Below are 144179 nucleotides of genomic sequence, written 5' to 3'. Positions count from 1 at the left end.
AAAGGGAAAATGCTTACAGTTTGCTGCTCCTGAAAGAGGGACAGTGACGGTGCACTGCTCATGCGCGTGCTTGTGCGCTGGCTCAGGGTCGGGTCGATCCGACGGAGCTGTGTGTAGGAGATAGACGGAGTGATCACAGCATCGAGAACCGCCTCCCGACCGTGCTCCTTCGGCCCCATGCCCACCACCACCCTTTCGTCCAGATCCGCCGCAATGGGGTCAGGTGTGTCAGGATGTAACGCCAGATACCCTTCGGAGTAGGCCTTCTTCCTCCCCGCGGTCTTCTTGCCGTAGTACTTGGGCTCGCCAGGCTTGGGGTCCTTCCGCGTATGGGCGATCTCCCACGCCTGCATGTGTGAGAGCGGCCGCTTCAGTTTCTCCTCCTGCACCACCAAACAGAGGTTAGTCATACATAAGAAAGTGATGGTAAATACAAGAAGAAGAATGTTTAATGGGGTTAGCTAGTCATACATTAACTGCCTTGTGGAGATAGTGGTTTCGGTTTCCCTGAGCATGTACTCCCTCCTTCCCTCGGTTAGCCTTGTTTTTGACTCTCATAGCCGCCCAGGCTCCAGCCTCATCACACCAAAGATCCACCAATGCCGCCCAGGACTCGTCTTTTCCATAACACCAATTTGGACACACCTACATAATAAAAGCATAATGGCATGTCAACACGAAACGGTGAAATGTACCACAAGGTAATGAAAGCATAATGAAAGCATAATGAAAAATCTTTTATACTTACCGCCAAGAACTCGTCCCTCTCCAAGGTAATGCCCATCCTCCGCGCTTCTTCCTTGGTCATCTTCACACCAAGATAGTCGTGGTAGTATGTCGAGATGGCCACATAGCGCACCTCGTACTGCATCTGGCGGGCCTTCTTCTTGCATTGGCGTAGCACGATCTGGTCCGCTCTGCCCCTGTGCTCCGGGAGAACTCGATAGAATTTCTACAATCATGCACGAAACAAGAATGGAAGAAGCCATGAGTTAAATCATTTATGAAACTAGAATGGACTTGTGCTTCTGAAGAGAACTCACCCAGAAAGTGGTGATCACGGCCTTGGCATGGGTCCCATGCTCCGCGTGGAGGGCCGCTTCCCAGTGCTCCCAGCTCGTGGCCAAGACCCGATGGTCCGGGTGCCTGACTGGATCCGGACAGTACAACCCCGGCCAGTGTAACTTCAGCAGGACGGTGATGAGGCCGTTGGGAATACGGACCCCTTTAGAATATATCCATTTGCTGCAAAAGAATGAACTATTAGCATGTGACAAGCAAAATAAATAACAACCGGAATGAGCATGTGACAAGCAAAATAATGAAATTATTATAAAGTGGCACTTACTCTTTCCCCGTGGGCTCAATGAGCCACTTCTGCTCCTCAGTAGCAGGAACCTGCTTTGGTAGCTTTGCGTTACCACGCAGCCACCCCTTGTTGTCAACCCCCTCCCCGCCAGCACCATCATCCCCGCCACCACCCTCCTCCTCGCCTGCCTTCCCCTCCCCAACCTCCTCCTCATCCTCCTCCTCCTCGTCCTCCTCCTCCACCTCCTCGTCCTCCTCCTCCACCTCCTCCTCGGCCCCATCCCGAACCTCCTCCTCCTCGCCTGCCTCGTCCTCCTCCTCCTCCTCCTCACTAGAGGAGGGTACCTCACTAGAGGAGGGTACCTCACTAGAGGATGGCCTCGAAGACAACACCCCTAAGTCGGTGAGGGTGCGCTCTTTCTAGCCGCGACCCCCTGTAGTGGCTCTCCCCCCACCTCGCCCTCTAGGGGCTCTCCCCCCGCCCCCTCCTCCTCTAGGGGCACCTCTCCCTCGACCTCCCTGTGAGGAGTCATCGTCAAGTAGCCGGGGGGGGGGGGGAGGATTACGTGCTCGACCACTCCGACTAGGCAGGCCAACGACCTTGCGTAGGAAACCCACGCCGTCGGCCTTCCCCTTGCCCATGTTCCACGAACCTGCATTGAAAAGAGAATAAGCAATTAGTAAATTAATGAAATGAAGGAAAAGGCATGAAAATAAACACATTAATAAAAAGGCATAAAAGGCATATTCCTAAACTATAGAAAAAAGACTTGACACGTACATCTGCTGGAAACCATATGAATCATCACTGTTGTAACCTCTTTCTCGGTCCGTGTCATCATCACTATCAATCATATCATCTTCGTTGTCTGACGGAGGTGGAGGCTCTTCCTCGTCGTCAGCGTCTAAGTTTAACTTTTCTAGCATAAGTATGTCATTTTCATTGACAATGGTCTCACCATCATTCCGTGCTTCGTCATCGTTTGGATCCACATCATCATCACCCAATGGTCTAGCGTCATCGTTTCTAACCACATCATCATCATCAGGTTGCTCTTAATAGAACACTCCCTCGTATGTCATGGGGTTAATGTTGTAGTAATCGTCTTCATTCGGGTTCGGTAGCTTACCATGTGGCGACACCTTGAACACAACTTCCCAACCCTTTAGGTACTCTTTCTGGCATGCGTAAGGCAGATAATATACTTGTGTAGCTTGGGTAGCCGCAATGAAGAGATCGGCTCCGGCATAGACGGTTGATGGTTTAACTTCGACCAAACCAATGGAAGGCGTATGTTTTACCCCCTCCCGCGGATCGAACCATCGACATTTGAACACAGGCAGACTTAGGGTCTTGCGCCCCTGGTGGAATTTAATCTCGTATATATTTTGTACCCTTCCGTAGTAGTCTACTGAATTTTGACTGGGGGTGTACACTCCGGTATTTATAGTTTTGGGATCAGGCCGGCTATTCTGGTGATCCTCTGTATGGAAGCGATACCCATTCACATCATACTTTTTACATGTCATGACGGCAGGGTCAAAACCCATGGAAACCCATCTCAATTCATCATCCATAGATATGTTCGGATCTTTTCCCTACAAGTATAATTGAAATTGTTGCGTGCATTAGTTAACTAATAAATCTTGAACTAGGTATTTAATAGGGGAGTGTGGAAAATTACTTTCTCCATGAACCAAGCAACAAAATTTTTACGTCCAGGGTTTCCATGACGGAGAAGAGTAAGTGCCTCCGCCTCAGTAGGAGGATTCATTCCCGTCCATTCCTCTTGAACGAAATCACTAAAAAAAAGAAAACTGGTGTTAAACCGGGACTAAGTGAACATAAAACATGATGATGTGGAAGACATAAAGGAATGGTGTAGTGGTATTACCTCATCCACACTTCCTCAACTTCCCTGATGTTGTGCAAGATATAGAACATGAGGTCCTCCCACTCTTGTCGTGGCATGTTATAAGGTTTCGAGGCCCCAGCCCTCCCACCTTGCGCGTTGAATTGATAGAGCTTGGGTTGATAATTCGGCTCTTCTATATTGTATCGAGGCACCTTGTTATGCAGATGGGGAACGTGGTCTGGATAGTATGATGTCCTGAGGTCTGACACCTCCTCTAGGATAACTGCCTCAGCTATGGAAGCTTCAATCTTAGCTTTGTTTCCACATTTCTGTCAGAGATGCTTGTTCTGTCTCTCAGGGCCGTACTGCCAGCGATTCTGCACAGGCCCCCCCAACAATACCTCGTTCGCGAGGTGCAGAATGAGATGTGTCATCGGTGTAAAGAAGCCTGGCGGAAAGATCTTCTCTAGCTTGACTATCAACTCCGGTGCCTTCTTATGCAATTTTTTAATCACGTCTTTACTTACTTCTTTGCACAGAGCGTGTGGAAGAAATGGCTTAGCTCGGCAAGCACTCGCCAGACATGCTCGGGGACATAGCCTCGAACCATCACCGGCATTATCCGCTCAATCCATACATGGTAGTCATGACTCTTCAGGCCGGTCACTTTGCCCGTTGAAAGATTGACTCCCTTACTTATATTCGATGCATAACCATCGGTGAACTTCAAAATGTGTTTCAGCCAGATAAGTACTTCCTTTTTTTTGGCGGTTTAAGGAAAAAGTCAGCATCTGCCTTGAACCAGTTTTTTCGACCGCCTGTGGGAGGCTTCATGTTCAGACGTGGTCTATCACAAATTCTCTGTTGATCGGCTCTAGCTTTAACATTATCCTTCGTCTTATCAGGAATATTGAGGATCGTGTGGAAAAGGGACTCTGCCACATTCTTTTCGGTGTGCATCACATCGATATTGTAAGGAAGTTTGAGGTCCTTGAAATAGGGAAGTTGTGAGAAGGGGGTAATGTGAGTCCAGTTGTGCGTCTCACCATATCCCTCGAAGCCTTTGGCTTTGGCTTTGCCTTTGCCTTTGACTTTAGGCTGGAGAGCTTTTAGCTGAGCAAGAACATCTGCCCCCGAAAATGTTGGAATCTCGGTTACTTCATGAACAACCCGGCCTTTCGTGAAGTTCTTCTTGTCTTCCCTGTCTGGATGGTCTGGAGGGAGGAACTGTCGATGCAGGTCAAAGGCTATATACTTGCCACCCTTACTCAGCCAAATCATTCGCAGAGCCTGCATGCACACTGGGCATGGCATCTTCCCACTTGTACACCATCCGCAGAATAGAGCATAGCCGGGAAAGTCATGCATGCAATAGTGCAACCAAACTTTCATCAAGAAATTTCTCTGCAGATCCCGGTCGTATGTCAATGTCGGAAAGTACCAAGAATGGTGCAAAGCATCCACTAGCGGCTGCATAAACACACCCAATTGCTTCCCCGGATAATCAGGCCCCGGAATGATGAGCGACAAGAACATGGTCTTGCGTTGCATTAGGGCACCGAGAGGAAGATTGAGCGGAATTACAAACACGGGCCAGCAGCTGTATGGATTGGACGACATACCATATGGATTCAACCCATCACCTGATATGGCTATTCTGACATTCCCAGCCTCGGCTGCTTCCTCGGGGTATTCTTCATCGAACGACTTCCATGCTTCCCCTTCCGATGGATGTACTATTTTTTTGGATTGTACCTTATACGTTCCTTGTGCCACTTCATCATTTTGGCAGACTCCTTCGTGATGAAAAGGCGCTGCAATCTTTTTATAAAATCAAGATACCGAAGAACCTTAACGGGGATGGTTAGCTGCTTTTTCTCACCATCCTCACCGACCACCTCAATGTACCGAGACGAACCGCATTGCCTACAGTACTTGTCATCCGCATACTCGTGCCTAAACAAAAGGCAATTCTTCGGGCAAACATCTATTTTCTCATAATCCATAGAGAGTGCCTTCATGATTTTCTTTGTATCGTACATGCTTTTCGGCAGTTCATGACCCTCAGGGAGGCTGTTAGCCCATACTCCCAAGAATGCTTCGAAGCATTTCTGGCTACAGCCGTACTCAGCCTTGACTGCAATCAGTTGCGAGATGGCATCCAGCTGAGATATTTTCGCCCCCGCATAAAGAGGTTTCTTCGACGAGGCCAAGACCTCCAAGAAGGCCTTTGCGGTTGCCTCCGGCTCCTCCGGTTCATTCTCTGAAGGTGTCGCATTTCCCGTTTCTGCAACAATGACATCACCTAGCATGTCCCTGACCCCGTCATCCTCATATCCATCGATGCGTTGTCGCATCACCTCCTCTCTACCACGGTCCTGCTCGGCTATGTTTATCGGCGGCATGTCAAAGTTTGGCATATATCCGTGCGTGCGAAGGTGCTCACTCATGTCCGTTTGATTTCTACGGTGACGTCTGGCACATCTCGCACAGGGGCATGGTGGGATAATTCTCATTGGACGACGGAATATCTCCTTCAAATAGACATCGGTTTTCGCGATCCACTCTGATGTTACTCGATTCCGACGGATAAAACCACTGTACATCCACTGATTATCTGCCATCCTCTGCTTTTTTGCAAGCCACACAACATAATTAAGGATTCATTTAAATTAATCACATCAAATTTTCAGTTTCTACCGCGTTTAATCCACCTACATCTCTAATAGGTAAAGATGGGTCCTAATCCCACCCGAGGATGTGTAGATTGAGTACGTTCTCCATTCTACCCCGTTCCGAGACAAAATTTCGGCAGCACCTCCCCGCTATTCTCCAGATACACGTCTCGGCAAATAGCCGAGAGAATGTGCTCCGGAGAACAATGGGGAGGCGCCGCCGAAATCCTGTCTCGGAACGGGGTAGAACATGGAGAACATACCCAATCTACACATCCTCGGGCTGTCCGTGGAAAATGCTGGACAATCCGAAAGAGCTGCGGTGATAAATATGCAATTGAATGCATATTTATCGATGCAACCCTTTCAGACGGGAGACGCCTAAGTTACGCCACTTGACTTGAGAATGAAATCTAGTGACATGAAAACATGGAGGAGATGGACTTGTAGCTCACCCTCGGCTGTAGGGGAAGGAGTCGAACAACAGAGGGATGCTCACAGACCAACGCGTCGAACGACGGTCACTTTGGTGAAATGCAACACCACAAAGCCTGCAAATTCCACCGAAAGAACAACTTAGTCAAAAAAATCATTATGAACAATTTTGTCTTCAGTTATTTTATCAACATCATTATGTGTATCAACATGACCTAACATTAAATTTATGACAAACAAAGTTTCTAAAAAAAATCACCGACATTCCATCCATCCACCATCTATGATTCTAACAACATCCATGCATCCATCTAACAAAAATTAATCCATAGATCCATCCACCTAAAAACACTAGCAAGAAAAAGAAAAAAACATACAGAAAAAATATATTTATCTATCTATCTATCCATCCATTCATCTATTTATCTAACTGTCTAACTATCTATCTATTTATCTAACTACAAACACAATAGCAAAAAAACAGCAGTGAAACGAGGGGGGAGCGGCAGGTTGGCGGGGGAGCTCACCGAGGGGGGCAGTACGGGAATGGCGAGGGGGTACGAGTCGGGGCAGGGGACGGCGGCCGGAGTAGCACCACACGATGGCCGCCGGAGGGGGTGCGGGTCGGGGCAGGGGGCGTGGCGGCGGGTGGAGGGGGCAACCAGGGCGATGGGTGGAGGGGGGCTTGGATAGAGGGGGCCGGACGGCGGCAGCGATGGAGGGCGGCGGCGGGTGGAGGGGGCGGACGGGGCGACTGGTAGAGGGGGCAGACGGGGCGGCGGGTGGAGGGGGCGGACGGGGCGACGGGCGGACGGGGCGCGGGTGGAGGGGGCGGGCGGACGGGGCGTGGGTGGAGGGGGCGGGCGGACGGGGAGGCGGGCGGCGGGGACTAGAACGAGGGTGCGGCGGCGCGGCCGGTCAGGATCCGGTGGCGGCGGCGGTGTGGGTGGGGGTCTGGGTCGGGCGGCGGCGCGGCGTGGTTCGGAGTAGGAGGAGGAGTGGCGAAGGGGCAGTTGAACGAGTGGCCACGGCGAGGCCCGAGTGGATAAGGGTGCATCTATGCCGACGGCCATGCCGTCGGCATAGGCATGGTCCCCACCTGGCAGCGAGAGGGCCGTCGAGTGGATAAGGGCGGCTCTATGCCGACGGCCAGGCCGTCGGCATAGATAGTAGGCCTATGCCGACGGCAAGGCCGTAGGCATAGATGGCAACTGCTTTTTTTTTAAAAAAAAAAGTCCCACCTCGCCGAGGGAAAAGCAATTTGACCTGTTTAAATAGTTCACTAATCCATACATTATAAGCTCCGGAATTCATTAGACTTATATGAAGAAAATTGACAATTGCTGTGAACTTTTCAGTGCTCGGGCACCGGGCGTGCCCGGGCAGCCGGCCCGGTGCCCGAGCACTAAAAGGTTCACAGCAATTGTACATTTTCAATGATGAATACCGGAGTTTTTAATCAATTCAATTATTACATTTTTAGATTCTTAGTTTACCGTCTGTATGGGACCCGGTACCCGGCACCTGGAGGGGGGGAAACGGACGGGTCGGGTCTACACGGAGGGGATCTTGCCGTGGGTCTGGCCCGGATGTTGCTCCAAAGTGTTCCTATGGGCTGACCTACCACAACCGGGTGGATAGGTCCACTGCTCAAAGCCCGTCCGTGCAAAGTCAAAGGGCTAGATCCCGTGGTCAAACGCTACAGGGTTAGGCGGGACGGGGGCCCTGGGGGGTAGCAATGCCACCCGAGCGTCGCACCGGGCCCCCATAAATGCGGGGTGGTGTGGTGGCATGTCCCAAGAGGCGGCACGCGTCTCCGGGGTGTGCCCCCCTCACGGACGGCGCCGCCGCCGGCACCTGGAGGGGGGAAACGGGCGCGTCGGGTCTACACGGAGGGGATCTTGCCGTGGGTCTGGCCCGGATGTTGCTCCAAAGTGTTCCTATGGACTGACCTAACACAACCGGGTGGATAGGTCCACTGCTCAAAGCCCGTCCATGCAAAGTCAAAGGGCTAGATCCCGTGGTCAAACGCTACAGGGTTAGGCGGGACGGGGGCCCGGGGGGGGGGGGTAGCAATGCCACCCGAGCGTCGCACCGGGCCCTCATACATGCGGGGTGGTGTGGTGGCATGTCCCAAGAGGCGGCACGCGTCTCCGGGGTGTGCCCCCCCTCACGGACGGCGCCGCCGCCGGCACCTGGAGGGGGGAAACGGGCGCGTCGGGTCTACACGGAGGGGATCTTGCCGTGGGTCTGGCCCGGATGTTGCTCCAAAGTGTTCCTATGGACTGACCTAACACAACCGGGTGGATAGGTCCACTGCTCAAAGCCCGTCCGTGCAAAGTCAAAGGGCTAGATCCCGTGGTCAAACGCTACAGGGTTAGGCGGGACGGGGGCCCGGGGGGTAGCAATGCCACCCGAGCGTCGCACCGGGCCCTCATACATGCGGGGTGGTGTGGTGGCATGTCCCAAGAGGCGGCACGCGTCTCCGGGGTGTGCCCCCCCCTCACGGACGGCGCCGCCGCCGGCACCTGGAGGGGGAAACGGGCGCGTTGGGTTTACACGGAGGGGATCTTGCCGTGGGTCTGGCCCGGATGTTGCTCCAAAGTGTTCCTATGGACTGACCTAACACAACCGGGTGGATAGGTCCACTGCTCAAAGCCCGTCCGTGCAAAGTCAAAGGGCTAGATCCTGTGGTCAAACGCTACAGGGTTAGGCGGGACGGGGGCCCGGGGGGGTAGCAATGCCACCCGAGCGTCGCACCGGGCCCTCATACATGCGGGGTGGTGTGGTGGCATGTCCCAAGAGGCGGCACGCGTCTCTGGGGTGTGCCCCCCCTCACGAACGGCGATGACACATTAGTAGACGTTCTGCGGTAACGATGCGGCGTGAATATTATTAAATACTCGGAGCGCGATAAAATCATGAGTTTTTTACACGACGCGGGCACATGTGCTGTAGGACTGATGGTAATTTTTCATAATTGTTCGTGATGGAGTAGTATCTGAACAATTCCCTCTATGCGGATTGCTCTTCGCGTGTCTACGACTGTGGCCGGCGGCCTTCGGGGGCTAGCATGCCGCCAAATCTTGCGTAGGCGGCCTCTCACAAGTCTGAAAGTGTTGTGGCGGGTGCAAACGCCTGGCACGCGTCTCCGGGGTGTGCCCCCCCCTCACGGACGGCGGCGCCGCCGGCACCTGGAGGGGGGAAACGAACGCGTCGGGTCTACACGGAGGGGATCTTGCTGTGGGTCTGGCCCGGATGTTGCTCCTAAGTGTTCCTATGGGCTTACCTAACACAACCGGGTGGATAGGTCCACTGCTCAAAGCCTGTCCGTGCAAAGTCAAAGGGCTAGATCCCGTGGTCAAATGCTACAGGGTTAGGCGGGACGGGGGCCCCTGGGGGGTAGCAATGCCACCCGAGCGTCGCACCGGGCCCTCATACATGCGGGGTGCTGTGGTGGCATGTCCCAAGAGGCGGCACACGTCTCCGGGGTGTGCCCCCCTCACGGACGGCGACGCCGCCGGCACTTGGAGGGGGGAAACGGGCGCGTCGGGTCTACACGGAGGGGATCTTGCCGTGGGTCTGGCCCGGATGTTGCTCCAAAGTGTTCCTATGGACTGACCTAACACAACCGGGTGGATAGGTCCACTGCTCAAAGCCCGTCCGTGCAAAGTCAAAGGGCTAGATCCCGTGGTCAAACGCTACAGGGTTAGGCGGGACGGGGGCCCTGGGGGTAGCAATGCCACCCTAGCGTCGCACCGGGCCCTCATACATGCGGGGTGGTGTGGTGGCATGTCCGAAGAGGCGGCACGCGTCTCCGGGGTGTGCCCCCATCCAAGTGACGGCGGCACTGCCTTGCGTGCTGGGGGGCACACCGCGGAGCCCCAAGACGGGCGTCTACGCATGCCTGAACACTTTCACATATGCATCGGGACCCGTGCGATGTTTCGGTGACATAGCTACACCCCGAATGCCCCCACCAATTAGAATTCCCTCCGTGTCAACCGTTTCCCCCTCCGTGACACGGCGATAGCGCCTTCGTAACGGGGGGCAATCGATATACAATCAGGGTATGTTTTTTAGATAAGGCATAATTATCTTATGCAAAAACAAAAACTAAAATAAAGTAAAAATGAGAAAATAAAGTAAAAATAAAAAAATAGTATGCCGACGGCGAGGCCGTCGGCATACCTGTGCACACACGGAGGTGCAGTCCCACGGATCGATGACGTGGCATGGCGCACGGATCGATGACGTGGCAGAGGGGCCTATGCCGACGGCTATACCGTAGGCATATATTTGCCATAGGTAGTATAAAGGGAAATTTAAAATAAAACTAAAAAAATGTATGCCGTCGGCATATCTATGCACACACGGAGGTGCAGTCCCACGGATCGATGACGTGGCATAGCACACGGATCGATGACGTGGCAGAGGGATATGGGCCACGTAGGGCTGGCACGGGTATGCCGACGGCCGCCGTTACCACCCGTCGGCGTAGGCTCAACGTCGTCAAACGGTCAGCGCTGACGGCAAGGGCTATGCCGACGGCCGCTCCTATGCCGACGGGCCCCGTAGGCGTACCTCGAGCGGTCCCAACGGCCTCGTATATGCCGACGGCGTCGGCATATATGTATTTATGCCGACGGCTTTTCTACGCCTACGGCCTACCCTTGGCCGTCGGCATAGCGGCATTTATGCCGACGGGTGCCGTCGGCATAGATTTGGCCGTCGGCAAACGAAGTTTTTCTGGTAGTGAGTGCGTGGTAGCCAGCCAAGATGATCATACTATGTGTTGGGGGTCATTGGCTAGAAAAGAATCTGTTTGTTGATTAGACTATTCCATCAGCTGGTTAATTGCACCCATGCATCCTTAGTTTAGTCCTGGCAAGGAAACTGCTTCGTCAGCTGCTACAGCTATGATTAGACCTCCAATCCTCCATCATAACTGTATGTGTACGCAGTGCAATAATAGTTCTCTTCATCGTCTCAGGTTAGTCGGGAAAGATAAGGACTAGTTCAAGCTGCTCAAATGGGTTTATATTAGATGAAGCATGTATGGGTACTTGTGATGGGTAGTAGCAACTATTAGTAGTGTCACTAGTAGAAAAAACGGTCCATTAGCCCCGGTTCCAGAGGCCCTTTAGCCCCAGTTTTGGAACCGTGCCTAAAGGGTCGGGACTAAAGCCCAAAACTTTTAGTCCCGATTCGCTTACGAACCGGGACAGAAGGGGCTCCACGTGGCCGCTGCGGGGCGCCCAAGCAGGAGGACCTTTAGTCTCGGTTGGTAACACCAAACGGGATCAAAAGGCATCCACGCGTCAGCAGCTGGCAGAAGCTGGGGTTTTTGTTTTTTTAGGGGTAGGGGTTTTGGAGGGTTAATTTAGGGGTTTCATATTGTGTTATGTAGCTAATAGAGAGAAGTGACCTCTCTTATCTCCGTGCTTGGTCGATGCTAGCTACTATACGTATAGAGAGAACTCGACACACTAGCTAGTAAGCAAATGAAGGAACCATTAATTACACAAGATCGTCATGAACATATACAGAGAGGAGTGACCTCTCTTTCTTCGAGAGATTGGTCGAACAACAAGTTTTCGTATATCTATCCGACGCTACTACCTACATATATACAATATAAGATCTCTTACAATCCCTAACATCTCGTACAGTTTGCGTCATCAGCTGCTACAGTTATGATTAGACCTGCAATCCTCCATCATAACTGTAGGCAATGCAATAATAGTTCTCTTCATCGTCTCAGGTTAGTCGTGAAAGATAAGGACTAGTTCAAACTGCTCAAATGGGTTTATATTAGAGGAAGCATGTAGGGGTACTTGTGATGGTTGTACTGTGGATTTAATACTCCTCTAATGGGCAGTCGGCACTTGGCACAAGGTGGCTCTCACAAGTGGGAGGCAGGAGAAAGAGAGAGCGCGAAGCTACTACTCCTAGATAGTGGGCAGGCGCGCTCATGGTCCTTTTTCCACGAATATTTGGAGGGAAAGGGTGAACAGTGGCGGCGACGGCGACGGGATAGGGTACACGCGCCCCAAATGGCTCCTCCGACGCCTCGCCGTCGCCCGTCGCTGCTCGGCAGTCCGCGGTGGCGACGACGTACGCGCGCAAGAGAGAGACGAGGTCGTTGCACGCGACGTGCGGCGCGGAAAGGCGACCGTCCATGTGTGACCGGGCGTCAACGAGATGGGCGCTTCCCTCCTTTCTTCCTTTCTTTCTTTGTTTCTTTCTTTCTTTTCTCCGAGTCGAGTGACACGAGGATATATTTCGTGCCTCCGATGGGGAGTAGGGCCTGGAGGAAATAGAGTCAAAAGCGAGGGAGAAAACGAGAGGGGAGGAGAGGCTAATGGGAGGAGCTCGTGCGAAATGCCATTTGCTCGAGAGAAGGTCAGAAGTCAACAACACACGAGGGAACACGAGCGCCCATCTCCCAATCCTCTCATTTTCCTGCTACAATATCATCGTGGAAAAGCAAAACGAAGCACCAGAGATCGGAGGTTGATCATATCGCGCTCACTGTTCCGAGCGATAACTCGAGGCGGCGCGCACGGGCATGCATTATCGGATGAACTGCTCCACGCAACGCTGGCCGACCGGTGAGGCTCCGGCAAGGCAGGTTCAGATGATCACGCTCTTCAGGGTCGACGAGCTTTTTTAAACGGTGCCCGGCCGGTCACATGTGATGGATGTAACGGATGTTGTTGCTAGTTTTGGATCGCATATGTGCGGCATGCATGATTGCCCTAAAATATTTGCAGGATGGCGCTAAGCGCTGGCAATGGCATGGGCTGGGGAATCGCTGCAGCCTTTCTGTCTCAACGGAAAGTGTACCTGTACTTTTTTTTTATATTCTTCTTTTCCTTCCTTCCTTACAAAAGGGAAGTTATCTTCTGAGTTCTCACTGACTAATTGGGCGTTCTTTTAGGAGAAATTGGGCGTGGTTTGCTTAGCTCTAAACCGCTGCTGGCGCCCACGCGCGACGCCAAGCGGACCGGCCCAGCAACCTGCAGAAAAAACAGACGTGAAGAAAAAATGTCCAGCTTTTTTTTGAGACATTAAAAAAAATTAACAATTCAAACTCAGGTCCGACAACTTAAGACTTGACCCAACAACCAATGGACAAAGAATACTTTGATTCTTATAATCCGAAAACAGTTCTATTTAACAATTGTTTTAGTAAAAAACATTGACGTATATTCTGTACATATAAATCATATGAAATAATAAAAAACGTGAAACCGGGAAAAATCATACACTTGCTATAAAAAAGGTTTGCCTGTATGACAAAATAGTTCAAAATTTTGAAAAAGGTCATGAAATTCGAAAAAAACTTAAAAGGTCCCCAAATTCTGGAAAAGTTTCATGAATTTGAAAAAAAGTGCATCGATTTTGTAGAAAAAATCACAATTTCGAAAAAAGTTCATCGAATTTAGTAAAAGTTCAACGAATTTGAAAAAATGTTCATCAACTTGAAAAAAAGTCCATCAATTTTCAAAAAGAATTCGTCGACATGAAAAAAAGTTACCGATTTGGAAAAAGTTCATCGATTCTCGAAAAAAGTTCATCAACTTAGAAAAAAATTCATCGGATTTGGAAAAAAAAGTTCATCAAACTTTTTATAAAAAATTCATAAATCGACAAAAAGTCCATCTGATTTTGGAAAAAATGTTCCCCGATTTGGAAAACGGTTCATGAATTTGGAATAAGTTCAACGTTCTCTAAGAAAAAAAGGGTCGTCGATTCTTTAAAAAAACATGAATTATAAGGGCACAAAAATCTGTCACGAGCTAGAGAAAAAATAGAAGAAGCGAAAGAAATACATAGTAGCAAGTGATTCGTAGTCCAACTGGTTGTTCGTTGCTAACTCGACCGACAGGTACCCAGTTCGAATCCCCGCAAGCACACCTTTTTTTCTCGCTCGCTTAAGATTGAGTTGGAAAAAAAAATAAAGACGGGCCGGCCCAGCACCGCGCGGGGGTGTGCGCCCCTTTGTGAGAATTGGAGAAAGGGGCGCTGTTTAGGGTTTGCCGTCTGCTTAGCTCTTTTTTTAGACAATCACACGAAGCTTTATTCAAGTTGTCATAATGTTTACAGGGACAAAACCAAAATCATCGGGGTGCCCTAACCAAACAGGGCGGCCCACCCCTAAATTCAGACCTCGCTTCGCTAGATTGTGAGCCTCGAAATTCGAGCTCCTGAACTCATGGACGATATTACATGAACTAAAAGAACCACTATGCTCTATGATTTCTTGTAGGATAGCTCCATAGATAGCCATATTCCGCTGCTTGATGTCGTCCACAACCACCTTGCAGTCGGAGGCCACTTGAATTCTTTGCAGGTTTAGATTGTCGGCGAGGGCTGGCGCCTCCCGAAGTGCCAGTGCTTCCATGGATGGAGGATCATTGACCCATCTGATCACCATTGACGAGGCTCCCTGAAAAATGCCTTCGTGGTCACGACATATGGCAGCAACCGCCCCACGACCACGGTTCTTGGCCACCGATGCATCAACATTGATCTTGAAAGTCGTCTTAGGTGGCTGCAACCAGTGTGTTGGGCGCACAGCTGGTCCCCTTCTTGTATTCTCCTCGGGCTTACAGACGACCTCCAAGTCCGCTATATATGAGTGTATGAACATGTTGGTTGACGCCGGGCTTTGGAAAATATCTTCATAGATGGCCTTTCTCCTTGATCTCCACACTGCCCAGAGTTTTACCACCAAGAGGACAAACTCTTTCGGGGATAGATCATCATATAGCTCGAACAACCAGTTCTTGACGTTTTTATTTTGGTTCAAATTCATCTTCCACCAAGCTTTCGTCTGCTAATGCCCATATGCAGCGAGACATCGTACAATCTAGAACGGCATGCCTCCAGGAATCCACCCTCCCACAAAGCAAACACGACGGTGAGATTGCCATGTTCCGGTGGTGCAGCAGCTCCGCCGTCGGGATCGATGCTTGTGCCAAACGCCATGCAAATAGCTTGAGCTTCGACGGAACCTTCATATGCCACAGATATGTCCATGCATTGCTAATCGCATTCAAGTCCGATGCTCCCGCATTCTCATCTATCCCGTTCTCTCTATGCTCCTTGGTGTTCAAGATCATTCAGTAAGCTGATTTGACTGAAAACTTCCCGGTCCTCTCGATGCTCCATGCCCAAAAATCATCCACGTTCCGGGTGCACAATGGAATAGATAGGATGGCATTTGCATCAAATGGTAAAAAGACCGAATGGATGAGGTCCTCCCTCCATGACGCCGTGGTGGCGTCGATCACCTCGGAGACCAGCCTCGGTGGGTTTTCAACAAGTGCAGTGATCGGGCACATAGGACCAACCCTCGGGATCCAATTGTTCTCCCACATATCCGTTGTGTGACCATTCCCAATTCTTCGAATAATGCCTTGTTTGAGGATGTCTACGCCGTCTAATATTGCTCGCCAAATCTGGGAAGGTTGGTTACCAAGTACAGCTTCTAAAACTGGTCGGTCTGGGTAGTAAGCTGCCTTCAAAATTCTTGCACTGAGGGAGTTGGGGTTGTCTAGTAGTCTCCATGTTTGCCTTGCTAGAAGTGCAAGATTGAAAATTTCTATATCTCTAAAGCCCAATCCACCAAGATGTTTTGGTTTTGTTATCACATCCCATGATACCCAGCACGATTTCCTCTTTCCTTGCTTACTCCCCCACCAAAACTGCCTTATGATAGAAGTAACATTCTCACACAATCCTCTTGGTAATCTGAAGCATGCCATGAAGTAAACTGGGATTGCTTAGCTCTTCTGGCTGGCTATTATTTACCCCAATTGGGTCGTATGCTTGGACCGTGTCCTGCGTCTTGGGCTCTGAATCGTATAGGCTCCAAAGTACGGCCTTTTGTTGCGACCCATAGGGAATAAGCCTATCGAGTATGACCATTTGAGTCCAGCACCAGCATGAATCACATTCCCCTCAACAAAAAACAAAAACAACATGAATAACATACAACAAGCTTTAATCAGTCGCCGGGTTAAACCCTCCTGCGATTTCACAGATTGATTGACTATACATGCACCGAGCTTGGTAGCCGTAGAATCCATCGTGTGTTAATCTACTAGGCGAGAGACAAAAGCACAAACCAGGGAAAGCCGGATCAGGTGGTAATTCATAAAATGGAGCACATGACAACGGTATTGATAGGTCACAATCAGATTACATCGATAGATTTATTTAAACCACTAAACAACTAACCTAGCATATACTACCTTAACTACCCAAACTTCTTATATTTAGGAATGGAGATAGTATGTTTTAGTATTTTGGACCACATAAAGAAAGATAGTCAATAATTCAAGACAAAAGTTCTTGCATGTTAACCCGCAAACACAATGATATTTTGGAATAGAGGGAGTATAATCTATAAACACTACACCATTGTCATAAAGCCTGCAATTCCAAATATTAATCTTCAGGTTTGTTGTATGCATATTAATAGGTTCTAGAAATTAACAGGGCAGGAAACCATGTAATGGAACTTCCCTGTGTTATATATCAATCGGGGATGAGACGAATCCCAAATTTGATCCGCCACGACCGCGATAACTGGCTCATATGTTTCTTTGCCTAATCAGAGCAAGAGAGAGAAACAAAGAAGGAATTGCATGATTCGATTTGCTCCTAGCCAAAAAGTTTGTGCAACTGATAGTGGCAAATGCTCTGAACTAACATAAACATGAAGAAGATATGGTACAACTACATGTTTACAATTAATTACCACAGAACCTTTCACTGAATGTGGTCTTTATCTTAAGGCGTGCAATAAAAATAACTATGCATACAACACATATACACAAAAGGAAAATCAATTATAAGAAAATTGTTAAAGCATGAGGGTAAATCCAGAATAAGAAGTGTCATGTAAAATATAATTTCCTCTGCATAAAACTTGCCAATTGGCTATATCTTACATATATTGTAAACAGAGTATGTACCAAACAGATCTAAATTCACCCCACTCAAAATAGTACGCCATTTCTTAGGAGACAACCTGTAATTCATCCAAGCCTATTGATAAAAACAGAATTGGAGATGACATAGTAGAAAGAGTTGTTGGGGAACGTAGTAATTTCAAAATTTTCCTACGCACACACAGGATCATGGTGATGCATAGCAACGAGAGGGGAGAGTGTTGTCTACGTACCCTCGTGGACCGAAAGCGGAAGCGTTATATCAACGCGGTTGATGTAGTCGTACGTCTTCACGATCCGACCGATCCAAGTACCGAAAGCACGACACCTCCGAGTTCTGCACACGTTCGGCTCGGTGACGTCCTCGCCTTCTCGATCCAGCAAGAGGGGCGAAGTAGTAGATGAGTTCCGACAACACGACGGCGTGGTGACAGTGTTGGTGAAGAACAATCTTCGCAGGGCTTCGCCTAAGCACTACGAAAACTATGACGGAGGATAAACTAGAGGAGACGGGGTTGCCGGCACACGGCTTGGTGTTTCTTGATGTCTCTTGGGTGCTAGCCCTACCCCTCTATTTATACGTTGAGCCTTGGGGTCAAAACTTGGAGTAAAAGCCTCCACAAAGTCGGTTTCACCCGAAAGGCAAGAGTCCTTCTCGGACTCCAGGGCCAGACGCCAGGGACCCTGGCGTCTGGCCCCTGGACTCCGCAAAACTTCGTTTTGCGCTTTCCAAAACCCTCGTGGGCTTTCCCCTTTAGTCGAGATAAAGTGTTCTCGTGCCCAAACATTTCGGGAAACATCCGGAACCCCTTCCGATGGATTCCGGAACCCTTCCGGAGATCAAACACTACTATCCACATATCAATCTTTACTTCCGGACCATTCCGGAGTTCCTCGTCATATCCGTGATCTCATCCGAAACTCCGAAGAACATTCGGTCACAAACATACATAACTCATAGTACTATATCGTCAACGAACGTTAAGCGTGCGGACCCTACGGGTTCGAGAACTATGTAGACATGACCGAGACGCCTCTTTGGTCAATAACCAATAGCGGAACCTGGATGCCCATATTGGCTCCTACATATTCTACGAAGATCTTTATCGGTCAGACCGCATAACAACATACGTTGTTCCCTTTGTCATCTCGATCGTCGGTATCTTAATACCTAGTTCAATCTCGTTACCGGCAAGTCTCTTTACTCATTCTGTAATACATCATCCCGCAACTAACTCATTAGTTGCAATGCTTGCAAGGCTTATAGTGATGTGCATTACCGAGTGGGCCCAGAGATACCTCTCCGACAATCGGAGTGACAAATCCTAATCTCGAAATACGCCAACCCAACAAGTACCTTTGGAGACACCTGTAGAGCACCTTTATAATCACCCAATTCCGTTGTGACGTTTGGTAGCACACAAAGTGTTCCTCCGGTAAACGGGAGTTGCATAATCTCATAGTCATAGGAACATGTATAAGTCATGAAGAAAGCAATAGCAGAATACTAAACGTGTTGGAAATATGCCCTAGAGGCAATAATAAATGGTTATTATTATATTTCTTTGTTCATGATAATTGTCTATTGTTCATGCTATAATTGTGTTATCCGGAAATTGTAATACATGTGTGAATACATAGACCACAACGTGTCCCTAGTAAGCCTCTAGTTGACTAGCTCGTTGATCAACAGATAGTCATGGTTTCCTGACTATGGACATTGGATGTCATTGATAACGGGATCACATCATTAGGAGAATGATGTGATGGACAAGACCCAATCCTAAGCATAGCTCAAAGATCGTGTAGTTCGTTTGCTAGAGCTTTTCCAATGTCAAGTATCTTTTCCATAGACCATGAGATCGTGCAACTCCCGATATCCGTAGGAGTGCTTTGGGTGTGCCAAATGTCACAACGTAACTGGGTGACTATAAAGGTACACTACGGGTATCTCTGCAAGTGTCTGTTGGGTTGGCACGGATCGAGACTGGGATTTGTCACTCCGTATGACGGAGAGGTATCTCTGGGCCCACTCGGTAATGCATCATCATAATGATCTCAATGTGACTAAGGAGTTAGCCACGGGATCATGCATTACGGTACGAGTAAAGAGACTTGCCGGTAACGAGATTGAACAAGGTATTGGGATACCGACGATCGAATCTCGGGCAAGTAACATACTGATTGACAAAGGGAATTGTATACGGGATTGATTGAATCCTCGACATCGTGGTTCATCCGATGAGATCATCGTGGAACATGTGGGAGCCAACATGGGTATCCAGATCCCGCTGTTCGTTATTGACCGGAGAGGCGTCTCGGTCATGTCTGCATGTCTCCCGAACCCGTAGGGTCTACACACTTAAGGTTCGGTGACGCTAGGGTTATAGAGATATTAGTATGCGGAAACCCGAAATTTGTTCGGAGTCTCGGATGAGATCCCGGACGTCATGAGGAGTTCCGGAATGGTCAGGAGGTGAAGAATTATATATAGGAAGTCCAGTTTCGGCCACCGGGAAAGTTTCGGGGGTTATCGGTATTGTACCGGGACCATCGGAAGGGTCCCGGGGGTCCACCGGGTGGGACCACCTGTCCCGGAGGGCCCCATGGGCTGAAGTGGGAAGGGAACCAGCCCTTAGTGGGCTGGGGCGCCCCCCCTTGGTCCTCCTCCTGCGCCTAGGGTTGGAAACCCTAGGGGTGGGGGGCGCCCCACTTGGCTTGGGGGGGAAGCCACCCCCCTTCCCCCTTGGCCGCCGCCCCCCCATGTAGATGGGTTCCAGGGCCGGCGCCCCCCCTCCAGGGGGCCTATAAATAGTGGGGGGGGAGGGAGGGCAGCAGCACCACAGCCCCTGGCGCCTCCCTCTCCCCCTGCAACACCTCTCCCTCTCGCAGAAGCTTGGCGAAGCCCTGCCGAGATCCCGCTACTTCCACCACCACGCCGTCGTGCTGCTGGATCTCCATCAACCTCTCCTTCCCCCTTGCTGGATCAAGAAGGAGGAGACGTCGCTGCTCCGTACGTGTGTTGAACGCGGAGGTGCCGTCCGTTCGGCACTCGGTCATCGGTGATTTGGATCACGGCGAGTACGACTCCATCAACCCCGTTCATTGGAACGCTTCCGCCCGCGATCTACAAGGGTATGTAGATGCACTCCTTTCCCCTCGTTGCTAGTATACTCCATAGATGGATCTTGGTGATGTGTAGGAAATTTTAAAATTCTGCTACGATCCCCAACAGTGGCATCATGAGCCAGGCCTATGTGTAGTTACTATGCACGAGTAGAACACAAAGCAGTTGTGGGCGTAGATGTTGCCAATTCTTCTTGCCGCTACTAGTCTTATCTTGTTTTGGTGGTATTGTGGGATGAAGCGGCCCGGACCGACCTTACACGTACGCTTACGTGAGACAGGTTCCACCGACTGACATGCACTAGTTGCATAAGGTGGCTAGCGGGTGTCTGTCTCTCCCACTTTAGTCGGAACGGATTCGATGAAAAGGGTCCTTATGAAGGGTAAATAGAAATTGGCATATCACGTTGTGGTTTTACGTAGGTAAGAAACGTTCTTGCTAGAAACCTATACAAGCCACGTAAAAACTTGCAACAACAATTAGAGGACGTCTAACTTGTTTTTGCAGCATGTGATATATGTGATGTGATATGGCCAGAAGATGTGATGAATGATATATGTGATGTATGAGATTGATCATATTCTTGTAATAGGAATCACGACTTGCATGTCGATGAGTATGACAACCGGCAGGAGCCATAGGAGTTGTCTTTATTTTTTGTATGACCTGCGTGTCATTGAATAACGCCATGTAAATTACTTTACTTTATTGCTAAACGCGTTAGCCATAGAAGTAGAAGTAATCGTTGGCGTGACAACTTCATGAAGACACAATGATGGAGATCATGATGATGGAGATCATGGTGTCATGCCGGTGACGAAGATGATCATGGTGCCCCGAAGATGGAGATCAAAGGAGCAAAATGATATTGGCCATATCATGTCACTATTTGATTGCATGTGATGTTTATCATGTTTTGCATCTTATTTGCTTAGAACGACGGTAGTAAGTAAGATGATCCCTTATAATAATTTCAAGAAAGTGTTCCCCCTAACTGTGCACCGTTGCGAAGGTTCGTTGTTTCGAAGCACCACGTGATGATCGGTTGTGATAGATTCTAACGTTCGCATACAACGGGTGTTGACGAGCCTAGCATGTACAGACATGGCCTCGGAACACACGCAATACATTTAGGTTGACTTGACGAGCCTAGCATGTACAGACATGGCCTCGGAACACGGAGGACCGAAAGGTCGAGCATGAGTCGTATAGAAGATACGATCAACATGGAGATGTTCACCGATCTTGACTAGTCCGTCTCACGTGATGATCGGACACGGCCTAGTTAACTCGGATCATGTTTCACTTAGATGACTAGAGGGATGTCTATCTGAGTGGGAGTTCATTGAGTAATTTGATTAGATGAACTTAATTATCATGAACTTAGTCTAAAATCTTTACAATATGTCTTGTAGATCAAATGGCCCACGTTGTCCTCAACTTCAACGCATTCCTAGAGAAAACCAAGCTGAAAGATGATGGCAGTAACTATACGGACTAGGTCTGGAACCTGAGGATCATCCTCATAGCTGCCAAGAAAGATTATGTCCTAGAAGCACCGCTAGGTGAAGCACCAATCCCAGAGAACCAAGACGTTATGAACGGTTGGCAATCACGTGCTGATGATTACTCCCTCGTTCAGTGCGGCATGCTTTACAGCTTAGAACCGGGTCTCCAAAAGCGTTTTGAGAAACATGGAGCATATGAGATGTTCGAAGAGCTGAAAATGGTTTTCCAAGCTCATGCCCGGGTCGAGAGATATGAAGTCTCCGACAAGTTCTTCAGCTGTAAAATGGAGGAAAATAGTTCTGTTAGTGAGCACATACTCAGAATGTCTGGGTTACACAACCGCTTGTCTCAGCTGGGAGTTAATCTCCCGGATGACGCGGTCATTGACAGAATCCTTCAGTCGCTTCCACCAAGCTACAAGAGCTTTGTGATGAACTTCAATATGCAGGAGATGGAAAAGACCATTCCTGAGGTATATTCAATGCTGAAATCAGCGGATGTGGAGATCAAAAAGGAACATCAAGTGTTGATGGTGAATAAAACCACTAAGTTCAAGAAAGGCAAGGGTAAGAAGAACTTCAAGAAGGACGGCAAGGGAGTTGCCGCGTCCGGTAAGCCAGTTACTGGGAAGAAGTCAAGGAATGGACCCAAGCCTGAGACTGAGTGCTTTTATTGCAAGGGAAGTGGTCACTGGAAGCGGAACTGCCCCAAATACTTAGCGAACAAGAAGGCCGGCAACACCAAAGGTATATGTGATATACATGTAATTGATGTGTACCTTACCAGTACTCGTAGTAGCTCCTGGGTATTTGATACCGGTGCGGTTGCTCATATTTGTAACTCAAAATAGGAACTGCGGAATAAGCGGAGACTGGCGAAGGACGAGGTGAAGATGCGCGTCGGGAATGGTTCCAAGGTCGATGTGATCGTCGTCGGCACGCTGCCTCTACATTTACCTACGGGATTAGTTTTAAACCTCAATAATTGTTATTTAGTGCCAGCTTTGAGCATGAACATTGTATCAGGATCTCGTTTAATTCGAGATGGCTACTCATTTAAATCCGAGAATAATGGTTGTTCTATTTATATGAGAGATATGTTTTATGGTCATGCCCCGCTGGTCAATGGTTTATTCTTGATGAATCTCGAACGTGATGTTACACATATTCATAGTGTGAATACCAAAAGATGTAAAGTTGATAACGATAGTCCCACATACTTGTGGCACTGCCGCCTTGGTCACATTGGTGTCAAGCGCATGAAAAAGCTCCATGCAGACGGACTTTTGGAGTCTCTTGATTACGAATCATTTGACACGTGCGAACCATGCCTCATGGGTAAGATGACCAAGACTCCGTTCTCCGGAACAATGGAGCGAGCAACCAACTTATTGGAAATCATACATACCGATGTGTGCGGTCCAATGAGTGTTGAGGCTCGCGGAGGATATCGTTATGTTCTCACTCTCACTGATGACTTAAGTAGATATGGGTATGTCTACCTAATGAAACATAAGTCTGAAACCTTTGAAAAGTTCAAGGAATTTCAGAGTGAGGTTGAGAATCAACGTGACAGGAAAATCAAGTTCTTACGATCAGATCGTGGTGGAGAATATTTAAGTCACGAATTTGGTACGCACTTAAGGAAATGTGGAATCGTTTCACAACTCACGCCGCCTGGAACACCTCAGCGAAACAGTGTGTCCGAACGTCGTAATCGCACTCTATTGGATATGGTGCGATCTATGATGTCTCTTACCGATCTACCGCTCTCATTTTGGGGCTATGCTTTAGAGACTGCCGCATTCACTTTAAATAGGGCTCCGTCGAAATCCGTTGAGACGACACCGTATGAATTATGGTTTGGGAAGAAACCTAAGCTGTCGTTTCTAAAAGTTTGGGGATGCGATGCTTATGTCAAGAAACTTCAACCTGAAAAGCTCGAACCCAAGTCGGAAAAATGCGTCTTCATAGGATACCCTAAGGAAACCATTGGGTATACCTTCTACCTCAGATCCGAAGGCAAGATCTTTGTTGCCAAGAATGGGTCCTTTCCGGAGAAAGAGTTTCTCTCGAAAGAATTAAGTGGGAGGAAAGTGGAACTTGATGAGGTGATAGTCACCCCTTCCGAACCGGAGAGTAGCGCAGCGCGGGAAGATGTTCCTGTGGTGCCTACACCGACTGGGGAGGAAGTTAATGATGATGATCATGAAGCTACGGATCAAGTTACTACTGAACTTCGTAGGTCCACAAGGACACGTTCCGCACCAGTGTGGTACGGCAACCCTGTCCTGGAAATCATGTTGTTAGACAACGGTGAACCTTCGAACTATGAAGAAGCGATGGCGGGCCCGGATTCCGACAAATGGCTAGAAGCCATGAAATCCGAGATAGGATCCATGTATGAAAACGAAGTATGGACTTTGACTGACTTGCCCGATGATCGGCGAGCCATAGAAAATAAATGGATCTTTAAGAAGAAGACAGACGCGGATGGTAATGTGACCATCTATAAGGCTCGACTTGTCGCTAAGGGTTATCAACAAGTTCAAGGGGTTGACTACGATGAGACTTTCTCACCCATAGCGAAGCTGAAGTCCGTCCGAATCATGTTAGCAATTGCCGCATACTATGATTATGAGATATGGCAGATGGACGTCAAAACGGCATTCCTTAATGGCTTCCTTAAGGAAGAATTGTATATGATGCAGCCACAAGGTTTTGTCGATCCTAAGAATGCTAACAAAGTATGCAAGCTCCAGTGCTCAATCTATGGGCTGGTGCAAGCATCTCGGAGTTGGAACATTCGCTTTGTTGAGATGATCAAAGCGTTTGGATTTACACAGACTTATGGAGAAGCCTGTGTTTACAAGAAAGTGAGTGGGAGCTCTGTAGCATTTCTCTTATTATATGTGGATGACATACTATTGATGGGAAATGATATAGAATTCTTGGAAAGTATAAAGGCCTATTTGAATAAGTGTTTTTCAATGAAGGACCTTGGAGAAGCTGCTTATATATTAGGCCTCAAGATCTATAGAGATAGATCAAGACGCCTCATTGGTCTTTCACAGAGTACGTACCTTGACAAGATATTGAAGAAGTTCAATATGGATCAGTCCAAGAAGGGGTTCTTGCCTGTATTGCAAGGTGTGCAATTCAGCACGGCTCAATGCCCGACCACGGCGGAAGATAGAGAAAAGATTAGTGTCATCCCCTATGCCTCGGCCATAGGGTCTATTATGCATGCCATGCTGTGTACCAGACCTGATGTTAACCTTGCCGTAAGTTTGGTAGGAAGGTACCAAAGTAATCCCGGCATGGAACACTGGACAACGGTCAAGAATATCCTGAAGTACCTGAAGAGGACTAAGGATATGTTTCTCGTTTATGGAGGTGACGAAGAGCTCGTCGTAAAGGGTTACGTCGACGCTAGCTTCGACACAGATCTGGATGACTCGAAGTCACAAACCGTATACGTGTATATTTTGAATGGAGGAGCAGTAAGCTGGTGCAGTTGCAAGCAAAGCGTCGTGGCGGGATCTACATGTGAAGCGGAGTACATGGCAGCCTCAGAGGCAGCGCAAGAAGCAATCTGGATGAAGGAGTTCATTACCGACCTAGGGGTGATTACCAATGCGTCGGGCCCGATGACTCTCTTCTGTGACAACACTGGAGCTATTGCCCTTGCCAAGGAGCCCAGGTTTCACAGGAAGACCAGGCATATCAAGCGTCGCTTCAACTCCATTCGTGAAAGTGTTCAGAATGGAGACATAGATATTTGTAAAGTACATACGGACCTGAATGTAGCAGATCCGTTGACTAAACCTCTCCCTAGAGCAAAACATGATCAACACTAGGACGCTATGGGTGTTCGATTCATCACAATGTAACTAGATTATTGACTCTAGTGCAAGTGGGAGACTGTTGGAAATATGCCCTAGAGGCAATAATAAATGGTTATTATTATATTTCTTTGTTCATGATAATTGTCTATTGTTCATGCTATAATTGTGTTATCCGGAAATCGTAATACATGTGTGAATACATAGACCACAACGTGTCCCTAGTAAGCCTCTAGTTGACTAGCTCGTTGATCAACAGATAGTCATGGTTTCCTGACTATGGACATTGGATGTCATTGATAACGGGATCACATCATTAGGAGAATGATGTGATGGACAAGACCCAATCCTAAGCATAGCTCAAAGATCGTGTAGTTCGTTTGCTAGAGCTTTTCCAATGTCAAGTATCTTTTCCATAGACCATGAGATCGTGCAACTCCCGGATACCATAGGAGTGCTTTGGGTGTGCCAAACGTCACAACGTAACTGGGTGACTATAAAGGTACACTACGGGTATCTCTGAAAGTGTCTGTTGGGTTGGCACGGATCGAGACTAGGATTTGTCACTCCGTATGACGGAGAGGTATCTCTGGGCCTACTCGGTAATGCATCATCATAATGAGCTCAATGTGACTAAGGAGTTAGCCACGGGATCATGCATTATGGTACGAGTAAAGAGACTTGCCGGTAACGAGATTGAACAAGGTATTGGGATACCGACGATCGAATCTCGGGCAAGTAACATACCGATTGACAAAGGGAATTGTATACGGGATTGATTGAATCCTCGACATCGTGGTTCATCCGATGAGATCATCGTGGAACATGTGGGAGCCAACATGGGTATCCAGATCCCGCTGTTGGTTATTGACCGGAGAGGCGTCTCGGTCATGTCTGCATGTCTCCCGAACCCGTAGGGTCTACACACTTAAGGTTCGGTGACGCTAGGGTTATAGAGATATTAGTATGCGGAAACCCGAAACTTGTTCGGAGTCCCGGATGAGATCCCGGGCGTCACGAGGAGTTCCAGAATGGTCCGGAGGTGAAGAATTATATATAGGAAGTCCAGTTTCGGCCACCGGAAAAGTTTCGGGGGTTATCGGTATTGTACCGGGACCATCGGAAGGGTCCCGGGGGTCCACCGGGTGGGACCACCTGTCCCGGAGGGCCCCATGGGCTGAAGTGGGAAGGGAACCAGCCCTTAGTGGGCTGGGGCGCCCCCCTTGGGCCTCCCCCTGCGCCTAGGGTTGGAAACCCTAGGGGTGGGGGGCGCCCCACTTGGCTGGGGGGGGGGGGGAAGCCACCCCCCTTCCCCCTTGGCCGCCGCCCCCCCATGTAGATGGGTTCCAGGGCCGGCGCCCCCCCCCCCTCCAGGGGGCCTATAAATAGTGGGGGGGGGGGGGAGGGAGGGCAGCAGCACCACAGCCCCTGGCGCCTCCCTCTCCCCCTGCAACACCTCTCCCTCTCGCAGAAGCTTGGCGAAGCCCTGCCGAGATCCCGCTACTTCCACCACCACGCCGTCGTGCTGCTGGATCTCCATCAATCTCTCCTTCCCCCTTGCTGGATCAAGAAGGAGGAGACGTCGCTGCTCCGTACGTGTGTTGAACGCGGAGGTGCCGTCCGTTCGGCACTCGGTCATCGGTGATTTGGATCACGGCGAGTACGACTCCATCAACCCCGTTCATTGGAACGCTTCCGCTCGCGATCTACAAGGGTATGTAGATGCACTCCTTTCCCCTCGTTGCTAGTATACTTCATAGATGGATCTTGGTGATGCGTAGGAAATTTTAAAATTCTGCTACGATCCCCAACAAAACGATCGTGTGCTAAGCTAACGGAATGGGTCAAGTCAATCACATCATTCTCCTAATGATGTGATCCCGTTAATCAAATGACAACTCATGTCAATGGCTAGGAAACATAACCATCTTTGATCAACGAGCTAGTCAAGTAGAGGCATACTAGTGACACTTTGTTTGTCTACATATTCACACAAGTATTATGTTTCCGGTTAATACAATTCTAGTATGAATAATAAACATTTATCATGATATAAGGAAATAAATAATAACTTTATTATTGCCTCTAGGGCATGCATATTTCCTTCAAGAGTTGCATAGCAAAAACTGATGAAATGTTAGGATATGGATGAAATCAGAAACTGTCACACAACTATGGCAAAGCAGAGCCAGAGAGCACCGGGGAGAACAAATGAAAACTGCAAGGACATTGAGACCGAAAATATACAGACACTAATGCAGGGAGAGACATATATCACCTTGAGTAGCTCATCTACATACAACAAATATGAAGTGTGATTCAAGGAGTAAACTCACACAAGTACTGCAATTTCAAGACGCATATATCTCCCTAAAAAGGGGGACACGCAAAGCAAACCGAGAATCAAGCCATACCTATCATGCGGAGCTGTTTAATTAATGGTTGTAGATAGTAAGTGAAAGGCCAAAACAGGGCTGTAGGGACCAACATCACCTTTGCTGCTTCCCTCATTTTAATATTTGAATAGAACAATATAAGTAAACATCACTTTTAAGAGATTCGGCATCAGACGAAGGGGCAAGTGATGCACCAACACCATATAACCGTCTGCAGGGTTTCGAGGAACTCATCTTCGCGGCCAGCCTTGAGATCTTGTAAATAGCAGGGGATTGTTAGAAAGCAGGCCTTCAAAGGATAAAACAAATCATAGAATGAATTGGTCAAGCAAGATCGTGCCGAGACTCTTATGTAGAATTTTGCTAAATATTCATGAACTGTAAGAACAAAACTGAGGAAAGCAGATAAACAAAAGACCATTTAACAAATGATTAGGATCGTCAGGAAAAAATAAAGTTTGCAGAGTAGTGAAGGTTTATAAGAAGAGTTAATTCTGGCACGTCGTGCCAAACAAATGAGGTAGCAGGAACATACCATTAAGAGGTGGTTTTTTTTGACAATAACCATTAAGAGGTGTTTGTTTCGCAAAGAAATCACCGTTACATGTTTACGGGAGTAAAGTGCATTGTATTTAAAAATTCATGAATTTAAAAAACGTTGGCACAAATTTAATAAATGTTCATGAATTTTTAAAAATGTTAGCCATTTTAAAAATATTTATAAATTTACAAAATTTAATGAATTCAAATGTTCATGGTTTCAAAAGGTGTTCATGAATATGGAGAAAATCTACAAGGCTTTAAAAAAATGTTCAAATTTGGAAAAAAAATGTTGGTTGTGAATATTTTTCCTAAAGTCGTGAAAGTATATGTATGCTCGTGTACATTTTTCCATATCCGCGAACGACACGAACATTTTTTAAAATTCATGAACAATTTTTTCATATCTGCGAACATTGTTTTTAAATTGGTGAAAGGACATGAATGTTCACGAACATTTTTTCGATATTCGCGAACGATGCGAACATTTTTTCATATCCGCAAACTTTTTTTTAAGTCGTGATACAACATAAATGTTCGCGAACATTTTTTCCATATTGGCGAATGACGCTAACATTTTTTTAATGTCATGTACATTTTTTCATATTAACGAATATTTTGTTAAAGTCATGAAAGTATATGAATGTTCGAACATTTTTTCCATATTCACAACTATGTGAACATTTTTTTAAAGTTGTGAACATTTCCCCCCATATTCATGAACTATTTTTTTAAGTCATGAAAGTATATGAATGTTTGAGAACATTTCTCCATACTCAGCAATGACGCAAACATTATTTTAAAGTTGTGAATTTTTCCATATTTGTGAACATTTTTTTAAAAATTCATGAAAGTATATGAATGTTTGCGAACAATGCGAACATTTTTTCCATATTCATGAACATTTTTTAAAGTTGTGAAAGTATATGAGTGTCCGCGAACGTTTTTTCCATAGTCGCGGAGGACGCAAACATTTTTTTCCATATTCACGAACGACGCGAACATATTTTTAAAGTTCATGAATTTGAATTTATTTGCGTATTTTCATCACTGGCAGTTAACTTGCGGACCCTAGGTCTGACGTGTCACAGGTCAACGGCGCCAGCTAGCCGGTTACGCGTGGTCGGACATATTTTGGACATGAATGACACACTTACTACACTTCAAGGATCTGTATGCCGATTTTCATAGTTTGAGAATCTACATGACACCCTTGAAATAGTTCAGGGACCTGCAATGCACTTCACTTTGTTTATGGTGTAAACCCAAAACATTACGCGTGTTTGGTATGTGTAGGCCGTAATGGGCTGCCTCCGTAAACGATTGCACGCCAGCTCTCGATCGATACCACCCACACACCCTCGTAAACAGTTACATTACCGCACACAGCTCGTCTTCCCACGATCCCCTACTCCTCGAGCAGTGCCGCCACCACCCCAACCCCCTTCGAGTTCGGCGTCGCCGCCTCCCCGAGCCTCTTCGAGCCCCCTCCCCCGCTTTCTTGGGAAACATAGCAGAAAACAAAAAAATCGCGCCTACGCACACCCGAGAACAATATGAAGATCCATAACGGGTTGTGATCACGATCGCTACCGTCACCGAGATGCAGCACAAGAAGAACGTGCTGGTGTAGATCATACTTGAAATCCCTCGAACCGTCGATGAACGATCTCGCGAACCGCCCACGAATAGTCCCTCAAACCGAAGACCGGAAGCACGACCCCTCTACTTGGTTGCAAGCATGCAACCTTCACGATTCGGCAGCGCTTCACCATCTAGAGTTAATCGTCGCCAGAGAATTAGACGAAGGAGATTAGAACCATACTAGACTTCTAATTATGAGGATTAGAGAAACTAGATACAACTCTAATTAGTCAACTAGGACTAGCAAGAACTAGAATTAGAAGAACTAGAGGTGGCTCCCAAACTTGTGTGTCCAGAGGGTGGAAATCTTCTAGTATATATATAGGTTGGAGGAGGGAGAGGAGGGGTGCCACAAGGGAGGGAAAGCCCCTCCACCTTGGCCAACCAAGAGGGGGGGGGGGGGGAATGCCCCTCCCACTACTAGGGAAAAGCTTACTAGTAGCGTTGGTTTATGGGCTGGCAGTAGCACGGGTGCCAGCGCCAGCGCTACTACTACGACGCTACAACTAATGTTTAGCAGTAGCGTGGGTTGAACACGTGCTACTACTATCCTACATAGCAGTAGCGCATGTCCAACCAGCGCTACTGCTATACCTACCTAGCAGTAGCGTCTGTTGAACCAGCGCTACTGCTAAAGTTTTGCATATTGGCGTTGTATTTATACAGGTTTTATACACTAGTCTCATCATATGATTTTATGATCATGATGAGTTGTTATACCAGTGGGTGAAAGAGACGTGGATTAGATTCAAGTGGAGCCAACATGGTGCAGATCCAAAGTACAGTACTCTGGATCTGCACCATGTTGGCTCCACTTGAATCTAATCCACGTTTATTTCACCCACTGATATAATAACGCATCATGCTCATAATGATATAACAACTACGCATCATCATCATCATAATAACTCATCATCGTTATCATAATAACAAGTCATACTCATCATCATCATAGTCATCTAACAACTTCTACTCGTTACCATAGTCATAACCAACCCTAGTTAATTGTTCTTAGCACATGATCATGAGCATTAGCTAGGACCTGCTACACTCTGTAAGGTAAAATAGCATAAAACAACATAGCCCCTGACTCTCCATTATGGAGAATGCAGATTATCCTATCTCCAATTCGCAGGCTTCGCACCATGTTGCCTCCAAGTAGCTCTCTGCGATTATTCATAACTTTTTTCCATCCTTTGATTGTGAGGTCTTCACCTCTATTAGAAACCGTGTATGCACAACGAAGAACCGTAGGCAGACTTGGCCGTAAGGTCATAATATCAATGTCACCTTTCGTATGCATTAGATGAGGCACACAATCCTTCGGGATATTCTGTTGAAGAGCATAATAATTGTTGGAAATATGCCCTAGAGGCAATAATAAAATGGTTATTATTATATTTCCTTGTTCATGATAATTGTATATTGTTCATGCTATAATTGTGTTATCCGGAAATCGTAATACATGTGTGAATACATAGACCACAACATGTCCCTACTGAGCCTCTAGTTGACTAGCTCGTTGATCAATAGATGGTCACGGTTTCCTGACCATGGACATTGGATGTCATTGATAACGGGATCACATCATTAGGAGAATGATGTGATGGACAAGACCCAATCCTAAGCATAGCACAAGATCGTGTAGTTCGGCTGCTAAAGCTTTTCTAATGTCAAGTATCATTTCCTTAGACCATGAGATTGTGCAACTCCCGGACACTGTAGGAATGCTTTGGGTGTGCCAAACGTCACAACGTAAATGGGTGGCTATAAAGGTGCACTACGGGTATCTCCGAAAGTGTCTGTTGGGTTGGCACGAATCGAGACTGGGATTTGTCACTCCGTATGAGGGAAAGGTATATCTGGGCCCACTCGGTAATGCATCATCATAATGAGCTCAATGTGTCTAAGCAGTTAGTCACGGGATCATGCATTATGGAACGAGTAAAGTGACTTGCCGGTAACGAGATTGAACGAGGTATTGGGATACCGACGATCGAATCTCAGGCAAGTAATGTACCGATTGACAAAGGGAATTGTATACGGGATTGATTGAATCCTCGACATTGTGGTTCATCCGATGAGATCATCGTGGAACATGTGGGAGCCAACATGGGTATCCAGATCCCGCTGTTGGTTATTGGCCGGAGAGATGTCTCGGTCACGTCTGCATGATTCCCGAACCCGTAGGGTCTACACACTTAAGGTTCGATGACGCTAGGGTTATAGGGAAAGTTTGTACGTGGTTACTGAATGTTCTTCGGAGTCCCGGATGAGATCCCGGACGTCACGAGGAGTTCCGGAATGGTCCGAAGATAAAGATTTATATATGGGAAGTCCTTATTCGGTCGCCAGAAGTGTTCGGGGGTTTATCGGTATTGTACCGGGGCCACCGAAAGGGTTCCGGGGGTCCACCTGCCCCGAAGGGCCCTATGGGCTGAATATGGAGGGGAACCAACCCCTAGGTGGGCTGTGCGCCAAACCCCCCTAGGGCCCATGCGCCTAGGGTTTGGGGGAAACCCTGAAGGGGGCGCCCCCTTGGCTTGGGGGGTAAGCCTCCCCCCTTGTCCGCCGCCCCCTCCCCTCTAGATCCATCTGGAGGGGGCCAGCCCCCCTCTCCCTTGCCCCTATAAATAGAGGGGAGGTTGGAGGGCAGCCGCACCACATCCAAGGCGCATCCCTCCCCCTCTCCACTCCTCCTGCTCCCGCGGCGCTTGGCGAAGCCCTGCCAGAGTACCACGCTGCTCCAACACCACCACGCCGTCGTGCTACTGCTGGAGTTGTCTTCCCCAACCTCTCCCTCTCTCCTTGCTGGATCAAGGCATGGGAAACGTCACCGGGCTGCACGTGTGTTGAACGCGGAGGCGCCGTTGTTCGGCGCTAAGATCGGAATCAACCGCGATCTGAATCGCTACGAGTACGACTCCTTCATCCGCGTTATTGTAACGCTTCCGCATCGCGATCTTCAAGGGTATAAAGATGCACTCTCCTCTCTCTCGTTGCTAGTCTCTCCATAGATTGATCTTGGTGATGCGTAGAAATTGTTTTAGTTTCTGCAACGATCCCCAACAGTGGCATCATGAGCTAGGTCTATGCGTAGTTTCTATGCACGAGTAGAACACAAGTTGTTGTGGGCGTCGATTTTGTCAATTTACTTGCCGTTACTAGTCTTATCTTGATTCGGCGGCATCGTTGGATGAAGCGGCCCGGACCGACCTTACACGTACGCTTACGTGAGACAGGTTCCACCGACTGACGTGCACTAGTTGAATAAGGTGGCTAGCGGGTGTCTGTCTCTCCCACTTTAGTCGGATCGGATTCGATGAAAAGGGTCCTTATGAAGGGTAAATAGAAATTGGCATATCACGTTGTGGTTTTTGCATAGGTAAGAAATGTTCTTGCTAGAAACCTATAGCGGCCACGTAAAACCATGCAATAACAATTAGAGGACGTCTAACTTGTTTTTGCAGGGTATGCTATGTGATGTGATATGGCCAAAAGAATGTGATGAATGATATATGTGATGTATGAGATTGATCATGTTCTTGTAATTGGAATCACGACTTGCATGTCGATGAGTATGACAACCGGCAGGAGCCATTGGAGTTGTCTTAATTTATTTATGACTTGCGTGTCAATGAAAACGCCATGTAATTACTTTACTTTATTGCTAACCGTTAGCCATAGTAGTAGAAGTAATAGTTGGCGAGACAACTTCATGAAGACACGATGATGGAGATCATGATGATGGAAATCATGGTGTCATGTCGGTGACGATGATGATCATGGCGCCCCGAAGATGGTGATCAAAAGGAGCAAAATGATATTGGCCATATCATGTCACTATTTGATTGCATGTGATGTTTATCATGTCTTACATCTTATTTGCTTAGAACGACGGTAGCTTAAATAAGATGATCTCTCACTAAAATTTCAAGAATTGTGTTCCCCCTAACTGTGCACCGTTGCTAAAGTCCGTTGTTCCGAAGCACCACGTGATGATCGGGTGTGATAGGTTCTAACGTTCGCATACAACGGGTGTAAGCCAGATTTACACACGCAATACACTTAGGATGACTTGACGAGCCTAGCATGTACAGACATGGCCTCGGAACACGGAAGACCGAAAGGTCGAACATGAGTCATATAGAAGATACAATCAGCATGAAGATGTTCACCGATCATGACTAGTCCGTCTCACGTGATGATCGGACACGGCCTAATTGACTCGGATCATGTATCACTTAGATGACTAGAGGGATGTCTATCTGAGTGGGAGTTCATTAAATAATTTGATTAGATGAATTTAATTATCATCAACATAGTCTAAAAACTTTGCAATATGTCTTGTAGATCAAATGGCCCATGCTAATGTTGCCCTCAACTTCAACGCGTTCCTAGAGAAAACCAAGCTGAAAGACGATGGTAGCAACTACACGGACTGGGTCCGTAACCTGAGGATTATCCTCATAGCTGCCAAGAATGCATATGTCCTTGAAGCACCGCTAGGTGACGCACCTGTTTTCCCAGCAACTCAAGACGGTATGAACGCCTGGCAGTCGCGTAGTGATGATTACTCCCTGGTTCAGTGCGGCATGCTTTATAGCTTAGAACCGGGGCTCCAAAAGCATTTTGAGCAACATGGAGCATATGAGATGTTCCAAGAGCTGAAATGGTTTTCCAAGCTCATGCCCGAGTCGAGAGATATGAAGTCTCTGACAAGTTCTATAGTTATAAGATGGAGGAGAATAGTTCTGTCAGCGAGCACATACTCAAAATGTCTAGGTTGCACAACCGTTTGTCTCAGCTGGGAGTCAATCTCCCGGATGACGCGGTCGTTGACAGAATCCTTCAGTCGCTTCCACCTAGCTACAAGAGCTTTGTGATGAACTTCAATATGCAGGGGATGGAAAAGACCATTCCTGAGGTATATTCAATACTGAAATCAGCGGAGGTGGAGATCAAAAAGGAACATCAAGTATTGATGGTGAATAAAACCACGAAGTTCAAGAAAGGCAAGGGTAAAAAGAACTTCAAGAAGGACGGCAAGGGAGTTGTCGCGCCCGGTAAGCAAGCTGCCAGGAAGAAGCCAAAGAATGGACCCAAGCCTGAGACTGAGTGCTTTTATTGCAAGGGAAACGGTCACTGGAAGCGGAACTGCCCCAAGTACTTAGCGGATAAGAAGGCCGGCAATACCAAAGGTATATGTGATATACATGTTATTGCTATGTACCTAACCAGCGCTCGTAGTAGCTCCTGGGTATTTGATACCGGTGCGGTTGCTCATATTTGTAACTCAAAACAGGAGCTGCGGAATAAGCGGAGACTGGCGAAGGACGAGGTGACGATGCGCGTCGGGAATGGTTCCAAGGTCGATGTGATCACCGTCGGCACGCTACCTCTACATTTACCTACGGGATTAGTTTTAAACCTCAATAATTGTTATTTAGTGTCAGCTTTGAGCATGAACATTGTATCTGGATCTCGTTTAATGCGAGATGGCTACTCATTTAAATCTGAGAATAATGGTTGTTCTATTTATATGAGAGATATGTTTTATGGTCATGCCCCGCTGGTCAATGGTTTATTCTTATTTAATCTCGAACGTGATGGTACACATATTCATAGTGTGAATGCCAAAAGATGTAAGGTTGATAATGATAGTCCCACATACTTGTGGCACTGCCGCCTTGGTCACATTGTTGTCAAACGCATGAAGAAACTCCATGCAGATGGACTTTTGGAGTCTCTTGACTATGAATCATTTGACACGTGCGAACCATGCCTCATGGGCAAAATGACCAAGACTCCGTTCTCCGGAACGATGGAGTGAGCAATCAACTTATTGGAAATCATACATACTGATGTGTGCGGTCCAATGAGTGTTGAGGCTCGCGGTGGTTATCGTTATGTTCTCACCCTCACTGATGACTTAAGTAGATATGGGTATGTCTACTTAATGAAGCACAAGTCTGAGACCTTTGAAAAGTTCAAGGAAAATAAAGTTCTTACGATCAAATCGCGGGGGAGAATATTTGAGTCATGAATTTGGCACGCACTTAAGGAAATGTGGAATTGTTTCACAACTCACGCCGCCTGGAACACCTCAGCGTAAAGGTGTGTCCGAACGTCGTAATCGCACTCTATTGGATATGGTGCGATCTATGATGTCTCTTACCGACGTACCGCTATCATTTTGGGGTTATGCTTTAGAGACTGCCGCATTCACTTTAAATAGGGCTCCGTCGAAATCCGTTGAGACGACACCGTATGAATTATGGTTTGGGAAGAAACCTAAGCTGTTGTTTCTGAAAGTTTGGGGATGCGATGCTTATGTCAAGAAACATCAAACTGAAAAGCTCGAACCCAAATCGGAAAAATGCGTCTTCATAGGATACCCTAAGGAAACTATTGGGTATACCTTGTACCTCATATCCAAAGGCAAGATCTTTGTTGCCAAGAATGGATACTTTCTAGAGAAAGAGTTTCTCTGGAAAGAAGTAAGTGGGAGGAAAGAGGAACTTGATGAAGTACTGCCTCTTGAAACGGAAAGTAGCGCAGCTCAAGAAAATGTTTCTATGGTGCCTGCACCGACTAGAGAGGAAGTTAATGATGATGATCAAGGAACTTCGGATCAAGTTACTACTGAACTTCGTAGGTCCACAAGGACACGTTTCGCACCAGAGTGGTATGGCAACCCAGTCCTGGAAATCATGTTGTTAGAAAATGGTGAACCTTCGAACTATGAAGAAGCGATGGCGGGCCCGGATTCTGAAAAATGGCTTGAAGCCATGAAATCTGAGATAGGATCCATGTATTAAAACGAAGTATGGACTTTGACTGACTTGCCCGATGATCGGCGAGCCATAGAAAATAAATAGATCTTTAAGAAGAAGACAGACGCGGATGGTAATGTGACCATCTATAAGGCTCGGCTTGTCGCTAAGGGTTATCGACAAGTTCAAGGGGTTGACCACGATGAGACTTTCTCACCCGTAGCGAAGCTGAAGTCCGTCCGAATCATGTTATCAATTGCCACATTCTATGACTAGGAGATATGGCAAATGGACGTCAAAACGCATTCCTTAATGGTTTCCTTAAGGAAGAATTGTATATTATGCAGCCAGAAGGTTTTGTCGATCCTAAGAATGCTGACAAGGTATGCAAGCTCCAACGCTCAATCTATGGGCTGGTGCAAGCATCTCGGAGTTGGAACATTCGCTTTGATGAGATGATCAAAGCGTTTGGGTTTACGCAGACTTATGGAGAAGCCTGTGTTTACAAGAAAGTGAGTGGGAGCTCTGTAGCATTTCTCATATTATATGTGGATGACATACTATTGATGGGAAATGATATAGAATTATTGGAAAGCCTAAAGGCCTACTTGAATAAGTGTTTTTCAATGAAGGACCTTGGAGAAGCTGCTTACATATTAGGCATTAAGATCAATAGAGATAGATCGAGACGCCTCATTGGTCTTTCACAAAGCACATACCTTGACAAGATATTGAAGAAGTTCAATATGGATCAGTCCAAGATGGGGTTCTTGCCTGTGTTGCAAGGTGTGAGATTGAGCACGGCTCAATGCCCGACCACGGCAGAAGATAGAGAAAGATGAGTGTCATCCCCTATGCCTCGGCCATAGGGTCTATTATGTATGCCATGCTGTGCACCAGACCTGATGTAAACCTTGCCGTAAGTTTGGTAGGAAGGTACGAAAGTAATCCCGGCATGGAACACTGGACATCGGTCAAGAATATCCTGAAGTACCTGAAAAGGACTAAGGATATGTTTCTCGTTTATGGAGGTGACGAAGAGCTCGTCGTAAAGGGTTACGTCGATGCTAGCTTCGACACAGATCTGGATGACTCCAAGTCACAAACCGGATACGTGTATATTTTGAATGGTGGGGCAGTCAGCTGGTGCAGTTGCAAGCAAAGCGTCGTGGCGGGATCTACATGTGAAGCGGAGTACATGGCAGCCTCGGAGGCAGCACATGAAGCAATCTGGATGAAGGAGTTCATTACCGACCTAGGAGTTATTCCCAATGCGTCAGGTCCGATGACTCTCTTCTGTGACAACACTGGAGCTATTGCACTTGCCAAGGAGCCCAGGTTTCACAAGAAGACCAGGCATATCAAGCGTCGCTTCAACTCCATTCGTGAAAATGTTCAAGATGGGGACATAGATATTTGTAAAGTACATACGAACCTGAATGTCGCAGATCCGTTGACTAAACCTCTTCCACGAGCAAAACATGATCAACACCAGAACTCTATGGGTGTTCGATTCATCACAATGTAACTAGATTATTGACTCTAGTGCAAGTGGGAGACTGTTGGAAATATGCCCTAGAGGAAATAATAAAATGGTTATTATTATATTTCCTTGTTCATGATAATTGTCTATTGTTCATGCTATAATTGTGTTATCCGGAAATCGTAATACATGTGTGAATACATAGACCACAACATGTCCCTAGTGAGCCTCTAGTTGACTAGCTTGTTGATCAATAGATGGTCACGGTTTCCTGACCATGGACATTGGATGTCATTGATAACGGGATCACATCATTAGGAGAATGATGTGATGGACAAGACCCAATCCTAAGCATAGCACAAGATCGTGTAGTTCGTCTGCTAAAGCATTTATAATGTCAACTATCATCTCCTTAGACCATGAGATTGTGCAACTCCCGGACACTGTAGGAATGCTTTGGGTGTGCCAAACGTCACAACGTAACTGGGTGGCTATAAAGGTGCACTACGGGTATCTCCGAAAGTGTCTGTTGGGTTGGCACGAATCGAGACTGGGATTTGTCACTCCGTATGAGGGAAAGGTATATCTGGGCCCACTCGGTAATGCATCATCATAATGAGCTCAATGTGTCTATGCAGTTAGTCACGGGATCATGCATTACGGAACGAGTAAAGTGACTTGCCGGTAACGAGATTGAAAGAGGTATTGGGATACCGACGATCGAATCTCAGGCAAGTAACGTACCGATTGACAAAGGGAATTGTATACGGGATTGATTGAATCCTCGACATTGTGGTTCATCTGATGAGATCATCATGGAACATGTGGGAGCCAACATGGGTATCCAGATCCCGCTGTTGGTTATTGGCCGGAGAGATGTCTCCGTCATGTCTGCATGATTCCCGAACCCGTAGGGTCTACACACTTAAGGTTCGATGACGCTAGGGTTATAGTGAAAGTTTGTACGTGGTTACTGAATGTTGTTCGGAGTCCCGGATGAGATCCTGGACGTCACGAGGAGTTCCGGAATGGTCCGTACATAAAGATTTATATATGGGAAGTCCTTATTCGGTCGTCGGAAGTGTTAGGGGTTTATCGGTATTGTACCGGGGCCACCGAAAGGGTTCCGGGGGTCCACCGGGAGGGTCCACCTGCCCCGGAGGGCCCTATGGGCTGAATATGGAGGGGAACCGGCCCCTAGGTGGGCTGGGCGCCAATCCCCCCCTAGGGCCATGCGCCTAGGGTTTGGGGGAAACCCTGAAGGGGGCGCCCCCTTGGCTTGGGGGGCAAGCCTCCCCCCTTGGCTGCCGCCCCCTCCCCTCTAGATCTATCTGGAGGGGGCCGCCCCCCTCTCCCGTGCCCCTATAAATAGAGGGGAGGTGGGAGGGCAGCCGCACCACATCCAAGGCGCAGCCCTCCCCCTCTCCAACACCTCCTCCTCCTCCCGCGGCGCTTGGCGAAGCCTTGCCGGAGTACCACGCTGCTCCAACACCACCACGCGGTCGTGTTGCTGCTGGAGTTGTCTTCTCCAACTTCTCCCTCTCTCCTTGCTGGATCAAGACGTGGCAAACGTCACCGGGCTGCACATGTGTTGAACGCGGAGGCGCCATTGTTCGGCGCTAAGATCGGAATCAACCGCGATCTGAATAGCTATGAGTACGACTCCTTCATCCGCGTTCTTGTAACGCTTCCCGAGGGAGTCCTGGATTAGGGGGTCCTCAGACGGCCGAACTGTTGGACTATGAAGATACGAGATTGAAGACTTCGTCCTATGTCCGGATGGGACTCTCCTTGGCGTGGAAGGCAAGCTTGGCAATACGGTTATGTAGATCTCCTCCCTTGTAACCGACTCTTTGTAACCCTAGCCCCCTCCGGTGTCTATATAAACCGGAGGGTTTAGTCCGTAGGACAACAACAATCATACCATAGGCTAGCTTCTAGGGTTTAGCCTCTACGATCTCGTGGTAGATCAACTCTTGTAATACTCATATCTTCAAGATCAATCAAGGAGGAAGTAGGGTATTACCTCCATCGAGAGGGCCCGAACCTGGGTAAACATTGTGTCCCCCGCCTCCTGTTACCATTCGCCTTAGATGCACAGTTCGGGACCCCCTACCCGAGATCCGCCGGTTTTGACACCGACATTGGTGCTTTCATTGAGAGTTCCACTGTGCCGTCACCGTAAGGCTTGATGGCTCCTTTGATGATCGGCAACGATGCGATCCAGGGTGAGGTTTTCCTCCCCGGACAGATCTTCGTATTCGGCGGCTTCGTACTGCGGGCCAATTCGCTTGGCCATCTGGAGCATATCGAAAGCTACGCCCCTGGCCATCAGGTCAGATTTGGAAACTTGAACTACACTGCCGACATCCGCGGAGACTTAATCTTCGGCGGATCCGAGCCCATGTCAGGTGCGCCGCACGATCACGACGAGCATGATTTAGCTCCGCCGTCGGACTGTGTTCGGGAGATCACACCTGTAACTACTCCGGCCTTCAATCCGGAACAGATTGCGCCATCCGAGGACGGGTGGATAGACCCCGCCATGGAGGCGGCACTCTCAGTGGCGATAGTGCCGAATACTGACTTCACCCCTTACGAGAGCCGTGTTACCGAACCATTGGATTTGTCCCCGGCCACGGGCTCCGAGCCGCCTGCGTCCGTGCCTATCGAAGCCGATTGGGCACCGATCATGGAGTTTACCTTTTCGGATATCTTTCAGCACTCGCCTTTTGGCGATGTGCTAAATTCATTAAGGTCTCTCTCCTTGTCAGGAGAACCTTGGCCGAACTATGTCCGGCTAGAATGGGATGCGGACGCCAAAGAAATTCGCTCCCCACCCACCACCACTTAGTCGCCACTGTCGACGATTTAACTGACATGCTCGACTTCGACTCCGAAGACATCGACGGTATGGACGACGATGCAGGAGACGAACAGGAACCGCCGCCCACAGGGCGCTGGACCGCCACCTCATCACACGATATATATATGGTGGATACACCCAAAGAAAACAATGACGAGGAACGGAAGGATGCAGCAAAGGATGGCTCCCTCGAGAAGCAACCAAAGCAATGGCGTAGGCGTCGCTCCAAATCCCGCCTCGGCAAAACAGTGATAACAGCGCAAGAGAAAATAACACCCAAGTCAACTCCAGAGGAGATGACAACATTGATCCAGCGATAGAGCAGGATGAACCAGCGAACGACGAACATAGTACGGAACAGCTGTCTGAACACGTCGACGCCGAGGATAAAACTGATCAACCTCTCTCCGGAGAGGAAAACAGTCCAGACGACGACGCACACATCATCCCGGAAAGACACTTGGAACAAGAGAACCTCCGTAGAAGGCTTATTGCCACCGTGAGGAGTCTGAAGAAGCAGAAGCAAAGGCTTCAGGCCGTGCAGAATACACTCAACAGTAGATGGAACAAAGTGCTCGACACTGAAGAAAAGTATGGTGGTAGTTACCACACAAAGAGCTATCCAAAGCGCAAGCTGTTGCCTGAATTTGATGATGAGGCCTTAGAGCCCACACAACCGAAAAACAAAACGGCCGACCGGTCGGATCAACCACCTTGTGGCCGCGATAGAGTGGCTAACAAGGCCGCACATAAGTCAGCACACGATTCACGTAAGGACTTGCATCAGAAGACCGGCGCGACCAGATCCATCTACGGATCAAGGAAACGCGCTCCAGCGCACAACCAAAACCGAGCACTACAACCATCAGAACGCCACGACACATCCAAATACAGGGGTGCCGCACACCCCTTATGTTTCACCGATGAGGTGCTGGACCACGAATTTCCAGAAGGATTCAAACCAGTAAACATAGAGGCGTACGACGGAACCACAAACCCTGGGGTCTGGATTGAGGACTTTATCCTCCATATCCATATGGCTCGCGGAGATGATATCCACGCCATCAAGTACTTGCCCCTCAAGCTGAAAGGACCAGCTCGGCACTGGCTAAAGAGCCTCCCCGAAAACTCAATTGGACGTTGGGAGGAGCTTGAGGATGCTTTTCGGGCTAATTTTCAAGGGACCTATGTCCGACCTCCAGATGCAGACGATTTAAGTCATATAATTCAACAGCCCGGAGAGTCAGCCCGAAAGCTTTGGAACAGATTTTTCACTAAGAAGAACCAAATCATCGATTGCCCGGACGCCGAAGCCTTAGCAGCTTTCAAACACAGCGTTCGAGACGAATGGCTTGCCAGACACCTCGGCCAAGAAAAACCGAGAACAATGGCAGCCTTGACAAGCCTCATGACCCGCTTTTGCGCGGGCGAAGATAGCTGGCTAGCCCGTAGTAGCACCAGCGACCCAGGCACATCCTAAGTAAGGGATGGCAATGGAAAACCACGACGCAGTAAAAGCAAGCGTCGAAATAAAGAAGACAACCCAGATAACACGGCGGTAAACGCCGGATTCAGGGGCTCTTGACCGGGTCAACGGAAAAAGCTTTTCAAAGGCAGCAGAGATGGACCGTCCAACCTAAACAAGATTCTAGACAAACTATGTCAGATTCATGGCACCCCCGATAAACCTGCAAATCACACCCACAGAGAATGCTGGGTCTTCAAGCAGGCCGGTAAGCTAAATGCCGAATACAAGGGGAGGGAGACACCAAGTGAAGACGAGGACAAGCCTCACCAGCAAAGCACTGGGGGACAGAAAAAATTCCCACCAGAGGTCAAAACAATGAACATGATCCACGTGACGAAGAGGAGAAGCAAACATGCACTCTGAGACACACGCGCCGTAGAGCCCGTCACCCCTAAGTTCAACCTCTGGTTGGCCTGCCCGATCACTTTTGATCGCAGGGATCACCTAACAAGCAGCCGGCATGAAGGATTGGCTGCCTTGATGTTAGACCCAATAATAAATGGATACCATCTCACACGAGTCCTCATGGACGGCGGCAGTAGTCTTAATGTGATATATCAGGACACAGTCCGCAAAATGGGGATAGACCCGACAAAAATCAGCCACATTAATACTACCTTCAAGGGAGTAATACCAGGCCCAGAGGCCCACTGCACGGGCTCTCTAATACTAGAGGTTGTATTCGGTTCTCCCGACAACTTCCGAAGCGAAAAGTTAAGCTTCGGCATCGCTCCGTTCCGAAGTGGCTATCAAGCACTACTCGGAAGAGCAGCTTTTGCTCATTTTAATGCAGTACCGCATTACGCTTCTCTCAAGCTTAAGATGCCCGGTCCACGTGGCATCATCACAATTAGCAGAAATATTGAACGTTCCTTACGCGCGGAAGAATGTGCGACGGCTTTAACAGCCGAACACTAAACGGCCCCTCCAACCAGAATAAATGATCGGACGTCAAGACCGCGGACACGGCTAGACGAGTCCGACGCATTACTAGCTATAACAGCTTAGATAAACCCGAGATTAGTTTGATGGTTATACCCCCATAGACGGTACCAGGGGCTTCCCGCGTGTAAACAGGCTAGTTCGGCTCAACTTGACTTATCTTGAATTTTAATGGTTTGCTGAGAAAAACCAATTTTTCGCACGACAACTTTCACCTAATTTCTTCTCTTTTACGGATGATAATCGTGCTACACCCTTCCAGGATACGGCACAACGGAGACACAGGCGCAGACGTGCAGCAGGGACCCGCTCAAAGGTTTCTTTTTAGATTAAGACCCTGTGTAAACCTTTTTTACTGTCTCTTGTTGTTTACATCATCCGGATACTCAGTACAACCGAGAAGGATGCTGACGTTATTGGCATTTCGCCACGTCAGAACATTGCATGTACCTGGACACTCGGGGTTCATTATCATGGGCATTGCTCCGCCCGGCATATGTTATAAAGACCGAATACCTTAGGGAGTGTTCGGCGTCGCGAGTTTGGCCTTATATGCATCAGCTCCGAATCATGTCTTTGGTCAAATGTTGGGTTTGCCCGGCTCCCGTGTTTTGCTACCTTATGTTCCGCTCTATCGGCTAAGGTGGCACCAGGAGAACTACTGCGATTGTGCCCTGGTTCATCCGGATGAGCACCTCAGTAGAGAAAGCCGAAAACTGACTGTCATGATAAAGCGCGAGACTGGTCAACCACTCGATGACTTAGCGGAATCTTCGGGATTCCTCCACATTAGCGAAGGGCCGTTTCCCGGTCATGTATGTACGCGCCCCGTATTCGGACGAGCGTGGAGGTACCAGGGGCTATATAGTAGTCCCACCGTCAAACTCCTATGGCTAAGTGAAAGTGTTAAAGCAATATAGTCTGATTGCCTCGTTCGCTGCGCTATCACCTCCTTAATGGACCAAGACGTTGGATCAAGTGTGAATATGCATTTTTTGCGAACACCCCCGCATTATATGCGTGGGGGCTGAAGCTGACGACTGCAAACTTTCAGATTATATACATATATACATAAACGGCCGCACAGGAGGCATCATAATACTTTCAGGCAAAAGTATAAACGCAGCCTTTATAATTTAATAAACATTGTTCTTACAATGGGAATACATGTCACTAGAACATAATATTCTTCGAGCACTGAGCCTCCACTAAACGAGCGCCTTCAAGGACTTCTTCAAAGTAGTGCTCGGCCGATACTCGGCCCACGGCCGAACTCTGGGTTGCAATAGCGGTGGCCTCCATCTCTGCCCAATATGTCTTGACATGGGCAAGAGCCATCCGCGCACCCTCTATGTACGCCGACCTCTTCATAGCGTCAACGCGCGACACAGCACCAAGGAACTGTTGCAGTAAACTAAAATAACTATTCGGCCTTGGCCCTTCCGGCCACAGATGATCCACAACAGACCTCATGGCAAGCCCGGACAACCTATGGAGCTCGACCCACTCGGCCATTCGCTCATTCAACAGCAGCGGACGCACTGGAACATTGAATTGTGACCAGAACAGCTTTTCCACTTCGTGATCTTTTTTATCTTTGAAATACTCGGCCGCATCAGCAGGACTCGCTGCCAAATCCACGTATGCATCTGCAGAACTCCATAGTTGATCAAGAAGGGCATACTTCGGATCTCCGAACTTCGTCCGCAACAAAAAGGGCTTCCCAGCCGCAATATCCCCGGCTTGATGCAGCTCCTCCTTCGCCGCTCTAATTTTAGAGCGGGCGTCCTTGGCCGCTACCATGGCCTTCTCCAGGTCCGTCATCTTTGTTCGATTTTCCTTTTCAAGAAGCTCGTAACGGTCGGCGGCATCCTTCAATTCAACAGCCGTCCTGGCTATTTTGTCCTTGCTTTGGCAATGCGCAGCCTGTTCGGCTCTCAGCTCTTCGACCGCCTTTAGAGCGGCCGCATCACTCTTCCTGGCTTGTTCCTTGGCTCAGGCAAGTTCCACCCGAAGGGTCTCCACGGTGGCAGCCCCATCTGCAGTCACAACATATTAAAGATACTAGCATCATGCTCCTCTTACTTTGTGTTGATCATCGGAGAAATCACATACCCTGTGCCTCGTCGAGCCGCTTGTTTACAAGCACGATGTCGGCATCTGCCGCATCAAGTTGCCGCTTCAGCTCGGCAAACTCACCAGTCCGGCTAGCCACCGGAACTTCCGCCACCTGCACATGAAGGCGGCATGATTATTACCTGGGACTATGATCCTCTGTTTGTCGCCGTTCTCGACAGCAACCAGAGTCTCAGGGGATACTATCTGCATAGGGCACACCTAACGTGTGCGGTACCGTCAAAAAACATACACTATTTCACGTACCTCAAAGCCTTTCAGCAGGCTCATAAAAGCTACATGCAACCCACTTTCGGCGGATGAAATCCTCTCAACCACCGTGCCCATTAGAGCACGATGCGTTTCTGAGACAGCCGCTTGCTCCAGAAGATTCATCAGTGCGTTACACCGGACGGTTCCGAACTCTTTCTGTGGCTCTCCTTAGGAGCCGAATACTCCAGACTTCGGGGTGCCGAAGGGTTACCCTCTGGCCTTGGCGGATCAGGAAATATCCTCCGTGACGACACCTCAGGGTCGCCCGCCTCATGAGGTGGGGAGGCATGGGGAGGTGTTTCGCTCTCCATCATCTCCGGAAGAAGATCCCCCGAAGACGAACTCTGTCGAGAAGGGCTACGATCCGAACTACAAGATATATGCTTCGGTTATTGTCCTCAGAAGTAAAGTAGGATATTTTTACTATTAAGTACTCTTTGTTTACTTACAGCTCGGTGGATGGCTGATCCCCTTGCGGGCACTATGCGGCAAGGGTACCCTCCAGGGTAGGACCCTCCGACAAGGGATTCTTCCCTCGCTTGGAGACCATTACTTCCAAGTCTTCAGAGGCAGTCCTCTTCCTTCCCTGGGGAGAGGGAATTTTAGATTCTTCCCCCCGGTTATCCTCCTTCGAGGAGGCACTGATTCCCCCGGTCTGGCTGAATAGTAAGTGAGGCTCACTCTCGGCCTCTTTGTTCCTCCCTTTACCTTCCCTTGATGGCGCTTGATAAGGCGCAAGCTGAAGCATCATGGCTAGTACAGGATCCGGTGAGCCCTCGGGAAGGGGGGCCGGACACCTGATCATCTTCGCCTTTTTTATCCAGTCCTGGTCAAAAGGCGACTTTTCAGGATGATGTTGTGATAAATTAAAAGATAATGTGTTCGGCCACGGGACTACTTACTTGGGTATCTGGACAATTGCAGCTCAGACCCGCATCCTCGGTGATGTCCGGACACCTTATTTCTGGTCCGAAGAACAATTTGTACATCTCTTCGAGCGTCGTGCCGAGGAAGTGCTGAATAGCTCGCGGTCCTTCCGGGTTGAACTCCCACATACGAAGGGGCTGACGTTTGCAAGGTGGGACTCGACGAACTAGCATGACTTGCATTACCGTGACCAGGCTGACATCTCTCTCGAGGAGATCTCGGATGCGACTCTGCAATATCGGCACATCATTTACTGGCCCCTAGTCCAGCCCCTTGTTGATCCATGACACCAGTTGTGGCGGGGGGCCCGAGCGAAAGGCAGGGGCGGCTACCCACTTGGTACCCCGGGGAGCTGTGATATAAAACCACTCCCGTTGCCATAAACTGGACACCTCCGGGAAGGAACCCTTTGGCCATGGAACATCGACGCCTTTGCTTATTACGGCGCCTCCGCACTCTGCATGTCGCCCCTCAATCATCTTCGGCTTCACATTGTAGGTCTTGAGCCATAAGCCGAAGTGTGGGGTAATGCGGAGGAAGGCTTCACACACGACGATGAACGATGAGATGTGAAGGATGGAATCCGAGGCCAGGTCATGGAAATCCAGCCAGTAATAGAACATGATCCCCCTAACAAAGGGATCTAGAACAAGGCCTAGCCCTCGGAGGAAGTGAGAGATGAATACGATGCTCTCGCCGGGTTCGGGAGTGGGAATGACCTGCCCTCGAGCAGGTAGCATGTGCGAGATTTCGGCGGTCAAGTACCTAGCCTCTCTTAGCTTCTTGATGTCTTCCTCTATGACAGAGGAGGGCATCCACCGACCTTGAAGGTTGGATCCGGACATGGTTGAAGGTCCGAAGCGCCTGACCTGAGCCTTGGGTGTTGAAACTCGAGGCGGGGGAAGGATTCGATCGAGTACGAGAAGAAAAAGGACATGCCTTGGCCTCTTTATAAAGAGGGTGAATATCAAGCGTCCTCCTCGTGGCCGTTTGGGACTTGCCTAAAATTGAGGAGTCATACCAACGGGCACGATTGGGTTACCCACATCCGTATTGATGAGAATCCCGTAATAAGGGGGACACGATCTCTGCTTCGACAAGACGTGCCAATAAAATCGCCTCGCAAAACGTGCAGTGGCAGGCTGATTGAGAAAAACGGTTCGAATAATGATCAGGCCGTGGTCTGATGTCATGTTATGAGAAGTCATCAGCAGATTAGATTTGTGGAAATATTATTCTCTCTACGGTGGTATGTGGAACTTGTTTTGCAGAGCCGGACACTATCCTTGTGTTCAAGATCTTCTATGGAGTATTCGGAGGAAGAACCCGCCTTGCAATGCCGAAGACAAATCTGTGCGCCGGACTCATCGTCATTGAAGCCTAGTTCAGGGGCTACTGAGGGAGTCCTGGATTAGGGGGTCCTCGGACAGCCGGACTATATCCTTTGGCCGGACTGTTGGACTATGAAGATACGAGATTGAAGACTTCGTCCCGTGTCCGGATGGGACTCTCCTTGGCGTGGAAGGCAAGCTTGACAATACAGATGTGTAGATCTCCTCCCTTGTAACCGACTCTGTGTAACCCTAGCCCCCTCCGGTGTCTATATAAACCGGAGGGTTTAGTCCGTAGGACAACAACAATCATACCATAGGCTAGCTTCTAGGGTTTAGCCTCTACGATCTCGTGCTAGATCAACTCTTGTAATACTCATATCATCAAGATCAATCAAGCGGAAGTAGGGTATTACCTCCATCGAGAGGGTCCGAACCTGGGTAAACATCGTGTCCCCCGCCTCCTGTTACCATCCGCCTTAGATGCACAGTTCGGGACCCCCTACCCGAGATCCGCCAGTTTTGACACCGACACTTCTGCATCGCGATCTTCAAGGGTATAAAGATGCACTCCCCTCTCTCTCGTTGCTAGTCTCTCCATAGATTGATCTTGGTGATGCGTAGAATTTTTTTAATTTCTGCAACGATCCCCAACAGTGGCATCACGAGCTAGGTCTATGCGTAGTTTCTATGCACGAGTAGAACACAAGTTGTTGTGGGCGTCGATTTTGTCAATTTATTTGCCGTTACTAGTCTTATCTTGATTCGGCGGCATCGTGGGATGAAGCGGCCTGGACCGACCTTACACGTACGCTGACGTGAGACAGGTTCCACCGACTGACATGCACTAGTTGCATAAGGTGGCTAGCGGGTGTCTGTCTCTCCCACTTTAGTCGGATCGGATTCGATGAAAAGGGTCCTTATGATGGGTAAATAGAAATTGGCATATCACGTTGTAGTTTTTGCGTAGGTAAGAAACGTTCTTGCTAGAAACCTATAGCAGCCACGTAAAAACATGCAACAACAATTAGAGGACGTCTAACTTGTTTTTGCAGGGTATGCTATGTGATGTGATATGGCCAAAAGAATGTGATGAATGATATGTGTGATGTATGAGATTGATCATGTTCTTGTAATAGGAATCACGACTTGCATGTCGATGCGTATGACAACCGGCAGGAGCCATAGGAGTTGTCTTAATTTATTTATGACCTGCGTGTCAATGAAAATGCCATGTAATTACTTTACTTTATTGCTAACCGTTAGCCATAGTAGTAGAAGTAATAGTTGGCGAGACAACTTCATGAAGACACGATGATGGAGATCATGGTGTCATGCCGGTGACAATGATGATCATGGCGCCCCGAAGATGGAGATCAAAAGGAGCAAAATGATATTGGCCATATCATGTCACTATTTGATTGCATGTGATGTTTATCATGTTTTACATCTTATTTGCTTAGAACGACGGTAGCTTAAATAAGATGATCTCTCACTAAAATTTCAAGAATTGTGTCCCCCCTAACTGTGCACCGTTGCTAAAGTCCGTTGTTCCGAAGCACCACATGATGATCGGGTGTGATAGGTTCTAACGTTTGTATACAATGAGTGTAAGCCAGATTTACACACGCAATACACTTAGGTTGACATGACGAGCCTAGCATGTACAGACATGGCCTCGGAACACTGAAGACCGAAAGGTCGAACATGAGTCGTATAGAAGATACGATCAACATGAAGATGTTCACCGATCATGACTAGTCCGTCTCACGTGATGATCGGACACGGCCTAGTTGACTCGGATCATGTATCACTTAGATGACTAGAGGGATGTCTATCTGAGTGGGAGTTCATTAAATAATTTGATTAGATGAACTTAATTATCATGAACATAGTCTAAAAACTTTGCAATATGTCTTGTAGATCAAATGGCCCACGCTAATGTTGCCCTCAACTTCAACGCGTTCCTAGAGAAAACCAAGCTGAAAGACGATGGTAGCAACTACATGGACTGGGTCCGTAACCTGAGGATTATCCTCATAGCTGCCAAGAAAGCATATGTCCTTGAAGCACCGCTAGGTGATGCACCTGTTTTCCCAGCAACTCAAGACGTTATGAACGCCTGGCAGTCGCGTAGTGATGATTACTCCCTGGTTCAGTGCGGCATGCTTTACATCTTAGAACCGGAGCTCCAAAAGCGTTTTGAGCAACACGGAGCATATGAGATGTTCCAAGAGATGAAAATGGTTTTCCAAGCTCATGCCCGAGTCCAGAGATATGAAGTCTTTGACAAGTTCTACAGTTGTAAGATGGAGGAGAATAATTCTGTCAGCAAGCACATACTCAAAATGTCTGGGTTGCACAACCGTTTGTCTCAGCTGGGAGTCAATCTCCCAGATGACGCGGTCGTTGACAGAATCCTTCAGTTGCTTCCACCTAGCTACAAGAGCTTTGTGATGAACTTCAATATGCAGGGTATAGAAAAGACCATTCCTGAGGTATATTCAATGCTGAAATCAGCGGAGGTGGAGATCAAAAAGGAACATCAAGTGTTGATGGTGAATAAAACCACTAAGTTCAAGAATGGCAAGGGTAAAAAGAACTTCAAGAAGGACGGCAAGGGAGTTTCCGTGCCCGGTAAGCAAGCTGCCAGGAAGAAGCCAAAGAATGGACCCAAGCCTGAGAGTGAGTGCTTTTATTGCAAGGGAAACGGTCACTGGAAGCGGAACTGCCCCAAGTACTTAGCGGATAAGAAGGCCGGCAATACCAAAGGTAGATGTGATATACATGTTATTGATGTGTACCTAACCAGCGCTCGTAGTAGCTCCTGGGTATTTGATACCGGTGCGGTTGCTCATATTTGTAACTCAAAACAGGAGCTGCGGAATAAGCGGAGACTGGCGAAGGACGAGTTAACGATGCGCGTCGGGAATGGTTCCAAGGTCGATGTGATCGCCGTCAGCACGCTACCTCTACATTTACCTACGGGATTAGTTTTAAACCTCAATAATTGTTATTTGGTGCCAACTTTGAGCATGAACATTGTATCTGGATCTTGTTTAATGCGAGGTGGCTACTCATTTAAATCTGAGAATAATGGATGTCCTATTTATATGAGAGATATGTTTTATGGTCATGCCCCGCTGGTCAATGGTTTATTCTTGTTTAATCTCGAACGTGATGGTACACATATTCATAGTGTGAATGCCAAAAGATGTAAGGTTGATAATGATAGTCCCACATACTTGTGGCACTGCCGCCTTGGTCACATTGTTGTCAAACGCATGAAGAAACTCCATGCAGATGGACTTTTGGAGTCTCTTGATTATGAATCATTTGACACGTGTGAACCATGCCTCATGGGAAAAATGACCAAGACTCCGTTCTCCGGAACGATGGAGTGAGCAACCAACTTATTGGAAATCATACATACTGATGTGTGCGGTCCAATGAGCGTTGAGGCTCGCGGTGGTTATCGTTATGTTCTCACCCTCACTGATGACTTAAGTAGATATGGGTATGTCTACTTAATGAAACAAAAGTCTAAGACCTTTGAAAAGTTCAAGGAATTTCAGAGTGAGGTTGAGAATCAACGTGACAGGAAAATAAAGTTCTTACGATCAAATCGTGGGGGAGAATATTTGAGTCATGAATTTGGCACGCACTTAAGGAAATGTGGAATTGTTTCACAACTCACGCCGTCTGGAACACCTCAACGTAATGGTGTGTCCGAACATCGTAATCGCACTCTATTGGATATGGTGCGATCTATGATGTCTCTTACCGACCTACCGCTATCATTTTGGGGTTATGCTTTAGAGACTGCCGCATTCACTTTAAATAGGGCTCCGTCGAAATCCGTTGAGACGACACCGTATGAATTATGGTTTGGGAAGAAACCTAAGCTGTTGTTTCTGAAAGTTTGGGGATGCGATGCTTATGTCAAGAAACTTCAACCTGAAAAGCTCGAACCCAAATCGGAAAAATGCGTCTCCATAGGATACCCTAAGGAAACTATTGGGTATACCTTGTACCTCAGATCCGAAGGCAAGATCTTTATTGCCAAGAATGGATACTTTCTAGAGAAAGAGTTTCTCTCGAAAGAAGTAAGTGGGAGGAAAGAGGAACTTGATGAAGTACTGCCTCTTGAACCGGAAAGTAGCGCAGCTCAAGAAAATGTTTCTATGGTGCCTGCACCGACTAAAGAGGAAGTTAATGATGATGATCAAGGAACTTCGGATCAAGTTACTACTGAACTTCGTAGGTCCACAAGGACACGTTCCGTAGTAGAGTGGTATGGCAACCCAGTCCTATAAATCATGTTGTTAGACAATGGTGAACCTTCGAACTATGAAGAAGCGATGGCGGGCCCGGATTCCGAAAAATGGCTTGAAGCCATGAAATCTGAGATAGGATCCATGTATGAAAACGAAGTATGGACTTTGAATGACTTGCCCGATGATCGGCGAGCCATAGAAAATAAATGGATCTTTAAGAAGAAGACAGACGCGGATGGTAATGTGACCATCTATAAGGCTCGGCTTGTCACTAAGGGTTATCGACAAGTTCAAGGGGTTGACTACGATGAGACTTTCTCACCCGTAGCAAAGCTGAAGTCCGTCCGAATCATGTTAGCAATTGCCGCATTCTATGATTATGAGATATGGAAAATGGACGTCAAAACGGCATTCCTTAATGGTTTCCTTAAGGAAGAATTGTATATTATGCAGCCAGAAGGTTTTGTCGATCCTAAGAATGCTGACAAGTTATGCAAGCTCCAACGCTCAATCTATGGGCTGGTGCAAGCATCTCGGAGTTGGAACATTCGCTTTGATGAGATGATCAAAGCGTTTGGGTTTACGCAGACTTATGGAGAAGCCCGTGTTTACAAGAAAGTGAGTGGGAGCTCTGTAGCATTTCTCATATTATATGTGGATGACATACTATTGATGGGAAATGATATAGAATTCTTGGAAAGCATAAAGGCCTACTTGAATAAGTGTTTTTCAATGAAGGACCTTGGAGAAGCTGCTTACATATTAGGCATTAAGATCAATAGAGATAGATCGAGACGCCTCATTGGTCTTTCACAAAGCACATACCTTGACAAGATATTGAAGAAGTTCAATATGGATCAGTCCAAGAAGGGGTTCTTGCCTGTGTTGCAAGGTGTGAGATTGAGCACGGCTCAATGCCCGACCACGGCAGAAGATAGAGAAAAGATGAGTGTCAACCCCTATGCCTCGGCCATAGGGTCTATTATGTATGCCATGCTGTGCACCAGACCTGATGTAAACCTTGCCGTAAGTTTGGTAGGAAGGTACCAAAGTAATCCCGTCATGGAACACTGGATAGCGGTCAAGAATATCCTGAAGTACCTGAAAAGGACTAAGGATATGTTTCTCGTTTATGGAGGTGACGAAGAGCTCGTCGTAAAGGGTTACATCGATGCTAGCTTCGACACAGATCTGGATGACTCCAAGTCACAAACCGGATACGTGTATATTTTGAATGGTGGGGCAGTCAGCTGGTGCAGTTGCAAGCAAAGCGTCGTGGCGGGATCTACATGTGAAGCAGAGTACATGGCAGCCTTTGAGACAGCACATGAAGCAATCTGGATGAAGGAGTTCATTACCGACCTAGGAGTTATTCCCAATGCGCCAGGTCCGATGACTCTCTTCTGTGACAACACTGGAGCTATTGCACTTGCCAAGGAGCCCAGGTTTCACAAGAAGACCAGGCATATCAAGCGTCGCTTCAACTCCATTAGTGAAAATGTTCAAGATGGATACATATATATATTTGTAAAGTACATACGGACCTGAATGTCGCAGATCCGTTGACTAAACCTCTTCCACGAGCAAAACATGATCAACACCAGAACTCTATGGGTGTTCGATTCATCACAATGTAACTAGATTATTGACTCTAGTGCAAGTGGGAGACTGTTGGAAATATGCCCTAGAGGCAATAATAAAATGGTTATTATTATATTTCCTTGTTCATGATAATTGTCTATTGTTCATGCTATAATTGTGTTATCCGGAAATCGTAATACATGTGTGAATACATAGACCACAACATGTCCCTAGTGAGCCTCTAGTTGACTAGCTCGTTGATCAATAGATGGTCACAGTTTTCTGACCATGGACATTGGATGTCATTGATAACGGGATCACATCATTAGGAGAATGATGTGATGGACAAGACCCAATCCTAAGCATAGCACAAGATCATGTAGTTCGTCTGCTAAAGCTTTTCTAATGTCAAGTATCATTTCCTTAGACCATGAGATTGTGCAACTCCCGGACACTGTAGGAATGCTTTGGGTGTGCCAAACGTCACAACGTAAATGGGTGGCTATAAAGGTGCACTACGGGTAACTCCAAAAGTGTCTGTTGGGTTGGCACGAATCGAGACTGGGATTTGTCACTCCGTATGATGGAGAGGTATCTCTGGGCCCACTCGGTAATGCATCATCATAATGAGCTCAATGTGTCTAAGCAGTTAGTCATGGGATCATGCATTATGGAACGAGTAAAGTGACTTGCTGGTAACGAGATTGAACGAGGTATTGGGATACCGACGATCGAATCTCGGGCAAGTAACCTACCGATAGACAAAGGGAATTGTATACGGGATTGATTGAATCCTCGACATCGTGGTTTATCCGATGAGATCATCGTGGAACATGTGGGAGCCAACATGGGTATCCAGATCCCGCTGTTGGTTATTGGCCGGAGAGATGTCTCGGTCATGTCTGCATGATTCCCGAACCCGTAGGGTCTACACACTTAAGGTTCGATGACGCTAGGGTTATAGGGAAAGTTTGTACGTCGTTACCGAATGTTGTTCAGAGTCCCAGATGAGATCCCGGACGTCATGAGGAGTTCCGGAATGGTCCAGAGATAAAGATTTATATATGGGAAGTCCTTATTCGGTCGCCGGAAGTGTTCGAGGGTTTATCGGTATTGTACCGGGGCCACCGAAAGGGTTCCGGGGGTCCACCGGGAGGGTCCACCTGCCCCGGACGGCTCTATGGGCTGAATATGGAGGGGAACCAGCCCCTAGGTGGGCTGGGCGCCAAACCCCCCTAGGGCCCATGCGCTTAGGGTTTGGGGGAAATCCTGAAGGGGGCGCCCCCTTGGCTTGGGGGGCAAGCCTCCCCCCTTGGCCGCCGCCCCCTCCCCTCTAGATCCATCTCGAGGGGGCCGCCCCCCTCTCCCTTTCCCCTATAAATAGAGGGGAGGTGGGAGGGCAGCCGCACCACATCCAAGGCGTAGCCCTCCCCCTCTCCAACACCTCCTCCTCCCGCGGCGCTTGGCGAAGCCCTGCCGGAGTACCACGCTGCTCCAACACCACCACGCCGTCGTGCTGCTGCTGGAGTTGTCTGCCCCAACCTCTCCCCCTCTCCTTGCTGGATCAAGGCGTGGGAAACGTCACTGGGCTGCACATGTGTTGAACGCGGAGGCTCCGTTGTTCGGCGCTAAGATCGGAATCAACCGCGATCTGAATCGCTATGAGTACGACTCCTTTATCCGCGTTCTTGTAACGCTTCCGCATCGCGATCTTCAAGGGTATGTAGATGCACTCCCCTCTGTCTCGTTGCTAGTCTCTCCATACATTGATTTTGGTGATGCGTAGATTTTTTTTTAATTTTTGCAACGATCCCCAACAATAATAACATAGTTAGCATAGTTTAGCTTTAATTAGAAGAATGTATGCAAAAGATGCACTGATGTCATAATATTAAAAAAAATCTTACCATTCCATTTCCATGGATGTTACCGTAGTTCAACATGTGGACTAGTGGCACGTATTGACCATAATGTGGAGGAATTTCATAATTCTTATTGATTTTTTTAACAAAATTCGTATTGAAAGTCTCGACATCAATAATAAATGAGACAAGATGATCTTTCTCCTCGTAAGTTAGTTCAGAGCCATCGGTGTAGTAGGTTTTGTGTACTACTTTCTGTACATTTTTTGAAGAATGGATATAAGTGGCAAATGGAAATAAGTTGTCAACTATTTTTAAATAAACAATATAAATGATCTAATAAATATGTTTGAGAAACTCACATAGAGGTAGAAGTGGAAGCATGTCAACATCTACCGAAATGTCGATATTATTTTCAACGATGTCATCTTCAAGATCACCAAGATCGAAGGTGACATGCATAGTCTCCTGAAAACCATACACCTTGCATAGTGCTGCCCAATTCGAGCAACCAAAATGGGAGTAGGTCACCACATTGTATAGCTTTACGTCAAAAGCATAACCATGATGGGTCCTGAGGTGAACTCTTTTTATCGCCATATTCTCGTGATCTTTGAAATCCATCTTCTCCAAGACATAACGTCTTGCATGGCAGGGGATGCACTAGTCGAATTGTAGAAAGCAAAAATTACACGTTGAAGAAGCAGAAGTCATGCTTAATTACAAAAAAGACTTGTCGTCGTTGCGTACCGTATAACATCGAAGGTCTCGTCGCGCAGACCCCGGTCGTCGCTGCAGTAGTCGAACTCAGGGATCCTATCATCGTCAGACATTTCCTATGTTCATAATTCAAAGATGAAACTTCTGAAATTCAATATTTGTACTATAAAAACTAAATTATATCAGTACTATTCATCATGGGTTGACTGTCGGTCTGTTGAGTCTTTTGTTGAAAACTCTCATCTCATGTGGTGTATATGGTGGGCACTCTCTCTCTGATATATTCGACCGTCGGTGATGGTCGCTCCTCCCTTCGTTCCCGAGTGCATTACATCAAAATGTCTAGCACACGCGAGCGAAGGAGAAGCGACCACACGGCAACAGTCAGGATTCTTCCTCTCCTATATTCCGACAGTATATGGTGGACACCCCTCATAGTTATTTCAACCGTCGGTGATGGTTGATACGTCCATTTTGCATCATGCTTTTATGTTGATATTTATTGCATTATGGACTATTATTTCACTTTATGATACAATTCTTATGCCTTTTCTCTCTTATTTTACAAGATTTACATGAAGAGGGAGAATGCCGACAGCGGGCATTCTGGACTGGAAAGGAGCAAATATGAGATGCGTATTCTGCACAACTCCAAATGTCAAAACTTTACAGAGAATTATTTTGGAATATATAAAAAATATTGTGTAAAGAAAGAAAAGAAGGGGGCCCACCAGGTGGCCACAAGCCTAGGGGCGCAACTTACCCCCCAGGGCGCGCCCCCTGAGCTTGTGGCCCCCCTGGCCAGCCCCCGGTGTCCATCTTCTGCTATATGAGGGGTTTTGACCTATAAAAAAATCATAAGGAGGCTTTCGGGATGAGTGCCACCGTCTCGAGGCGGAGCCTGGGCAGAAGCAATCTAGGGCTCCGGTGGAGCTATTATGCAGGGGAAACTTCCCTCCGGGAGGGGGAACTCGAATCCATCGTCATCACCAACGATCCTCTCATTGTGGGAGGACTAATCTTCATCAACATATTCACCAGAACCATCTCCTCTCAAACCCTAGTTCATCTTTTGTATTCAATCTTTGCCTCGAAATCTCAGTTTGGTACATGTGGGTTGCGACTAGTGTTGATTACACCTTGTAGTTGATGCTAGTTGGTTTATTTGGTGGAAGATCATATGTTCAGATCCTTAATGATATTTATTACCCCTCTGATCTTGAACATGAACATGCTTTGTGAGTAGTTACTTTTGTTCCTGGGGACATGAGAGAAGTCTTGTTATAAGTAATTATTTGAATTGGTATTCGTTCAATATTTTGATGAGACGTATGTTGTCTTCCCTATAGTGGTGTTATGTGAGTGTCGACTACATGACACTTCACCATGATCTGGGCCTAGGGGAAGGCATTGGGATGTAGCAAGTAGATGATGGGTTGCTAGAATGATAGAAGCTTAAACCCTAGTTTATGAGTTGCTTCGTAAGGGGCTGATTTGGATCCACATGTTTCATGTTATGGTTAGATTTATCTTAATTCTTGTTTCATAGTTGTGCATGCTCGTGAGAGGGGTTAATCATAAGTGGGAGGCTTGTCCAAGTAAGGACAGCACCCAAGCACCGGTCCACCCACATACCAAATTATCAAAGTAGCGAACGTGAATCATATGAGCATGATGAAAACTAACTCTACGATAACTCCCATGTGTCCTCGGGAGTGCTTTGCTTTATATAAGAGTTCGTCCAGGCTTGTCCTTTGCTATAAAACGGATAGGGCCACCTTGCTGCACCTTTTCTACACTTGTTACTTGTTACTCGTTACAAATTACCTTGATACCAAACTACTCGTTGCCGATAATTTCAGTGCTTGTAGAAAACACCTTGCTGAAAACCGCTTGTCATTTCCTTCTGCTCCTTGTTGGGTTTGACATTCTTACTTACCGAAAGGACTACGATTGATCCCCTATACTTTTGGGTCATCGAGACTCTTTTCTGGCACCGTTGCCGGGGAGTGAAGCGCCTTTGGTGAGTGGAATTTGGTAAGGAAACATTTATATTACGTGCTGAAATTTATTGTCACTTGTCACTATGGAAAATAACCCTTTGAGGGGCTTGTTCGGGGTATATTCACCTCGACCGAAAGCATAACGAGTTGCTCCTCAACCTACTGCACCTACTAAAAATATTTATTATTAAATTCCTTCAGGTACGATAGAGAAACTGCTAGCTAATCCATATGCAGGAGATGGAACATTACATCCTGATCACCTAATCTATGTGGATGAAGTTGGATTATTTAAGCTTGCAGGTTTACCCGAAGATGAAGTTAAGAAGAAGGTTTTCCCTTTATCTTTGAAGGTAAAATCATTGACATGGTATAGGCAATGTGATGATATTGGAGCTTGGGATTGGAATCAATTGAAATTGGAATTTCATCAAAAGTTTTATCCTATGCATCTGGTTCATCGTGATCAGAATTATATATATAATTTTTGGCCTTGTGAAGGATAGTCTATCTCTCAAGCTTGGGGGTGGCTTAAGTGAATGTTATATTCATGCCCCATCATGAGCTCTCAAGAGAAATTATTATTCAGATTTTTTATGATCAGCTTTCTCGTAATGATCAATTCATGCTCGATACTTCTTGTACTAGTTATTTTATGAAGAAGACTATCGAATTTAGGTGAGATCTTTTGGAAATAATTAAACGTAACTCTAAATATTGGGAACTCAACGAAGATAAAGAGTCAAGTATAAAGCTTGAGTTTGATTGTGTTAAAATATTTTATGGATACCAACGCTTTTCATAATTTTAGCACTAAATATGGACTTGGCTCTAAGATAGTAGCTTCTTTTTGTGAATCATTTGCTACTCATGTTGATGTGTCTAAGGAGAAGTGGTTTAAATATCATCCTCCCATTGAAGTGAAAATAGTAGAACCCATTGAAGCTAGAGAAGAAACTATTACTTATTGTGCCAATCCAGTTGTTCCTACTGCTTATATAGAGAAACCCCCTTTTCCTGTAAGGATAAAGGAACATGCTAAAGATTCAGCTGTGATTCACAAAAGTTATACATGAACACCTACACCCTCTGAACAAATTATAGTTCCTAATGTCACTATGGTTAAAGATCTCTTGGTTGATAATATCGATGGGCATGTTATTTATTTATGTGATGAAGCCACTAAAATTGCTAAACCCGATGAAAAGGACAAAAATAGACCTGTTGTTGGCATGCCTGTTGTCTTTGTTAAAATAGGAGATCATTGTTATCATGGCTTATGTGATTTGGGTGCTAGTGTGAGTGCTATCCCGTTTACCTTGTATCAAGAAATTATGAATGATATTGCACCTACTAAGATAGAAGACATTGATGTTACTATTAAGCTTGCTAATAGAGATACTACTATACCACTTGGGATTGTTAGAGATGTTGAAGTCTTGTGTTGGAAAATAAAATACCCTACCGATTTCCTAGTTCTTGGTTCCCCACAAGATGATTTCTTTTCCCATTATATTTGGTAGACCTTTTCTCAATACGGTTAATGCTAAAATTGATTGCACTAAGGAAACTGTTAGTGTAAATTTTGGTGATGTGTCTCATGAGTTTAATTTCTCCAAATTCCATAGACAACCTCGTGATAAAGAATTACCTAGTAAGGATGAAACTATTGGTCTTGCTTCTATTGCCGTACCTCCTAGTGATCCTTTATAGCAATGTTTGCTAGACCATCAAAATGACATGCATATGAATGAAAGAAACAAAATAGATGAGATATTCTTTAAACAAATGCCTATTTTGAAATACAATTTGCATGTTGAGACTCTTGGAGATCCTCTTCCACCCAAGAGTGATCCTGTGTTTGCGCTTAAACAATTACCTGATGCTTCTAAATATGCTTATCTTGATGAAAAGAAAATATATCATGTTATTATTAGTGCTAACCTTTTAGAGAATGAAGAAAAGAGATTGTTGAAATCTCTGAATAAGCACCGTGCCGCTATTGGATATACTCTTGATGATCTTAAGGGCATTAGTCGCACTCTATGTCAGCACAAGATAAATATGGAGCCAGATGCTAAGCCAGCTGTTGACCATCAACGACGATTAAATCCTAAGATGAAGGAAGTGGTAAGAAATGAAATATTAAAGCTTCTGTAAGAAGGTATAATCTATCCTATATTTGGCAGTAGATGGGTAAGTCATGTTCATTGTGTTCCTAAGAAGGGAGGTATTACCATTGTACCTAATGATAAAAATGAACTTATTCCACAAAGGATTGTAACAGGCTATAGGGTGGTAATTGATTCTAGAAAACTAAACAAAGCTACTAGGAAGGATCATTATCTTCTACCATTAATTGATTAAATGCTAGAAAGACTATCAAAACATACACACTTCTGCTTTCTAGATGGATACTCTGTTCTTTCCCAAATACCTGTGTCACAAGAGGATCAATAAAAAACTCCCTTTTGGCACTTTTGCTTATAGACGTATGCCTTTTGGTTTATGCAATGCAGCTGCTACCTTTCAAAGATGTATGACGGCTATATTCTCTGACTTTTGTGAAAAGATTGTTGAGATTTTCATGGATGACTTTTCCATTTACGGAACTTCTTTTGATGATTGCTTAAGCAACCTTGATCGAGTTTTGCAGAGATGTGAAGAAACTAATCTTGTCTTGAATTGCGAGAAGTGCCACCTTATGGTTAATGCAGGTATTGTATTGGGGCATAAAATCTCTGAAAGAGGTATTGAAGTTGATAAAGCTAAAGTTGATGCAATTGAGAAAATGCCCTGTCCAAAAGATATCAAAGGTATAAGAAGTTTCCTTGGTCATGATGGTTTCTATAGGAGATTTATTAAAGACTTCTCTAAAATTTCTAGGACTCTTACTAATCTCTTTCCAGAAGATATTCCATTTGTTTTTTATGATGATTGTATAGAAGCCTTTGAAATGCTTAAGAAAGCCTTAATCTGTGCACCTATTGTTCAACCACCTGATTGGAACCTACCCTTTGAAATTATGTGTGATGCTAGTGATTATGATGTTAGTGTTGTTCTAGGACAAAGGGTTGATAAGAAATTAAATGTTATCCATTATGCTAGTAAAACTCTAGACAGTGCTCAAAGAAGTTATGCTACCACTGAAAAAGAATTCTTACCAGTTGTGTTTGCTTGTGATAAATTCAGATCTTACATTGTTGATTCTAAAGTAATTGTTCACACCAATCATGCTGCTATTAAATACCTTATGAGAAAGAAATATGCTAAAGCTAGACTTATTAGGTGGGTTCTTTTACTTCAAGAATTTGATCTACATATCACTCATAGGAAATGAGCTAAGAATCCAGTAGCTGACAACTTGTCTAGGTTAGAAAATATTCTTGATGACCCATTACCTATTGATGATAGTTTTCCCGATGAACAAACGGCTGTCATAAATGCTTCTCGTAATACTCCTTGGTATGCAGACTATGCTAATTATATTGTTGCTAAATTTATACCACCTAGTTTCTACTTCTTCTTGAGCTTGCGTTCGTTTTTCCCTTTGAAGAGGAAAGGGTGATGCAGCAAAGTAGAGATAAATATTTCCCTCAGTTAGAGAACCTAGGTATCAATTCAGTAGGAGACAACGGACAAATCACCAATACCTGCACAAACAATCAAACAACTTGCACCCAACGCGATAAAGGGGTTGTCAATCCCTTCACGGTTACTTGCAAAAGTGAAATCTGATAGAGATCGATGAAACTAAAAACGATAAAGTAAATATTGTTGGTATTATTGGTTTATAGATCGGAAAGTAAAAGATTGCAAAATAGTAGATCGGAAACTTATATGATGGAAAATAGACCCGGGGCCATAGGTTTCACTAGAGGCCTCTCTCAAGATAGCAAATAATACGGTGGGTGAACAAATTACTGTTGGGCAATTGATAGAAAAGCACAAAGTTATGATGATATCTAAGGCAGTGATTATGAAATATAGGCATCACGTCCGTGTCAAGTAGACTGAAACGATTCAGCATCTACCACTATTACTCCACACATCGACCGACCCTTGTGGCCGCCTCGTGGCTCTTCTGAGTTGAACTCCAAGTCTCCTGGGTGTCTTCTGGTTGAAGAAAAATCATCGCGAAGGTTTTATTCCGTTTGGACTCCGTTTGGTATTCTTTTTCTGCGAAACTCTAAAACAAGGAAAAACAGAAACTGGCACTAGGCTCTAGGTTAATAGGTTAGTCCCAAAAATATATAAAATAGCATATTAATGCATATAAAACATCCAAAACAGATAATATAATAGCATGGAACAATAAAACATTATAGATACGTTGGAGACGTATCAGTTTCACATACCAATAGAAGAAAAAGTTTTTCTTTGATTTAAGATATTACTTTTGGGATGACCTACACCTTTATAAAGAAGGAGTAGATTGTATTATTAGACGTTGTATACCTAAGCATGAACAAGAACAAATCGTACGGAAGTGTCACTCCGAGGCTTACGGAGGACACCATGAGGGAGACAGAACTGCACACAAGGTATTACAATATGGTTTTTATTTGGCCCACTCTTTTCAAAGATGCACGTTGATATGTCTCCAACGTATCTATAATTTATGAAGTATTCATGCCATGTTTACAACAATTTTATATGGTTTGGGTGCAATTTTATATGATTTAAATGGAACTAACCTGGACTGACGCTGTTTTCAGCACAACTACCATGGTGTTTTTTTTGTGGAGAAATCAAAGTTCTCCAAATGCATCAAAACTTTTTGACGATTTTTTTGGAAGTAAAGAGACCCCCAAAGCTTCGTGGGAGGGCCAAAAGAGGCACGAGGGCCCCACCACCCACCTGGTCATGCCAGGTGGGCCCGACGTGTGTTGGTGGGTTGTGGGCTCCGTGAGGCCCATCTACGCGTGATTCCAACGCTGAAAAAATCCTATAAATACAGAAACCCCCAGAAATAACCAAAAATCAGAAGTTCCGCCGCCACAAGCCTCTGTAGCCACGAAAAGCCAATCAGGACCCTATTCCGGCACCCTGCCGGAGGGAGAAATCATCATCGGAGGCCATCTTCATCATCCCGGCGGCCACCATGATGAGGAGGGATTAGTCCACCCTCGAGGCTGAGGGTTTGTACCAGTAGCTATGTGTTTAATTTCTCTCTCTCTCTCTTGCGTTCTTGATTTGGCACGATCTTGATGTATGATAACACACAAGTATAGGGGATCGCCACTGTTTTCGAAGGTAGAGTATTCAACCCAAATTTATTGATTCGACACAAGGGGAGCCAAAGAATATTTGTAAGTATTAGCAGTTGAGTTGTCAATTCAACCACACCTGGAGATTAAATATCTACAACAAAGTGATCAGTAGCACAGTAATATATAGTTTTGGTAGCAGTGGTAATAGTAGCAGTAACGGTAACAGCGATAACAATGGTATTGTAGCAAGTGTAACAGTAACATCAGCAAGAACAATATGTGGAAAACTCTTAAACATTGGATCGGTGAATTTGCTGGATGATATTCATCACATAATAGTCATAACCTAGGGCGACACAGAACGAGCTCCATTTCATAAATATAATGTAGGCATGTATTCCGTAGATAGTCATACGTGCTTATGGAAAAGAACTTGCATGACAACTTTTGTCCTACCCTCCCGTGGCAGCGGGGTCCATAAGAAAACTAAGGGATATTGAGGCACCCTTTTAGTAGAGAACCAGAACAAAGCATTAGCACAGAACAAAGCATTAGCACACAGTGAATACATGAACTCCTCAAACTACAGTCATCACCAGAAAGTATCCCAATTACTGTCACCCCGGGGTTTACGGATCATAACACGTAATGGGTGGATATGACTTGCAAGATCGGATCTAGAACATAGATATAATGGTGAAAACATAAAAGGTTCAGATCTGAAATCATGGCACTCAGGCCCTAGTGACAAGCATTAAGCATAGCAAAGTCACAACAACATCAATCTCAGAACATAATGGATACTAGGGATCAAGCCCTAACAAAACTAACTCGATTACATGATGAATCTCATCCAACTCCTCACCGACCAGTGAGCCTACGAAGGAATTACTCACTCCCGGAGGGGAGCATCATGGAATTGGTGATGAGGGAGGGTTGATGATGACGAATGAGGGAGTCTTGGATTATGGGGACCTCGGTTGTCCAGGCTGTGTAGCATGGGCCAGACTGATGGGCCATGAAGATACAAGATAGAAGGCCTTCCCCCGTGTCCGGATGGGACTATCCTTTGTGTGGATGGCAAGCTTGACATCTAGATGTGTAGTTTCCTTTCTTTGTAAACCGACTCTGTACAACCTTAGGCCCCTCCGGTGTCTATATAAACCGGAGGGGTTAGTCCGTAGTGGCTATTAGATTTTATATAGGCTAGACATCTAGGGTTTGGCCATTACGATCTGGAGGTAGATCAACTCTTGTAACCCCTATACTCATCAAAGTCAATCAAGCAGGAAGTAGGGTATTACCTCAAGTAAGAGGGCCCGAACCTGGGTAAATATCGCGTCCCCTTGTCTCCTGTTACCATCGATCTTCAGACGCACAGTTCGGGACCCCCTACCCGAGATCGACCGGTTTTGACACCGACATTGGTGCTTTCATTGAGAGTTCCACTGTGCCGTCGATGGCGGGGCCGATGGCTCGCCTTGTCATTAACGACAACATTACCTCTGGAGGGGCCCTAGCTCCGGGACAGGTCCTCCAGCTCGGCGGTTTCACCATGGGCGCCCGCGCGGCCGTTAAGCCAAAGGTAGCCCTCGAAATCACTAAACATCGTCTTTGCATCGGCCTTGAACACCCGAAAAAGATGGATCCAGCAGATGTCTCATCCTTAAATGAGCAACTAGATCACATCGCTGCCCTGGGAGTTGCAACAGACTACGATCGGATTGGGCTTAAACCCGATCAGAGGGAAATCAGGTGCCCGCCGATCACCCATCTGGTAGCGGTCGTGGAGAAACAATCCGAGAATACTTCTCCCCCTAAGTTTAGAACAAGCTATGTTCGGATTTCCGAGTCTTGCGAGCCGGATACCCATCTTCAGGAAGAGACGTCATGTCCTCCAAAAGTAGAACTGGGTGTTGAGCCCAAAGGCCGCCAGGACACTCCGGATCCTGGGTCGGTAACCTCACAAATTCTTCAAACTCCGGATGCAATAGTGGGTCAGGGTTCGGATTTTAACCCGCCCACCCACCACAAGCAATATTCCCCAAGCAATTCAGGTCCTCTAGATGTATGTGACCTAATGTATGTACGGTAGCAACCTGAGGAAATGGTCCATCACTTCTGGGCCAGATTCCTCCTTGTTAAAAACAAGATCAAAGATTGCTGCGACGACGACGCGGTTTCAGTATTTTGCCGCAACTGTACGGACGAGGGAATCCTTAACGCCCTCAACCGCTGCCGAATACTGCACTTTGCAGATTTGGCACACATCGTATAGAAGTACTGCACAATAGAAAGCGCCTGGAAGGCCCAGACAGCTCGGTGGGAACCTCCTGCCTTCAAGCAGCCCACCGGACAGACAAAAAGGATGCACCCTTACGGGGCACCTGATCATCATCTCATGGACAAAAAAGTCAAGCCCTTCACGGGACATAGAACTGTCCTTGACGACCTGCTCGACAAACCCTGTCAGATACATACGATGCCGAATACCGAACCAACACATAGCCTTTGGGCATGTTGGGTACTCCGGCAGGTGGCTAAGAGCGGCGAGGCCATCCTCACCAACATTACTCCAGAGAGGCACTTTTCGGAGGATGCCGATCTCAACGTTTTTACGATCTTCGAGACCTTTTCTTCCAACAACCGACGCAAAAGGGCATTACGCGACCTTGCCAAAGTCAACCAGGTAGCCGCAATAAATCCTTGGAACGACATGGCGATAATTTTCACCGCCGATGACGAGCCAAGGGCCAGATCAGTCCGAGCACCAGCCGCGTTGGTCTTAAACCCAATAGTGGATGGTTTTCGGCCCACCAAAGTGCTCATGGACGGCGGCAGCGGACTGAACCTCATCTACGAAGATACGCTCCAAAAAATGCAGATGTACAAAATTCGCATTGAGCAAAGCGGCACCACTTTGCGAGGCATCATCCCCAGTTGAGAAGCACGAAGCTCGGGGAAGATCAAACTCGACGTCGTATTCGGCACAGGTTCGAAGAGTTGCTCTTCACATGGCACCTTTCAACAGCGGATTTCACGCCCTGTTAGGGCGAGACGCATTCACACGCTTTCAAGCCATACCCCATTACGAGTACATGAAGCTCGAAATGCCAGGGCCCAACGGAGTTATCACTATCACTAGTGATCCGGAGATAGCACTCCGCGCCGAAAACAAAACTGCATCCCTGCCCCTCGAGGCGCTATCCGAGGCCCTCGCGGCCGAGGAACTAACCACTCTGCGCTCTATAGTGGACAAGGACGATGTAATCCTCGACAAGAGGCCCAAATCCACTTCCTCCAAGCCAGCAGACGAAATAGTCAAATTTCAAGTACACCCAACGGATCCTAATAAAACAACAGCCATTGGAGCACAGCTGGATCCAACGATCGACACCGCTCTAAGAGCGTTCCTGCGTGAGAATTGGGACATCTTTGCTTGGCATCCTTCGGATATGCCAGGAATCCCACGCAGACTGGCCAAACACATCCTGAACATAATAAAGGGGTTCAAACCAGTCAAGCAAACGCTGCGGCGATTTTTTGAACCCAAGCGACAAGCTATGGGGGAGGAGCTAGCCAAACTACTTGAAGCCGGGTTCATCAGAGAGATCAAACACCCGGACTGGCTAGCAAACCTGTTCATGGTGCCAAAGAAGGACAAATCCTGGCGCCTTTGTGTCGATTTTAAAGACCTCAACAAGGCCTGCCAGAAGGACCCCATCCCATGGGCCTTTCTGCTTCAACACTATGCCTTTCGGACTCAAAAACACCGGCGCCACTTAGCAACGCATGATTCAAACGTGCCTGGAAAACAAATTGGCAAGACGGTGGAGGCATATGTAGATGATGTAGTCATCAAAACTAAATATGTCGAATCATTGGTGGACGACTTGCGCCTTATATTCGACAACCTCCGAACATATGACATATGGCTCAATCCGAAAAAATGCATTTTCGGTGTTCCGGCCGAAAAGCTGCTCGGGTTCATTGTTTCCAATGGAGGAATCGAAGCAAATCCGGCCAAAATCCGAGCTCTGTCACGATTGGCAACGCCAACAGACCTAAAGGAGGTCCAAAAACTAGCTGGGTGCGTGGCAGCCTTGAGCCGCTTTATCTCCAGATTGGGAGAAAAGGCACTGCCGCTTTATTGCCAACTCCGACGTACCGACCACTTTGAGTGGACGGACGCGGCAACAGCCGGGTTGGAAGAAATAAAAACTTTTTTAGCAAACAACCCAATCCTTGCTGCACCAAACATCGACGAACCTATGCTGCTGTACATATCTGCAACTCACCAGTTGGTGAGCCCTATGCTCGTCATCGAACGAGAGGAAGAGGGACACAAATTCCCACTCCGAAAACCAGTATACTATGTATCGGCGGTCCTTACACCATGCAAATCCTAATACCCACACTATCAAAAGATAGCGTATGCGGTTTTCATGGCATCTCGGAAGCTGCGGCACTACTTTCAAGAGTGCTCGATCACGGTGGCATCCGAAGTACCACTCAATGACATCATAAATAATCGAGACGCCACCGGCCGCATTGCCAAATGGGCTATTGAGCTCTTACCATTTGAAATAACATACAAGCCATGCCAAGCTATTAAATCTCAGGTGTTGGCCGACTTTGTCGCCGAATGGACAGAAGCCGAACTCCCTAAAGAGTACAACACATACTCCAACTGGGTGATGTACTTCGACGGCTCCAAAATGTTAGCTGGATTGGGGGCTGGTGTCATCCTAACATCCCCTACAGGGGACATAGTCCGTTATGTATTACAAATCATGTATACGGACTCCTATAATGCGGCCGATATGAGGCACTATTGCATGGTCTCCAGATGGACGTTTCTATGGGCATACAATGCCTCAAGGTGCGTGGGGCTTCGAATCTCACGATATCTCAAATAAATGGATAATTCGATGCAAAGGATCCAAAGATGGCGGCCTACCGCAACGTCGTCCTCAAAGTATCAGCTCGGTTTGAGGGGCTCGAGTTTCATCATGTGGCTCGAGACAGTAATCAAGCAGCGGAGATCCTTGCTCGAATGGGTGCTAAACGCGACCCCGTCCCACCTAACACCTTTGTGGAAAGGCTTTTCAAGCCATCCGTGGTATGGCAGGACGAGAGTGGATATACCAGTCCGATGCCGATTACACCCTGGATGCCAAACCTGATTTGGATATCATCGGGGGCTCGGGCACCGAACCAACGCCTTCCGCCCATGTAATCATGGCGGTAATCGCTCCATGGACCGAACCCTTCTTAGCCTACCTTAATAGGCAGGAGCTCCCTCATGACCAGAACAAGACCCGTCGCATAGTTCAACGTTCTAAGGCCTACAAAGTTCACGAAGAGAACTCTACAAGAAAAGCACTACTGGAGTTCTTCAAAGACGTATCTCCGAAGAGGAGGGGCGGCAGCTCTTAGTCGAAATACATGCTGGCCTCCACGGCCATCACGCCGCAACTCGGGCCCTCGTAAGAAAGGCCTTCCATACATGTTTCTTCTGGCCCACGGCCCGAGCAGATGCACAGGCTCTTGTACAGCGATGTGTCGGATGCCAGCTTTTTGCGAATCAAAGCCATATGCCACCCACAGCCCTAAGAACAATCCCCATTACCTGGCCTTTCGCGGTATGGGGGCTAGACATGGTTGGAACCCTTAAAGGGGAAGCCATAAGTAGAAATGTTTACTCATTATGGTGGATAAATTCACTAAGTGGATAGAGGCCAAACCAGTAAAAACGGCTGCAGCTGGACCAGTGATAGATTTTATATCCGATGTCGTACACCGTTACGGTGTCCCGCACAGCATTATTACTGACAACGGCTCTAACTTCACAGCCGATGAGGTGAAAATTGGTGTGCTAACCTGGGCATTAAGCTCGATTACGCCTCCGTATATCACCCTCAAACAAACAGGCAGGTCGAACGGGCTAATGGCCTCATAATGAGCGGCATCAAAACCGGACTAGTGCGATCCCTAAAGGAGTCGGATAAACACTGGGTCGAGGAACTCGACTCCGTTCTGGGGGCTGTGGACCACGCCCAACCACACGACCGGATACACACCGTTATTCATGGTGTATGGCGTAGAGGCTGTCTTGCCCTGCGACATTATTCATGACTCACCTCGAGTGCGCATGTATGAAGAGAGAGAGGCTGAGCTTGATCGGCAGGACGACTTAGATGGCCTGGAGGAGGAGCGCGATGTCGCAAAAGCCCGTTCTGTGTTCTATCAACAACAAGCTCAAAGACACCAAAGCAGAGAAGTGTGGGCAGAGACCTATAACGTCGGTGAGCTTGTTTTACGCCTCCCGGAGAAGAAAAAGGAAAAACTCAAACCAAAATGGGAAGGTCCCTTCATTATAGATGAAGTTCTCACTAGAGGAGCCTACCGCCTTCGCAATGCATCGGATGGTCGCTTAGAGCCGAACCCTTGGAACGTTGCCCGGCTCCGAAGATTCTACGCATAAGTCCGACCATGCTTCTTATTCGTTCTTTTGTCTCCTTTTCAATTTTCCTTTTTTTGTTTTTATACGTTTCCCATGGTGCGTTCGATAAGCCGAACACTTGAGGGGTACACATCCTTAAATGTACACACCCCACCATGACTGGGGGCTACTGTAAGTAGAAGCTTATTATTATACCAAGCCTAGAGCTCACAATATATGTGTCGTTTGCGGATATACATCCCTTTTGCCATTATATGCACCTCTATGACTTAAGTTTTTGCCAAGCTGGGTTGCCTTGCTCCTGTGCTTATGCCCTACGTTCCCGATTGTTCGGCTAGGGCATAAAGGGAGCACCTCTGTGATTTTTACAACCGGGTTATCCGGACATGTACCTCAGACGGGTGAAGCCGAAAGCTAGCGTTCTTAAGGGAATAATTTGTCGGCACTAAAACGCAAGATTGTTGCCGTATTGCAACCAGTTTAAGCACTGCGAGACAGTTTTTCTGTATTATGGACCACATGCCCCGGCACGTGTAATCATAATATGCCGACCCAAGGAAAGGAACCCTTAACGGAACTATTTTCCTTGGAAGATGTTTCTTACATACGTAATATAACATACATCCCAAACTCAAATTTTTTGTCTCTTCGAGCACAATGACTGGGTTGCCTGGTTTCCAGATAAATACTTCCTTTTTGCTTAAGTGTCCGGAAATACTCCACCATTTTGGTCTGGAGGTTAAAGCCGAAAGCCTGGGATGACAAAATCATTTCACATGTTCGGATCAAACCAAAGGTTGATCATAAATGTACATTGATACATTAAGTCAAGAACCTATTCCTTATCTTTTCCATCTATAAGGCTGTCTAATCTACAGTCTTCCTGCAAATATTTCACAGCAATCATTACTTGATCATAGACCAAATTTAAAGGGATTTCCTTCCCATCTGGTCCCCGTGGTCCTACTCGGGCCATATGCTTCTGGTCCAGTTTAGTGAAGCGTGTCTTCACCATGGCCCAGGCTTCTCGTGCGCCTTCATGGCAGGCAGACGTCTTCCATAGCTCGAACCGGCGCCAGACACCTTTGAACAGGTTTTCCAGGCCTTCCATACTTTCTAGAGGGGTATCAGATGGCCATAACGCCTTCACCATACTCCTCGTGGCTTTCCGGGCCCAAGCATGCACGGCGGACAGCTCCTTTAGCACGTCACCTTGAAATCCGGATACTTCCTCTTCCGGCTGACTAGTTAACAGACTTGTAGCAACAAAGTCATGATATTCCGCATTATGGGCAAACCATGAGCACCTATGGTGGTTCCAAATAAGAGTGGAAGACATACCGAACATGGCGCCCTTCAGTTTTTCATTAAATAGAGTGATGAGATGTCAGGACCGGATTTTCGGGATATTAATTTCCCAGAAAATGGCCTTTGTGCTCACCAGCCCCAGGATTACTGTTAGCTGATGAGGCACCAACTTGATACAAGAATTCCAAGCAAAGTACAAAATATGTAGTACAAGACCATTGTGGCCTATGAGTACAACACTTGGTTTCTAGTGGTTGATGGCGGAAGCGGTTTGTGGTTCATCTGCGTCTATGGGACTCCATTTCCCACAAGAGCAGCTGACCAGGATAACTCCTATCTTCGCGAGGCTGCTATCACGATTGCGTAGGTTCCGGGGCTGTCATCGCAATGGTCTCTCCAAGCAAGGAATCTGGCCAAGACAATAGCCAGGGACAAGCCAGTGAGTATGTTTGAATGTACTCGCAAACATTAAGAGCACGGGTATAATATAATAAGGGATAATCATGCTCCGAAATATTCTATGATCATAACGTCTGTCATGAAATATACGAAATCCATGATGCACGCATGCGGGTAAACTATGAATATGCAATTACGGGAGTAGGGTTATAGAATGCACTGATCGAGTGTCTGAAGTGACGCCTCGAAAGGATAATAATATAAATCATGCCTCAGTCGGGCGTCTGAGCGACACCACATAAAGGGCTTATGAATAAAAGAAAAAAAATAACAAGCATGCCACAGTCGGGCGTCTGAGCGACACCACATAAAGGGCTTATGAATAATAAATAAATGACAAACATGCCGCAGTCGGGTGTCTGAGCGACGCCGCATAAAGGGCTTATAAAGGATAAATAAATAACAAGCATGCCGCAGTCGGGCGTCTGAGCGACGCCACATAAAGGGCTTATAAATAATAAAGAAATGACAAACATGCCGCAGTCACGCGTCTAAGCGATGCCACATAAAGGGCTTATAAATAATAATCGCAGTGAGTATCGGGAGGTAGAACCGTCCCAGGGATACTTCATAATTCAAATAATGTAAATGGTTAGTCCATAATAATAATAAACATAATCCTCATATGTCATAGGTCATAATCAAAGTTCTAGTATAGCCGTTTCTCCATCCGAAGACCGTCACTATGTTCTAGTTTAGCCGTTTCTCCATCCGAATACCGTTACTATGCTCCATCTCAGACTGTAGTCCTTGCCCATGGACATGGCTATCCGAATAGATATAACCTCTGCAGAGGGTGTACTCTTTACCCACGAGTAACGGATTTATTTAGTCCATCGGGACTAATTCCGCCTACGGCCTTTTAATTGAAAACACGCCTGACCTGCACACACCAGCTTAACTTACCGGTGTCTGGAATCACCCACGACACCTGTCAAGCAAAACTCTAAGTGGGGAGGCTACAACCTCGACGTAGCATGGGATCAAATTTATATCGCGCGCTCTAAGGGGTGCCCCCCTCTCGGTCCCAACCGGAAACACCCATGCCCCCGGACCAGGTGGCATGGCTACCGGATGCATCCGGTATCTTCCACCATGGCCTCTCTGTACGGTGTGTGCTTTGGTAAGGGGTTGACAACTTACTGAACCGTACCCTACCTGCGGCAGGGACAAGTGGTAGTACAAAACAAGTAGGGGAAGTTACTGAACAAGACTCGACCTACGGCCGACTCAGGAGGTCCAAGTATTCTCCGAATGATTTAGCATAACCAATATATTTCCATTAACAGACAGAATCACCGCTCATCAAACCTCATCATGCCATACTGGACACACTCGTCTCGACGAGGAACTAGGGACAAGCTCGTGTCTACCCAAGACCACGACTTTCCCGGCTTCCTGCCGGTATGCATGAAAAGCTCGCGAGGATGATCTCTATCACCAGCATATCCATTTCTAACAGTAAAGCATCTCCAATATGCACTCATGCGTGTGACTTTATCGTTACATAAAAATAACGTATGCTCCAAGTCAAGGTGGTGTTGTAACCGTATCAAAACACCACACAAAAAAATATTATGCCAGAGTTCAGAATGCTTGCCTTCAAGAGTATGCAAGGGGGTGCACTTTTTGAAAGTTTTCTTCTCTCTCCATTTCCTATTTTAAAAAATATTCAAATAACAAATATTTCAAAAACAATACAAAAAAGTTGTCCCAAATATTTTTGAAATAAATCTTAAAATAAAATAGATGAAATTTGAGAGAGGTAGGAAAAAGAATCAACTCATTTGGAGTTTTATATTAAAAGATATAGCGAGTCAAAGTTTGGTCAAAATTCTGTTTTTAATAAAACCAGAAAAAGAAAACCTTTCGGGGGAGAATACGTTTTCGAAGCGGGGGAGAATACGTTTTCGAAGCAGAGGAGACGTACTTCGGGGTTTTACGCGACCACTAAAACACGCGGTGGCGGGGCTTGGTCACTGACAGTGGGTCCAGGGGGCCCACTGGTCAGGTTTGACTAGTCTCTCCTCCCTCCTCTTCCTCTGCCCGAACGGAGGCGGGACTCCGGCGATCGCCATCGACGAATGGTGCCTCCCCGCGGGTATCCGAGGGCAGGGATGTACCTGCCAGACCGGGGTGGTCCTCCCGGTGGTCGTTGGGTCGTCGGGGGTGGAAGGAGTCGCCGGCGGCGAGCTCCGTGGCGGAGGAGGTTTCGGGTGGTATTGGGGTTCTGGGCTGCGGTGGTTCTTGGTCGCGTTTGACAGGCTGGCCGGCTCTGCGAGGTCGAGGGGAGTGGGATGGTGGTGCTATATGAGCTGGAGAGGCTTTGCCGGTGACTAGCAGGACCAGAGGGAGGCGGCGGCCGAACCTAGCCAAGCGTTTGCTTGGCTAGGGGAGCACTAGGGGGATGGCCTGGGGTCGCCTGAGGGCTTGGACGAGCTTGGGGTCCCTTTATATAGGCGTTCGAGGTTGGTCCCGTGGCGGCCGTGGATAAGAACGCCGGCGACCGTCGTTCTGTAGCCGCAGGGCGACGTGGCGGCGACGAGCGCGTGCCGATGGGCTCCAGGATAAGCTTGAGCTGCTCCAAGGGGCAGCTGGCGCGCGCGGGTGGCTTGGGCGGCGCCGTCCGTGGCAGGAGCTCACTGCCGACGCCGGCGTGCCGCCAAGGGAGCCCTGACGGCGGCGCTGTAGGGCGCCAGGGGTGGCTTGGAGGGTTCTGGCGAGTGGGCGAGGGCAGGGCGTGGCTCTGCAGGCGAGAAAGGGCCAGGGGCGGGACGCGGCGAGGGCGGCAGTGCGACGCGGCGGCTCGGTGCGCGCGCGTGCAAGACGTGCGCTCTGGGTGCGCCCAGAGCGCGCACGCCAACTGTTCGGCCAAATGCCAAAGCGCGCCACAGGGCTTGGGTGAGGTTGGCAATTAGCAGACCTAGGTTAGGATTAGCTAGGATCTTAGTGGACAAGGTTGCTGGGTCAGTGGATCAAGTACACAGTGCGAACTAAAACTCATGTCAAAACTGACTGTGCACACCAAGTGTTCGACAGAATGCTAAGTGCATCTAGGCAACTCTTGGAGTGGCCAAAATCTCCAGATCAGGGTCTCTTTAGATGATAAAGAGGGTGGCAAGGTTAGTTGGTCAAGACCAGAAACTTGTTAGTGCAAAGATTTGAGAAAACCAATTTTGGGCAGAAACTAAAGGCTATTATCTCATGAACCAAAAATACTGCAATGGGTCCACTCTCTTGGACTTAAGGGTTTTGTAGGGAGGGCTACAAGTAGGAAAAAGCTCATGGGCACTAGAGCATAATAAAATACGGTTGCAGTACAAATCACCAAACTGGAGCAGAATGAAGATGAGGTTGATTCACTCAAATATTTCAAAGAACATCACTGGTTTTAGCATAAAGTTGAATTATATGCATCTACTGACATCTCCAAACACTTGGAAGAATTTTTAAAGAAATATTTAAATAGGTTGCAGTGCAAAAATACCTACTGGACCAGATTTGAAAAGTTGATATAGAGCTCAAAATCTCCAATAACCAAAAGATATTTTTGCATAAAAGTGATGTGGAAACATCACATGACATCCCCAAATTTTGGTGAAAATTTTAAATGCATTAATCAAATGGTTGCAGTGCAACAGAGACTCCAAATTCATGAAAACGTCATTTTAAAAGAATAAAGCTCAGGAAAAGCAATTATGCAATTAAATCCACTGATGAAGAATTGTTTTATTGGGAGAGTATACAAGTCCAACAATATTTTTGGAAAATTCCACTTGAGGTAAAAACTCCACAATATTATCTTAAGGAGAGGTTCTGAAATCAAGAGATAAATCCAGACAAATGGAAAAATTTAATCTCCTGGCAAAATTTTAGTTAATAAAACAAGGTCAAAATTTTGGGGTGTCACATGAGATCAACCAATAATTCAAGTACCAGATACTCAAGATGTCCATAACCGGGGACACAGCTAATCATGATTAGTTTGTACACTCTGTAGAGGTTTGCGCACTTTTCCCCACAAGACTCGATCTCCTCCGTTGAATTTCTCGCACTGCATGATGTTTGAGAAACGGATGATCGAGACACAGTCTTTTCGAAGAGGTCCCCTTAACCGATAGATAGGCTGGTACACCTATAGTTCCCGACATCTGCTAGCCCATCATGGAAAGGTTTCCCACAACTTACTCAACTATGCCAGAGCCCATAATGGCTTGTGGCTGCACACAAAAGTTTCTAGCATGAATAATCTTATGATCCCTTTGAGCCTGGGTGGCAAACCATATGATGATCACACGGTAACCCCGGGATGTCCTAGGACAACACTGGATTCCCCATGTGTCCGGGCAATCCACTGGTATCCCCAGGGTGCCCCAACCAATCCACCCAGATGTGTATTAAAGTAGCCACCTTAAGTTTCCCTTAGATAATATTACTCTCGCAACTTTCATGAATCTCACATACCAATCCACATCTATGACCATAGCAAGGCAGTATGAGCATAACGTAGTAACACCCAGGGTTTGATAAAAGACAGTAGGTTCCTACCTCATCAACTAGTTCCCAATACCCACATGTTATCAAATCCTAACCATGCAATGTTTTTGAGGATTGAAACTAATGCATAAAAACTAGGTAATAAAGGGATATGATCAAAGTGTTAACTTGCCTTGTACTGTAGATGAAGATGATTCACACTCATAACTCCTGATAGTTCTACTCGTCACACTCCGGTCAATCTATCGTAAGCAAGCAATTGCATACATAAGCACTCATGCATAAGAATCAAAGAAAAGATCTCGGAAAACTTTGAAAACAAGAAATTAACTCTTGCAACAGAAAACAAATTCTAACAGTACCAAAATTGTGTGGATTTGGCCTTATCAGAAAGTTTAGGTCAAGAGCTTTGATTTGCGAAAAGAATCAACTGAAACAGAGTTATAAAACTTGAGTTATGAACAAAAGAAGTTTGAAATCAAATCTGTTTGAAATCAAATTTTAAACTTTCGAAAATATGTTTAAGTTGGTTATCTGGATAGAGGGGATCATAACGAAGAAGTGGGCGTTGGTTTCGTTGGATTTGGATAAATGAGCAAAAAGTTACGAGGGTTTGAAAAGTAGGGGCTAATCTGTAAATAAACTAATCACAAACGGGTCCCTGGCTACAAGACAGGAAAGTTAACAAACCCACGTTCGCTACAGAAACTAAAATAACGAATTCGTTCACTGTGAAGACCTAACCAGCGAACGTTCACTAAGTAGATCTAACTAAAATGAAAAACAGTTCGGTTTTAAACGAAAAACCGAACCAAAAATAAACCGAGATAAACCGGCGGTTCGCGTCGGTTACCGGCGGTTCGTCGACGGCGGCGGAGTCCGGTGGTGACGGGCGAACAGCGGCGGCTCCGGGCGCGGCTGCGGGCAGCGGAGACGGCGGCGGTGGCGGCGGACTGCGGCGGGAGGAGGCGAGGCGGCGGCGGCGCAATTCGGCGTCGGCGACGAAGTGCGGTAGCGGCGGCGGGCGGCAAGATGCGGCGCGGGCAGCTGCGAGGAGAAGAGGGATCTGGGGGCGGCGCTTTTATTGGAGGTCGGGGCGGCTCTGAGGCGTGGTGGAGGGGCAAAGGTGGAGGCGGTGGTGGAGTCTGTAGGCGGCACAGACACCGAGGCGACGATGGCGTGCTGCGGCAGGTCTCCTGCTCGGGGAGGGAGACGGCGCGCGCCGGGCTGCGCGGTTGGCTGGGCCGCGGCCTGCTAGCTGGGCCGGCCCAGTCGGCGGCGGAAGATTAAAAAATAATAATTTTACAGAAAATAAAATAAAACCAAATGAACTAAACATATACTATAGGCATAAAATATATCAAAATTTTCAGAAAAATATTTTCTATAACTTGAACATTTTTCTAATGTCAAATAAAATCCACAAAAATTGAAATAAAGCAAACAGTGCTACTGGTTCATTTAAAAACCAAATAAAAAATATTTTAAAATACCTACATAATTTCAAACTTATTTCTCTCCATTTTTTCTATTGTAGGGAATAATTTTACCCTAATTTCCATGTATTTTATTTTTGGAGAAAAATATTTTGAATAAAAAGAAAATAACTCCAAAAATGAAAATAATTTCGAAGAGATTTTCAATTTGATTCTTTTAAACTCCCAACTCATAATTCTTATAATTTGAAGAAGTCATTTTATCTTCTCTCGTGAAAATCATTGAGTTGCGTAAAGTTTCTGAATTGAAAAATTTCCAAATGAAATTCACATATTTTCAAAAACCCTTTTCATTTATTTAAATGGAAGAAGTCATATCATCTTCGCTGTAGGGTTTTGTGATGAAATGTATTTGAATTCATGGAGATTACAATTGCAAGGTGAAATTTTGGGAAAGTCCTTTTATTCCCTCTGATTTAACTTTCAAAAAGTTTCAAATTTCACTCAATTTCACACAAGCAACCACACCATAGTCAAACAATCAATCAAACTATTTATTTATTATAACATTCCAAAATTTAGAATTTTGGGATGTTACAATTCAGTTGCGTCTGGTTTGTGTTCAGCTCCTGGGCTAGCATAGTGTTCTTTTCTTTCAGAACCTGCAAAAATTATCGATCCTTAAATCGGTTTGCTTCACCGTTTCAAGTCTCGGGGGCTACTGAATTGCTTCAAATTTTACCTCTATATCCTTCGAGAACAAGTGAATGACTCCGGCAAGTCCGTCTCGGGCGGCTCGGATATATGCATCCACCAAACTCAGTGCGGCAAACTCTTGTTCGGAAAAGGCCGGAGCATGCATAGCCTCCTTTAATCGACGGTGATTCATCATGCTCTCCACTTCGGAATTCGTGACTGATATGTCATGCGAATACTCTTGAGGAGGCGGAACGGGCATTGCGTCGGCTCGCGTCCTAGTTGACGAGTCCGGCACCGGATTAGTGAACATTTGGCTAATCGGGCATTTTCCCACCGTCTGCCGCGTACTCCTCCTGATGTCAAGGATAAGAAGGAAGACTTTTAACAACCTAGACTCATGCCCGGGCATATATTAAAGCACACATACCTCTTGGAAGACTGTGAGGTCTCCGCAGTACTCCCGACCCCTTTTCGTTTTGAACGACGGCCTTGTGTAGGAGCCGCCCTCGAGGAGATACAATCCCTAGAGCGCCGATCCTGTTAAAATACCGGATCACTACAACGGGTAAGGATGCAGATAAGGATCTCCTTTTAAGAAGCTTCCGGATACTCACGATGCAGAAGGGATAAAGGCGAGGGTAGTCGGCGGTGATAGCCACTTCCGAACCGTCAAGGCTCGCTTGATAGAATACCCCATCATCGAATTCTATATATATATATATATATATATATATATATATATATATATATATATGTTCGGATCCTCGCAAAAGCCAGGATCTTTATCACGATTATGATCCTCTGACTGGGGAGCCGGACAGTGGATGTCCTCGGTCATCCTCCTCCTTGACTGTTGGTGGCAACAAAGAGTAAATTTGATTAGTGTCTGCAATGCAAGGAAATAAGCACATATGAATGAGATCTTACCCATTCAATAGGGGTGTACATAGAATAAGCCTCCCAGCAGTTTAGCCAGAGAAAATCTTCCTTTTCGCCCTTATACAGATAAGCCAAAATTGAGGCCAGTTCGGCTGGGGTATTTGGACCCTTCCGTTTGTAGCGGGACGCGTCGTCTTCTCCGTTGTAGCACCATAAGGGAGTTACTCTGGATTGAAGAGGCTGGACACACCTCTTTATTGCAATGGCCATGACTTCAACTATCGAGAGCTCGGTATGGGCTAGCAACCTGACCTTGATGACCAACCTCTTTATCTCTACACTGTCCTCTTCCATGGGACTGCGGGGACGCCAGTTGAGGCGCTTCCTTAAAGGATCATTTGAAAATTCAGGGAGACCATGCCGAACTATGTCCGGCAGCGGGATGTCGTCCGTATAAAACCATTCCGAGGACCACTGCGGGTATACCTCTTTAGGTGTTCCTACAAGGTATCCGGATCCGGCTATACGCCATACTTCGGCACCCACCTACTTCAAATATGGAACCTTCTCGGTGGCGGGGAACGAGGCAAAATAATTTCCTTCATAATTCAAAATGGTCCTCAATGCCTAAGAATAGCTCGTAGAGGGCAACAAAACCTGAGATGTGCAGAATCGAACCTGGGGTGAGGTTGTGGGGTTGGATGCCGTAAAATTCCAATAACCCCCGGAGGAAGGGATGGACTGGAAATCCCAGGCCCCTTAATAGAAACGGGACGAAGCGCACCCTCTCCTCCTTATTGGGGTTGGGGAAGTTCTCAGCCATCGCATCGTTGCCGATTGAATACAAACCTGCTCGAACGGAGACTAGATCCGCGAGGGCGAGGTAACCCTGCGTCTGGAGTTGGCTCAGCTGAAGAGGAGGCACGAAGAAACTCTGCCAATCACCCTCTTGAGGGCCATCGGGGTGCGAAGAGGAGCCTGGGGCACATGCCATGAGGGAAGGCTTTGCTCGTGGCTAAACTTGGTGGTTTTCCTTCTGCGCGATGTGAGATGGCAATTGGAGATCTACATCTCCTAATATAGGTGCCATCCAAGCGGAATTAGGAGCTTATTTGCAAAAAAGCATAGACCGTTCATATTCGGCCGGCGCGCGAAAATCGAAGCGTCGACAGGGGGAATCGTAATAGACATAGAGGTTATCACCGAATTGTCATTGGTCTGGATTATAATGAAGAACCCGCCTTGCAAAGCCAAAGACATGAGCCGAATACTACGTCGTCATTGAAGGCAAGTTTGGGGGCTACTGAAGGAGTCCTGGATTATGGGGTCCTCGGGTGTCCGGGCTGTGTAGCATGGGCCGGACTAATGGGGCATGAAGATACAAGATAGAAGGCCTTCCCCCATGTCCGGATGGGACTCTCCTTTGCATGGATGGCAAGCTTGACATCCGGATGTGTAGTTTCCTTTCTCTGTAAACCCACTCTGTACAACCCTAGGCCCCTCCGGTGTCTATATAAACCGGAGGGGTTAATCCGTAGAGGCTATCAGATTTTATATAGGCTAGACATCTAGGGTTTAGCCATTACGATCTCGAGGTAGATCAACTCTTGTAACCCCTATACTCATCAAAGTCAATCAAGCAGGAAGTAGGGTATTACCTCCATTAAGAGGGCCCAAACCTGGGTAAACATCGCGTCCCCTTCTCTCCTGTTACCATTGATCTGCAGACGCACAGTCCTGGGATCCCTGAATGGGCTCCTTATCTGGCCTCCTGATGAAGAATAGGACGTGGCGGCGGCTCCGTATCATGAAAGCAATTAAACTTCCTCTCCTATTTTTCTCTCCGAAAATAGGCATTTATGGAGTTGGAATTAGGGTCAGGGAGGCCACCAGGTGAGCACAACCCACCAGGGCGCGCCAGAGGGGGGCGCACTGGTGTCTTGTGCCCAGCTAGGGCACCCCCTCTGGTGGTTCTTGGTCCTGGTATTTTTTATTTATTGTAAAATAAATCTCCAAAAAGTTTCGTTCCAATCCGAGAACTTTTATTTCTGCACAAAAACAACACCATGGTAGTTCTACTGAAAATAGCGTTAGTCCCGGTTAGTTGCATTCAAATCATGCAAATTAAAGTTCAAAACAAGATAAAAAGCGTTAGCAACAGTAGATACGATGGAGACATATCAACTCCCCCAAGCTTAAACCTTTGCTTGTTCCTCAAGCAATTCAGTTGACCAACTGAAAGTGAAAAAGAAAAACTTTTACGAACTCTTTTGCTTTTGTTTACATAAATAAGCTTAAGTAGCACCCAGGTTTTCAGCAAAAATTATGACTAACCATGTCAATAATAACTCTTAGAAATTAGATTAACTCATATCAATAGCAGACTTAACTAGAGAGCAATAATAAGATATGTCAAATGACAACACTTTGTCAAAACAACCATGATATAATATGACAACAGTGGTATCTCACTAGCTCTTTCTAACACCGCAAAACATAAATGCAGAGAACCTCCGAAGTTCAAGCAGCGACTAAACATTGTAATTCATGGTAGAAAACATCCAGTCATAATGCATCCAACATTAACTAAACACAATGCATGAGAATGACAATAGTGCTCTCAGGTCTGGCGCTTGTTTGAGAAGGTGATGACTCAACATAAAATTAAATAGATAGTCCCTACGCAGAGGGAAGCAGGGATTTGCAGAGGTGTCAGAGCTCAAAGCTTAAAACAGAGATAAATATAATTTTGGGAGGTACACCCTTCCTGACAATGTTACGACCAAGAGTTATCAATATACACATTAGCGGCGGTGCCCAAGTGATAAAAGTAAAGGTTTACTCCCCCTCCACCAACAGACATACTCCATGGCTAGCCAAATCCACGGCTACCGTCCATACCAACAACAATCCTGGGGGAGTTTTGTCTAATTATTTGCATTTTCTTTATGAATTCGGGACTGGGCATCCCTATTACCGCCCCTGTCGTGCAAGGACGGGTGAATAAACACTCATCATGAGAATAACCCGCTTAGCATGGAAGATACTGACCGCCCTATTGGGGATATTACCACTGGGCGTAAACCGGCCAGGAGAGGCCGGGTTAACCCCATAAGTAGTTCATCTGTATCTGAAGTCCATGAAGACAGACGGTGACGCTTCATGAAGGCCGAGGGCCCAAAGCCGGTTTAAGTCATGTAGACGTAAACCGGCATTGATATGTAAACTTGTGTTGTAAGATAGAAGTAGCAGAGACCGAGCCGGACACGATTATGAGCCGGCCTCGGGATTCCGTAAACCGGCGGGCATCAACCCATGTATATAAGGGGACGACCCGGCGGCGGTTCAAGGACAACAGACAACAACTCGAGACTCAGGCAAAGCGTATTCGCTCCCTGGTCATCGAAACCCCATCAATTCCATCACAACTAGACGTAGGCTTTTACCTTCATCGTAAGGGGCCGAACTAGTATAAAACTCTCTTGCGTCCCTTGTCCGCTTTAAGCCCTTTAAGCTAACCCGTAGCGATGGCTCCACGACTAAGTCCTTTCTCTAGGACATCTGCCGTGACAAAACCACGACAGTTGGCGCCCACCGTGGGGCTATCGCACGATGATTTCAAGTTCTTGGAGGGCAACTTCGAAGGACTCAAGGGTTACGGTGTGGGCCGGATGACCAAGAGTCATCGGGGCAAGCTCTACATCGACGATGCAGGCTGGGGCCCCGAGGTCGGCTCAATGGAGTACGGGTACCGGGTCCCCTTTGGTGGCATACACGTTTTCATTGGCAAGATCGGTGAATCGGGCCCTGAGCCGGACATCTGCACCGACCTCGTCGAAACGGCTCAGCGTGGGAGATCTGCCCGGGTCAAGCCTGTCATGAAGCGTGCCTTCGTGGGAGTTATCCATGGAGGGGAATCTGAGGATAGTCGAAATCTGGTGGTGAGACCGTCGTTTATTCCGGCGACGAGTCATCGACCGGAGAGACCGAGTCGTTGTATCAGTTACAAGATGGCCGGATTGGGGGCTGTTCCGGTGGTGACAGTATTCCGGACCCCTTTGATCTGCCAAACCGGGTTGCGATCTTCATGGTCGGCACGCAACCGGCGCTTCACTCTTCGACCACAGTGGTGATGATTTCCGGATCGGCAGCGGCCACGCAGGAGGCCCTGTGCGACTGCCAGCTCAGGTTTTATCTGAATTGTTTGACGCGTTGGCAACGCTGATGGCGGAGGTTAACCCAGTGGATCAGGATGCACACAATGCGGAAGTCGCGAAAGTGAAAGATCAGATCACCCAGGCCAAAGCCGACTTAGTAGCTGAGGATACCAGGATAGCCGCGGAGCGGGCCGCTTTGGATGCACAAGCTTACCGGATTATGCTGGATTAGAGTGCGTCGAACGAAGTCCTCAAGAGGAGGCACCGATCTTGCCTGCCGCCGGTTTATGATGCTAGAAATCTCTTTAACACCCCAGGAGCAGGGACCAGTAATCCGCCAGTGGTAAACCGGGCGGAGGCACCTGGAGCAGGGGCGCCGGTTCAGCCACGTTTGGTGGATCCGCCTCGTCAGAACAACATTGTAGTACCGCATGTCCCCACACCACCGGGTCATTATTCTAACCCAATGGACAACATTGTCGCTGCCGCTTCACGGCTGGCGGCCATCCCGATCGAAGGCGATTCTCCGGCGGCGGTCGAGACGCGTCGGGTTAAGGAGCTTCTTCAGACAGCCTTGGTTCAACAGGAGGCTTATTCATATAGTCGCGATCGGATTCATTCTACTCCCCGTCCAAGCCGGAGTTACAGCAGGCATATGGATGAACCGGCAGTGTCAAGCAATGCGCGGAACCGTGACCGCCCCGTGGCAATAACCCGGCGGGTGGTGCTGGTGATGCTCAGGAGGTGGTGGACCGGGCTCGGGCACGCAGAGAGGCCGAGTTAGCGGTGCAACATGAAGCCCGTCAGCTTACTCCAGTTCGTCCAACCACATCGGTGGAACCAGGAGTTACCTCTAGTTCTTTGGGAGTCCCGTGCCTCGTCCCGGCGTTACGCAATGTGCGCCTGCCTAAGGATTTCAAGGGCCCGCGCAAGGTGCCGAATTACACCGCCGATTTATCCCTGAAACATGTGTTGAAAGCTATGAGATGGCCATGGAGATGCTGGATGTGGATAATGTGGCGTGTGCGAAATAATTTACCATGATGCTAGAAGGTCCTGGGCCGAGTTGAGAGCCCGGCTAATTCTATCAGGTCCTGGGCCGAGTTGAGAGCCCGGCTCATTCAGAACTTCAAGGATACATGCAAGCAGCCCATGTCAATTGTGGACTTAGCTGCCTGTGTCCAGGAGGAAGGAGAGTCAACAACCCATTGGGTGCGCCGGGTTTCGGAGATTTTGCATTCATCAGACCGCATCAACGCTGACACCGCTGTTTTAACATTGGAAGGCAATTGCCGGTTTGAACCCTTGAAGTTGAAGTTAGGACGGCTCAAACGTCATTGTAATGACATGGGAACCCTCATGGTTGCACTGGTGAAGTATGCCGACTCTGATAGTACCAAGGATCCCGAGTCTGACGATGATAAGACAGGGAAGGGAAAAAAGAGCGGCAACGCCAAGGGGCAGCACCACAACACGGCGGGTCATGGAAACGGCAGCAAGCGTAAGGCGGACCATGGTTTAGACTTTGTGGCTAAAACTAATGCACATGACAAGGGCCAGCGGCGTAAGGGTAAACCACCCCAGCGCGGTGGAAAGCCAAGTCCTAAGCCGGACCGTTTGTCTTATATGTTGAACCAGCCCTGTCCAAAGCATGGGACGAAGGAAGAACCGTCCACGCACCTCTGGAAAGATTGTTACATCATGCAGGAGTTCAAAAATTCTGATTCTTTCTGGAATGATCATGGACCAGGAGGCGGTTCGGGCCCCGACTCTCATGGGCCGGGTTATGGCGGAGGAAATTCCGGTTCAGGCTTCCACGGTAATCAGGGTGGACATAACAATCAAAGTAATCAGGGTAATCAAGGTGGCTATAATCATCAGGGCAATCAGCAGTAGCAGAAGTCGGGTTACCAGAGCAACCCGAAGCAGTTGAATAGCGGACAGTATCATGTCTTCACCACTAGCTTGGACAAACGCAATCAGAAGCTTCATAAAAGGGCGGTGAATGCCGTTGAACCGGCGGTGCCCCATTATTTGTGCTGGTCCGAGCAGCCAATTATGTGGAGTAGAGAAGATCATCCGCCCCGGGTTGACAATCCGGGTCATCTGGCTCTAGTGGTGGCACCTCAAGTGGGAGGTTATAAGTTCACTAAGGTGCTCATGGATGGAGGGAGTAGTATCAATATCCTTTATTATGAAACTTTCTGTCACATGGGGCTAACAGATAAAAATCTTAAACCGTCCAATACGGTGTTCCATGGTGTGGTGCCTGGTAAGTCGGCATATCCTGTTGGTAAGATAGCTCTGGAGGTGGCTTTTGGAGATGAGCATGACTCGAGATCAGAAACCTTGACCTTTTAAGTGGTGAAAATCAAAAGCCCGTATCATGCCCTATTTGGACGGCCAGCTTATGCTAAGTTTATGGCACGACCTTGTTATGTCTATCTGCATCTCAAGATGCCGGGTCACAAGGGAACTATAACCGTGCATGGGAGCCGCAAGATTGCTCTGGAGTGTGAAGAAGGTGATGCGGCTTATGCTGAGTCGGTTTGTGCAACAGAAGAGTTGAAGTTTTACAAAGACAATGTTGATCCGGAAGGTATGACTTCGTTGAAGAAACCAACTACAGAGCATGATTCGGCCCTGAAATTTAAATCGGCTGATGAGACTAAGCTTGTTGACTTCGTGCTTGGCGATTCGTCCAAGCAGTTTAGCATCAGCGCTAACTTGGATCCGAAATAGGAAAGCGCGCTCATCGAGTTCATCTGTGAGAATCGGGACATCTTTGCATGGAAGCCTTCTGACATGCCTGGTGTACTGAGAGAACTCGCTGAGCACACTCTCAATGTTGATCCTAAGTATAAACCGATCAAGCAGTTTCTCCGCCGGTTCAATGAAGAAAGACGCAAAGCTATTGGAGAAGAAGTAGCCAGGCTCTTGGCGGCTGGATTTATCATTGAAGTATTCCATCCTGAGTGGCTGGCTAATCTGGTACTGGTCCTCAAGAAGAATGGCACTTGGCGTATGTGTGTGGACTACAGAGATCTCAACAAAGCTTGTCCAGCAGATCCTTTTGCCCTCCCATGTATTGATCAAATTATGATACTACGGCGGGTTGTGAGCGTTTAAGTTTTTTGGATGCATATTCTGGTTATCATCAGATCAAAATGGCAGTTAAAGACCAGGAGAAGACAACCTTCATAACTCCCTTTGGAGCTTTCTGCTATGTGTCCATGCCCTTTGGGCTCAAGAGTGCCCAGGCAACTTATCAACGGTGTGTGCAGAATTGTCTTCATAAACAGATCGGACGCAATGTTCATGCCTATGTGGATGATATTGTGGTAAAATCAAGGAAGAAGGAGACATTGATTGATGACTTGAAGGAAACCTTTGATAACCTGCGGGTTTATAAAATGATGCTTAATCCAGCCAAGTGTGTCTTTGGTGTACCTGCAGGCAAGCTCCTGGGTTTTTTGGTGTCTAACAGGGGCATTGAAGCTAATCCGGAAAAGATCAAAGCCATCACCTCCTTGGCTAAACCGAAGTGTATCAATGATGTTCAATGCCTGGCAGGCCGGATTGCCGCGTTGAGCCGGTTTGTCAGTCGCCTCGGCGAGAAGGCCATCCCTTTGTATCAGATGCTGAAGAAAATGGATAACTTCGTCTGGAGTGATGCCGCTAATGAAGCATTTGAGGACTTAAAGAACCATTGTTGCTATATGTGGCAGCTAACGCTCGGGCTGTTAGTGTGGCTATTGTGGTGGAGCGCAAGGAGGCAGGAAAGGAATATCCGGTTCAGCGGCCGGTTTACTATATCAGTGAGGTACTTATTGAGTCCAAGCAGAGGTACCCGCATTGGCAAAAATTGGTGTATGGGGTTTTCATGGCAAGCCGGAAACTTAAGCACTATTTCCAAGGTCGTCCCATCACGGTGGTCAGCTCTGCTCCTTTGGGGGATATAATCCAGAACAGGGAAGCAACTGGCTAGATTGCTAAGTGGGCTATCGAGCTCGGACCTCACGGATGAAATACATACTCCGAACGGCGATCAAATCTCAGGCACTTGTGGATTTCATCAATGATTGGATAGAATTACAAGCACCAGAGGAGAAGCCAGATCATACTTACTAGACTATTCATTTTGATGGCTCCAGGCAGTTAGAGGGCTCGGGGCCTGGAGTTGTATTAACTTCCCCACGAGCTGATAAGTATTGTTATGTTCTCCGTTTAATGTTCCCTTGCACTAACAATGCAGCTGAATATGAGGCTTTACTCCATGGTCTTCGGATGGCTAAGGAGATGAACCTAAGCCGAGTTAAGTGCTTCGATGACTCGGATCTGGTGGCTCAACAAGTGTCCGGCACTTGGGATTCCAAAGACCCACTAATGGCAGCATATCGTCGTGAGGTGGATATTGTTGCAGGTCACTTTAAAGGTTATCAGGTGGATCATGTGGACCGACGGAAGAATGAAGCGGCGGACGCTTTAAGCCTCCTGGGTTCCCAACGTAAACCGGTTCCACCTAATGTCTTCCTGGATGTTTTGCATAATCCGTCCGTCAAGCTCCCTGGTGAAGAGGATTTGGCTGTTCCTGATCTGGAGGCTCAGTTGGTGGCAGCTCTTCATGTTATCCCGGATTGGACGGTTCCATATCTGGCGTATATAAACTGGGGCGAGTTACCAGAGGATGAAACTTTGGCCAGGCAGATAACCCGGCGGTCCAAGTCCATGACTATTATCAATGGAGAGTTACATCATTGCAGTGTGACAGGGGCGTTTCAACGCTGTGTGTGTCCTGAGGAAGGCCGTGAAATTTTGCGTGAGATCCATGAAGGAGATTGTGGTCACCATGCCGGTTCAAAATCTTTGGTGGCCAAGGTGTTTCGTCACGGTTTCTATTGGTTGACAGCTCATGCTGATGCCGAGGACTTGGTCAAAAGATGTGATGGCTGTCAGAAATTCTCAAGACACGCTCATGTACCGGCTCAAGAATTGAGGATGATTCCAATCACCTGGCCGTTTGCAACCCGGGGGCTGGATATGGTTGGGCCTTTCAAGGGATCCAAGGACAAGAAGACCCACCTCTTGGTGGCGGTTGATAAGTTCACGAAGTGGGTGGAGGCAGAGCCAGTTAGTAAGTGTGACGCAGCCACGACGGTTCAATTCATCAAAAAGGTGATCTTCCGGTTTGGCTTTCCACACAGCATCATAACAGACAATGGTACCAATCTGTCAAAGGGTGCCATGAAGGAGTTCTGTCAACGTGAGCACATCCGGCTTGACGTGTCATCAGTGGCTCACCCCCAGTCCAATGGTCAAGCGGAGAGGGCCAATCAAGAGATCTTGAGAGGCATCAAACCCCGGCTTATGGTTCCTTTGCAACGGACGCCGGGTTGTTGGGTTGAGTAGCTACCTTCAGTGTTATGGATCATCAATACCACACCCAACAGATCGACAGGATACACACCGTTCTTCATGGTTTATGGAGCGGAAGCGGTTCTTCCTAGTGACATCCGTCATGAGTCACCTCGTGTAGCGGCATACGTTGAAGCTGACAATGAGAAGGCACGACAGGAAGCTCTTGACCTATTAGATGAGGAGCGTGACATGGCGGCAGCCCGTTCGGCGATTTATCAGCAAGATCTGCGTCGTTATCATAGCCGCCGGGTTAGAACCATAACCTTTCAAGAGAAAGATTTGGTGCTTCGACTCATCCAGGATCAGACGGATATGCACAAGTTATCCCCCCCTTGGGAAGGACCTTTTGTGGTCAGCAAGAATCTGCACAACGGGTCATACTACCTAATCGATGTTCGAGAGCACAAAGACTCACGTAAATCGGAGGAGGAGACCAACCGGCCGTGGAATATTGCTCATCTTCGGCCCTCCTATACTTGAGCTACAGGCTCTGTTTATGTACATATTATGACATTGTATATATTATGATCAATATAATAAACTAGAACCTCAGCTAAAGCGGGGTATCTGTTGTTTTCCTTACATCATGTGTGGTTACATGGAGCTTACAAAGCAGCGTCCAGTTTACCCCTTGATTTAGCTTCTCAAAGCTTCATATTAGATCACTTGGGGGCATGGTCGTATCCGAACCATAGCTACACCTCTTGATCGGCGTAATGCCACAGCATCACTTGGGGGCTTGGTCGTATCCGAACCATAGCTACACCTCTTGATCGGCGTAATGCCACAGCATCACTTGGGGGCTTTGTCGTATCTGAACCATAGCTACGCCTCTTGATCGGCGCAATGCCACAGCATCACTTGGGGGCTTGGTTGAACCCGAACCATAGCTACACCTCTTGATCGACGCAATGCCACAGCATCACTTGGTGACTTGGTCGAACCCGAACCATAGTCACACCTCTTGATCGACTCAAAGCCACGTCAAACCGGGGCCAAAGAGAGTGTTGTAAAACAACAGCACAAACATAGGCACCCACTGAGCACAGCTCACAATGTTGCTTTGGATTTCTTTGCTGTCGAATTTAGGGCCTGGCAGCCCGTAAAAAGCCTCGACTACAACGGTTTTTACTTTCCTTTTGCTGAGTTTTCTTTGTTTTCATAAGATTTGTAACGTTTTCAAGCATGGAAGATACTGAGCGCCCCCTGTCGCTCCATGAGCGGTCCAGGCACACAAAACAGATGTTCATTTGAAATTTTAGATGTGTCACATGCAAATTTACTTGGAGCGGCAGGGTAATACCGCATATAGGTAGGTTTGGTGGACTGATCTAGAATAACTTGGGTTTAAGGATGTTGCTGCACAAGCAGTATTTCGGCTTAGTACAGGCGAAGGCTAGCAAATAGGTTGAGAAGCGGCCAGCTAGAGAGCGAAAACGGTCATGAACATGCGTTATGCATAATCAACATTGAATACTAGCATGAGTAGGATATGAACACCATGAACATAAATATCCTAGAGGCTATGTTGGTTTTGATTCAACTACATGCATGATCATGTGCCAAGTCCAGCCACTTCAAACATTCAGAGGAGGATACCATATCATCATACTACATCACAATCATTTTAATGCATGTTGACATCCAAGATAAATTATTATCCACCCCTAGCTACTCAAGCATGGCATGAGAAACTATAATCTCTAATTGTCATCGCAAACATGTTTGATCATAATATGTTGAATCTTGGATACTAGGTTAAACATATTTACAAAAACAAAAACAAGTTGAGGTCAAACCTGCTTCTCTCTGCCACGGTCACTTCACCAAATATTGTCATTATTGCCTTTCACTTGCACGGCCGAATGATATGAAAATAATAATGGTGCAAGAGTGTCGTGGACTAAGCTGGAATCAGCAAACATTTTATTCAAAAGCAGAAGACAAGGTAATATGGGCTCTTTGTTAAATTAACAATAATGCATATAAGAGCCACTCCATATTTTCATCGTGGTCTTCTCCTTAGTATGACTCAATAAAAAGAAAAGAATTTCAGAGAAGCACACTGAAGAATTTTTGAAGTTTTTAGTTTTTCTTGAAGAAAGCAAATTAAGGGAAGGAAAACAAAACAGAGAAAAAACTATTTACACAGGAAAGCTCCCAACAAGCAAAAGAAGAATCGAGAAATCTTTTTGGGTTTTCTTTTAATGCTACAACTAATTAAACTAGAAAGAAAAACTGAAAAGAAGCAAGAAATATTTTTGGGTTTTCTCAAAGTTTTTCAAACGCACAAGAAGAAAGCGAGCAAATAAATCTAATATGGATAATACAATGAAAAAAGTGTGAACACCGACAACTGGAGTGAAACGTGTGAACATGAATGTAATGTCGGTGGAAATACGTACTCCCCCAAGCTTAGGCTTTTGGCCTAGCTTGGTAATCACCACCCACGGCCTAGATAATAATCTTAATGATTGCTCATGGAGGCTCTTGGTGCAGCCTCTTCAGCCCGCCGAGCAGCCTCGACCTCCGCATTGTACAAGAAGGCCTCGCTCTCAAGAACATAATATATTCTTTTGCTGTGATAATCAAAGAGAGCAGGCGCAGGCAAAACAACATGCACAATGGGTGCTTTATTGAACCTCAAGTTATAAGTATAATTATCGATTGTGCCCGTAAGGAACTTATGACGTTTCATGGCATCAAACTCTAAGTACTGAGTAGGTAGGATAGGGTCATCGGGTAGAGGTGTTACACCCAACTCTTTAGCTAAACGAGAAGCATAAATCCCACCATAAAAGTGACCACTCTCAACATTACGTTGCAGCCTCTGTGCCACGATTGCTGATATGTCTCCAACGTATCTATAATTTATGAAGTATTCATGCTGTTATATTATAATTTTTGGGTGTTTTACAATCATTTTATAGCAACTTTACATCATTTTTTGGGACTAACCTATTGACCCAGTGCCTAGTGCCAGTTGCTGTTTTTTTGCTTGTTTTTTACATCGCAGGAAATCAATATCAAACGGAGTCCAAACACCGCAAAACTTTTTGGAGATTTTTTATGGACCAGAACACCCAGGATGGGCCAGAGCAGCACCTGGGGGGTGCCCCGAGGGGGGCACAACCCACCAGGGCGCGCCTAGGGGGCCAGGCGCGCCCTGGTGGGTTGTGCCCACCTCGGTGGCCTCCCGCACCCCCTCTTTACCCTATAAATTCACAAATATTCTGAAAACCCTTGGGGTTAACCTAGATCAGAAGTTCTTCCGCCACAGGCCTCAGTAGCCACCGAAAACCATCTAGGCCCCGGTCCGGCACCCTGCCGGAGGGAGGAACCATCTCTGGTGGCCATCTTCGTCATCCCGGCGGCCACCACGATGAGGAGGGAGTAGTCCACCCTAGGGGCTGAGGGTTTGTACCAGTAGCTATGTGTTTAATCTCTCTCTCGTGTTCTTGAGATGGCATGATCTTGATGTATCGCGGGCTTTGTTAACATAGTCGGATCATATGGTGTTTTCCCCTCTCTATCTTGTTGTGATGAATTGAGTTTTCCCTTTGAGATTTCGTTGTTATCGGATTGAATACTTTTATGGATTTGAGAACACTTGATATATGTCTTGCAATTGAATACTCGTGGTGACAATGGGGTATCCTATTGATTCACTTGATGTATGTTTTAGCACCCAACTCGCGGATTCCCGAGGTGACATTGGGGTAATCTATGCATACGGGTTGATGCACGTTCTTGTCTTTGTTTCTCCGGTAGAAATCTTGGGGCACTCTTTGAAGTTCTTTGTGTTGGATTGAGTATTATGAATATGAATTTGCTTTGGTGTTATTTTAGTACGAACTCTAGGATAGATCGAACGGAAAGAATAGTTTTATGTTATTTTAGTACGAACTCTTGAATAGATCAAACGGAATGAATAGCTTTGAGGTGGTTTCATACCCTACAAACAATTTATTCTTATGTTCTCCGCTATATAGGAACTTTGGAATGATTCTTCATCGCACTTTGAGGGATGGTTATATGATCCAATTATATTAGCACTGTTGAGAGATTGCACTAGCGAAAGTACGGACCCTAGGCCTCATTTTCAAGCATTGCAATACCATTTTTGTGCTCGATCGTTTACTATTTGCTACCTTGCTGTTTTTATTTATTCAGATTATAAAAATATATTTCTACCATCAATATTACACTTTTATCACCATCTCTTCACAGCGGCCCGAACCTGGGTAAAAATTCCTTGTGTTGATCGTTAGATCTGCTTTTTGTGCACTCCTCTTCCCTGGCAAACCGTAGGAGGGATCCACGTGATCCCGTAGGTGTCGTTTCCTCAACACGATGAGGTGTGTATGAGGCTCAAGTCAGGAGCACATAGTGTGCTACAATCTTGTTTTCCTATGACACATTTGCCATTAAAGAGTGCAAAGTAGTGAATTGATGGGAAATGAATACTTCTTATTCCATCTTGTGTCACTCCTCTATCCTTTCCGTAGCAAAGATTTGTCAAAAATGACCAATACTCAGATTTTGGCGGTTCGTCCAACGAACCCCAATAAGGAATTTTACAGGCCTCACAGAACACATCTAGAGGCATGGTAAAAGGATAATCATAAAGACTGAATGAAACTCTAGACTCACGAGTATGATATTTAAATTTCTTAGTGAACGTTTCTGTGAGGTTGAGATGTTGAATTCACTTATCTTCGATGTAGGAGCCGAGCTCGGCGTTGTGCACATATCAAGCTAGTTTTCACCATGCTCATATGATTCGCGTTCGTTACTTTGATAATTTGATATGTGGGTGGACCGGTGCTTGGGTACTACCCTTCGTCTGACAAGCATCCCACTTATGATTAACCACTTTTGCAAGCATCCGCAACTACAAAAGAAGTATTAAGGTAAACCTAACCATAGCATGAAACATATGGATCCAAATCAGCCCCTTACGAAGCAACGCATAAACTAGGGTTTAAGATTCTGTCACTCTAGCAACCCATCATCTACTTATTACTTCCCAATGCCTTCCTCTAGGCCCAAATAATGGTGAAGTGTCATGTAGTCAACGTTCACATAACACCACTAGAGGAAAGACAACATACATCACATCAAAATATTGAACGAATACCAAATTCACATGACTACTTATAGCAAGACTTCTCCCATGTCCTCAGGAACAAACGTAACTACTCACAAATCATATTAATGTTCATAATCAGAGGGGTATTAATATGCATAAAGGATATGAACATATGATCTTCCACCAAATAAACCAACTAGCATCAACTACAAGGAGTAATCAACACTACTAGCAACCCACAGGTACCAATCTGAGGTTTTGAGACAAAGATCGGATACAAGAGATGAACTAGGGTTTGAGAGGAGATGGTGTTGGTGAAGATGTTGATGGAGATTGCCCCCCTCCCAATGAGAGGATCGATGGTGATGATTTCCCCCTCCCGGAGGGATGTTTCCCGGGCAGAACAGCTCCGCCGGAGCCCTAGATTGGTTCCGCCAAGGTTCCGCGTCGAGACGGCGGTGCTTCATCCCGAAAGCTTCCTTCTGATTTTGTCCAGGGCTAAAGACTTCATATAGCCAAAGATGGGCACCGGAGGCCTGCCAGGGGGCCCACGAGGCAGGGGGCGCGCCCAGGGGGGTAGGGCGCACCCCCACCCTTGTGGACAGGGTGTGGCCCCCCTCTGGTGCTTTCTTCGCCCAATATTTTTAATATATTCCAAAACTGACTTGCGTGGAGTTTCAAGACTTTTGGAGTTGTGCAGAATGGGTCTCTAATATTTGCTCCTTTTCCAGCACAGAATTCCAGCTGCCGGCATTCTCCCTCTTCGTGTAAACCTTGTAAAATAAGAGGGAATAGGCATAAGTATTGTGACATAATGTGTAATAACAGCCCATAATGCAATAAATATCGATATAGAAGCATGATGAAAATGGACGTATCAACATATTGCTCAAATTCTTCCTTAAATGCCTGCACTTGTCATGAAATCATTACACGACCATACACTACTAGAATCAGGATCTTTGCCGTCAGCTAGGTCTTTGCCGTCCGCTAGCTGACGGTAAAGACCTTCTTTGCCGTCATCTCAATAGAAGCTGAGGCAAAGATTTGGCTGATGACAAAGACTATATTTGCCGTCAGCCAAGTCTTTGTCGTCCGCCAGCAGACGGCATATAGTCTTTGTCGTCCGCTAGCGGACGACAAAGAATGAGGGTGGCCCACTACCGAGAACCACCTAACGGACACTGTCTTTGCCGCCCGCTAGCAGACGGCAAAGAAAGTGGCCAAGCTAACGCCCGTTAGCAAGGATCTTTGCCGTCTGCTGGCGGACGGCAAATAACCGTGCCCTAACTAAAATCCATATCGACGCCCGCCCGCGCCCCACATCTGTCCCCTCTCTCTCTCTCCGCCCGCGCCCGAGTCACCGCCGCCCCGCACCATCCCGCCCCCGTGCCGCCGCCACCCCCGTCACCGCGCCGCCCCAGCAGCCCCGGTGACCCCTTCCCCACCCCTCGCCATCCCCGTCCTCGTGCCGCGCCGCCCCGTGCCCGAGCCGCCGCCGCCCCACGCCGCCCACGTCGCCGCGGCACCCCCTCGTCCACCTCGGCGGCCCCGGCGCCCCTCTGCTCCACCACCGTGGCCGCCCCGCCGCTCCGGCGCTCCCTCCTCCACCCGGCGCCCCTCTGCTCCACCACCGCGGCCTCCCCGCTGCTCCGGCGCCCCCTCCTCCACCCGGCCGCCCCGGCGCCCCTCTCCTCCACCACCGCGGCCGCCCCACCCCTCCGACGCCCCTCCTCCACCCGGTGAGACCTCTTGTATTTTTTTTTCTGTTTTTGTTTCTGTATTTTATGTTTAGTTTAGGTTTATTTTAGGTTTGGTTTAGTTTAGGTTAGTTTAGTTTAAGTTTAGAGCATAGATAGCATCTTGTCTACTATAATTGTGTATAATCTCAATTCTCACTAGTAGTCTTATTAGTTAGATCATCTTCTATACTATTATTGATCCACAATGTTTAGTTATGCATGATCAATTTTTTGTACATTATGCTTTTTATTTGTCATTTAAATAATGTAGTGCCAGATTTCTCAACTCATTGGCATATAATGAACTATTATTGTTATATTATTAATAGATGATGGAACAAAAACTATTTCCCTTCAAAGTGAAAAATCTTTCAGTGAAGTAAATATTAGTGCACGAGTTCTTCTATATACAAGAAAAAAATTGGCATGTCTTGGTAGGTACGTGGCAACCGTATCATCAGAGTTAAACTTTAGAATTAGTATTTGTGATAAATGAATTCAAATGCATTTCCAATAGAAAATGTAATACACATATCTAGTGAATTGTAAACGAAAGTTATCCACAGACTCCTTGAAGGGGTTGTATAAAAGATTATGAAACTAATAGTGAGAAGAGCAAAAGCTTTCCTCAAATTCCTTTGCATATATTCAAATTCATCAATCAGCAACACTCGAATTAGTTTAATTTGAGAAAACAACAAGGCATGCATATTGCTTATGGAATCTGTCATAAGAGGCAAACTATACCCGTCTTTTCGTTTTCTTTTTTGCGGAAAGGCAAACTATACATTCTGATTTGCATACAAAGTAAAATGATTTTACGACACTACATCCTTAGTTTCTGATTTGAGGTTTGTTTGTTTGCTTGGTGTGTGGCACCTAGAGCCACCTAAAATATGGTGCAACTATGATTTGTTGCCACAAGTATTCCAATGTGATCGCACCAGAAGGAACTTTAGGTTTAGTTTTGGTTAAGAAGAAAGAAGAAAGATGAAAAAAGAAGAAGATAAAGAGGAGAAAGAAGAAGTGTATTTTCCCCCTATTTTTAGATTACTATGCTCTTTTTTTCAACATTTTCAGTTTTCTTTCATGTCTGAAGAAATCCCTAGTTTTGAAGGGTGCCAATTGCCATTGCCAACTAACCTACCAAATTAACTAAGTGTTGTTGATGTTGTTGAGCACAAGTGCATTGCTTTTTTTTCTCAGTTATCTTTCATGTCTAGAAACTTGGCTCTATGTTTATAGATATGCTTCTAGCTAGATACTAATTGGTCTCTTCTGCTGCTTATTAGAGATGGGGGGAGGCCGTCACCGCAGGCTCCGCTCTGCCACACCGGAGTACGAGTTGGATGCTTTTGAGTTCTTCAGTATCATACTTGGGACTTCCTCCAAGAGGCAGGTATATAAAAGGAGAGATCTCCCCTTCACCCATCTCATTATGATAACTCTGTTGTTTGCTAAATCACTCCTTGTCCCAAACTGCAGAGGCTGCCTGACACTTTTATGAACATGCTGGATGAAGATCCGCCAAATAATGTGAAGCTGCGACAGGCCGGCAGCGGGTTTCGCAGGCTGTGGGACGTGGAGTTGGTGATCAAGGAGGGCCACATGTACTTGTGTCGTGGCTGGGAGAAGTTCTACCATGCCTACGACCTGCGGCTGGGGTACTTCCTTCTCTTCAGGTACGACGACGATGCCACCATGCTCATCGTGAAGGTGTTCAACGCGACTATGTGTCGCATGCGCTACGCTGACGACGATGAAGCCAGCATGTTCTGCCTCTTCTTATTCCTCTACATTTGGCTTTGTCTCGCATCGATTGTTAACGGTCATTAATTGTTGCATTTGGACAGGCAATAGGAGCAGCAGCAGTGACACTGGCTACAGCCAAAGCAGCAGCTATTCTGGCTGTAGCAAAAGCAACAACGATTCTGGCTGTAGCAAAAGCAGCAGCGATTCGGGCTGCAGCGAAGACAGCAAGGAGGATGATCCGGACTGGAGTGGGGAAGAAGAGGAGCAGAGTGGGCATCAGGCTGAGGATGACCTAGCGATGGTGGTGGCTGACCAAGGGAAAGAGATGGTGGTGGTGCACCATGGGCAAGAGATGGTGGTGGCTGAGGATGACCTAGCGATGGTCGTGCCTGTCCTTCCTGAAGATGGCCTCGCGATGTTGGTGGTGCCTGACAATGACCTCGCGCCGGTGGTGGCGCCAGCGATCCCACAGCTGGGCAACATGACCACGCCAATTGTGGTAGAAGACTACATCCCACTGCCTCCACCGCCTCGCCGCTCTTGGCGCATCAGGCTGAGGAAGGAGAAGGAGAAGAACAATGAGAACTGAACTATGTCAGGTGTGTCAGATCTCCAAAATGATCTATATATAGTTAGCTCTAATATGCTTAGTTACCTATGTTAGCTCTAATATGCTTAGTTACATATGTTAGCTCTCATATGCTAAGTTATCTCTACTATGCTTAGTTTCCTATAGGTTAGCTCCAAAATTACTTATGTTAGCACAAAATGACCAAGTTTACATAATAAGCTTATAGTCGTCTTCTTCTTTTTCTTCTTCTTCTTCTTCTTCTTCTTCTTCTTCTTCTTCTTCTTCTTCTTCTTCTTCTTCTTCTTCTTCTTCTTCTTCTTCTTCTTCTCCAAAATGACATAAGTTAGCTATAAGTTAGCTCTAATATGCTTAGTTCACTCAAAGATGGCATAATTAGCTAGGTTGGCTCCATTTTACCTAAGTTGGCTCTAATATGCTAAGTTATCTCTAATATACTTAGTTTCCTATAGGTTAACTCCAAAATTACTTATGTTAGCACAAAATGACCAAGTTTACATAATAAGCTTAATTATAGTCTTCTTCTTCTTCTAGTCTTCTTCTAGTATTCTTCTAGTCTTCTTCTTCTTCTTCTTCTTCTTCTTCTTCTTCATTTTCTTCTAGGTTAGCTCCATTTTACTTAAGTATACTTACTTCTTATAGTCTTCTTCTTCTTCTTCTTCTTTTTCTTCTTCTTTTTCTAACATCTTGTTTATCATTTTGTAGATTTGATTTAATTCACGGAAGCTTGCATGGATGGAGTGCTTCTTTTCCATTTGTGCTTTTATTTTGTATCAATGAACTTGCATGGTTGGAACTTGTTATATGGATGGATGGATAACAGTGTTGGATGAACAATGTGAAACTTTTGTAATATGTAAGGATGGAACTATATATGTGTTGGTTATGTATGTATATATGATGAAACTTGTGTGTTGGATATGCTTGTTGTGTATATATGTGAATTGCTGTGTATATCTGTGCATATCTGTGTATATCTATGAATTGCTGTCAAATTGAATGAATTAAATTAAAAACATGGCTGCACAGGCTCTTTGCCGTCAGCTAGCTGACGACAAACATGCCACGTGGCAGCTACCTGTGCTTCCTGGGACTGTCATGTTTGAGCACTTTGCCGTCCGCCAGCGGACGGCAAAGACCTTAGCCTCTTTACCGTCCGCTGGCTGATGGCAAAGCACGCCGTTAACCCCTAACGGCTCTCACACCACCTCACTGCCGTCCACGATCTTTGCCGTCTGCTGGCCACCAACTGCGGACGGCACAATCCTTTGCCGTCCGTTTCCAGGAAGCGGACGGCAAAGAAGGCCTTTGCTGGCACGTGTTCGGACGGACAGTTTGCCGTCTGCTGGCGGACGACAAAGAACTTTGCCGTCCGTGATCCATGCCTTTGCGGTCCGCCATGGCGGACGGCAAAGAAGGTTATTCCAGTAGTGATAGGCATGATTTGATAGCGGCATCCGGCATTGAGCTTCCACTTGGATCAACATAAGACCGACGTATCGAGCCACCACTAGATGATGCCTTCGTAGACCTCCTCCTTGAAGATCTCCTAAATAATTGCATTTTTATTTCGTACAATTTCTGAAAAAATTTAGGACACAAAACCTTTGTCAACAAAACTTCATAAGATTGATACAAACTACTCATATGGATGCCTAGAGGCCATAACAACCATTCAAACTACTTAGAACTCTAAGAATTCAACATGCAAGCACATCTACAACAGCACCAAGAGTAGCTAATTATTCATATTATAAACCACTAAAGCAAAAACTAATTGGAGCAATGGAGGAGTCACATACCAAGTAACAATCCCCCAAAACTGTTTCGGAAACAGAGCTTCGAGCCAAGAGATCGAAATCCACGGGTTTGAGAGCAAGAACACGAGAGAGAGAGCTGATTTTTTTTCTGGAGGTAGGAGATGACATGGGCTAAAAAGACAAGTGAGGGGACCCACGTGGGGACAACAACCCATCAGGGCGCGCCTGGGGTTGTTGGCGTGCCCTGGTGTCTTGTGGTCACCAGGGGCACCTCCCATCTCATGTTATTTGCACTAGAAATTCAGAATTATTCTGAAAACAACATATTAAATTTTCAGGGAATTCTATGCACTTTATTTTTGACCACTTTTTTATTGCACGAAAAATTCAGAAAACTGACTAAACATGACATTTTATTTTATTTAACTAAGAAAAATAGAAAACAAAATTAAGGTGGGAGCAAAAGGTTGTGCTCACTAAATTCATCAACTTCATACCTCTCAAAAATGATTCATTAACAAGGTTGATCAAGTCTTATTAACAACGACTTTCGATTAGCATGAAATCAAAGAACTTCCATAAAACACTAAGTTACCTCGGCGGGGATATGCATATCCCCAACAATAAGTACTTCATATTTCTTTTTGGCAGTAGGTAGAGGTAGTTGAAAACTTCCAATAGTAATTGTCGGAGACTTTTCAATAACATTAACACAATTTACTTGGAATTGTTTCTTCGGAAAATGCACTGTATGCTCATTACCATTGATATGAAAAGTGACCTTGCTTTTATTGCAATCAATAAAATCCCCTGTAGTATTTAAAAAAGGTCTACCAAGGATAATCGACATGTTGTCGTCCTCGGGCATCCCAAGTATAACAAAGTCTGTTAAGATGGTAAGATTTGCAACAATAACGGGTACATCCTCACAAATACAGATAGGTATGGCAGTTGATTTGTCAGCCATTTGCAAAGATATTTCAGTAGGTGTGAGTTTATTTAAATCAAGTCTTTTATATAAAGAGAAAGGCATAACACTAACACCAACTCCTAAATGACACAAAGCAGTTTTGACGTAATTTCTTTTGATGGAGGACGGTATAGTTGGTATTCCTGGATCTCCAAGTTTTTAGGTACTCTGTCCTTAAAAGAATAATTAGCAATCATGGTGGAGATCTCAGTTTCAGGTATATTTATCTTATTAGTGATAATGTCTTTCATATATTTTGCATAAGGGGCCATCTTTAAAATATCAGTCAAACGGGTGCGCAAAAAGACTGGCATAAGCATTTCAGCAAAGCGTTCAAATTCTTCATCATGTTTTTTCGTAGTTGGTTTAGGTGGAAAGGGCATGAGTTTTTGAACCCATGGTTCTCTTTCTTTTCCATGTTTTCTAGCAATAAAGTCTCTTTTATCATATCTTCTATGTTTAGGTTGTGGGTTATCAAGATCAACAGCGGGTTCTATCTCAACATCATTATCTGGTTCTTTATCATTGTTTGGTTGGGTGTCTTCATGAACATCATCATTACCTTTTTCATTATCACTAGATGAATGTTCATTTCTAGATTGAGTTTCAACATCTGAGATAGAGACATCATTATTGTCTTCAGGAGGTTTTTCTATTTCAGGTTCACTAGAGGTATGCAAAAGTCCTATCATTTTTCTTTTTCTTCTTCTTTTTGGAAGGACTAGGTGCATCAGTATTAATTCTTTGAGAGTCTTGTTCAATTCTTTTAGGGCATCCCTCAGGATAAAGTGGTTCCTAAGTCATTTTACCTCCTCTAGTTACTACTCTAATAGCAAAATCATTCATATTGTTGTTCATTTCACTAAGCAATTCTCTTTGAGATTGAGCAACTTGTTCTAACTGAGTTCTGACCATAGAAGCATGTTTTCCCGCACCTCTTACATCATTAGTAATTCTAAATAACAAGTCACTCAAGTGAGAAATCATATCAGAATTATATTTCAATTGTTTCATAACATTTGCATTAAAGTGGTCTTGTTTCATGATGTAGTTATCAAATTCATAAAGGCATTGACTAGGATGTTTATTGTAGGGGATGTCACCTTCATCAAACTTTAATAAAGAATTTACCTCTACCACCGATGGTGGTGGTGTGTTGATAACCCACAAGTATAGGGGATCGCAACAGTTTTCGAGGGTAGAGTATTCAACCCAAATTTATTGATTCGACACATGGGGAGCCAAAGAATATTCTCAAGTATTAGCAGTTGAGTTGTCAATTCAACCACACCTGGATAACTTAATATCTGTAGCAAAGTATTTAGTAGCAAAGTAGTATGGAATAACGGTAACGGTGATAAAAGTAACAGTAGCAGTTTTGGTTTTGTAGTGATTGTAACAGTAGCAACGGAAAAGTAAATAAGCAAAGAACAATATGTGAAAAGCTCGTAGGCATTGGATCAGTGATGGAAAATTATGCCGGATGCGATTCCTCATGTAATAGTTATACCATAGGGTGACACAGAACTAGCTCCAGTTCATCAATGTAATGTAGGCATGTATTCCGAATATAGTCATATGTGCTTATGAAAAAGAACTTGCATGAAATATTTTGTCCTACCCTCCCGTGGCAGCGGGGTCCTATTGGAAACTAAGGGATATTAAGGCCTCCTTTTAATAGAGTACCGGACCAAACCATTAACACTTAGTGAATACATGAACTCCTGAAACTATGGTCATCATCGATAATGGTCCCGATTATTGTCACTTCGGGGTTAACGGATCATAACACATAATAGGTGACTATAGACTTGCAAGATAGGATCAAGAACTCACATATATTCATGAAAACATAATAGGTTCAGATCTGAAATCATGGCAATCGGGCCCAAGTGACAAGCATTAAGCATAGTAAAGTCATAGCAACATCAATCTCAGAACATAGTGCATACTAGGGATCAAACCCTAACAAAACTAACTCGATTACACGGTAAATCTCAATGAACCCATCACCGTCCAGCAAGCCTACGATGGAATTACTCACGCACGGCGGTGAGCATCATGAAATTGGTGATGGGTGATGGAGGAAGGTTGATGATGACGATGGCGAAGGATTGCCCTCTCTGGAGCCCCGAATGGACTCTAGATCAGCCCTCCCGAGAGAGATTAGGGCTTGGTGGCGGCTCCGTATCGTAAAATGCGATGAATCCTTCTCTTTGATTTTTCTGTCCCCGAACGTGAATATATAGAGTTGGAGTTGAGGTCGGTGGAGCACCAGGGGGCCCATGAGGCAGGGGGCGTGCCCAGGGGGTAGGCCCGCCCCCACCCTCGTGGACAGGGTGTGGGCCCCCTGACCTTGATTCTTTTGCTAGTATTTTTTATTAATTCCAAAAATAATCTCCATTGATTTTCAGGTCATTCCGAGAACTTCTATTTCTGCACAAAAATAACACCATGGCAATTCTGCTGAAAAGAACATTAGTCCGGGTTAGTTCCATTCAAATCATGCAAGTTAGAGTCCAAAACAAGGGCAAAAGTGTTTGGAAAAGTAGATACGACGGAGACGTATCAACTCCCCCAAGCTTAAACCTTTGCTTGTCCTCAAGCAATTCATTTTGATAAACTGAAAGTGATAAAGAAAAACTTTTACAAACTCTGTTTGCTCTTGTTGTTGTAAATATGTAAAGCCAACATTCAAGTTTTCAGCAAATATTATGAACTAACCATATTCACAATAACACTTAGGTCTCATGTTTACTCATATCAATTACATAATCAACTAGCGAGCAATAATAATAAATCTCGGATGACAACACTTTCTCAAAACAATCATAATATGATATAACAAGATGGTATCTCGCTAGCCCTTTCTGAGACCGCAAAACATAAATGCAAAGCACCTCTGAAGATCAAGGACTGACTAAACATTGTAATTCATGGTAAAAGAGATCCAATCATACCCAATATAAATTAATAGTGATGGATGCAAATGATAGCGGTGCTCTCCAGCTGGTGCTTTTTAATAAGAGGGTGATGACTCAACATAAAAGTAAATAGATAGGCCCTTTGCAGAGGGAAGCAGGGATTTGTAGAGGTGCCAGAGCTCGATTTTAAAATAGAGATGAATAATATTTTGAGCGGCATACTTTCATTGTCAACATAACAACCGAGAGGTCTCGATATCTTCCATGCTACACACATTATAGGCGGTTCCCAAGCAGAATGGTAAAGTTTATACTCCCCCACCACCAACAAGCATCAATCCATGGCTGGCTCGAAACAATGACTGCCTCCAACTAGAAACAGCCCTGGGGGAGTTTTGTTTGCAATTATTTGGATTTGATTTGCTTAGAGCATGGGACTGGGCATCCCGGTGACCAGCCATTTTATCGTGAGTGAGGAGCAGAGTCCACTCCTCTTGAGAATAACCCGCCTAGCATGGAAGATACAGACAGCCCTACTTGATACATGAGCTATTCGAGCATGCAAAACAGAATTTGATTTGAAGGTTTAGAGTTTGGCACATACAAATTTACTTTGAACGGTAGGTAGATACCGCATTTAGGAAGGTATAGTGGACTCATATGGAATAACTCTGGGGTTTATGGAAGTGGATGCACAAGCAGTATTCCCTCTTAGTACAAGTGAAGGCTAGAAAAAGACTGGGAAGCGACCAACTAGAGAGCGACAACAGTCATGAACATGCATTAAAATTAATAAACATTGAGTGCAAGCATGAGTAGGATATAATCCACCATGAACATAAATATCGTGGAGGCTATGTTGATTTTGTTTCAACTACATGCGTGAACATGTGCGAAGTCAAGTCACTTGAATCGTTCAAAGGAGGATACCATCCCATCATACCACATCACAACCATTTTAATAGCATGTTGGCACACAAGGTAAACCATTATAAACTCCTAGCTAATTAAACATGGCATAAGTAACTATGATCTCTAATTGTCATTGCAAACATGTTTATTCATAATAGGCTAAATCGGGAATGATGAACTAATCATATTTACAAAAACAAGAGAGGTCGAGTTCATACCAGCTTTTCTCATCTCAATCAGTTCATCATATATCGTCATTATTGTCTTTCACTTGCACGACCGAACGATGTGGATAATAATAACAGTGCACGTGCATTGGACTAAGCTGGAATCTGCAAGCATCTGCACACAGGAGAAGACAAGATAATATGGGCTCTTGGTTAAATAAACAATAATGCATAAAAGAGCCACTTCAACATTTTCATTATGGTCTTCTCCTCTCGACCCCCAAAGAAAAGAAAAGAAATAAAACTATTCACATGGGAAAGCTCCCAACAAACAAAAGAAGAGCGAGAAATCTTTTTGGGTTTTCTTTTAATTATTACTACAAGCATGGAAAGTAAACTAGCTAAAAGCTACAACTATTTTTTTGTTTTTTCTTAAGGTTATTCAAACAAACAAGAAGAAAGCATAAAAAAGAAAATAAACTAACATGGATATTACAATGAAATAGTATGAGCACCGACAACTAGAATGAGTGTGTGAACATGAATGTAATGTCGGTGAGAAATACATACTCCCCCAAGCTTAGGCTTTTGGCCTAAGTTGGTCTATGGCCACGGCTAGCCTGGAGGATATCCAAAGTTATAGTTGGGGTCGTACTGAGATGCAGCAGCTATTGCCTCATGAGCTGCAGCTTGGAAGCAAGCTGTCTCCGTCCTCCTCTCATACTCGTTCGCCTCCTCCCTGGTTATAATAAATCTCCCTTTTGTCTGAAAGTCAAAGAAAGTAGGAGTAGGGAGAGCAACATGGAAAATGCGGCGCCTGTCAAACATTAGTCGGTACTGGAGAGCTTGTTCATTCCTCTCAATAAACTGATGGCGAACCATAGCATCATAATCTAGATAAGCGGGTGGCAATTCCATATCATTTTCATGTATGGGTATCCAAAGAAAATTAGCCACACGGGTTGCATAAATTCCACCAAACAAGTCTCCACCTAAACCATTATTATGCAACCTCCGTGCAACAATGGCCCCCAAGTTATATTGTTTATCTCCTAAAACAACACTCTTGAGAACACTGAGATCAGGGGCACACATGTGACATGCTTCATCCTTACCATTTATGCACCTACCTATGAAGAGAGCAAAATAATGTATAGGAGGAGAATGAATGCTCCCTATGGTAGCTTGTGTTATATCTCTAGATTCCCCCACTGTAATACTAGCAAGAAAAACTCTAAACTCAGATCTGCGAGGTTCACTAGCACTACCCCATTGTGGAAGTTTGCAAGCAGTATTAAAATCCTCTAAGTCCATAGTATAAGATTGGCCATAGATATCAAATAGGACAGTGTGAGAATTACGCGAAGATGAAAATTTGAACCTTCTCACAAAGGAATCAGTTAGGTGATAGTACTTAGGGCACTTATCTAGCATGAAGCCCTCGAGTTCAGCATTACGCACATATGCGTCAAATTCCTCCTTAATTCCTGCTCGGACCATGAAATCTTCTGACGGCCATTCACAAGGCCGCACTTGAGCTTCTCTTGGTAGTTCATGGTCCGGCTCGCGCGTTGCGGGCTTGGGTCCTTGCTTCCTTGAAGAACCACCTTGGGACAATTTCCTAAACATATTTCTTCCTCTGAAAAATTTCTGAAAATTTTAGTAACTCAAAATAAAAGTGAACCAAACTCCACAAAATTGATAGCAACTACTCCCTCAAGTGCCTAGAGACTATATCATGCATTAGAACTACTTGGGACCATATAAATTTGACATGCAAGCTCAAGAACAGGGTCACCTAGGCAGCAAAAATTTGCAAAGAATAAGGCACTAGAACAAAAACTAATTGGACCATTGGAGGAGTCACATACCGAAGAACAATCTCCCAAAGCAGTTTTGTGAGTGGAGCTTTGAGCAAGGAGATCGAAAATGGCAGCAAGATGAGCTAGAACTCGTGCTTGAGCTGGTTGGTGATTTTTTTGGGAGGAAGGAGTGTGTGGTGGCTGGAATAAGTGGAGGGGAGCCACCAGGGGCCCACGAGGCAGGAGGGCGCACCCTGGACCCTCATGGCTAGGTGCTTGCTCCCCGTGATGTGTTCTTAGTGCCAGATATTCTCAAATATTCTAAAAAAATCATATTTCATTTTCAGGGCATTTGGAAACCTTCTATTTCCGGGGTATTTTTTGTTGCACGGATAACTCAAAAAACTGACAGAAAATACTTTTTTTTGCTTTATTTAATCTAAATAGCAGAAAGTAAAAGGAGGGTACAGAAGGTTGTGCTTTCTAACTTCATCCATCTTATGCTCATCAAAAGGAATCCACTAACAAGGTTGATCAAGTCTTGTTAACAAACTCATTCCGAATAACATGGATCCGGAGAAATTTCGAATAACACTAGGTTACCTCAAAGGGGATATGCACATCCCCAACAATAAGAATATCATATTTCTTCTTGACAGTAGGTAGAGGAAACTCAAAACCTCCAATAGTAATAGATGGAATTTTTCCAATAGAATTGATACTGTGGACTTGAGGTTGTTTCGTCGGAATGTGTACCGTATGCTCATTACCATTAACATGAAAAGTGACATTGCCTTTGTTGCAATCAATAACAGCCCCTGCAGTATTCAAAAAGGGTCTACCAAGGATAATCAATATACTATCGTCCTCGGGAATATCAAGAATAACAAAGTCCGTTAAAATAGTAACGTTTGCAACCACAATAGGCACATCCTCACAAATACTGACAGGTATAGCAGTTGATTTACCGGCCATTTGCAAAGATATTTCAGTCGGTGCCAACTTATTCAAATCAATTCTACGATATAAAGAGAGAGTCATAACACTAACACCGGCTCCAAGATCACATAAAGCAGTTCTAACATTGTTTCTTTTAATGGAGCAAGGTATAGTTGGTACTCCTGGATCTCCAAGTTTCTTAGGTATTCCACCTTTAAAAGTATAATTAGCAAGAATGGTGGAAATTTCAGCTTCCGGTATCTTTCTTTTATTAGTAACAATATCCTTCATATACTTAGCATAAGGATTCATTTTAAGCATATCAGTAAAACGCATACGCAAGAAGATAGCTCTAATCATTTCAGCAAAGTGCTCAAAATCCTCATCATCCTTTTTCTTGGATGGTTTAGGAGGAAAGGACATGGGTTTCTGAACCCATGGTTCTCTTTTTTTACCGTGCTTCCTAGCAACGAAGTCTCTCTTATCAAAATGTTGATTCTTTGATTGTGGGTTATCAAGATCAACAACAGGTTCAATCTCTACATCATTATTATTGCTAGGTTGAGCATCAACATGAACATCATCAGTAACATTATCACTAGGTTCATGTCCATCACCAGATTGTGTTTCAGCATCAGAGATAGAAATATCATTGGGATTCTCAGGTGTGTCAACAACAGGTTCACTAGAAGCATGCAAAGTCCTATCATTTTTCTTTTTCTTCTTTTTAGAAGGACTAGGTGCATCGACATTAGTTCTCTGAGAGTCCTGCTCAATTCTCTTAGGGTGACCTTCAGGATACAAAGGTTCCTGAGTCATTTTACCCCCTCTAGTCATAACTCTAACAACATTATCATTCTTCTTGTTATGTAATTCATTGAGCAAATCATTTTGAGCTTTAAGAACTTGTTCTACTTGAGTGGTAACTATAGAAGCATGTTTACTAATGAGTTTAAGTTCACCTTTAACACTAGACATATAATCACTCAAGTGTTCAATCATATAAGCATTGCGTTTCAATTGTCTACCAACATAAGCATTGAAGTTTTCTTGTTTGACAATAAAATTATCAAACTCATCTAAGCACTGGCTAGCAGACTTATAATGAGGAATATCACCTTCATCAAATCTATCAAGAGAATTTACCTTTACTACCTGTGTCGGGTTATCAAGACCATGTATTTCTTCAACAGGCGGCAAATTGAGACCATGTATTTCTTCAATAGGAGGTAAATTCTTAACATCTTCAGTTTTAATACCTTTTTCTTTCATAGATTTCTTTGCCTCTTGCATATCTTCAGGACTGAGAAATAGAATACCCCTTTTCTTCGTAGTTGGCTTAGGAGTTGGTTCAGGAAGTGTCCAATTATTTTCATTAGTCAACATATTATTCAATAGCAATTCAGCTTGATCAACTGTTCTTTCCCTGAAAACACAACCAGCACAACTATCCACGTGGTCTTTGGAAGCATCGGTTAGTCCATTATAAAAGATATCAAGCATTTCATTTTTCTTGTGGGGATGATCAGGCAAAGCATTAAGTAATTGGAGAAGCCTCCCACAAGCTTGTGGGAGACTCTCTTCTTCAATTTGCACAAAGTTATATATTTCCCTTAAAGCAGCTTGTTTCTTATGAGCGGGGAAATATTTAGCAGAGAAGTAATAAATCATATCCTGGGGACTATGCACACAACCAGGATCAAGAGAATTAAACCATATTTTAGCATCAACCTTTAATGAGAACGGAAACAATTTAAGGATATAGTAGTAGTGAATTTTTTCATCATTAGTGAAGAGGGTGGCTATATCATTTAATTTAGTAAGATGTGCCACAACAGTTTCAGATTCATAGCCATAAAAAGGATCAGATTCAACCAGAGTAATCATCTCAGTATCAACAGAGAAATCATAATCCTTATCAGTTACAAAGATAGGTGAAGTAGCAAAAGCAGGGTCATATTTCATTCTAGCATTCAGAGATTTTTCTTTCAGCTTAGCTAATAATTTCTTAAGGTCACTCCTATCATTGCAAGCAAGAAAGTCTCTAGTAGTTTCTTCATCCATAACATAACCCTCAGGCACAATAGGAAATTCATATCTAGAGGGAGAATCTTCATCATCACTTTCATCAATATTATCGGTTTCAATAATTTCATTCTCTCTAGCCCTAGCAAGTTGTTCATCAAGAAATTCACCTAGTGGCACAGTAATCTCAAGCATAGAAGTAGTTTCATCATAAGTATCATGCATAGCAGAAGTGACATCATCAATAATATGCGACATATCAGAATTAATAGCAGAAGTAGGTTGAGGTGTCGCAAGCTTACTCAAAACAGAAGGTGAATCAAGTGCAGAGCTAGATGGCAGTTCCTTACCTCCCCTCGTAGTTGAGGGAAAAATCTTAGTTCTTTCATCTTTCAAGTTCCTCATAGAGATCAACAGATATAAATCCCAAGTGACTCAAAGAATAGAGCTATGCTCCCCGGCAACGGCGCCAGAAAATAGTCTTGATAACCCACAAGTATAGGGGATCGCAACAATTTTCGAGGGTAGAGTATTCAACCCAAATTTATTGATCGACACTAGGGGAGCCAAAAAATATTCTCAGGTATTAGCAGTTGAGTTGTCAATTCAACCACACCTGGATAACTTAATATCTGCAGCAAAGTATTTAATAGCAAAGTAGTATGGAAGTAACGGTAACGGTGATAAAAGTAACAGTGGCAGTTTTTGTTTTGTAGTGATTGTAACAGTAGCAACGGAAAAGTAAATAAGCAAAGAACAATATGTGAAAAGCTCGTAGGCATTGGATCGGTGATGGAAAATTATGTCGGATGCGATTCCTCATGTAATAGTTATAACATAGGGTGACACAGAACTAGCTCCAGTTCATCAATGTAATGTAGGCATGTATTCTGAATATAGTCATACATGCTTATGGAAAAGAACTTGCACGACATCTTTTGTCCTACCCTCCTGTGGCAGCGGGGTCCTATTGGAAACTAAGGGATATTAAGGCCTCCTTTTAATAGAGTACTGGACCAAAGCATTAACACTTAGTGAATACATGAACTCCTGAAACTACGGTCATCACCGGTAATGATCCCGATTATTGTCACTTCGGAGTTAACGGATCATAACACATAATAGGTGACAATAGACTTGCAAGATAGGATCAAGAACTCACATATATTCATGAAAACATAATAGGTTCAGATCTGAAATCATGGCACCCGGGCCCTAGTGACAAGCATTAAGCATAGCAAAGTCATAGCAACATCAATCTCGGAACATAGTGGATACTAGGGATCAAACCCTAACAAAACTAACTCGATTACATTGCAAATCTCATCCAACCCATCACCGTCCAGCAAGCCTACGATGGAATTACTCACGCACGGCGGTGAGCATCATGAAATTGGTGATGGAGGATGGTTGATGATGACGATGGTGACGGATTCCCCTCTCCGGAGCCCCGAACGGACTCCAGATCAGCCCTCCCGAGAGAGATTAGGGCTTGGCGGCGGCTCCGTATCGTAAAACACAATGAATCATTCTCTCTGATTTTTTCTCCCCGAACGTGAATATATAGAGTTGGAGTTGAGGTCGGTGGAGCACCAGGGGCCCACGAGGCAGGGGGCGCGCCCAGGGGGTAGGCGTGCCCCCACCCTCGTGGACAGGGTGTGGGCCCCCTGGCCTTGATTCTTACGTCGGTATTTTTTATTAATTCCAAAAATAATCTCCGTTGATTTTCAGGTCATTCCGAGAACTTTTATTTCTGCACAAAAATAACACCATGGCAATTCTGCTAAAAATAGCGTCAGTCCGGGTTAGTTCCATTCAAAGCATGCATGTTAGAGTCCAAAACAAGGGCAAAAGTGTTTGGAAAAGTAGATACGATGGAGATGTATCATGTGTCAAGTCCATGTATTTCTTCAATAGGTGGTAAATCCTTAACATCTTTAGCTTTAATACCTTTTTCCTTCATACATTTCTTTGCCTCTTGCATATCTTCAGGACTGAGAAATAAGATACCCCTCTTCTTTGGAGTGGGTTTAGGCGGTGGTTCAGGAAGAGTCCAATCATCATAATTCTTCAATATATTATTCAATAATTCTTCAGCTTGTTCAACAGTTCATTCCCTGAAAACACAACCAGCACAACTATATATCTAGGAAGTCCCTAGAAGCATCGGTTAGTGCATTATATAGGATATCAAGTATTTCATTTTTCTTAAGAGGTGATCAGGCAAAGCATTAAATAATTGGAGAAGCCTCCCCCAAGCTTGTGGGAGACTCTCTTCTTCAATTTGCATAAAGTTAAATATTTCCTGTAAGGCAACTTGTTTCTTATGAGCAGGAAAATATTTTTCAGAGAAGTTGTAAATCATATCCTTGGGACTACGCACACAACCTGGGGCAAGAGTGTTGTACCATATCTTAGCATCACCCTTTAATGAGAACATAAATAACTTTAGAATAGAGTAGTAGCGAATTTTTCATCATGAGCAAAAAGGGCGGCTATATCATTCAGTTTAGTAAGATGTGCCACAACAGTTTAAGTTTCATAGCCATGGAAAAGATCAGATTCAACCAAAGTAATCAACTCTGGGTCGACAGAGAATTCATAATCCTTATCAATAACAAAGATAGGTGAAGTAGCAAACTTAGGATCACATTTCATTCTAGCATTCAAAGATTTTTCTTTAAGTTTGCATAGTAATTTCTTAAGATCATCCCTATCATTGCAAGCAAGGAAGTCTCTAGCTATCTCCTCATCCATAACATAACCTTCAGGCATCTTAGGCATTTCATAGGAGATCTAGGTCTAATAGGTGTTTCAAGATTTATAGTTTTAAGTACTTCATCAGTTTCAGCATTCTCAATATCTTTAGCTCTAGCAATTTGTTCATCAAGGAATTCACATAGTGGCACATTATCATCAAGCAAGGTATTAGCATCATCATAAGTATCATTCATAGCAGAAGTAGCATCATCAATAACTTGCAACATATCAGGATTAATAGCATGTGGTGGTGTTCCAAGTTTACTCAAAATAGAAGGTGAATCAAGTGCAGAGCTAGATGGCAGTTCCTTACTCCCCTCGTCTTAGAGGGAAAAATCTTGGTTTTGGTATCCTTCAGATTCTTCATAGTGATAAATAGATAATAATCCCAAGTGACTCAACAAATATAGCTATGCTCCCCGGCAACGGCGCCAGGAAAAGGTCTTGATAACCCACAAGTATTGGGGATCGCAAAAGTTTTCGAGGGTAGAGTATTCAACCCAAATTTATAGATTCAACACAAGGGGAGCCAAAGAATATTTGTAAGTATTAGCAGTTGAGTTTTCAATTCAATCACACCTGGAGATTAAATATTTGCAGCAAAGTGATCAGTAGCACAATAATATGATAGTTTTGATAGCAGCGGTAATAGTAGCAGTAACGGTAACAACGATAGCAATGGTTTTGTACCAAGTGTAACAATAACAACTACAGTAGTAACTTAGCAAGAACAATATGTGGAAAACGCGTAGGCATTGGATCGGTGAATTCGTTGGATGATATTCATCATATAACAGCCATAACCTAGGGCGACACAGAGCTAGCTCCGGTTCGTAAATATAATGTAGGCATGTATTCTGTAAATAGTCATCCGTCCTTATGGAAAAGAACTTGCATGGCATCTTTTGTCCTACCCTCCCATGTCAGCGGGTCCATAAGGAAACTAAGGGATATTAAGGCATCCTTTTAATAGAGAACCGGAATAAAGCATTACCACATAGTGAATACATGAACTCCTCAAACTACGGTCATCAATGGAAGGTATCCCGATTACTGTCACCCCAGGGTTTACGGATCATAACACGTAATAGGTGAATATGACTTGCTAGATCGGATCTAGAACATAGATATAATGGTGAAAACATAAACGTTTCAGATCTGAAATCATGGCACTCGGGCCCTAGTGACAATCATTAAGCATAGCAAACTTCGTAACAACATTAATCTCAGAACATAGTGGATACTAGGGATCAAGCCCTAACAAAACTAACTCGATTACATGATGAATCTCATCCAACTCCTCACCGACCAGCGAGCCTACGAAGGAATTACTCACTACTGGTGGGGAGCATCATGGAATTGGTGACGAAGGAGGGTTGGTGACGACGAAGACCAAAGATTCCCCTCTCCGGAGCCCCGAACGGGCTCCATATCTGGCCTCCTAATGAAGAAAAGGAGGTGGCGACGGCTCTGTATCGTGAAACGCGATAAACTTCCTCTCCTATTGTTTTCTCCAAAAATAGGTATTTATGGAGTTGGAATTAGGGTCAGGGGGCACCAGGTGAGCACAACCCGCCACGGCGCGACAGAGTGGGGGGCGCCCTGGTGTCTTGTGCCCAGCCAGGCACCCCCTCCAGTGGTTCTTGGTCCCGGTATTTTTTATTTATTCTAAAATAAATCTCCCAAAAGTTTCGTTCCAATCCGAGAACTTTTATTTCTGCACAAAAACAACACCATCGTAGTTCTGCTGAAAATAGCCTTAGTCCGGGTAAGTTTCAGTCAAATCATGCAAATTAGGGTCCAAAACAAGAGAAAAGGCGTTAGGAAAAGTAGATATGATGGAGACATATCAATGTATCGCGAGATTTTTTAATATAGTTGGATCATATATATGGTGTTTCTCCCTCTCTATATTGTTGTGATGAATTGAGTTTTCCCTTTGAGATTTCGTTGTTATCGGATTGAATACTTTTATGGATTTGAGAGCACTTGATGTATGTCTTGCTATGAATACCCGTGGTGACAATGGGGTATCATATTGATTCACTTGATATGTGTTTTGGCGTTCAACTTGCGGATTCCTAAGGTGACATTGGGGTAATCTATGCATAGGGGTTGATGCACGTTCTCGTCCTTGTTTCTCCGGTAGAAATCTTGGGGCACTCTCTGTAGTTCTTTGTGTTGGATTGAGTATTATGAATCTGAAATTGTTTGATGCATATTGCATAATCAACATACAGATACTCACGGTGACATTGGAGTATCTAGGTGACATTAGAGTTGGTTGATGTGTATCATTGCTACCTCTTCAGCTTGCGTTGGTTTTTCCCTTGAAGAGGAAAGGGTGATGTAGCAAAGTAGCGTAAGTATTTCCCTTGGTTTTGAGAACCAAGGTATCAATCCAGTAGGAGACAACACGCAAGCCACCGAATACCTGCAGAAACAAACACCAACTTGCAACCAACGCGACAAAGTGGTTGTCAATCCCTTCATGGTTATTCGCAAAGCGAGATCTGATAGAGATGGATAAACGGTAAAGTAATATTTTTGGTATTTTTGATTTATGGAAGGGAAAGTAAAGATTGCAAAATAAGGGAACGGCGACAGAAATTGGCAAGTTGACGAGAAACTAGTATGTTGTAAAATAGACCCGGGGGCCATATGTTTCACTAGAGGCTTCTCTCAAGATAGAAATTATTACGGTGGGTGAACAAATTACTGCCGAGCAATTGATAGAAAAGCGCAAAGTTATGACGATATCTAAGGCAATGATCATGAATATAGGCATCACGATGTGTCAAGTAGACCGAAACGATTCTGCATCTACTACTATTACTCCACACATCGGCCGCTATCCAGCATGCATCTAGAGTATTAAGTTAATAAAGAACGGAGTAACGCTTTAAGCAAGATGACATGATGTAGAGGAATTAACTCAAGCAATATGATGAAAACCCCATCTTTTTTATCCTCGATGGCAATAATACAATACGTTTCTTGTTGCCCCTACTGTCACTGGGAAAGGACACCGCAAGAATGAACCCAAAGATATCAAATCATGCATATAAGAATTCAGAGAAGATTCAATAATATTCATAGATAAGCTGATCATATATCCACAATTCATCGGATCTGGGCAAACACACCGCAAAAGAGTATTACATCGAATAGATCTCCAAGAACATCAAGGAACTCTTTGTATTGAGAATCAAAGAGAGAGAAGAAGCCATCTAGCTACTAGCTATCGACCCGTAGGTCTGAGGTAAACTACTCACGCTTCATCGGAGAGGCAATGGTGTTGATGTAGAAGCCCTCCGTGATCGAATCCCCCTCCGGCAAGATGCCGGAAAAGGCCCTTAGATAGGATCTCATGGGTATAGAAGGTTGCGGCGGTGGAAAAGTGGTTTCGTGGCTCCCCTGGATGTTCTTGGGGTATAAGAGTATATATAGGAGGAAGATCTAGGTCAGGAGGTCTACGAGGGGCCCACAAGGTTGGGGGCCGCGCCCTACACCCCTAGGCGCGCCCTCCACCCTTGTGGACGCCTCGCGGCTCTTCTGACTTGCACTCCAGGTCTCCCGGGTGTCTTCTGGTCCAAGAAAAATCATCGCAAAAGTTTTATTCCATTTGGACTCCATTTGGTATTCCTTTTCTACGAAACTCTTAAACAAGGAAAAAAACAGAAACTGACACAGGGCTCTAGGTTAATAGGTTAGTCCTAAAAATCATATAAAGTAGCATATTAATGCATATAAAACATCCAAAACAGATAATATAATAGCATGGAAAAATAAAAAATTATAGATACGTTGGAGACGTATCAACCATCCCCAAGCTTAATTCCTGCTCGTCCTCAAGTAGGTAAATGATAAAAAAAATTGATGTGGAGTGCTACCTAACATATTTATAAATGTAATTCTCTTTATTGTGGCATGAATGTTCAGATCCGTAAGATTCAAAACAAAAGTTTAATATTGACATAAAAACAATAATACTTCAAGCATACTAACAAAATAATTATGTCTTCTCAATATAACATGGCCAAAGAAAGCTTATCCCTACAAAATCATATAGTCTGGCTATGCTCCGTCTTCGTCACATAAAATATTTAAATCATGCACAACCCCGATGACAAGCCAAGCAATTGTTTCATACTTTGACGTTCTCAAACTTTTTCAACTTTCACGCAATACATGAGCGTGAGCCATGGAGATAGCACTATAGGTGGAATAGACGGTGGTTGTGGAGAAGACAAAAGGAAGGAGATAGTCTCACATCAACTAGGCGTATCAACGGGCTATGGAGATGCTAATAGATATCAATGTGAGTGAGTAGAGATTGCCATGCAACGGATGCATTAGAGCTATAAGTTTATGAAAGCTCAAAACGAAAACTAAGTGGGTGTGCATCCAACTCGCTTGCTCACGAAGACCTAGGGCAATTTGAGGAAGCCCATCATTGGAATATACAAGCCAAGTTCTATAATGAAAAATTCCCACCAGTATATGAAAGTGATATCATAGGAGACTCTCTATCATGAAGATCATGGTGCTACTTTGAAGCACAAGTGTGGTAAAAGGATAGTAACATTGTCCCTTCTCTCTTTTTCCCTCATTTTTTTATTTGGGCCTTCTCTCATTTTTTTGGCCTCTTTTTCTTTTCTTTTTTTATTTTTCATCCGGAGTCTCATCCCGACTTGTGGGGGAACCATAGTCTCCATCATCCTTTCCTCACATGGGACAATGCTCTAATAATGAAGATCATCACACTTCTATTTACTTACAACTCGATGCTAGAACAAAATATGACTCTATATGAATGCCTCCAGCGGTGTACCGGGATGTGCAACGAATCAAGAGTGACATGTATAAAAAATGATGAATGGTGGATTTGCCACAAATACAATGTCAACTACATGATCATGCAAAGCAATATGACAATGATGATGCGTGTCATAATAAACAGATGGTGGAAAGTTGCATGGCAATATATCTCGGAATGGATATGGGAATGCCATGATAGGTAGGTATGGTCGCTGTTTTGAGGAAGGATATGTGGTGGGTTTATGGTACCGGCGAAAGTTGCGTGGTACAAGAGAGGCTAGCAATGGCGGAAAGGTGAGAGTGAGTAATCCATGGACTCAACATTAGTCATAAAGAACTCACATACTTATTGCAAAAATGTATTAGTCATCAAAACAAAGTATTACGCGCATGCTCCTAGGGGGATAGATTGGTAGGAAAAGACCATCGCTCGTCCCCGACCGCCACTCATAAGGAAGACAATAAAAAAAATCATGCTCCGACTTCATCACATAACGATTCACCATGCGTGCATGCTACTAGACTCACAAACTTTAACACAAGTATTTCTCAAATTCACAACTACTTACTAGCATGACTCTAATATCACCATCTTCATATCTCAAAACAATCATAAGGAATCAAACTTCTCTTAGATTTAGTGCACTTTACATGAAAGTTTTTATTATATCCCTCTTGGATGCCTATCATATTAGGACTAATTTTATAACCAAAGCAAATTACCATGCTGTTCTAAAGACTCTCGAAATAATATAATTGAAGTATGAGAGTTCATCTTTCTATAAAATAAAACCGCCGTCGTGCTCTAAAAAGAGATAAGTGAAGCACTAGACCAAATTTGCTTAGCTCAAAAGATATAAGTGAAGCACATAGAGTATTCTAATAAATCACGATTCATGCGTGTCTCTCTCAAGAGGTGTGTACAGCAAGGATAATTGTGGCAAACTAAAAAGCAAATACTCAAATCATACAAGACGCTCCAAGCAAAACACATATCATGTGGTGAATAAAAATATAGCCTCAAGTAAAGTTACTGATAGACGAAGACGAAAGAGGGGATGCCTTCCTGGGGCATCCCCAAGCTTAGGCTTTTTGACATCCTTAGATATTACATTGGGGTGCCTTGGGCATCCCCAAGATTAGGCTCTTGCCACTCCTTATTCCATAGTCCATCAAATCCTTACCCAAAACATGAAAACTTCACAACACAAAACTCAACAGAAAATCTCGTAAGCTTCGTTAGTATAAGGAAATAAATCACCACTTTTGGTACTGTTGTGAACTCATTCTATATTTATATTGGTGTAATATCTACTGTATTCCAACTTTTCCATGGTTCATACCCCCCGATACTAGCCATAGATGCATCAAAATAAGCAAACAACACGCGAAAAACAGAATATGTCAAAAACAAAACAGTATGTAGCAATCTGGATATTTCGAACACTTATGTAACTCCAAAAATCCTGAGAAATTAGGAAGTCCTAAGAAATTTTTTTATTAATCATCTGCAAAAAGAATCAACTTAAAAGAACGTTTCTGTGATTTATGAAAATTATTTTTGTGCGCGCAAAAGTTTCTGTTTTTCAACAAGATCAAATCAACTATTACCGTCAGCTATCCCAAAGGTCTTACTTGGCACAAACACTAATTAAAGCACAAAACCACATCTAACCAGAGGCGAGATGAAATATTTATTCAAAAACAGGAAATAAAAATATTGGGTTGTCTCCCAACAAGCGCTTTTCTTTAAAGCCTTTTAGCTAGGCATTGATAATTTTAATGATGCTCACAAGAAAGACAAGAGTTGAAGCACAAAGAGAGCATCATAAAACATGTGACAAACACATCTAAGTCTAACATACTTCCTATGCATAGGAATTTTATGAGTAAAAAAATTACCAAGGCAAGCAAAAACTAGCATATGCAAGGAAGAAGAAAGAGACGATAGCAATCTCAACATGAAGAGAGGTAATTTAATAACATGAAAATTTCTACAACCATATTTCCTTTTCTCATAATAATTACACGTAGGATCATGAGCAAATTCAAAAAAATAGCTATCACATAACATATTCTCAACATGATCCACATGCATGCAAAGTTGACACTCTTCCAAAATAGTGGGATTAACATTAACTAAAGTCATGACCTCTCCGAACCCACTTTTATCAAAAACTTCATAAGATTGAACATTATCCAAATATGTGGGATCTAAAGTTGAAAGTCTTGCAAACCCACTTTCAATATTATTGCAAACATTATTATCAATCTCATATTCATCATGGGGCTTAAATAAATTTTCAAGATCATAAGAAGAATCACCCCAATGAACGATCATTGCAACAACTAGTGGACATAGCAAAACTAGCATCCCAAGCTTAGGGTTTTGCATATTATTAGCACAACTGACATTAATAGAATTTATAATAACATCATTTCAATCATGCTTTTCATTCAAAGATCTATCGTGAATCACTTCATAAAGCACTTCATCACAATTTCCAGATTCACGGATTTCAAGCAAAACCTCATAAAGATAATCTAGTGCACTCAAATCACTAGAAATTGGTTCATCATAATTGGATCTCTTAAAAAGATTAGCAAGTGGGTGAGAATCCATAAACTTTTAGCAAGCGAAGATGCAAGCAAAAAGAAGGCACCTGGTAACACAAGCAAACAAAAGATCGAACGGAAGAAGGGCGAAGAAAAGCCAAATCTTTTCGAAAATCATTTTAGAAGTGGGGGAGAGGAAAACGAGAGGTGAATGGCGAATAATGTAATGTGAGAGATGAGAGTTTATGATGGGTACTTGGTATGTCTTGACTTGGCATAGATCTCCCCGGCAACGGTGCCAGAAATCCTTCTTGCTACCTCTTGAGCTTGCGTTGGTTTTTCCCTTGAAGTGGAAAGGGTGATGCAGCAAAGTAGCATAAGTATTTCCCTCAGCTTTGAGAACCAAGGTATCAATCCAGTAGGAGACAACGCACAATCCACGGAATACCTGCACAAACAAACACCAACTTGCAACCAACGTGACAAAGGGGTTGTCAATCCCTTCACGGTTATTCGCGAAGTGAGATCTGATAGAGATGGATAAACAGTAAAGTAATATTTTTGGTATTTTTGGTTTATGGAACGGAAAGTAAAGATTACAAAATAAGGGAATGACGACAGAAATTGGCAAGTTGAAGAGAAATTAATATGTTGTAAAATAGACCCGGGAGCCATAGGTTTCACTAGAGGCTTCTCTCAAGATACAAATTATGACGGTGGGTGAACAAATTACTGCCGAGCAATTGATAGAAAAGGGCAAAGTTATGACGATATCTAAGGCAATGATCATGAATATAGGCATCACATCCATGTCAAGTAGACCGAAACGATTCTGCATCTACTACTATTACTCCACACATCGACCGCTATCCAGCATGCATCTAGAGTATTAAGTTCATAAAGAACGGAGTAACACTTTAAGCAAGATGACATGATGTAGAGGAATTAACTAAAGCAATATGATGAAAACCCCATCTTTTTATCCTCCATTGCAACAATACAATACATGCCTTGCTGCCGCTACTGTCACTGGGAAAGTACACCGCAAGATTGAACCCAAAGCTAAGCACTTCTCCCATTGCAAGAAAAACCAATCTAGTTGGCCAAACCAAATGTAAAGATATCAAATCATGCATATAAGAATTCAGAGAAGATTCAAATAATATTCATAGATAAGCTGATCATAAATCCACAATTCATCGGATCTCGGCAAACACACCGCAAAAGAGTATTACATCGAATAGATCTCCAAGAACATCGAGGAGAACTTTGTCTTGAGAATCAAAGAGAGAGAATAAGCCATCTAGCTACTAGCTATGGACCCGTAGGTCTGAGGTAAACTACTCACGCTTCATCGGAGAGGCAACGGTGTTGATGTAAAAGCCCTCCGTGATCGAATCCCCCTCCGGCAGGATGCCGAAATAGGCCCCTAGATGGGATCTCACGGGTACAGAAGGTTGCGGAGGTGGAAAAGTGGTTTCATGGCTCCCTGGATGTTTTTGGGGTATAAGAATATATATAGGAGGAAGGTCTAGGTGAGGAGGTCTACGAGGGGCCCACAATGTTGGGGGGCACACCCTACCCCTTGGGCGCACCCTCCACCCTTGTGGCCGCCTCGCGGCTCTTCTGACTTGCACTCCAAGTCTCCTGGGTTTCTTCTGGTCCAATAAAAATCATCGCGAAAGTTTTATTCCCTTTGGACTCCGTTTGGTATTCCTTTTATGCGAAACTCTAAAACAAGGAAAAAACAGAAACTCGCACTGGCTCTAGGTTAATAGGTCAGTCCCAAAAATTATATAAAATAGCATATTAATGCATATAAAACATCCAAACAGATAATATAATAGCATGGAACAATCTAAAATTATATATACGTTGGAGACGTATCAATCATATGGTGTTATTTTCGTATGAACTCTTAGATAGCTCGATGGGAAAGGTTGACTTGTGTTTATTTTAGTATGAACTCTTGAATAGATTGATCGGAAAGGATAACTTTGAGGTGGTTTCGTACCCTACAAACAATTTCGTCTTATGTTATCCACTAAGTAGAAACTTTGGAGTGATTCTTCATCGCACGTTGAGGGATGGTTATATGATCCAATTATATTAGCATTTTTGAGAGATTGCACTACCGAAAGTACGGACACTAGGCCTCATTTTCAAGCATTGCAATACCGTTTGTGCTCTATTTTATCAATTGCTAGCTTGCTGTTTTTTATTGTTCCTATTACAAAAAATCAATATCTACTATCGTTACTACACTTGTATCACCATCTCTTTGCCGAATAGTGCACCTATACAATTTACCATTGTATTTGGTGTGTTGGGGACACAAGTGACTTTTTATTATTTGGTTGCGGGGTTGTTTGAGAGAGACCATCTTCATCCTACACCTCCCATGGATTGATAAACCTTAGGTCATCCACTTGAGGGAAATTTGCTACACTGTCCTACAAAACTCTGCACTTGGAGGCCCAACACGAGTCTACAAGAACAAGATATGTAGTAGACACCACATGTAAGTTTGTTCTATCGTGTGATCAATGTCAAAGAATTTGTAACATTAGTACACGTCAGGAAATGCCTATGAATTATTCACTTGTTATTGAACCATTTGATGTTTCGCGATTTGATTATATGGGACCTTTTCCTTCCTCCAATGGATATCCTCATATTTTAGTTGCTATAGATTACGTTACTAAGTGGGTAGAAGCTATGCCAACTAGTAGTGCTGATAACAAAACTTCTATCAAAATGCTTAAAGAAGTTATTTCCCCGAGGTTTGGAGTCCCTAGATATTTAATGACAGACGGTGGTTCACACTTCATTCATGGTGCTTTCCGTAAACTTCTTGCTAAATATGATGTTAGCCATATAATTGCATCTCCTTATCATCCTCAGTCTAGTGGTCAAGTAGAATTAAGTAATAGGGAAATAAATTAATTTTGCAAAAGACTGTCAATAGGTCTCAAAAGAACTGGTCCAAGAAACTTGATGATGCATTATGGGCTTATAGAACTGCTTATAAAAATCCTGTGGGTATGTCTCCATATAAAATGGTTTATGAAAAAGCATGTCACTTACCTCTTGAACTAGAACATAAGGCTTATTGGGCAATTAAAGAGCTGAACTAGGATTTCAAACTTGCCGGTGAAAAGAGGTTATTTGGCATTAGCTCACTTGATGAATGGAGAGCCCAGGCCTATGAAAATGCCAAATTGTTTAAAGAGAAAGTCAAAAGATGGCATCATAAAAGAATACAAAAGCGGGAATTTAATGTAGGTGACCAAGTCTTGCTATACAGTTCTCGCTTAAGATTTTTTTGTAGGAAAACTTCTCTCCAAATGGGAAGGGCGTTACATTATCGAAGAAGTTTATCGTTCCGGTGCTATCAAGATCAACAACGCTGAAGGCAATAACCCGAAGATTAGTTTTGAGTATGAGAGTTATATGATAAAAATTAGTTTTGAGTTGAGGGCTTTGCTTTCTTGCTTTGATCTTGAAAAAGAAAAAGAATAAAAGAAATAAAAATATTATGTAATAATCTTATGGAGAGTGATGACTTCACATATAAGAAGTATAATGCATAAAATGTGTTGAAGGACGACAAACATAATACTGGTCATTGCCACAAATAAATACACTATCTTGGACATCTTTTATGATTGTGAGCACTCATTAAATATTATATGCTAATAAGTTGATGTTGGACAAGGAGGACAACATAATGGGTTATGTTTCCTTATATTCGAATAGAAGTTATAATGTCCTGGATCCTCCAACATGTTGAGTTTGCTTTCTATCCCTTGCTAGCCAAAAAATTCCGCACTAAGTAGAGATACTACTTGTGCATCCAAAAACCTTTAACCCAGTTTTGCCAAGAGACTCCACTATATCTACCTATGGATCGAGTAAGATCCTTCAAGTAAGTTGTCATCGGTGCAAGAAATAAAAATTGCTCTATAAATATGTATGATCTTTTAGTGTGAGGAAAATAAGCTTTATACGAACTTGTGATATGGAAGAAATAAAAGTGACAGACTGCATAATAAAGTTCTCTATCACAAGCGGCAATATAAAGTGATTTTGTACATCCAACTAAAAAGCGCATGACAACCTTTGCTTCCCTCTGCGAAGGGCCTATCTTTTATTTTAATATCTACTTTCATACAAGAGTCATGGTGATTTTCACCCTTCTTTTATTTTTCTCTTTTTGGCAGGCACTATATGTTGGAGAAAGATCTAGACATATATATCCACTCGGATGTAGGTGATCATGAGTTATTATTGTTGACATTACCCTTGAGGTAAATGGTTGGGAGGCAAAATTATAAGCCCCTATCTTTTCTATGTGTATGACTGAAGCTTTGATTCATAAGTATCGCGTGAGTGTTAGTAATTGTGAAAGACTAAATGATGGTTGACTTGTTGGGAAACGTAGCATGCAGTTTCAAAAAATTTCCTATGCTCACTTAAGATCTATCTAGGAGATGCATAGCAACGAGAGGAGGAGAGTGTGTCTACGTACCCTCGTAGACCGAAAGCGGAAGCATTTGACAACGCGGTTGATGTAGTCGAACTTCTTCTCGTTCCGACCGATCAAGCGCTGAACGTACGGCACCTCCGAGTTCTGCACACGTTCATCTCGATGACGTCCCTTGAGCTCTTGATCCAGCAGAGTGTCGAGGAAGTAGATGAGTTTTGTTAGCATGACGGTGTGGTGACGGTGATGGTGAAGTGATTCGCGCAGGGCTTCGCCTAAGCACTACGAAGATATGACCGAGGCGTAAACTATGGAGGGGGCGCCGCACACGGCAAACAATTGTTGGTGTGTGTTATAGGCCCCCCTTCCCACGTATATATCGGTAGGAGGAGGAGGAGGACAGCCTTGGGACCCTAGTCCAATTCGCCCCCCTACCATGTTTTCCGGAGGGGAAAGGAAGGAGGAGGGAGGAGAGAAGGAAGGGGGAGGCCGAATCCCTCCCATTCCTTCTCTCTTCCCCCTTTCCTTCCCCGCAGGTGTGGCCCATATGGGGGGCGCGGCAGTCCCTTCTGGCTGCTGCGTTTCCCCTCTTGGCCCATTAGGCCCATATCTTTGCCGCGGGGTGCCCGGAACCCTTTCCGGTGACCCTATATGTACCCGGTACCCTCCGGAACACTTCCGATGTCCGAATTCTATCGTCCTATATATCAATCTTTACCTCTCGACCATTTCTAGACTCCTTGTCATGTCCGTGAATTCATCCGGGACTCCGAAAAACATTCGTTCACCAAATCATATGACTCATATAATATAAAATCGTCATCGAACGTTAAGCGACATGACCCAGACACCTCTCCTGTCAATAACCAATAGCGGAACCTGGATGCTCATATTGGTTCCTACATATTCTACGAAGATCTTTATCGGTCGAACCGTAATGACAACATACGTTTATTCCCTTTGTCCATCGGTATGTTACTTGCCCGAGATTCGATCATCGGTATCTTCATACCTAGTTCAATCTCGTTACCAGCAAGTCTCTTTACTCGTTCCGTAATACATCATCCCGCAACTAACTCATTAGCCACTTTGCTTGTAAGAGTTCTTATGATGTGCATTACCGAGAGGGCCCAGAGATACCTCTCCGATACTCGGAGTGACAAATCCTAATCTCGATCTATGTCAACCCAACAAACACCTTCGGAGATGCCTGTAGAGCATCTTTATAATCACCCAGTTACGTTGTGAAGTTTAATAGCACACAAGGTATTCCTCTAGTATCCGAGAGTTGCATAATCTCATAGTCAAAGGAATATGTATATGACATGAAGAAAGCAATAGCAATAAAACTGAACAATCAATATGCTAAGCAAACAGATGGGTCTTGTCCATCACATCATTCTCCTAATGATGTGATCCCGTTCATCAAATGACAACACATGTCTATGGTTAGGAAACTTAACCATCTTTGATTAACGAGCTGGTCTAGTAGAGGCTTACTAGGGACATGGTGTTTTGTCTATGTATCCACACATTATCAAGTTTCCGGTTAATACAATTCTAGCATGAATAATAAGCATTTGTCATGATATAAGGAAATATAAAATAACAACTTTATTATTGCTTCTAGGGCATATTTCGTTCAGTCTCCCACTTGCACTAGATTACATTGTAATGATTCTATCACCATGGAGTCTTGGTGATGATCATGTTTTGCTCATAGAAGAGGCTTAGTCAGCGGGTCTGCAACATTCAGATCCGTGTGTATTTTGCAAATCTCTATGTCTCCCTCCTTGGCTTGATAACGGATGTAGTTGAAGCGTCTCTTGATGTGTTTGGTTCTTTTGTGAAACCTTGATTCCTTCGCCAAGGCAATTGCTCTAGTGTTGTCACAAAAGATTTTCATTGGACCCGATGCACACCTAGATCGGATATGACACTGGTACAGCGAGGTACTATACAAACGATTTTTAACCCCTTTCCGGGAAGGCATTTGGAACCGTCGCCAAGTGAGTGTGGGCGATAGGGGGGTCCTTCCCACATGACCCAGGAACCGTCGGGGATATGCCTTACTGACACATATGCTCGGCAAAATGAGGTCGTGTGCGATCGGCGAGTGATCAAATACGGTTATACGTACAGTAGTGCTCAAAAATACAATTATACAAGCGAAATAGTTTCCGGTCGTAAGTACATCCCACACAGTCAGTCCCCCCTAAACGTTTCTGTTCGTATATACATCCCACACAGTCGCCCCAAGGAAAACGTTTCCGTTCGCATGTACATCACACACAATTTTCCCCGTTAAATCGTTTGTGATAGTGTTGCCATTGCACACAATATTAACAATTTTATCGTTTGCGTTATTGAATGCATCACACACGGTGCATAGAAGAAACTGTGTAGCAAAGGTTGTCCATCACACACAGTTTTTATGTGGTAAACGTTTGCGCAAGGTGGCCTAACGCAAACAATTTTGAAGAGAATGTGGTTTGTGATTTTTCATTGATCCAACACGGTTTATTCCTAGAAACTCTGTGCGTGCCTGAGGTCATCGCCCACGGTGTTTTTTGAATAACCTCTTGCAATAGAAAAACCCAATTAGGAGTCTAATTGGCCATTAGCAGGCTAATTGCCCTATTATTAATAATCCATTTATTAATCTTATTGACATTCATATTAAGCACATAATATATTTCATTTCCATATTAAGGAAGCAGGATTCATAATTGAAATACATCAGAGTACAATATGATATAGCTTCAGCACTCTGCTACCCCATTACACAACTGCACCAGCAGCAAGTTTCACATGCAACATCTAGAACCTTCCAAAATTAGCATCATAGATGGTACATAGAAAGACGCATCTCATGTGGAAAACTGCTGAAGCGAAAGGTGAATATTGAGCCTTCATTCATGTTGAAGGTCTTTGCAACTTTAGGCCAGTGTCTGTGGATGATTGACCATCCATCCTTCATCCTCTTCAGGAACACTTCAATATTGAACCGTGGGTGTTGTATGAAAACCTTCCTCGCCTCCTGACCATAGAGGTGGTTTGAGAGGTAATCATCAGTGAACTGCTTTAGAAAGGCCTGAAGGATGTGCATAAATATCTTCTCTATATTGGTAATGGGGCAAAGGAATAAAAAAAGGCAAGGTATAATAGTTAGTACCATCTTGTATTTAACTCTTGTCTTCCTCATTGTGCAGACAAAGATCTTCTTGTTTTTTGTCGCTAATTTCTTTATCCTCACAATATTTTTGAGTTTCTTGACTTGATTGATATTCATGGACAACTCATTTCCCCATATGCAAAAAGGGTCGAACAGTGGGTCAAAACCTCTAACAGCAGGACCTACATGTGCAAGACCAAATTGTTAAAAACCTAAATATTAGAATGTTTCATGCAATTGCATAATAATGTGCTAGTAGACAACGGACCATGCACGTGCTAACCTCGATTGTAAACCTCAGTGCTTCCCATTGTTTCGCTGCAACACATATAAGGTAGTTAGTCATCAGGTTAAGTAAGGGTTCGCATGCTATCAGTAAAATATGTTGATGAAAATTAAACACATTGCAGATTCATCAGATTAATTCAAGCCACATGGAAAACCCATTTATCCAAACCAAGCATGATTAAGAACTAGGAAATATAGTACTTGTATATGTTTCGCATGTATTAAGTGCAGCCAAATTCGATTTATTCCTCACATGCACAACAATACAAAATTCTACCCACGACAATTAGACATCGCATTGCAGAATTGAACAAAGCAGTTAACTAAACAACACAACAAATGTACCAAACATTGACTGAGCACCACATTGCACAATATAACATACTCCTAATAGAAGATCAGACAGTTAACCAAACCAAGCATGCTTAACAACTTGGAAATATAGCAATTGTATTTGTTTCTCATGTATTTAGTACAGCCAATATAAATTTATTCCTCACATGGTATACAATAACAAAATGCACCCACAACAATTGAACGTCGCATAGCAGAATTGAACCAAACAGTTAACTAAACACCACAACAAATGAACCAAACGTTAACTAAGCACCACATTGCACAATACAACATACTCCTAATAGAAGATCAGACAGTTAACCAAACCAAGCATGCTTAACAACTTGGAAATATAGAAATTGTATTTGTTTATCATGTATTTAGTACAACCAAATTCGATTTACTTCTCACATGGTATACAATAACAGAATGCACCCACAACTATTGAACATCACATTGTTGAATTGAACCAAACGGTTAACTAAACACCACAACAAATGAACCAAACGTTAACTGAGCACCTCATTGCACAATGTATAACCAAACCAAGCATGCTTGACAACTTGGAAATATAGCAATTGTATTCGTTTCTCATTTATTTTGTAAAGGTAAATTCGATTTGTTTCTCACATGGAAGACAATACGAAATTGCAGCTTGAAGAATTGAACATCACATTTGCAGAATTGAACCAAACAGTTAACTAAAGACGACAACTAATTAACCAAACAGTTAATAAGTGAGCACCACACTGCACGACATATAGAACATATACACTAGAGCAACAGATTGCATGGTAAAATTAGATAGCACAATGCACTAGAATTTGTTAAGGAAAGGCAGGAGCAGCACACGCAATGGGTAAACCGAGCATGCTTAACCAACGTAGCTAGCAAATGGAAAGGTGCTCCTCCAAGATCTAGGGGTCGGCACGAATGACAGCCATCGCGACCTCATCCACGCGTGCGGCCGCGATTTGCTTCTCCGCTGCCAAATACTGCTTGAGATCCTGGCTATACTGCGTGCACCATCGCTTAGGGCGACGCTTATTTGGTGGAGGGGTCCGTGATTTGGGTGGATGGTGTCGCGCCGGCAGTCGGGGCATGTGGGATGTGGAAGGAGGAGGAGGATGGGGGTCGGGTGTGGATTACCTTCCTGGATAGACGAGGTCGAGCAGCGTGAAGGAGGGTCGCCGGCGAGGAGGCGGCGCTGCAAGTAAGGAGAGAAGGTTTCAACTTGGAAAGGAAGGCGGAAACAGGGGAAATGTGGCTTCTGGTAAGGAGGAGGGGCGGGGAGGTAGATATTTTCATAGAAGCCGAAAATTTGGAATCGGTTCAGTGAAAAAACTGGCGCGCAAAGTGTGTCATCAGACACGGTCCCTTATTCAGAACTGTGTACGATATGTGAACATAACAAACGATTCAGATAGCTTAACCCGTGTGTGATGAGTTTGAACGTCAAAAATTTTGGTTTGATTTTCCCTGGTTACAACGGTCATCCACGTCATTGCATAATTTGGGGACACAAAGGAGATTACAGCACACCCACTCTTCTTAATCTAGCAAGCTCGGCAATTAAACAGAGCTAGCTGACCTAAACATTACTCTAATAAATTAAAGACCAGCGCTCTTAATTAAACAAAATAAAGAGTACTACTAAGGCTGGTGCTCGTTGATCTCCGCCGCTGCCTCCATGTCCATCTCGCGCCCGACGGTCTCCTGGGGAAGGGGCTCCATGGCATCCATCGCACCATACTCGGCAAACATCTCGCCATCCGCATCCGCCATCTCTTTGGAAAAGGCTGCCACGAGCTAGGCGTGGGCGGCCGCGATCTGGGCTTGGACGGGCTCTGTCGTGGCAAGGTATGCGACGGAGGAACGGATGGATGCTCGAACGCTCTCGGCGATTGCGAACTCTTCGGCCGTGGGTTGCCGAGCGTTGTCGGAGAAGCTTCGTTTGATTTGTGCGGTAACCTCCACGACCCGGGCATGGGCGGGCTCGACATGGTCGTGGGCGGCTTACATAGGGCTAAGGCCGCCGCTGTAGAACGGACAATTGTTGTGCCGCTCTCGCCAGTTGCTATCCCCGAGGCAGATGTTGCTGCCGCCACCTGAGAAGCAACAGCGATCGTTTGAGCTGCCCTGGCCGCCCGGTCGCAGATTGCGGCCGCGCTCATGCACCTTGTTAGCACGCGCATGGCGGCTGCGGCCGCGCTCTCGCCGGAGTGGGCCGCTGAAGGTGCCCTCACGACGCGGGTCCATGTCCCCATCTTTCACCGGCGATGATTGAACAGTGAAATGATATTTGGGGAGCGAGCTAGTGTGCTTGACACGACGGCTGTGGACAATAGCCGACAAACCATCTCGCGTAAGCCATAGGCGTACTATACACCGACGGTGCTCAGGGATATTTTGTACTGCATCTCACATGGTTGGTGATAATAAACTGTGTGGGATATACATGATTTTTCATCTTGATTTGAATTACATGATGGGGTCACAGTGGCAATGGACGGTGTTTGAATTGCTAGAACTTTTATCTGCAGTGAACATGCAACTATATGTGTGTCATAAAAAATTGGAATTATTCAGGGTTTGTTTGGACATTTTATACATTAAATCGGTTTTCTAGCCATTTCACGTGCACAATTAAAAATTAAACTACATGCACATGCTCCGGTGCACCAACATGGGTTGTAAAATCATATATGTGTCCATGGGTTTATGCTAATGCCCCATGCAAGAAATAAGGATGAACTTCAAAGACCACGGCACCGTGGCTCTCCGACAAACATTGAGGTACCTGCTTTTGTAATTGTAGTAAATCCAAAACTCATCTGAAATTCAATAAACTTGGCATGTTATCATGGTGCGGCATCAACATGCCGTGGTAATTTTTTTGTCCCATTTGGGGCAGGTTTGGGCATAAGCTTCTCACAACAAGCCTGATGGTTACGGTAGGGAACGTGACACCTTTGGGGACGAAACGATATCCGTTGCCTCTTATTGCTTTCAAAAAATTTCTAATGTCAACATAGAACAACAGGAGTGTTCTGTTAAATTTTGGAATTTTTCGGGGTTCGTTTGGACATATTTATACATTAATTGGGTTTTCTAGGAATTTTATGTGCATAATTCAAATTTGTACTACATGCACATGCTCCAGTGCATATAAATTGGTTGAAAAATCAAATCTGTGTCCTTGGGTGCATTCTTAGGTCCCATGCAAGAAATGGGAATGAATTTCAAACACCCTGCCACCGTCACTCGGCCGCAAACATTAAGATACCTGGTTTTTAAATTCTAGTAAATCCAAAACTCTTCTGAAATTCATGAAACTTGGCATGCTATCATGGAGCGGCATCAACATGCCGTGGTAACAATTTTGTCCCATTTGGGGCAGGTTTGGGCATAAGCTTCTCACAAACCAGAGCTTCTCACAACAAGCGTGATGGTTTCGGTAGGGAACGTGCCACCTTTGGGGACGAAACGATATCCGTTGTCTCTTACTACTTTCAAAAAATTTCTAGTGTAAACATAGAACAACATGAGTGTTGTGTTAAATTTTGGAATTTTTCGGGGTTCGTTTGGACATTTTTATACATTAACTGGGTTTTCTAGGCATTTTATGTGCATAATTCAAATTTGAACTACATGCACATGCTCCAATGCATATAAATTGGTTGAAAAATGAAATATGTGTCCTTGGGTGCATGCTTAGGTCCCATGCAAGAAATGGGAATGAATTTCAAACACCCTGCCACCGTCACTCGGCCGCAAACGTTGAGATATCTAGTTTTTAAATTCTAGTAAATCCAAAACGCGTTTAAAATTCATGAAACTTGGCATGCTATCATGGAGCGGCATCAACATGTCGTGGTAAAATTTTTGTCCCATTCGGGGTAGGTTTGGGCATAAGCTTCTCACAAACCAGAGCTTCTCAACACAAGCGTGATGGTTTCGGTAGGGAACGTGCCACCTTTGGGGACGAAATGATATTCGTTGCCTCTTATCGCTTTTAAAAAATTTCTAGTGTCAACATAGAACAACATGAGTGTTCTATTAAATTTTGGAATTTTTTGGGGTTCGTTTGGACATTTTTATACATTAATTGGGTTTTCTAGGCATTTTATGTGCATAATTCAAATTTGAACAACATGCACATGCTCCAGTGCATATAAATTGGTTGAAAAATCAAATATGTGTCCTTGGATGCATGCTTAGGTCCCATGCAAGAAATGGGAATGAATTTCAAACACCAGGGCACTGTTGATTGCCGGCAAAACATTGAGATACTTTGTTTTTAAATTCTAGTAAATCCAAAACTCATCCGAAATTCATGAAACTTGGCATGATATCATGGAATGGCACCCGACATGCTGTGGTATTTTTTGTGTCCATTCTGAGAGAAGGCGCACTCGAATAACAGCCAACAAAGGCATTTTGAAAAAAATAGCTGCCACTTTAATATCTCAAACGTTTGTATAATTCAAATCGTGTGCGTTCTGTTAACCATTCACGTGACGCCACATGTCTTAGTTTTAATGGCTATAGGAGGTGTCATGCGGACAACCGCTTGACCAAACGGAAGGCGTGGGAGCGGAGTCCAGTGCGCTGGCTGACCGAGAGGCGTGCAAGCCGTCCTCCAATGCGTAGGCTCACCGGGGAGCATGCGAGTGATAATCCCCAAGTGCAGGGAACCATCGTAGCAATTCCCAAAGGTGGAAGTGATAAGTATGGAGTGTCGAACCCACAAGGAGCTAAAGGTAAGATCGATATTCTCTCAAGTCCTATCTGCCACTGATACGACTCTACGTACACCGAACGTTTGCTTCCAACTAGAAGTGAGAAATAAAACTACGTTGTGGGTATGAAGAGGCACTACTGCAGGATGCTGGTAATGCGACACTACGATCAGAGACCCTTCGAGAAACTGTGTGCGATGCAATAATCGCAAACGGTGCTGTATGGAAACCGTCAGAAATGCATAAAACATTTGCGATGACGGATGCATCAAACATGGTTCAGGTTTTAGTTGCGTGTGCGGTGAAGGGCATATGGTTCGGTTCAATTAACTGTTTGCGATGAGGAGGAACAAAAGAAACAGGCAGCCAGATGAAGGCGTGTGCGATACACAGCATACGTTTCACTCGGATGAACTGTTTGGGATTAGGCAACACAAAAGAAACGGTCAACCAGATCAAGGTATGTGCGATATACGGCATGCGGTTCACTCGGATGAACTATTTGCGTTGATACATGAGAACATAAACGGTTCAACTTAACAAGATGTGTGTGATACGCGGCAAACAGGTCTCTAATCAGAAATGTGTGTGAAGACCGATAATAACACAGACGGTTGCTGCTAATAAGATGTGTGTGTTGTGCGATGGGATTGCATACAGAACAACAACATCAATCCCTAATAATAAAGCACGGATTGACTCCGTGGGTTCACCGTCGCAATACGCTTCTTCTCATAAGTTTACGCTTTCAGTTCGAATTTAAAACATATACCTGAGGTGGTACTAAAGCATTGGTCGCTTCTGGTCATACGTCAATTTTCGTTCAGATTGTTCGGCACCGAGAAAGGGAACGAAACAGCCCATCCATAAAAGGCCAAGCGAACGAAACAGCCCATGATCCGTCCCTTACACCCACGTAAAAACATCTCGTAACCCGCAAAAAGAAAACGTAAAAACGTTTCGTTTTGTATAAGAACCGGAAACACCTACAGTCCACGCACCGGTTGGATCCTGCCTTTTCGATTGGCTTGATTCACATAACATTGGATCGATTGTGATCTCCCGTCTTAGGTCCGCTGCAACCGAGGTGAGAGCGCTCGCAATCGTCGGCAAGACTGGCGGAGGCGGACAAGGAGCTATTTAATGGATCTGTCACCTGCCGTAGCACAGCCGTACGTGGAGACGGACATGGAGCAGGATGAGGGCCATCGAGATTGAGGCATCGGCGAGCACAGCAGAACCTGCCACCGTCATTGAAGTTGACGATGATAATGGCAAGGATGTAGATGTAGGTGGGACTGGACGCGGAGAACGAGCTCTGTGCAAGCTGCATGGATTAGCATCTAGCATGACAATGACCTGCCGCTGGGACCAGTCGGGACCGGACCGGACCGGAGTGCCCAGCGGGCCTGTCCCCCTGAACCGGACTGGCGAGGCAAAATCTCGGTCAGGGTGAGGGATCTAGCGATGGCGAAGGAGAGCTAGCTGCGTGTGTGTAGCTCGGTCAGGGTGAGGGAGCTAGCGCTGGTGAGGGAGCGCTAGCTGCGTGTGTGTGTGTGCGCCTTTGTGCGTGCCCAACGTGCTTGCGTGCGTTTGTGCCATGCCCTATGACGGTATCCTGGACTAGGGGGTACTCACCACGTCATCTCACGATCTGTTAGATTGGGCCGAGGACCCCCATGGCCGTATACTCAAGGGCCAGTTCGGACAGCTGCCGCATACAAGGAAGATTCCCCAAGACTTGGTGATCAAGACAAGGACTCCTCCCCACCGGCGTATTCGGCTAGGACTCTTGTTATCCTAGGCCACTGGTGCATTATATAAACCGAGGCTAGGCTAGTCGATATATATAACAACAATCATAATCATAGGCTGGTTTCTAGGGTTTAGCCTCTACGATCTCGTGGTAGATCAACTCTTGTAATACTCATATTCATCAAGATCAATCAAGCAGGAAGTAGGGTATTAACTCCACAGAGAGGGCCCGCACCTGGGTAAACATTGTGTCCCCCGCCTCCTGTTACCATCGATCCTAGACGCACAGTTCGGGACCCCCTACCCGAGATCCGCCGGTTTTGACACGGACATTGGTGCTTTCATTGAGAGTTCCGCTGTGTGATCGGCAAAAGGATCAATGGCTTGACTGCAGATCAACTGCGACGTCGGCTTCTTCGTCACCGGCTCGGCTGGTCACCTTGGCTGGACCGAGGACTGCGCCCTACCTCCGATCGTCATGTTCGGATGCGGACCTTCATCAACATCAACTCCGATCTCTATCAAGATCATGGAGGAATCATCCAGGGAGCCCGGGGGCTCAGCGCCAACATTGCCCTCGGGCGACTGTGCTGTTTTTCTGGACAGCGAACTTGTATCCGCTGCCACCGCCTCCTCAAGTGTCGTTTTAACGATTTCTTCGGTGGAATTGTGCGGAATTGAGTCTACAACAACCCTGGAAAATTTCGTCGAGTTACGATGGAGGAATCTCTGGCAATCTGCGATATACCGGAGCCCTGTCAAGACTGGACGGGAATCTGGATGAGTTTAGGGCGTGGTGTCCAGCTTCTAGCTCGGACGTCCTTCGGAAAATCCAACCGTTGATCGGCCGCGGAATTCCTATATCTACCATCCCTCAAAATTTCAGCTCGATCCGACCATCCAAACTCCGGGAACATTCCGATTAGTGCATCACTTTTCGGATCTGTTTTCTGCGCGAGGACGAATCCGACCCGAATTCATCTTTTTTATGAACGGGATTTCGGACATCCTTGTTGAAGGAAGTTTTGTACGGGGTATTGTGTTTTGTTCCCAAACACATCCCGCTAATTTTGAAGTCTTTTCCAATATGATCTTCACCATCGTGCTGGTGTCAACCCAGCCCGACAACGTTGCTCTACGACTGCCAACCTGCGCTAAACACGCTGTCACTTTATTGAGCCGAGCTCAACTTTTTCGGATCATCATCTCGGCAAGCCGAAAAATAGTTTGGCATCGCGAAGGATAAATCATGACCAACATCGTCGCCCCATGGATTACACGGAGCAGGCACACCGGCATTGCCGGATTGTCACTTCATCAAGCCGGCATTGACCACGTCCCGACTGGCATCGGCAGGGCCACACTGTTGCTTTTTCAAGCCGATGTCCATCACGCCGGTCTACTTAGACTCATCGGCTGACATCGAGGCTTTGACATCTCGGCTGGACCGGGGGCTCCGCCACCTCTTCATCAACCTACTCCGGAGACTTTGGCGTCACTAGCCGACCCGCCTCGTCACGTTGGCTGGACCGAGGGCTTTGCCTCGGCAAGCCGACCTTTGCCAGCATCGCCATGCCGTCGCTTTATCGCCCGTCAGGCAATGGGTGTGCGGATCGAGTCCCAATTTTGGGAGTCACCTTTCTTTGGATTGCTACAACAAATAAACCAGGTGCTATTAATCCTAGTAATTTTTGCTTGTTTGGGTTTATTTTTCCCATGAAATTATTACTCTGGTTTGTTCCATCATCTGTACACAGGTCTATCGAATGGTGGCTGCACTAACGACGGTCGCACGGTGGTTCGGTCGGTTTCCGTACATAGTCCGACGAACGCCGCATCCGGAAGTCGGACCGACCTGTGAAGTAATGGAGTTCGATTGCGTGACGTGGTCTCTTCGGCAAGCCGACGCCGTCGTCCCAATCGGCGTAAATCGGCTCGCGTGATCACCTTGTTGGTCGTGTTGCCAGACCGACATATTCGGTTGCCTCGGGGACTTCGGCATCACCGAGAAAGCTCTACCTCATCGAGTGTTCGGCGCGCATGCCATATTTTCTTTTATTACTCACTTTGCATAAAATACATATTATGCAATGATTTTTTAATTATTATTATTATTACTATTATCTCCGGTTTGCACTATTTTTTGTGCACAGGAAAATGATCCGCCTGCATTGGTCGTGCTATGACACCACTTCGGAGTGCCGACCTCTTCGCTCCGCCACCTCGGGATCGGCTCGGGGGAGGAACCTTGTCCCGCATCAAGCTCGGACCGCGTCATCAATGCCGAACACATTAACCAGCTAAGTCGCTTTCATGCTCAAAGTTTTAAATTTTTAACTTGTGTTCGTTTCGACCAAGCATTATACTTTTTTGGCAAAAAGTTGTTTGTGAAAAAATTCCTTGTCATAACCTTGTTTGTGACACACAAATTCAAATACCCAGTTCACTTGGGGGCTTCCTTCATGAAGCCTTTCCTCTTGCATATGATTATACTTGTACGCCTTCGTTCCTTGTTCGTGTATTACGCCACAATATGCACCATATTGACTTAAGCGATTTGCAAGCTGGGTTGCTTGGCTCCTGTGCTTACCCCTACGTTCCCGATTGTTCGGCTAGGGAGTAAAGGTAGCACCTCTACGATTGTCACGACCGGGTCATCCGAGCTCTGACCTCAGACTGGGTGAAGCCGAAAGCTAGCGCTCTTATTGTTTTCAATCATGGTTGGCACACAACGGAACTCATGAGTACAAAAAATCTATTGTACAAGTCTCATAGTAATAATGAGCACCAAAGAAAGGTATCGGTGGTGGTACTATTTTCTTCAAAGATGCTTCTTACACTTCGTCTGTAATATAGCATAAGTTCCCTGAGTGCGCTTTGTCTGTTACAGCCTTATGGCATGGTTGCCTGGTTATCGGAAACACTGCCGATATACTCGACAGGTGGAGTACATAACACTGTTCGGCCCTTGACCGAAGAGGGAGAAGCCGACGGTCAGTTAAGGCACATTTAAAGTTCAGGCGAACACAGATATGATATAAGTACTTCGGTACATACAATCATTATACATAAAATAAGCATATATCACCATTATTTGTATTCAGTATACAAGTGCTGCCTTCTGTAATTATCGTTATCAAGCCATAAATATGCATCAATTTGACTTAAGATTTTGTCCAAGCTGGGTTGCCTGGCTCCTGTGCTTACCCCTACGTTCCCGATTGTTCGGCTGGGTGGTAAAGGGAGCACCTCTACGATTGTTACTACCGGGTCATCCGAGTAAGTACCTCAGACTGGGTGAAGCCGAAAGCTAGCAATCTTAAAGGATCACATTGGTCGGCAACGACAAAAGTGAAAATTTTGGTTTATTAATACCATAGAGTTCGGGAACTTTCCCCGAACTAAATCCTCAATATTTTTCTCCCGCATTGATCGGACGCGAGGTTTCATGATCATGGTCGGCATGACAACCCAAAGAAAGGAACCGATAGCGGAACTATTTTCTTTGGAAGATGTTTCTTACGTTAAAAAGTAATATAACATATCTCTCTGCGTACCTTTGTTTATAAAACCGTATGGCCGGATTGCCTTGTTTTCCATAAATCTTCGCCCATATCACGGCTATATAAAGTAGGAAAACTCTCCTCGGCTACTGGCCGAAGAGGTTGAAGCCCATGGTCGGTCAACAAAGTTTTGTACAAAGCGGATCCGCGCATTAATGATGTAAAGTACTTGGGTACATAGAATCATTACACATAAATTGTGAGCAAACATCAATTTTTTCTCAGCCAATCTGTTAAAGAGTCAATGGCACAGTGTCTTTGAGACACCCGAGCAGCTGACATAATGCTCACATAGTTCCTTATTGGCATTAATTTCCTTTCTTTTGAGTCCCTTGAGGCCTACCTTGGCGAGCTCAGCTTTCGTTAGCTCTAACTCCTTCATGAGATCTTTATTCTCTTTCCGAGAAGTTTGTGTTACATACAAGCAATTTTTTTTCAAATGGATATCGATCCTTAATTCGGCCACCCGCGCCCACATTAAGGCTCGGGGGCTGCTGGGCTTCGTGCTCATTATTTATAAATATTAAAAGGGGCACATCGATCCCCTGATCTGGTGTTGCCACCCGACCAGTGTCTCGGGGGCTACTGCATTGCCTATTTCAATGCAGAAATTTCCAACTGCCAAGTGTTCGGCTTGATCGAACTATGGGCAAACGTGTCTTTGGATAACAATAGGTACCATTTGGACCTATCCGGCGTCAAGCTAAATCTATTACGTCAACTTTTCAAGACCCTCTCTCAAGGGCCCGTTCGCCGATCACTATTATCTCTAATATATTGCACTGCGTTTCTATTCCTACGTGTGCTACCGAGCTAGGAGTTGATCCTCAGGCCGATTTCGCGCATCGACCTGAGTCTCAGGGGCTACTAGGGTCAGCGGTTTCATGTTTTCCTTCAGGTGCATCTTGGGTTTTAGACCGACACACACCTTGAGGGCTACTAGTTATACATGTTGACAGCGAATAAATTTACACGCATTGGAAATAAAATCCGTAAACAATCAGCCCAAGCCCGAGGTGGTGCACCACCTCGGAAGCAGTCCAGCATAAAGCTCGGGCGCCAGTGGCTGGCTCCATAGAGGGCATTTCTGGCATTAGGCTCGGCTAAATTCCTTCAACTTTTTTGAACCAAGGTGATCTATGACACCTCGGATATAGTCCGGCATTGGAGCTCGGATACAGTCTGGCGTTGGAGCTTGGACACGGTCCGGCATTGGTACTTGGCTGCAAAGGATACCTCGAATGCAGTCTGGCGTTGGGGCTTGGACGCAAGAGGACACCGCCGCACGGGAACAACTTCAAACCCGAGGCGTGGCATAAAAATAACAAGGCATTGATAAAGGCCGAAGACTTAATGGGCTCCTCGGATACCCGATGTATAAACTCGTCAGATTTAGCTCGGCAATCCTCAAGACAGATGATGCGAAAATTTGTTGAACCAGTTTTCAAGACCGACGACCGAAGATGAAGAACAGTTCGGAAGAATCGAGGAGCGTCCCTAACTTGAAGACCGGTTCAGGGGGCTGCTGACGGTGTCCTGGACTAGGGGGTACTCACCACGTCATCTCCCGATCTGTTAGATTGGGCCGAGGACCCCCATGGCCGTATACTCATGGGCCAGTTCGGAGAGCTGCCGCATACAAGGAAGATTCCACAAGACTTGGTGATCAAGAGAAGGACTCCTCCCCACCGGCATATTCGGCTAGGACTCTTGTTATCCTAGGCCTCTGGTGCATTATATAAACCGAGGCCAGGCTAGTCGATATATATAACAACAATCATAATCATAGGCTGGCTTCTAGGGTTTAGCCTCTACGATCTCGTGGTAGATCAACTCTTGTAATACTCATATTCATCAAGATCAATCAAGCAGGAAGTAGGGTATTAACTCCACAGAGAGAGCCCGAACCTGGGTAAACATTGTGTCCCCCGCCTCCTGTTACCATCGATCCTAGACGAACAGTTCGGGACCCCCTACCCGAGATCCACCGGTTTTGACACCGACACCCTATCCTAAAGAGCAACTCCTTCGGATGCTTGCTGCAGACAAAGAGGCAGTCCATCTATGGTAGCGTCTCATCCTGGGGAACTCCGCCGCCCGGCGGCACCGTCACCACATACTACTATGTACGTACATCGTTGCTTCAAATTTCAGATTACTAATCAACTTTTACTGCAATACCAACAGTACGTACATCATTGCAAATTTAGACATCATCTGTGGGGGACGACCATGACGAGATCAACTTATTGTTCCTGCGGGAACAAGACGGGGCACACCAACGTATATGTGCTCACCGATCTGTTTGTCGGCACCCAAGATGCCCTTGGAACAAACACATGTGAACTGACATATTGCTTTAGGAAGAAGGAAGAAGCAGTTGTTTTGCCTGCACAAACTTCACAGCTTTTCTGTTCTATTTCTCTGCTATTTATTCAGACTTGCAGAACAGGAACCGAGCTTCATGGCTTCTGACTCTGCGTGGTCGTGATCAACAACACTGATGGCGATGCGACGGTACTCGGGTATGCGGTGGTTCACTCAGGGGGTTGCCGGTGGACGCAACAACGAGGAAGGCAGTCGCGGTGACTGTGCTTTGTCGGACCTGCTTCGAGACTTGGTCAAAAACCGGATTAGACCGAGAGTTTGTCGGGCCTAATTTTCATAACCAGACCGACCAGTTTTCTCATCAGTCAAGGATGCCATCGAGTGCATGCCATCGACGGCTAGCCATGGACGACCGCCTCACCACCTCCAGAAAATATGGATGCACGGGATTCCGCTACAAACATTGCGGAGTCTGTGCGGTTGCCGTGCTGTGACATCTACAATACGTGGAAGAAGCTTCCGGTGTTATTTACAGATGATGTTAGGGGTTTACAGACCGGAAGTTTCAACCTCCTTTTTCAAAAAGAAAAAGAAGAAAAAAATCTACTTTTGACTAGTCAATCTTGTTTGTTGACTGCTAGGCGACTTCATGTTGTGCTCCAGTGCACTAAGGAGAGGTACATAGGTTCATCTTCATATTTTGAAGTTCAATATTGACTCCTTGATCCCGTTCTTAGGGTTCACGATTGACAATTGATTTTGGGCTATGGAACTAAAATGCCTACTCTGTGACTGAATATTTATGGATGTCTTAAAAGAGAACAATTCAGAACTTAGATTTACAATATATTTGACGAATTTCTCTAATCTATACTTGAAATTACAGTGTATAATTTGTTTGGATACTATATATTTGATGGAGCCGTCTAAGTTAGATCGTTGGATTTCAAATACAGTGTATGGTTTCCTTCCAACTTGCTAATTCAAATTTACTTATTTTAAACTCTATAATAATAACAATTATAAACATCACAATAATCTAGACAATATCTTCCAAGGTATGTTTCTTTACATCTTCTTATGTTAGTTTGATGTGAGATGGGATGTAAATACAGGCCTCTAAATAATTTAGCAGAGTTGTTATTTACACATCCGTAGGGTATCATTGTCAAGGGTGAGATGAAGGATAAGCGGTGCCAATGTAGGATCCATTTTCAAATTGAGGACGTGGACCGATGGAGAGGGTTCTTCAGGGTAAGGGTGCTCGATATTTTTTCAGAAAAAGATATGGTGTCGGCAGTCGGCGCATTGTGCAACCACACAAGTGTCATCTATTCTCGTCAAGGAGTGAAGATGTACAACCCACTGCTTATGTGGTGATGACATCATAAATGTGTCGTATGCTCATCTTGTTGCAGAGTTGTCCTATTTTTTTCTCCGTTGCAACGCACGGGCATTTGTGCTAGTATATATACACACACACACACTTATAAGGACATGCTTGCATAACCAAATTAAACATCCACTTACATAGGTGGCTACTACAACCATGGCATTTGCACACACCAAAGTAAACTATTACATGCATAATTACATAGGTGGCTACTACGCACATGAAATTTCCACACACCAATAAAGTAAACTATACATTACATGCATGATTAACTAGCATAAACGATCATCTGATCATCATCTACTTCTTGTGGCGCTTGCTCTGCTTGTGGCTCGATCCGGCTCGTTGATTTGGGCAACGAGGCACTTCCTCATGTCAACGATCCTCCTGTGCATCTTGTAGCATGTATACACGCTCTTGGCCGCAAACCTGAGGTGAGGTTCATCCAGTTGCCGCATCCAGGCCCTGTGCCAGGATACGGCACTTATTCTCTGGGCATCCTGCTTCATCTTTTCGTAGTAGGGGTTGATGATGGCCGCGGCGAGTTCAACCAGGGAGTCCTTCTTCGTGCTGCCCCAGACCGTGTAGTGGTCATGGATTTCGACAAGGTTCTTGCAGGAAAAGCCTGTAACACTGAGTGCTTTTACATTGTTGGTGGCATCCACCATGGCGAACTTGTAGTCAGTGCTGTTGACAAACCTGTTGAAACGGTCGCAAGGCTCTGTGGCCATGCAGTAGTGGTAGATGAGGACATGATGGCGCACGCACAACTAGGCGATGGCAACCTTCTGATCTATGCCGAGACGACCGGCGGTGTACTGGAGGTCGATGACGACCACCTTGTACTTGTCTCCAGCAAGCAACTACTCAACGCTGTTGATGTAGCCGTCCACCACGATCGGGTCGATGGTGTACACCACGATCGCGTCGATGGTGTACACCACCGAGAGATCCGTCTCCCTCGCGTGGGTCTCCACTCAATGCTCGCCGAACTCCATTGGAGCGCCACCGGACATCCCCTCTCTATGTGTCGTCATGGGTGTGCTTGTTGTGTTGTGGGGTGCGATCGAAAGGTTGAAGAGACTAAGGTTATAATGGCCGCGGGAATTAAAGGGGAAGCCGGACGGCCAGGAATATCGGCAGGCCCTGATGGCAGTTCTAATTTGCAGCGCGTAACTCCATCGTGCCGCACGTAACTGCATCGCGTGGCAACGCGCGCGACACAACCGCATGCATATGGGGCCCCCAACGTGATCGTGCGCAAGCCCGACCGCTGGCAGAGCGTGCGCGAAGGGACGCGAGCAGAGCGCTGCGCAGTCGCCTCAAGGAAAAGTTGTCCACAAGCAGAGCGCGCCGACGGACGCGAGCAGAGCGCGCCAACGGATGCGACAGAGCGCGTCGCGGCGCCTAACGGTGAGCACAGCGCGCTGCGGTGCCTAATGGCGAGCAGAGCTTGCCGAGGGACACGAGCAGAGGACGGAGATAAGACGAACTGTGCGAGCGATGTCGGAGACATCAAGCACGAATCATATTAGAGTTACGTGTGTGATACGTGGCAGACAGTTTATCCATCAGAGCTGTTTGTGATGGAATAAGCCGTGTGTGGTGCTGGCAAACGCCTGCTGGTGTATAACCTTAAATTTAACCAAAAAAGTGTTAATGCATGTTACAAAAATTGTATAGCTGGAAACTTTGTTCAAATACGACTCCAACGATATAATCTATGGCGACATGCATTCGTATTTTATTAGTTAAATCCTACTTATAAACCAGGACGGGGTATAG

The sequence above is a fragment of the Aegilops tauschii genome, chromosome 7 (genome assembly GCF_002575655.3).
Source record: "Aegilops tauschii subsp. strangulata cultivar AL8/78 chromosome 7, Aet v6.0, whole genome shotgun sequence".
NCBI classification, from domain to species: Eukaryota; Viridiplantae; Streptophyta; class Magnoliopsida; order Poales; family Poaceae; genus Aegilops; species Aegilops tauschii.
This window is presented reverse-complemented; position numbering follows the sequence as displayed.